Raw genomic sequence first — 144,179 nt, 5'->3', positions numbered from 1 at the left:
GATTTCCTTACCCGTATTCATTCAACTTAAAAGCACTGCCTGTTTTTTAAAGCCTTGCATTAATGAAAAATTCAGCTCCTGTGCAAGCAAGTGCAATGCTACAGATAACTATAACCTTTGTTGTTCATTTAAACTCAGTTTCTGCCATAAACCAGGCTCTAGTGCTCTGTTGACACAGCCTGTGGTACCATGCTCTCATTTTCCAAGCCATCAAGACCTAGCCTGTCTTTAGGAAAAAATTTGAATATGAATCAGCCTAATTCCCCTCTTCTCCTAGTAACAGAGTTTCCCTGGCTGGAAAATTAGTTGGGCTTAATTACCAAAGGAACCAAAACACAAGATAAAAAATAGATTGCATGGATACTGGAAGTGCTTTGGCTTGTGTGTGATGTTGAGTCCTAAGTTTGAGCTTGGACAGATATACTACCCTGGACACACATGCGTACACAATGAAAAGGTGGGTTTTGTCGTGGAGATATAATGCTGTTTTATACTGTTGGATCTGGCTGCAAGTGTTTACTTCCAGCATGTGGGGTCTTTATTTACTACAATTAATTAGATTTTTTTTTAAATGTTAGCTGTATATAATTTGACTTCTAGTTAACAGTTTTAATTTTCTTAGTTTGGAAGCTGTACATGCTTATAATTTGTGACATTTTCTATAAACATTTATTTTGTTGATAGAAAATCTCTCGTTTTGCAGGACACTACAAAGTATGCAGTGAAAATAAAGAGATGGCCCATTTCAAACAAACAGAGAAAAGCCAAGGCAGCAGATATTTAGTGCCTCGGTCCATCTGCCATTTGAAGACAGAGAATGTCTGTTTCTTGTCAGCTCGCAATAGGAAGCAAAGCAGGATGTAAGAGCTGCTGCAGTACGGAGGAAAAGGGCACACCAAACATCATTCATGTCAAGTCCATTGTTTGATCCGTGCTTCTTTATACTTTACATCGTTGCAGATCCATGTCATTTAGGTTTTGTCTACATGAACATGACATCCAGCTCTTGAGCTCACAGTCAGTTTTCAAGAACTTCTAATTTACATCCTGATCATGTAGCTAATTATCCTCTAAGCCTATTCATGCAACTACTAACAGTTATAATGCTGTTAATAACTTCAGTTCATGTGCTTAAGTAGTCAATATTGTCTCCATAAAGCAGTAGGAAAAAATCTTCCATAAATAAAGTATTCCACATCTTTCATAAGTGTTTTTTCTGAAGACCTTCTGCCTAAATTTTCATTAAACAACTCTGCTGCTCCTAGTTCTTGCATCATGCATTACACTGTTTTTTAACTGTAGTCTCAGAAGTCATTTGAGATCTCAGAGTCTCAGGTGCCTCAGCAGGAAAATTTCCATGCTTGCTTCAGTGCATTTCTGGGCTAGCGTAATAAGATGTTGCTTGACATAAGAGATATTATGGATAGGTGGAGAGAAGGTTTTGGAAGTAAATATAAACTTTGCATTCTTTAGGTTCTTCTTTGGCTAGTAAGTTGAGGGGAAAATAATTGTTAAGAGATGTACTGCTAGAGAAAAACAGACTTAAATATGTCAGCATTTTCTCTGAGAGTAAAGTTGGGAATTTGGGTCCTTTTAATAGTTCATGAGGAAGACAAGGCAAAAAATGCTTGTGGTATAAGTTTGTTTATATAAAATGGATTACCAGTAGTGCTTTTCTTGTTACTAGTATGTGAGACTTTCTTGCTGAGAACTTGAATTCCGGTTGATTTTTATACCCCTCCCATGTAACAAGTAGTACAAAGACTGAATTTGAGCACTCATGCAGTATTCCTGTGAAGCTGGAGCTAAAGGTGGGGCTCAGATTTTCCATACACGGAGATATTTGCTTTTCAATGCAAGGTGATAGTTGCTTGTGAATGCAAGGTGTGTAACATACTGTTCAGAGTATAGGAGTGACACAAGGCTGAAAACACAGACACACAGTACATAGCCTGTACTATGCACTATAGGTACCTGTTTCACTGAAGCAGGACTATGCCTATTGAAGAAATGATCAACTGTAGTAAAACAAACAAACAAAGATCCCATAAGCCAAGTTCCATTTTGTCCTCCACTACACAGAAAGGAAAACTACACTTCTTTTTTGTTGTTCTTCTATGTAATCTATCTCAAAGTACTCATCCACACATTAGGACTTGCAACACAAGATGCAAATGTTACCTTCACTCTCACAGGACAGTTCACCTATTCACCTACCACCGGATTATATATGTATGAACGAAGAGAGAGCCCAAGAGCTTACTTGTCTTCACTTTCCAGCAATGAGTCCACTTAGCATTACCTTTGCATACCTTGCTTCCTTAAGACCTTTAGACCATTGCACACTCAACAAAACTGTCACTGCAGAGTATATTGTGGTGAACATAATCTCATCCCAAACAGCATGGACAGCTTACACTGGAGGCAGGGAGTAACAGGAAAAAGAATCTCCTCAGATCCAGGCGTCTAAATCTTGACTTCTGACATACAGTCAGGAGACAGCCCCGTACAGTCCAGCTTGTTTAGGTAACCATTTAGTATTACAGCAAACACTTGTACAGCTGAATCAATGTTACCTTTATTTTCTCAAGAAGCTACTCAGGTTTAGTTTATGGGCTTATCCAATTGTTGTTAATAGGAAATATTCTTGGCTTAAAAATCCTCTCCATGATCAGAAGGGTGCATTGTCTGCACAGCATTAATTACCACACAATTTGAGACTATGAAGACATGTATCATGTACCATGGGTGGTGTCTAGCTAAGTATTTCAGTGTTGAAATAATGGCATAAGAAAGGCATCTTTTGACTGCCTATTGTAACAGTGCATACCCTCATGTGGAAAGCATTTTTACACCCTATTCATCAAACAGAAAAGCCTCCATTGATGCAGTACAATTGTAAACAGAAAGATTTTAAGAACCTCACAGAAGAAATCTGACTGTAAAAGTTTATGGTACTGCTGAAACTCCTGTTGATGTCATGTTGGCAACTAGTTGACTTCCTCAGCATCTGGTGCTACTACACTTGGTCAGGTCAGTGGTGACTATATACCAATACACTAAGAATGGGAAGGCTACTTCTAGCTTGCTCTGGGCATGCAAGTCAAGAAGATTTAGGGCAACGGGTCTTAGAACAAACACCTCAGAATTAAAAAAAAAGAACCACTGACTGCAGGCAAAGTCTGGCAGCTAACTCTGCTGCAAAGAACTGAAGCAAATAGGAACATTTCATACAGAAAGCTTGTAACTTCAAAGGTAAGACATGAGAAATTTCATGACATGGCATCTGAAGAATGCTAACAAGACAAGTTGGTTATATGTTGTCAGAGGCATACACAAAATTCATATTCTGTAACTAGACCAACTAAAAGATGTTGTAGAATTCAAAGAAGAAATACACAGGACTGCTTCAAAGACAAACTGAACTGTGATCCAATGTAATTTTCATTACAACTATTATTTTTATTTAATTCATATGTTGGACCCAACTGATATCCAGTGCAAGGTTGCTGTCAATTTTCCTTCAAAAATGTTTTCTCAGGATTTTATCACAGCCGTTCAAATTACGGTTTCTTCTCAGAAGCCAAATATTAAAAGGAAATTAATCTAGAAATGCTGAAACTCTACCATATGCTATGGTTATTTTGACAAAACTTCATCTGCCACTGCAAAGGTCCATTTTTCAAGGATTCATGAACACATCATTAATATCTACAGTTCAGAAAATAGCCAACTATTATTCTGGGAAATTACATGGTTTGTTGACTGCCCCAATAACATCCAGTTGAACTGCTGGTTAAAATGGTTTCCAGAAGTACAATTCATATTTAAAATCCTTCTGCAGGGAAAAGAGTCCTACAGAAATAAAATCATTTTTCATCATTTAACTTAAAACAGGTATTTTGTCTTGTGTTGATACAACTAGTTTTTATGACACTTGTCCAACTGTTTCTAAGACAGTTTTTTCTATCCAGGCTGGCATAAATCTGTGCTCTTGTCTACTCAGTAGTAAGAATTATATAAAACAGCCATATCTGAGGTAATAAAGCCTGGAAAAAAAATCTTACATATATCACTGAAATATCACAGTACTTCCATTAATTAACATTACATTAAATCTGATGTAATGAGATTGGTGTAGAGTGGATGACCAAATTCATGGTTTGATAATTTGGCACAAAAATACTAGCCTCTGGACAATATTAGGCAGAGTACTAGGATGGCTGGCTGAGGAGAAGATTCATCACTCAGACCTGATTGAGCTTTGGGCATAGCCATATCTGTATTTCATAGAGTTTATGGCATAACATGAGTCCTGGCTCTATAAAAGCTTACTCCATGTTTCTGAATCATAGCTGAGGTCTAGTTAAGGGAAGAATATTAGCATTGTGATGGGTCACCAACTGGTCATGGCAGGGAGGTTGGTGCAGCTTGATTCCCTACACATTAAACCATCCTACATGAGACATCATTCTGACCTCTCCTTCTCCCTTATATATGCCTGAGCCAAATGCATTCAGAAAGCAATCTTTATAAAGTAGAAAAATTGCACATCCATATGAAGGCTAACATTTGAAACAGAAGAGAATGTGACTGTAGTTTACATTAAATCCAGTATGGAACAAAGTAGTTAATGCATTTCTGCTTATGTCTCTGTTTCTCACATCTTCCAAAAGAAATTGGAAACCTTCGTTGCATCAGAAGTGCTGCAAACATATATGAAATTACCTTTGCCATGTCTAGACAGCTGACCATTTTTACAGATACTGCATCAGCTCCTTAGCATGTGAAAAAGACACTCAGATTTTAAACACTTGAATGTAACTTGGGTTAAATTAAGCAGCAGATCAGATGTCCCACAAGGCCAATCTAGAATTTCAAATTATTTTCCAATTACATATATCATTTCCTTCTGGAATGTGAAATGGAATCAAGTGGAGTAGGTCAATAGTCAAACTATTACTTCTTGAGAAAGACCAATTCCTTGTCATCCAACCCAAGCATTAGAGTAGTTGAATGCACTTTTAAAATTATTTCAATACCCTTCTGTTTAGATTTATTTTGGGTTTTATTGCTTCACTTGTGAAACCGAGGCTCCTAGGATCTTGGCTTCCTCTCCTATATTCCTTTAAAGCTCTGTATGTTTCCAGAGTAATGCATATGTCTGGTATAAACAGATGAAGGTATAACTGTCTGCAAACAAGACTGTAGAGTGCATCTTACAGAAAGTCAGCTTTTGCTTGGAGAAGTGTCTGATCACTATAAATTGATTCTTCAGTGAAGCACAAAATACTTTAGAGACACTACCTAAATTATTACTTTAAACCTGTGAATTCATTTTTAAATTTATACACAAGGTCTTTGGTCATGTCATTTCTGTATCTTGTACTAGCAAAAAAAAAAAATCCAGCATCAAGGAATTTAGACTCTCATTAAACTTTCTGTATTGCTGAAGACATAATGTTATTATGTTGCTGCAAAAAGTCATGTGGATAATTTTTTCTTTTAGTTTAATCCAAACTGATTTGGAACAAACAAAAAAAAACCTTCGATAGATTTATACAGATTTGAGAGTAGAGAGAAAATGCTGAGACAAGTAGGACAAGTTTTCTTAGAAAGTAATTTCTAAGAAACTTCGATTTATTTCACAGAATCACAGAATCAGGGAATGTTATGGATTGGAAGGGACGTCAAAAGATCATCTAGTCCAATCCCCCTGCCAGAGCAGGATTACCTAGATCCTGTCACACAGGAACAGAATCACAGAATCACAGAATCACAGAATCACAGAATCACAGAATCACAGAATCACAGAATGTTAGGGATTGGAAGGGACCTCGAAAGATCATCTAGTCCAATCCCCCTGCCGGCGCAGGATTGCCTAGACCATATCACACAGGAACGCGTCTAGGCGGGTTTTGAATGTCTCCAGAGAAGGAGACTCCACAACCTCTCTGGGCAGCCTGTTCCAGTGTTCAGTCACCCTTACAGTAAAGAAGTTTTTCCTCAAATTTAAGTGGAACCTCCTGTGTTCCAGCTTGCACCCATTGCCCCTTGTTCTGTCAAGGGATGTCACTGAGAAGAGCCTGGCTCCATCCTCTTGACACTTGCCCTTTACATATTTATAAACATTAATGAGGTCACCCCTCAGTCTCCTCTTCTCCAAGCTAAAGAGACCCAGCTCCCTCAGCCTCTCCTCATAAGGGAGATGTTCCACTCCCTTAATCATCTTCGTGGCTCTGTGCTGGACTCTCTCTAGCAGTTCCCTGTCCTTCTTGAACTGAGGGGCCCAGAACTGGACACAATACTCCAGATGCGGCCTCACCAGGCCAGAGTAGAGGGGGAGGAGAACCTCTCTCGATCTGCTAACCACACCCCTTCTAATACACCCCAGGATGCCATTGGCCTTCTTGGCCACAAGGGCACACTGCTGGCTCATGGTCATCCTGTTGTCCACTAGGACCCCCAGGTCCCTTTCTCCTACGCTGGTCTCCAACAGCTCTGTCCCCAACTTGTACTGGTACATGGGGTTGTTCTTGCCCAGATGCAGGACTCTACACTTGCCCTTGTTATATTTCATTAAATTTCTCCCCGCCCAACTCTCCAGCCTGTCCAGGTCTCTCTGAATGGCTGCGCAGCCTTCCGGCATCTCAGCCACTCCTCCCAGTTTTGTGTCATCAGCGAACTTGCTGACAGCGCACTCTAATCCCTCATCCAAGTCATTAATGAATATATTGAATAGAACTGGTCCCAGAACCGACCCTTGCGGAACTCCGCTAGACACAGACCTCCAACTGGACTCTGTCCCGCTGACCACTACTCTCTGGCTTCTTTCCTTCAGCCAGCTCACAATCCACCTCACTACCCGATCATCCAGACCACACTTCCCCAGTTTAGCTGCGAGGATGCTGTGGGAGACCGTGTCAAACGCTTTACTGAAATCGAGATAGACCACATCCACAGCTTTACCATCATCTATTCACCGGGTAACATCCTCATAAAAGGCTATCAAGTTGGTTGAGCAAGACTTCCCCTTGGTGAAGCCATGCTGAGTGCCCCTAATGATCCCCCTATCCTTGATGTGCCTAGAGACAGCACCAAGGACAAGTTGCTCCATCACCTTTCCAGGGATGGAGGTGAGGCTGACCGGTCTATAGTTACCCGGGTCCTCCTTCTTGCCCTTTTTGAAGACTGGAGTGACATTCGCTTTCCTCCAGTCCTCAGGCACCTCTCCCGTTGCCCACGACTTAGCAAAGATGCTGGAGAGTGGCCTAGCAATGACTTCCGCCAGCTCCCTCAGCACCCGCGGGTGCATCCCATCAGGGCCCATGGATTTATGGACATCCAGGTTGCTTAATTGGTCCCTGACCCAGCCCTCATCTACCAAGACAGATTCCTCCTCTATCCTGACTTCTTCTGAGGCCACAGGGGTCCAGGGCTCCTCAGGACAGCCTCCAACAGTATAGACAGAGGCAAAGAAGGCATTCAGTAACTCCGCCTTCTTTTTATCCTCTGTCTCCAGGACCCCCACCTCATTCATCAGTGGGCCTACATTGCCTCTAGTGCGGGTTTTAGCTGCAATGTATTTGAAGAAGCCCTTTCTGTTGTCCTTGACCTCTCTTGCCAGGTTTAATTCCAAGGAGGCCTTAGCTTTCCTAGTTGCCTCCCTACATCCTCTGACAACAGACTTATATTCCTCCCAAGTGGCCAGACCCTCCTTCCACGATCTGTACACCTTCTTCTTCCACTTGAGTTTGCCCAGCAGTTCCCTGTTCAACCATGCAGGTCTCTTGGTCCCCTTCCTTGACTTCCTACCTGCTGGGATGCTCTGATCTTGAGCTCGGAAGAAGCAGTCCTTGAACGCTAACCAACTATCTTGGGCCCCCTTACCTTCTAGTACCCTGTCCCATGGGATTTCCCCTAGCAATTGCTTGAAAAGGCCAAAGTTGGCCCTCCTGAAGTTCAGGGTTGTGATTCTGCTAGCTATTCTGTTCCTGCCACATGAGATCCTGAACTCTACCATCTCATGGTCGCTACAACCAAGGCTGCCCTCAACCTTCACCTCTTCAACCAGACCCTCCTTGTTAGTGAGGATAAGATCCAGCAGCGCTCCTCTCCTAGTTGGCTCATCCACCATTTGCATCAGAAAGTTATCATCAATGCACTGGAGGAACCTCCTGGACTGAGGATGGCTGGCTGAGTAGGCCTCCCAGCAAATATCAGGGTAGTTGAAATCCCCCACAACAACCAGGCCCTGTAATTGCGAGACTGCTCTCAGCTGCCTGTAGAAGGCCTCATCACCCTCCTCATCCTGATCCGGTGGCCTGTAATAGACACCCACAACAGTATCACCCCTGACAGCCTGCCCCTTAATTCGCACCCACAAACTCTCAACTCGCTCCTGATCCGCCTCTGGACAGAACTCAATACATTCTAGCTGCTCACTCACATAAAGAGCAACTCCACCACCTCTCCTTAGCGGCCTGTCTTTCCTGAACAGGACATAGCCATCCATGACCACATTCCAGTCATGCGAGGCGTCCCACCAAGTCTCTGTAATTGCCACTAGATCATAGCCCCCCGACCGAACACGGATTTCTAACTCCTCCTGCTTATTCCCCATGCTGCGCGCATTGGTGTACAGGCATTTCAGGGAGCGAGCTGGGCACACCGATTTCATCCCAGATACACCCCCTGACTTCACCCCAGGGGGATGGGGGGCCTCCTGGTCTACCTCAACACTAGAGCATTGCCCCAGTGGTGCAAGCCCAGCTACCACCCCATCCCCCTTCGAATCTAGTTTAAAGCTTTCCGAATGAGCCCTGCTAATTCCTGTCCCAGAACCCTTTTGCCCCTACGACATAAACCTTTCCCATGTATCACTGTCACTCCTGTTGCCTTATAAAACCAGCCATTATCAAAGAACCCAAAGCCCTGCCTGTAGCACCAGTCTCGTAGCCAGGCGTTAATAGAGAGAATCCTACTGTTCCATCCCACATCATCACCTGAAAATGGAAGGAGGGAGGAGAAAACAACTTGCGCCCCAGACTCTTTCACCAACCGTCCTAGGGCCTTGTAGTCTTTCTTCATCCCCCTCAGACTACGGGATGCAGCTTCTTCCCCACCTGTCTGGAAGATCAGCAGGGGGTAGTAGTCTGTGGCCTTCACCAGGTTGGGGAGTTGCCTGGTGATATCCCTGATTCGGGCTCCAGGCAGGCTGCAGACCTCCCTGTGATGGGGGTCAGCTCTGCATATTGGGCCCTCAGATCCCTTTAGAAAGGAGTCTCCAACCACTAAAACTCTTCTCTTCTTCCTTGTGGAGGAGGTAGCTATACGCCTGTCAGGTTTTTCTGACTGTGGTGGGACCTCTGATATAGGTTGCCTCTCCACCACATCCCCAATGGACAGGCTGTATTCCACTAGGGCTTCATATCTATTGCTCAGAGGCACCTGTGGAGGCAAGGTAGGCAAGGAGGGCACTCGCCTTTTGCCACAGCCATAGACTTGCCTCCACTCACTCCTCTCCTCTAGGTTATCATTTTCCACCTGAGAGGGGCAGAGTACAGGGGTCCCTCGAACCTGGGAGCTCTCTGGCAGGTGCTCCCATTTTTGTTGCAGGGAGGTCAGAGCCTGGCTCCACCAGTCTTTCTCCATTTCAGCCTCCCGAATGCTCCTAAACCTTTCTACTTCGGCTTGAAGCCTTTCAACCTGGCTTTGCAGCTGTGCCGCTCGGCCAAGCAGATCATCTACCTGCTCACAGCGCACACAGCCCCCTGACACCACAGAGACGCTGTAGCATTCCCTGCAGCCTGCGACCTGCACCATCGCCTCCTTCCGTGGGAGCTCTGTCTGGGTTCCCACATCCATTTTGGTCTTCTTCCACCGGGTAGATACCATTGTTCTTCCACTGAGCTGGGAAATACCTGTTGGTGCCACCCCTGGTTCACAGCTCCTTGGCACCTTCCTCGCCTTGTGCACTGGGAGGGAGTCAGCACCCTCCCCAACGAGCTGCAAACGACTGCAGCCTCTCCTGCCCTGGAGGAGCCTCTCCTGCCCTGGGACACACCCAGTCACTGCTGACTTACACAGGCACTGTGTAATTAATTATTTAATAGTATTAAACTATTTTTAATACAAAGTCAAATGCAACTCTCATTCATATAGCTTTGGCAAAAGTAATCAACAAATATTTAGCTAACAGATCCTATATCACTTTTAATGTATATTTTATGTGTGCGTGTGTGTACACGTACACATGCACACATTTTTATACAGATTTAAGGGACATTATTAGTTCCTGGGTCTAATCCAATCCTGGTACATGTCCAGAGAAATGTTTTAGATGAGACATGGACTTAGCCCTCTAAATGTACTAGATTTAAGGTGTTAGAAAGAGTCTATTCTAAGTTTAGGACATATTTCTTTGCTTGCCGTGGCTACTGCATAAACCTGAGTAAGGACAGCATCTCCAAAATAGGAACAGAAGCAAAAAACTGTTTGCAGCCTTGCTAACCTAGGCTTATAGGCGAGTTTGTTTGGGAAGATGAACACTGGTAACTGAGTGATAATTGTTGGATAGTAATAAAAACAGTTGTCAACTTGATGTGAGTTAGCCTGGGCAAAACACAAGTGCCCGAAGAATCTTAGGTTATAAAATTTTGACTGCTTGCCTCTTTTTCCCACATAGTTTCACAAGCTGGCACAACAAGGAATCCAGACATGGCATTCCTGTGCAACTCTAGATACAGATTAGTTAATAATTCAGAAGCCACACAAAACTTGAGGATGGTTTGTATTAGTAATATATGCACTAAACATCGTAAAGCTCTTGTCTAAACAAGGACTTTTTAGAAACATAGGGTAAATCGATTGAAGTTATTAATTTAATAAGCAAGTGAATTAAGCTATTGTTCCGTTTAGACTGTCTCATTCAGGGGCACAGTGCTTTTATGTCAGGTTAAGCTAATCCTATCCAGAAGGAAATAAAGCTCCTTTACTTCTTTAAGAGTTCACAGCTAACAGGTAAATCTATTTCTGTTTTGTGCATTAGCTCTGGTTGATTCCTCCTAACTTTTCTTTTTCCTGTATAGACTAGCTTGAGCATAATTTTTAGCCCCCTAATCAGACACATGATTCAGGTACCTGATCACTATGTCGATTTCCAGGCATCCCTGTAACATATGTAGGTTAGAAGAGTCACAGAAAAAAAAAAAAGAGAAGTTTCTAGGAAAGCTCACTATAGAGCTGTCCTCCACAAGATCTCTTTTCCATTTCTGCAGCACTGGCATAAAATGTAACTATGTGAACTGTAAGAGGATACTGCTCAAAATAACAGCAAAATAGGTATCTGTCAGCAATATGTTTTGCATTACTTTGGACAGAACATAAAACCAGAAAAACAACATATATCACTGTCCAATATAAGAACCATTGTAACAGTGCTATAATTTATGTCTGTTTTTCACCGCACTTGATTTCATTCCTGCTAGCCTTCATTTTCTCTTTGCTATGGTCCACATTCTGCTTTGGAAACACCTTGCTAATTTTGATATCAGTTTAGCAATTAACCCCAGAGAGAGAAATGGCAGCTAGATGCATAAGAGAGGAGCTGAGGGGGGGCAACAGCAAGATGAGCCAGGGGAGAAAAGAACAAATGCCTATGGATACAGATAGGAAAGGTCAATCTCTTTTCTTTCTCTCCAAGCAAAGGAGAGAAAACAAGGAGAGTGATGAGATAGATAAAAAAAAACAGGAATAGAGTCATGGAGAGGGCAGAACATACTAATTGTATTAAGTCTGCATGTCAGAACTGCACCCATAGTTAAGGATGTTAAGCTGGGGCTATCAAGAGAGTGAATCACAAACAGCAATCCTACCAAAAACCAGTCTTGTTTAAAAGCAGGAATATTTTTTTTTCCAATGACCATTTTTCATGAAGTTTCTATCCCCCTTGCCTTTGGGTTTTCTGTTTCATCCACCTTGTATTAGTGCTTGGAGACAGGAATGCAATAGAATCTCAAAATGGGAGATGTTCTCTGATAAATAATATGGCTTTTTGTTTTGGAGTTATGCATGGAGTAGGAAAAAATAGAAATGAATGAATTAAACAGCTAAGTATCTAAAGCAGACATTTCATTTGCAGTTTGGTCTCACAAAAGTCGCTTCCAATCATGGACACTAAAGATATGATTCTTTTCTAACACTCTCCAAGATACACCTCATATCTATATATAAATTACTGCTGGTGATTCTTTTAGTAACTGGAAATTAGCATTTCCCTACACATTGTTATTTTCCTTCTGGCACGTAACTTTTCACCCTTTTTGTAAGTTTAACATGCAGCTAAACTTAAACTGTCCTGTTTTTATCTAAGGATGCAGCTTGATGTTACAACTAAACTGATCTAACCATAAACTGCCATCAGAAGACACAATCTTGCTTCCTCTTTTCTCCCACCAGCTATTTTTTCCCACCCCTCTACCCCTGCTTTGCACTAGAGAGAAAAAGGTTCTTTCTCTTTCTTCCTTTTTCTTTTTCCTTTTTTTGCTTTCTCTTTTTCTTCCTCTTTCTTCCTCTTTCTTTCTTCCTCTTTCTCTTTCTCTTTCTCTTTCTCTTTCTCTTTCTCTTTCTCTTTCTCTTTCTCTTTCTCTTTCTCTTTCTCTTTCTTTTTCTTTCTCTTTCTCTTTCTTTCTTCCTCTTTCTCTCTTTCTCTTTCTTTCTTTCTCTTTCTCTTTCTTTGTCTTTCTCTCTTTCTCTCTCTTTCTCTCTCTTTCTCTCTCTCTCTTTTGTTTCTCTCTTTCTCTCTTTTTCTCTTTCTCTTTCTTCCTCTCTTTTCCTTCCTTCCTTCCTTCCTTCCTTCCTTCCTTCCTTCCTTCCTTCCTTCCTTCCTTCCTTCCTTCCTTCCTTTTCTCCTCCTCTGTCCCTCCCTTGCTCTCCTCCTCTTCCTTTTCCTTTTTCTGCTTTCCTTCCTTTGCTCCGTCTCCTCTCTCCCCTCTTTCTCTTTTCCGCCCGAGGGACACGGTGCCGGTGCGGGAGGCGAGGCGGGCGCGGGGCGGGGGCAGGACGGGGGCGCGGCCGCCGGCAGAGGGAGCGCGCAGCGCGGCTTCCCGGAGCCTGGGCACCCGAACTCCTCCGCCGGCTGCGGCGGTGGAGCAACGCGTGTAGCAAGGCGGGGTTGAGTGTGAAAGTCCTTTCCCATCTATTACAACATCAAAACTGAGGTTTAAAGCAAGCGATGGCTTAAACTGAGTCACAGCTTTCCCGTTGTCCTCGCTGCAGGTTTCATACTAGTCAGAATAATCGCTGTTTATTTAACCACTTGGTCAGAGTTCAGATCTGGGATGCGCCATAAACACACATGAAATCACTTCTAAAGAACAAGGAGGTAACAGAGTAACAGCTTTGGGAGAGCCAAAAGTGGCCTTGCAGCTCTTACAATTTCCATAAAGCAAGTAAATTTATGTAAGAAAACACTAGCTAGCTCACACGGATAAAGCACCATGCACTCAAAAGTCAGGAAAGCCAATTGCTAAGCTTTAACTTCCTCAGTTTTAACTCTTTACATTGTATATCCTGTAGTTTTTATGGTAGACCATAAATAACAAAATGATACTTTAAGGTTTCCATTTAATAAGGAAACCAGGAATAGAAAATAACACGTGTACAACTTGGCCAAGTAAACACTGTGGAAACAGCCTTAAATTTTAGTGTTTCCTGAGTCTGGAATGAGAATGTTTTAGACCCACATCTGGATCAAATGATGTGACTTGAGTCCTTCTCAGATATGAAACTATGGCGTAAGATATTTTCTTATACTAGCTTAACTCAGCTCCAATGGTTTGTTGTTTTTTCAAATGTTAGTATATTTAGGTTGAAAAGCAGCAATTTTAAATTTTACCACTGCAGTAATTCATTTGGAAAAGTTGCAATGTACTGGATAAGGAGTGAGAACATTAAGAAAAAACATCCTGTACTGAGAGAAATTGTGCTTCTTGAGATACCCACATTTAAACAAGAGAGAGTGCAGTTAATTGCAGCTGATAATGATCTGTCTTGCATGAAATTACACCAAAACTACTACATCATTTGCAAGTGAATTGTTCCTGATTTACACAAGCACAAGTGCAATTAAACAAGACCTTTGGTTCCATTTAAAACACAAGATCATACTTTCCCAGAACCTACCTTTTTGACATAATCATTTGCTCTGCCTTTGTGGTACTCACAGCAGAAAACTCCCATGGTGAATTCCAGTTCTTTCTTTATTTGCATAAAATAACACTATCTTTTTTAGAGCTCAGCTGGAGTCCCTGGAATGTGCACCTCTTGCTTGGTTTAGAGCTCTAACTTTGAAAGTGTCTATAGTCAAGTTTAAAGAAAAGGCAATATAGGTGCACAAGAGCATAAGTACAGATGAGTAATGAGCGTATTTTTGAGATTCATGGTAACACAAGAAAAATCAAGAGGTATCTGGTGTACTGTAAGTACACTCTAAAGTATCCTATGCAGGTAACACTCTTCAACACGTGCAGAATCCCTGAAAAAAGGTCAGACTCAGTTTTGAACTGTGAGACACTCAGAGTAGGCACGGTTGTGGTGATGGCCTCAGACGTGTTATCACACCCACCTTGGCACATCATACTCTCCCCAAAGAGTAAGACTGAAGAGGATTAGAAGGAAACATATCTTTCAGCTTCCCAGTCCTTTCCCACCTGGACTCCAGCTGGCCTCCAGGGGCCTCATGGGTGTTTAAAGTTACACCAGCTCCACTTATACCACAGTGTCTAGTACATCATGTAGGGAATGAAGTATACAGCTTCAGCCATTCGGGATGCCAGAGTTATTGTCTATTTTAGCTCTAAGACATTGAGTGAATGACAGATACCTTCCACAGCACCTGCAGGTCTCCTCCATTAGAACATGCGGTTTGATCCATGACAGCCTGAGGACTCTCCAGTTCCAGAGTATGTGTCTTTAATTTGAGGCATTTGCTTTAACATTCAGTCACTCAGATCTTTGCTCAGACATTTTGTCCGAAGGCCCAAGGGCATTTCCATATATACACGGCCCACATTTAAAAGCAAAGGCTTTACTCCTAGTGATCCAGAACTGAAGAATACTAGGCAGTTCCAGTTGTCCGGTGAACTGGGAGTTTGGAGATGTTAATGCTTCTGCCTCTGAAATTCTTGAATTTATTTCTGACCACTTACGCTTCTAAAAGGAATTTGTTTGAGCTAGCTATGAACATCAGAGATTGTACAAAGCTATGAAATATTCCCCACTAAAGTTCACTTGGAGATTTAACAGGTTATGGAAAAAAAACAGTTGCAAGTGTTCCAGTAAAATTAGTTATCTCTTTGACATGTTTTACCACCTCTCACTCTGTCATAGCTCAGAGCACCTAGGAATATGTCCAGGACAACTATGGGACGTGCCCAGAGGTGCTTTTCTCAAAGGAGCACCAAGTGCTCACAGCTTCTCCAGGCCAAAAGCCTGCAAACCCAGGATATCTTATTATACCTCTACATGCGCTCCAAAGACATGGTCTGCTGAAAACAGAACTCATGCACATCGGAGTGCTCAGTATTGATGCATATTTGTCCAGCCTCCACAAGCAAAAGTCCCTGCAAAATTCTGCCTGCAGAAGACCACAGCAATGCAGCTGTGTACACAGGCACACAAAACACACAAATCCTGCCCCACTGCAGGAAAAGGACGCCAAAGACCTCTGGGGAACTGCTACATTTTAAGTAAAAATCAAGAACATCTTGTATTCTTTTTCTCTCCTTACTCATTTCTGTTCTAACAGTATTCTCAGTAATTACTTCCTTCTCTGATCACCACAAAAACCAAAAGGCGCTTGGAAAACCTGTCAGCTTGTTGTGCTTTTGCATTTTTCAGACCAATACATCATTCTGATACAAATCAAAACTTCATTATCATTTCACATAAATTCTCTCTGCAGATATTTTCAGGTGGTTCTGTTTCTAAATTATTGAGCCATATAAAATACATCTGTGGTCACGCATGCCAGAGTCCTTGTAACTCAGTGGATAAGCACTGGTTACAAACACTAAAGTTTCCTGAGCTTGGCTTTGGCCAATCAGAAGTGCTGAGATTTTAAACAAGATTTCATGGTGTTTTGGTGACGAAACTATTGGTCTGGTGGATTTACTACACTATATGCTTCTTGTATATATTTTTATTTTCCTATATGATCTGGCAAGGTTCCCAAAATATTAAATAAACTCATAAGAAAAACTAAAATACTTCTAAATGTGCAAATACTTCTTTTTTATTCCTTTTTTAAAGTACAACACTCAAAATGAAAGCATAGGGTAACTTCCATTTAGAGTTTCCTGGTGTTAATAGCTGGTACTGCATGACTTCAATCCAAAGAAGGGAGATAATCGTCAGGGAAGAGATGCAGACCGTGCAGACCTTTAAAACCTTGAAGAGGTTTTTTGCAAGAGCTCATTGAATCCAGTGATGCGTGGTGCATGTTAGGTGGTGCTGGTCTGAAGGGGGTTTTCCCACCCTGCCTGCATATATGCTCCACCTCTTCTTACCTGTATGAAAATTATTTGTTCTCAAGCCTGCAAGAGCTTAGCCCTTGGGCACGTGCTGTGCAGGGTAGTGCCCAGAATATGGGGCCAGGAAGAGGTGACTGAGGAGTGCTGGGTAAGACTGCACCAGGAAGCCCAGAGGTTTCTCCACAGTTGCACATGGGGCAGTAGCCTGAAGTCTCTCAAGTTCACTGCAGCTTCCCCCCTCCATGAAAAAAATTAACTGCCAACTTCACTATGATCCATTTCAAACCAATCATTTAGCTAATTGAGCAATATTCAAGTAACCTCTGAGCTGCACTACAGGTTTCACTTGCTAGCAGTAAATAATAGTTTTAGCTGCAATTAAAAAGCAATGAGTATGCTAGTGTGCAGCAACATAAGATTTACATAAGATGTGATGGAGAAGGAAAACACAGTTTCTGGTAAACAAAATGAGCAACAAAGTAAAACTGTGTCAAGGAATTTCAGATTATATGTTAGTAAATTCTTTCTCAGAGTATGGGCACTAACAGAACGTATTTACTGGACCCTCCAGTACCAGCTTGCAAGAGCAGATGGGACAGACACCTCTAGGAAGGACACACATCCTGCCTGGGGTGGTGAGCCGATGACTCTCCACTCCTGCCAGCACTCCTTTCTCTGGCAGGAGAGGAATCTCTACAAAGAGCACCCAGCAGACCTATTGCTACCCAATCTTGTTTGCCAGGTTACAAATTCTATTTTTATGGGGTTGTTTCCTATTATTTTTAATATATATTTACAATGTTCTCTGCAGTATTACCACAGCAGAGGGAGTAATCAGCATAAAATAGACATGCCCAGATCCATTCTTTCAACTAGTTAGCTGTGGTATGAGTCATTGTCTAGCTACTCAGCATGGCCTGATTTACCTTGCTCCTCCAGTGGGTTAAGTCTATTCAGAACTGACATATAGGAAGAATCTGTATTTTATTCCCCTTTGAAAACTGATTGGAAATGCTTAACACCTACTTATCACGGCTTTCTGTACAATACTAATGAGGTTGCATTCTTTGTAATGTTTTCTGAAAACTCTTGCAAAGACAAAACTGGCTTGTTCAGCAAAACAGCAAGTGGAAGGCAGAAGGAAAGGGAGTATTTAAAATAAACAATTGCTTCAGGGCTCCCTAGTGCCAGTGTTTTGGAAACACATTCTGCATTAGTCTCTCTCTCTCATAAAAATCGGTGAGAGTCTAAAACTCCATCTTGTTTTTGAAAAGTATGCCCTTGTTAGACCATTTTATGTAATAAAAAGTTTAAACATTTATTAATAAAGAAGTGTCTCTTTCCCCCACACACACACACACTCAGGAGATCTTAAGGCCCCAGTTTCACACTCAGTTTTCCATCAGTGGATTTTTGCATCTATCCCAGGAATAAAAATAACAGTAGAAACAGAAAAGCATTACAGGAATGGGGTCTTGCAGAGAAGCTGTCAATTCTAATGATCAGTTTTTGGTGGGGTCCAGATAGGACACAAATAACATATATAGCATAACTAGAATACCAAACATGAAATACAGGACAAAGTTAAGTCGGGAAATTAAAATTATGCTTCCTGCCCTAAATTATTCTGTGCTGCAAATAGGGACTTATTGATGGTTTTGGAGTTGGTTCATATATGTAAGGTTTAGCACAAATAGTGGAAGAAGAAACATGCAGCTGGGGACAGACAGAGAAGGAGGAAAGGGTTAAATTGTTTTAACCACAACATTAGAGTAAGACTCTCAATTTCCGGAGTCAGGGAATTGGGCAGAGTCTAGAACATTACAAAGTCCTTTCTCTAGGGTCAGTCCAGCAAACCCCCGCTGACACTGTCATAGATACACATAGATACACTGGTTATCCTGGACATACTGTGAATATTCATAATATAACTGTCTCTGCCAGAATTCCTTCTCAAATTGTTGCTTTGGCAAAGTAAAAATAATGTTTTGCCTTTAAAGCTCCTCCTATATCAAGTTCTCTTAGAGTCGTATCATAACCCATTTTTACAACAGAAATCCCTAGAGAAAGCAATAGGAAATTTCAAAATCTCTGTATTTCAACAGAGTTGGCTCATCATAAGCAATTGTCTCACATACAATTACTTGACTTATCTGAAGACTAGAACCTTAGTAAACAGAAAAAACTGATATAACAAAGCTTATACTGAAGTATCTTGTTTGCAGAATTATGGTCTATTGCTAAACATGGCATATCTTGTAACCACTGTATGATTACCCAAGAGAACTCAGTCATTAACCTGAATTTTTCTGTGCTCACTTTTTCATTTGTTTGTGCCAAAGCCCTGAATCTGAATCTAACTAAACATGTAGGAATGCCTGTCGAGGAACAGATTAATCCTTTTTAACTCCTGCTTAATACACTGTCCTAACCTCCTACAACTGTGAAGGCAAATAAAACTGCCCAAACCAATATCAAATTCACCACAGGGTTCATCGTTCCTGGCCAGTGACCCAGAGCGGCTGTCAACAAAATAATTACTCGTTTGTCTAACCCCTTAACAAAGTTGGAGTTTTCATTCCATATTCTCACATTATGTTTGGCTTAAAAGACAAAGACACATATTGCTGTGTTGGCTGGCCTTGGTAGATAAGCAATGTGAAGTTAGATCAGGAGTCCCTAAAGAGGAGAAGCAAGGACCAACAGCAAATAGAAAGGGTATCATTTAGCTTTTTCAGAGTAGATTTTAACAAATTGTTTTTAAATGTGGTTGCAGGAACACACATTCCTTTCTGGAAAGGCTCTTTCCTGTAATTTAAGATCTACAGCTCCTCCGGGGCTGAATGCAGCCCATGGTGGATGAGCTGTACTTGCAGCATAAGCTAGCTGTTCCTCAGGGAAGGCTTCAGCACACCCTGTCCACCTCAGGAAGTGGCAGAAAGGAGATCAATGCCATCTCCTCAGCTTGCTTTCGGAGCTACATATCATTGCCAGTCACCAAATTCAGTGGTCACCCTGCTGAAGAGGAGTCACTCTACCTATTTCTTCCATCAGGTGAGCAATTGCAGCCCTTCTTGCCAAACCTATGATCCACGTGTTTGGTGTGATCAGCACAGCTGAAGCTATCCACCCAGTCTCAAAGACAAATTCAAGTAGATGCAAGTGGCAGTATGGTGTTTTTCATAAGGCCGCTTTTATTTGCTGACCTCTAGGAGTCGCAAGCTCTACCAATATTAGGTTATCCATGAGAAGGTTTTGAGGAATTGAAAATGAATATACAGTGGTGTAGGCAAATATTTTGCATCTCGTCTGTTGTCTGATATATTTTGTGTCTTCACTGTATGTGTCTACAAGAACTGCATATTAACAGAATTATGGGAAATTAATATATTTTAATGTCACAGTTCCAGAACATTATTTTTAGATATATAATTTTTAAAAAATACAGTAATGTTGAAAAATATCTACAGGTATGTATTTCCAGGGTGTCCTTCCAACACCACTAGGAATTTCTACTTATAATATGATCCTTCCTGGAAAAGTTTGTACTAGGTAGAACCTCATTTTTTATTCTTTGTTACATTTATTCAGTGTCACTGAAAAAAACATATCTGTCAAAATATGTTATTTAATATATTAAAATAACATATGTTAAAAATACAGATACATTAAAATATGAATTCTTTATATTCATTGTAATTAAGAATGGAAGTCGTTTTCCACTTTTACTAACCAAAAATCTGTATAACTTTTTTGAAAATATTCTGTGAATTGTTTTTCACCACACTATTGTTTGGCAACTAAGGAGTCAATGGTAACTTAGTATATAGGTAAATATAATGGTAACATTTTAAACAATTGTAATTGTATTTATCACAATGAATATTTTAATTATTGATATTTTAATTATGAAACTGCAGCTATTAAACCATTTATGTGGCCTTTAAATCTTTCAGACAGATATTGCCAGCAGTGAGGGTTTCACCATCATTTTGTTAATTATATCTAATAATTTCTTGCACAGCTAGATAGTGCTGATCCAGGTCATAGCACTATCGCTTTTGAGCACTGTACCACAGTTTGGAGACAGACTTTCATATATGTTATTCCAGCAACAAAATTATAATTAACTTTCCTGTGCTGAGACCCCTGCTGAACATCCAAATCCATTCATTTTCTAGATCTAGAATCTAGAATCTAGATCTAGATCTAGAAGTCTATTTCACTATCACTCCTTAGAAATTGTTAGAATAAATAAAGTCTAATTGTAGACTTGTAGAAGTTGTGGATGCCCCCTCCCTGGCAGTGTTCAAGGCCAGGTTGGATGGGGCTTTGAGAAACCTGGTCTAGTGGAAAGGTTTCCCTGCCCATGGCAGGGGGGCTGAAACTAGATGATTTTAAGGTCCCTTCCAACCCAAACCATTCTATGATTCTATGACTCGATGATACTGTGATATTTAGGGTAGCCCAGCTGAGCAACCCGAATTTTCACCAGCTGCAGGCAGTTGCCTCTAGAAGTTAATGGCTTAGAGAGAGATGTTCCAGGAAGCGGAAACACTTTCAGCCCTTATCAGAATTAAAACCTTCAACAAATGCAAGTTAATAGTCCTTGTTTTCCAAGCTGTGGCCCAAAGTGATGGGTCTGAACTGCTTCCAAACATAACGTAAGTTTAAGACTTCCAACAGAAGAGGGATGTTTCTGAAGAACATTTTTATTAGGGCTGTTTTTGAATTTTCTTTCAGAATTATTTTTTTTCCAAGGAGAAACTTATATTTTCATTTTTAAAAATTGCAGTTCTTAAGATGAAAACACTCAGTTCTGACTGTGCAAATTGTTTTGTGGAGGATGTGGAAAGTGTCAGGAAATAAAGACTTCCAGCACTGTGAGTCTGGAGAGCTTTAGAGGCTGCCAGCCTCAGAGCAAGGCATGGTGCTCAAGGTCCTACACTGAACCCCTTTAGAGCAAATCTTCCTGGCCTTGCCTGCTGCTGCTGAGCTGATATTTCCAGGCTTTCTGATTCTACTGTAAGGCAGTAAGACAGAAAATACAGACTAGTACTTATATTTAATTTTGTCAAGAAAAAAAAAAGAATTTTGGTTTCAGAGATAAGAATAATTTTGGAGGTTTTTGTGACTTGGGACTAAAACTTGACTGTTTCTCAATCCAGCTTTAATTTTAATTATCACTAAAAGGAATAATCCTGTCTTATTTCAATAAAAATGTTGAGTAACACTTGAATTTTATTCCTACTGCAGTCATTGTCACAGGCCTGGCTATACTCCAAGAATGTTATTGGATTTTATGCTATGCTTCCTGAGCAAAATGTATAAGCTTATGCTCTGCTGGTATTTGGAGAAAGGGACAAAGACCTATTTTTGTTAAAATGAAACTAGAAGCCAGGTCTGTGTACAACAAATGTGTGTGGGATACTTGCTCTCAGGAAATTTTAGGCATGATTCATAAAACACAACTGAAACCTTTATCGTGTGAACACAAGAAACCTGGGAGAAAAATGGATGAAGAGCTGCTAGTCCGGGATATGAAACCAGAGAGGGCAGAAGTAAGAAACAGCTATTGTAACCGAAGCATAGGTGTAGGATTTAGAGGAACTGACAAACACAAGGATGAAGGTGCCAAACTGAACACTAGTGATGACAGACACTGTGAATAAGAACTAATACAAATAAAAGTAAATCTAATGGAGTCAAAAAATCAGTCTCTGATGAAGAATCATGGTGCAAGTTTATTGAGATTAATGTTGGAAATCTCTGTGAATCCTTTAGATTAGATTTGGATATAAACAAAGATCTTGGTAATTTTATTTGGGACAAATACCACTGCAAATTTATGTCATTATTGGAGACAGTAACATTGGATATCCAGTCTATGAAAAACATCATAGGACTAGTTAGCCCTGGATGGAGTAGCTCTCACCTGATAATCAGCTGAACCCATGAGAGGTGAAAGTCTTCTAGACTTTGGGCAAATAGTAAAAGCCATCATAAAACAGCTGGCCATGAAAAAAGAAGTGATCATGAGTTGCTTTACTTCAAATGCAAGGACAAACAAAAGCAGATTTGCAGTGCAGGCTCTCAATTTGAGATAGGTGAACTAAGAAACTCTGGGAGCTAGTTAATGAAGTCAAATGGACTAAAAAGATAAGTAACTATATAGGAGACCTGAAATGTTTTTAAAACAAAATGCAAACAATATTCATGGTTTGCATTACAAATAGTTACAAAAATAAACTTAAAGAAAGTGGTGTTCAGATATAACCCAGTGAATAAAGAGCTGAAAAGGATATCAGCTTATGGGGAAGAGTGGGGGGAAAAAGACTGGCTAAAATAAGCTCAAAATTCAGAAGTTATAGGGGTAATGCAAGAAATATCAGAAGTCTACAGACAGCAGAAGTCTACTTTATAGCAAACTAATACAAATCATGGGAAGTTCTCTAGCCACATAAACGAAAAGGAAATAAAAACAGAAGAGTAGAACTGCTTCAACACAAGATACAAAATAAAATTAAATTAAATGAAATTAAAATTAAAATAAATAAAATAAAAGTCTACATAAGATCTCCAAAACTAAACAGATATTTTCCCTCAGTTTCCAGTAAATGTTTTGATGTTAAATACCAGAAAAAATGCATAGCCAAAATGAGGGAATAAGAATGAAAAGGATCACAATCCAGGCAGAAACAAACATTTCATTGAGTTTAATATCTCTTTTAATGGGAACAGAGTAATCCACCTCACAGAATTCTAAAACAGATAAAACAAATGTTTTGATTCAGAAAGCTGATGAGGCACAATGTATAACCAGGCCTCCAGTCATTAAAGCTCTTCCCAAAATATGCAATACTGTGACTTATGTCCCTGCTTTGTATGAGCAAACTTGATGTTGATTATATGAGTTCATTAGAAGGGATTCCCTGATCACTGAATTATGAGGTATTTTGGCTTGGCAGTAAAGGATAGTTCCAGTTCCTCATTTCCTCCCTCAGAGTCAGTAAGTGGTTTTGGAAAGAATTTATTTCCCATTTTGGGACACTTAGTGGAATTTGCTGAGTGGCAAATATTTTGAATAAGTGGTGGTAAGTGTTAAAAATCCTAGTCCTGAATGCTTTCCACTGTCACTTGACAATGTCTATGTAGTTGTGAACATGTTTTGACGTTTATGTCACACTCATAATGTTGGGATTAATATTGGAAATCTCTGTGAATCCTTTAGGTTAGATGAGATGTACTTAGAAAACTCACTTGTAAATCTACAAAAACGCAATCTTTACATGGCAATGGGCATTAGAAAGCAGAGTTCTGATTGCTGTTGTATGATACAATTAAATTCAATTTGAAGGCTCCTAGTTCTAGATCAAAGATCCTGCATCAATGAGTCACAAAGTGTAGTTGCACTATAAAATCACCCAGTACCTCAAGTGCATTCCAAAAATATTGCTTAATTAACTTGTTACCTATGGGGTTTATGCCAAATACTCTGTCTTTCCACAACTGGTATAAAAAGACAAGGCCAACATACTTTCTGGCTCTGTGCTTTGATGATTTGACAGCAAGATTCTGTGCCCATTTCTGACATAGAACCTATCTATATTTCTAGGAATTGAACTGTAAAGGCCTAGTATGCCAAAAAGACATATGCACAGTAATCAGAACTAGATATGACATAAGCCAATACAAAAAAAATAATTTAAAAAAAATCAAAACAAAACTCTGGGAAAAAGTCTTGATATATATGATTGTCAATTCTAAGACAGTACATCCAAGCCTCACTTTTTCATTTTATCTAATTCAGAAACCTTTGGTGTCTATTCAGGATACAGAGGTACCCTGGTAGGTGTTTTGATTCTCATTTGCTCTTTGCAGCACTTCACTCTCAAGGAACACTTGAAGGGATCAGAAGCACAGATTGTTGAATATCCAGACAAATTCATGACATTGGATAACAAAGTTGCCATAGTTATTAGTTTCCAGTATTGCATTTACAGTTGAATTGGAAAAGCAGTTCAGTGTTATCCATCCCTAGAACAGCGACTGGCAATTAAACCAGAAAATTTTATAGGTCTGTAATTTTTGGAAAATGAGTGAAATCAGAATTGACATAATGAAATCCTTGTTGGAATTTTAATTTAAACTCGAAGTTTATTTTTGTCAGATTTAAAGGAACATCTGGCTCCTCAAGTAGCTCAAGGAACACTCATCGTAAAAAATAAAATGCTTTACTACCTCAACTTGAAAAAAGTGGATATGCTTAGTTTTTTTACTTTCTAATATTTCAGTTTGTGTTACGTCTGGAACCCAGGGAGATGAATCAATAGTATCAAATCTTCTCGCTGTGGAAACCCAGAAAGAACACACTGTACCAGATGTTATTATGAACCAGCTGCAGAAGCAGAGCAAATGCCTAGTTTGTCAAAATTCACTGGAGCAGAAGCTTTCAGCAGCTTATTTAATCTAGCAGGACTTATCAAGACATGCTCCAGCAAGAGCTACTTACGAGTAGCACAAGTGGTTCATTCTAGTATTCTTCAGCCAAGTTAGTATTAACATCCATCTGATGGTTTAATGTGGAGAAGCACTGCTACTGCCAGATAAGATGGCTTCACAAATATCTAAGTGGCAATCATACACATATATATGCTTTTAGCTTCTAACCTCATTGTCAGTCTGTCAATTAGAGTTAAATGGTTTTAAGCCTCCAGTTTTTTCTTCCAGTTGGACTCCAGTCTCCCTGACCTAGGTAAGAGCTTCTGCTTTACATCAAAGAATAATCCAGGTTCTGAACTCTCTTCTCATACCTGAAATCAAGTAGTTAAGCTACGATAAAGCAGGTGTCAAGGACAGTAGAGAAAAATAGATGCTGCAATGAGTCTGTAAAAACATGTCACTTCCACCAAATATCTCTTCAGCGAGTGCCTCTTGGACTCTTAAATGGGTTAAAAACTGGCTGGATGGCCGAGCCCAGAGAGTAGTAGTGAATGGGGCAAAGTCCAACTGGCGGCCGGTCACTAGCGGTGTTCCCCAGGGCTCAGTTCTGGGGCCGGTGCTGTTCAATATCTTTATAGATGATCTAGACATAGGGATTGCGTGCACCCTCCGTAAATTTGCAGATGACACCAAGCCGGGTGGGAGTGTCGATCTGCTGGAGGGTAGGAAGGCCCTACAGAGGGATTTGGACAGGTTAGATAGATGGGCCGAGACCAACGGCATGAGGTTCAACAAGAACAAGTGCCGGGTCTTACACTTTGGCCACAACAACCCCATGCAGCTCTACAGGCTGCGGGAAGAGTGGTTAGAAAGTGGACCGGTGGAAAGAGACCTGGGGGTGCTGATCGACAGCCGGCTCAACATGAGCCAGCAGTGTGCCCAGGTGGCCAAGAAGGCCGATGGCATCCTGGCCTCTGTTAGGAACAGTGTAGCCAGCCAGTCTAGGGAAGTGATCGTCCCTCTGTACTCGGCACTGGTGAGGCCTCACCTTGAGTACTGTGTTTAGTTCTGGGCCCCGCACTTCAAGAAAGATGTTGAGGTGTTGGAGTGAGTCCAGAGGCGGGCGACCAAGCTGGTGAAGGGTCTGGAGGGTCTGACCTACGAGGAACGGCTGAGGGAGCTGGGGTTGTTTAGCCTGGAGAAGAGGAGGCTCCGAGGTGACCTTATTGCAGTCTACAACTACCTGAAGGGAGGTTGTAGTGAAGTGGGAGCTGGCCTCTTCTCCAGGGCAACTAGCGATAGGACAAGAGGACACAGCCTCAAGCTTCACCAGGGGAGGTTCAGGTTGGACATTAGGAAGAATTTCTTCTCAGAAAGGGTCATTAGACATTGGAATGGGCTGCCCAGAGAGGTGGTGGAGTCACCATCTCTGGATGTGTTTAAGAAAAGACTGGACATGGCACTTAGTGCCATGGTCTAGTTGACACGGTGGTGTAAGGGCAACAGTTGGACTCGATGATCCCAGAGGTCTCTTCCAACCTGATTGATTCTGTGATTCTGTGATTCTGTGCCAACAAATCCCTATCTCTTGTCTCCCACTCAAATGCTGTAGTGTCTGTTATAAGAAACTCTGTTAGGAAGACAATTCAGAAGTGAGATTAGATTTGTTGCTGCTTCTTAAGGTATTTAAAATGGTAACTGGAAAACCTGAGCTGTAAAAATTTCAACTAGCTACTGCTTAGAGACTGTTTGTTCTGTTCTGCTTATTATCCATGATGGCAGCAAACAAATTCCTCTCTACATTAGTTCTGATGATGAGTTCTCCTATGATTATGAAATCCAAGGACTTTTTTCACCACACAATTGTCAGACTCAATTTAGTGTAGCTCTTTCTTAAAAAAAAAAAAAATACTCTCTTTTCTTCAGCTAGCTGGATGCTAGTTGTTTCAAATGTACTTACACCCCTGCAAATCATCTTCTGCCATTTTTTGTTGTTGTTAGGAGGATCACGAGATCATAAATCAGTGGACTTTTCACATTTTTAGGATTATCTCTAGAAAAATCTTTATAACCCTTAAGCTGATTCCCATAAGACTGTTAATAACACTTCATTTCATCATAAATTGTTTTATAGGATAGTCTGCCTCCACACATTTAGATCACATAGCCAACCACTTCAAATGCACATTTGAGAACTCCCTGATGTATTTGTTCACAGTAGGACTTCAGTGTCTGTTACCTCCTGCTACCAGAGAATGTCCATGGTCTTTGAGGCAATTTAGAGAAGTGTGTTTCTTAATGTGGCTGTGTGACAACACACTGGATATGTTATAACATTGTCTTGCAGGATTTAAGTTTTGTTCTCAGTCTGATGCCTCTTCTCTCCACAGTCTCATCCACAGTTTTTTAAAACTATTAAAGCCTTTAATAATCTGTGGTTTATTTCATCATGTGGGTGTGCATCCTATAAATGGTGCTTCTTAGTAAATTACTTCATCCATTGCAGACAGCAAATGCCTAATGGTGATGTTAGCTAGCATTAACAGGAGCTGATCAGTAAGTGTTTTTTATCTTTTTTAAATGAAGAGTAGAAACAAAGTTATCACAAGTCCTATGGACCTTACAGCTACCAAAAACACCTTTTTTTTTCAACAGTGTTAGGATCACCTGGATTATTGTTGTGTGGAACCAATGGATCAGAAAAGGAGATCACTGAGCTCATAAGAGAGCATTGTTAGTAAAACAAGAAAGGTCTTCAGAGAGACAGAGGATTTCATTAAAGATCCTGGGCTGAAAAATCTTGCTGGAAATGGAGACTAGGTGAAGACAAAGTGCAATTATTTCCCTATTTGGGGGAAGAGAGTGGATACATGAAAGACAATTCATAACATAGGAAGTAAGGTAAGATAAAGGAAAATAGTTAAATCAAAATGAAAAATTGCCCTTCTTAGATATTTACGACTTAGATTGATGAGATTCTTATTCCTGATGGACAACTTGCAGACTAATGAGCTTTTAATTGCCCTTGATGCAAGGGTGATGGTCTTTTGATAAATCCTGAGTTTCAGCCATAGTTTATGTAAGTTGTTCACATTACTCAACCTATATTGATGTTCTTGGCTTCGTTGTTTTTGGCCTGGTTCTCATTTGTCTGGCATTACATTGTAAGATTGCAATGACTCAGATTTCCTTTAGTCTTACAACAAAAAAGCACTAGCAAGTATTGTATGAGGCATCTCAAATTTATTCACTTATTTGTGGTCTTCCTGTGCAGGCTTCTCAAGCAGGTGTATTCAGACACATACCTCTGCATTCAGAGGATAAATAGGAACTCCCTGCTGTAGTGTCACTATAGTGACTCCTTCACTATATGAAGAGTGACTTATATTTGAAGTTTTTAATGTAATTAGAAAATTTTCAGTCCAGGATGTTCCTGAGAAATTATTTAAGCATAATCCTTTATTTTTAGTAGAGATTTATATCTATGTCTGTCTTAGCACTTTTTTTTTTTAAAGGCATGGAGGAGAAAGCTATACTCAAACTATACTATGTAGGAAAAAACAAAAATTGCATGTCATCTACTTGGCAGTGCTTCCAGCAAACCTTGCTTAACTTTTATTCAGACAAAGCACTGCTAAAGTTTATAAGTTTTTACCTGGAGCAGGAAGGCAGGAGTTGGCCACTGTGGTATTACAGTACATTTTCCTTTATAAAAAAAATAAATAACTGCTATACATTTTAATTGGCTTTAAGCCAATTAGTATTTTTGCTGTAAGCAATAAAAAGCACTATCCAAGTGTTCATGCTGATAAAGAGAAATGGATTCAAGGATTTTAATAGACTTTGGGATATGCCTTTTAAGTATATTCAGACATCAGAAACAATGGTATAAACTTCAGCATATGCTAACCAAAGCATGTAGTCAGATTCTCTTGACAGTGTATACTTCAACTGTTTCTGCATGCCCATGGCTTCGTTGTCACTGGGTCCAACTAGGATTATTACAATTAAAATTATTAAATTTAAACCAGAGAGTCAAGTGTATGCTATTTTCTTACCTTCACTTTGTCACCCACATACACAACCAGAATGCAATATGTCCAGGAAGAAAAAGCCTAAAGAAAGAAAGGATGAACTGTAAGCAGGTACAGAGATTTTTGAAAAATAGAATGATCAGCTTTTCTGCTGGGCCTAGAAATAAGATAGAATTCAAATAGACATTGAATTTAATTCCTAGGCTCTAGATTCCTATCAGTATTTCTTTGGGCCTATCACTCCAAATTGGTATGTGGCGAGGAAGAGGGTAGAAGAGGACATTCAAAAGACCTATCAGAGACAGATGATTTTTGAGAGAAGAATACATGATCTTCTGCTTTGAATGGAGAATATTCTTCCCAGGATTTCAATAATCAGTAGGACCTAGCTAGTAGGCTGAGTTCAGAGGCATTGTATGATGATTACAGAGGACTCTGTGTTTGATTGACACTGGGAGAAGCAACCCAGTGAAGCCTGAGAAGTCACATTTTGGCGACAAACAGTTTTTCTTTGTGTTTGCAAAGACTCAGTCACGTAACAGTTTTAGTTCTATACATAATTAAACGAGTATTTAATCATTCTCTATTATGTTCAGCTATAGTCTCTAAAACAGAAAAAAAAAAGTAAGGAAAACAACAGCAACAACAAAAAAGAAAGAGATGACCTTAAGATCCTGAACTACAGACTGCAGCAGCTGGATGCGGAGAGCCAAAATTTTATGGTCAGGGACTGCAACAGCTCATCCTCTGTGGATAAATAAAGGGACAAACCTACACAAAATACTCACCAGGAGGTTTTGAATAAAGTCTATGTTGAAATAGCTCTATCTTAGTTATACATGGACAGATTTATCATTGACAACAGGAATTTAAAAAAACATGTAAGATGATCTAATCATCATTTTGTCAACATAAAAAGACAGTCTTGGACATCTTCATGTTCTCTGATTATTGCAATGGTTTTAATAGAAGTTGTGTATTTCTTCAAATATCAAAACATGTTCTATCTTCCTGCAGTGGCCAAAAAATTAACTAGGAAATCATAAATCCTCCTGACCATGGAGAAAGCTTGTATGCATCCCTGCAAGCTGTTGTTGGTTTATTCTCTTCCTTTTTATTTTCTTTTTCCATGGTACCCTCAGCACTGACCCCTGAAAAACAGGCACTAAAACGCAATGTATTTTTCTTTTCTGTGAAGAAATGTCCAATAACAAAGATAAATATAGAAGACTGGATGGCCATTGCCCTCATTCATTTTGGCAGTTCACAATAATCTTATGTAAAATTTGATTGGTTCCTGGGGTTTGACTGTATGTCATTATTGATGCATTTCCTGAGGTCCTAGCTCAAATTCACTCAATCAGCCCCCTAAGGAACTCCAAGAATTCCAGATCTCTTTCTCCCGGGCACACTGTTCCAAAACCAGTATTTGTTTTCTCAGAAATTACTTCAGTGGCATACCAAAAGAAACTTTACATCTCCACACGTGAATTTATAACATAAATGATCCTGAGATTTCAATAAGCAATGCAAAGTGATGCTGATGAAAGCATTCAGCTTTCTAACTGTTCAAGTATAGAACACAATGGATCTGTAGCCAGTGGAAATGCTTCCCTTTCTCTTTCCAAGGTCACTGCAGTTGGCTTTGGATTAGGCATCATGATTATTATTTTCCCATGAGGACAATGAGGAAGGTCTGCATTCTTCCTTCCATTATGCAATTCACCTTGACATGCTTTTTACATTTGAAACTGTCCCAAAAATGTAATATATGATTGTCTTGTTACATAGATATTTTATCCTTGAAACAGCATTAACAGGAACATTAGAGTTTCAGGAAGAGCAATAAAAGTAAAAACACACATTACATAATGTAGTGTAAAGAACCTGCAAAGAATTAGTTGGAACTGTAAATACGCTCAGATGGACTGTGATAATTTTGAATCAGAAGGAGATCACTAAGACTCAAATTTCATATGGGCAAAACTCTACTTTCCTAACTGAAATGAGTAGCCCCACAGGAGTCAGTGAACCAAGAGAGGAGTAATTTTGTTTATGCAGGGCTTACAGAGAAGAGAAACATCTCCTATCTGTATATTCCATGCTCTTTCTTCTTAGGACAGCATGAAAGCTGTCCTTCCAACAGCAATTATTTAAAATCTCATCTTAACCTGCCTCCTTCTTTAGCTGACTATTTTGCAGTAGCAGGGGCCAAGAATGGTGAAAATTGAATAGAAAGGATCATCAGCCATTCCAAGCATAAGTGTGGGATTAGGAAACTAAGGCACGTTCATCTTAGTAGATGGAGCACCTCCAAAGGAGAAATGTTTGTGCAAAGACCAGTCCCAAAGGCAATGGTCACCACATTGTCATAAAATCCTAGTTTCTGCAGCTCTGCACTCTACTACATGCAAAAGTAAAACACATTGCTAGCTTACAGGTACTGTTACACCCAGGAGAGGATCAGGGCTCCAATGGATTCAGCTGTGTCTAATCTTCACATAATGTGAGGTCTCCACCCATGGCTAGTGTGGCCCACTGGAGAGAAAGCCATTGTAAGATTCAGATGTGAACCCCAACTTTGATCTTAAACTATCGAATTTGAAAAAAACAAATTTAGTAATTAAGGACACTTTATGTTCCATTCCCATAACTTTAAGGGGATTTCATATTATACAGAATTCTAACTAGTAGCAGCTTGTGGACATTTTTTTCAAACTGTATCATTTTGCAAGTTTTCCCTTCCTCTATAACACCAGATAAAAACATGCAATTTTAAATAGATCTTATAACTCTATGGCTTTTCCAGGTAGTACCACAAAGAACCATTTGTAACATTAAAAATTAGTTTAAATTCTGAGTCTGGCAAGATCATTTAAAATAAATTATCCTCTTTACCTTATCCTTTTTCAAATAGTCGAAGTAATTATTGACTTACTTAAATTCTTAATAAAATTTATCATATTAAATACACAAGACACAAGTGCCAATAAACATCAAAAATATAGAATGCCTCCAAAACAAAATAACACTCTCCATGTTGAAACTCCTTTACAGAATAATAAAGACTAGAAGAAGAGTTATCAAAATAACCTATTGTCCTCTGTTCATGTTATATTCACTGATATAACCTGACCTTCTCGTCAGAGAGAAGGAAGCGGTGGGGCACACCTTGGTGGGGGCACAGGGTGCAAGTGGTTATCCTCAGGAACAGACATCAGAGTCCATCACTCAGTCCTACAGATTTTGAAGTGTTAGTGGAAGGGCCGAGGCCACCCTTACAGCACCTGCTCCTTGGCTGCGGTCTCTGACCACCCCTTGCAGCACATTCGTACTTGAAAGCTTCTCTTTAACAAGAGCGCCTATTGCAACACAGAGGAGATATGGGACTGTATTATCCCTTAGTCTAGTCCTGGATGCTGACAAAAATGGCGTACCCTCTTCTCCTTGGGTGAAGCTTCAGGCACACAGAAAAACCTTCATGATGGTCTAACCAGAAAAAAATAGAAAGAAGAAAAAGAACACTGATGTGAAAAAAACATTTCTCCCTGTGTTATGTCTCCTCCACACACAAAACCATCATAGTCCAATGACAAAGCAAAGATGAAAAAAGATGATCTTTGAAGATAACACACTCACAGCAGAAAGGGAATAAAGAAGTAGCAAACACATAGTTATCCCAAAGAAACACGCATCAAAAGTGAGTCTCTTCCTGACAATATAGAGTTTGCAGCAGAAATACCAATACCAAAAAATTCCGATACCTGCAAGTTTTCAGTAGGCATACTGGCCGCCTCTTTCCCCTATATTTTACTCAAGAGACAGAGATTCTTAGTGATAAGAAGCAGTGCATCACAAAAAATAAAAGTAACTGAAGAGGTCTGCCAAAAATAAAGCAGCAGCACAAAGCTGAGCAATCATAGGCATGAATGTTCACAAGGCAGTTCAACCTTTCCAAGGCTAAGATATGAAAGCCTTATTAAAAAAAAAACCACTAGCAACAAAAACTAATGTATCATTAAAAGCAGACTTATTAAATTTGTTCACAAAGCTCTTGGAATTATTCTAGCTGGAATCCAAATCTCTAAGCTTTTGGCCCAGAAGAGAGAACAGCATTTTGCTTGTACAGTCTGATCAGAGTTTAGTTTGTAGGATCCAAACACAGTTGAGCAACATTTGATTATGATTATTTTATTTGATTTTCTTAAGTATTTGCACAATATTATTGTTACTTTGAAGATACCTCTCTTCAAGCTGTTCAGCTTTTATTCAACAAAGCCAAACACAATTTCTTTTTATGAAACACTGTAAATATAGAAAGCTGTAAATTAAGTTGCTTTGGAACAGAGAAAGCAATTTTAAGAAATGTCAAGTGATATATCTAGCTTTGAAATCACTCTCCATGGGAAGGAACAGGACTTTCCCAATGTTCCTGCCACAGTGGGAAGCAAAAAGGCTAATTCAATTTCAGGCCAGAAAAAATGAAATAACCATGTGTTTACTTTATAACACATACCAGTAGGTAGAAGAGATACTTAGGGATAGAAGAACTGTGCTTATGACCACAAAACTTAGGTGTTAGCAGTACACTCCAAATTTTTAAAGTTATGAATCAATTACTGTAGTACTTATTAGAATATATGCTTAAACTACTCCTTTACTAAAATAATCACTTATAAGCTTGTACTGTTAGTCACACACCACAGTGTTTTTGGAACTCTCTTAATAAAACTAATTAAATAATTATTCAAGAAAGCACATATATTACAGTACTGTTATGAACGGGTCTGTTAATGATATGAGCCATTCCTGGTTTTAATATGCCTTTTATACACTGAAGCATCCAACCACTTCACTCTAGATAGACCTGAAAGGTATTCTTCTATATGGGCTGGTAAGTATTAAAACCTTGCCACAAGTAAAGCTTTTGGAGCAGAGGTTTCCAGGCTGGTTTGCTTAGCAGAGCTTGAAGAGTTCCCCAAACAATGGTGATGGGTTACCTGAGTTGAAGCACTTCTACACAAGCAGTTCCAGCCGATCTCTGCTATGTCACTGCTGTGTGCTGCAGAGGTCACCCTCTTGCAGCCTGGGTGATTTGCAGCTTTTACTGCAAGAATACAAAAAGCGCTGAAACCTGTTCTTCAGGCTCAGCACATGGGAGCAGGGCCATGCTTGGAGGAGGGAGCTGAGATGCTCTATATAGGCTTAAGGGCACAAAAGCCTTGGCAAGGCAGCTGAGTCTGAATGGGAATGCACAATGAGAAGGGCAGGACCTTTGTGGTGGGGTCCTGGCTTTAGGGGTTTGCAGGAGAAAGACGGCAAGAAGAGGAGAGAGATGTCAGACTTCCATTTTACACACATAACCTGCATAAACCAGGAATGACCAGATTTTTAAAAAGCCATCTGGTAGAAGAAAAAAATAGAAGTCCAGTTTGGGGATATATGTAAAATGTTATTTGTTCAAAATAAGTCATAAACCAGTCCTATAACATGCTGGTCAAGTGGGTAAACTGCTGAAACTGCCCTGGAAAACCTGTAATCTTATTTCCCCAAAATTTGCAAAGACATTTTTATTCTACGTTTGTCATTACAGCCTGTGTAAGTGCAGGTGCTTGTGTAGTGAATTAAGTATCTAAAAAAAATCAGTAAGAAATTTTGCCCAGAAGGTGAAAGAGATTTCTGAAAATGCAGCTCTATGGGCCCTAATGTGTATGATTCCACTGTCTGCTTATTGGAAATGTTCCTGTGGGTTTATACTCCCTTCCAGTTATCACTGGTATTGTTCATTGTGCTTTCAATTCTTCTTAGATGCATTTTTTGGGGCAATATAAAACAGCCAGTCATGCTTTGTAGATTAATAGCATATCTGAAAAATATATACATAGGCCTCCATTAACCCAGTGCTCAAAACAGTATTGGTGTTCAATTTAAACACCTGTTGAGTGCAAATCAGTGATGATAGAGCTGGAGCATTATACTGTTCTAGCAGTATATATGTATAACCTCAGAAGTTATCTCCTAGTATGTTTATGGGTCCTGAGGATCAATACATCTACGTAATCACACCTGAAATGTCTAACTGCCTTTACTATTACAGCCCCATAATATAGTGCTTGCTTATTGAAATTAAATTATTCATTAGGACATTAAAAGTAAGCATCCCACTAGCACAAGCAGATTTTAATCTCCTTCGACCCAATCTGAACAGAAAAAAGAGATGCTATGAAAGATGACAGTGTAAAAGCTGGTAGATTTTGATACCCAGGCTTCTGTTTACAGCCCATTTTCTACCTTCCTTCCCTTTCATTTAAATAGAATTATCTACAGAAGTTTTGTTTTCTTTCCAAGCTCCTGAACTACAAATAGCATGTCTCCTGACTAGGTTTTTTTAGTTTTCTGCTAAATTTCTGCCAGAGAAATTGCTTGTTCTTTGATTGAAATTATCAGCAATCAGCAACTTTTAGCCAGATCTATCAGCTACAACGAGATCTCTCAGGTCCTGAGCAATTTCTCCTCTACAAGTCATGTCATATTAGGCATAAAACTTGCTGGGATAGTCTCAAGTTCACTCTTCATCCCCCTGAGATGTTTCTTAAATCTCTGCACCAGGTCCTCAACAAAGGAATGAGCTCTTGGTTTTGGAATCAACAAGGGTAAACTGTTTAGTTTCTTAATTACTGGGCTAGGCTCACCCCAAAAGGGACTAAGTGTGGAATTCTTTTCCTGGCTACTTTTTCTAATCAAGAGCCAAGCATTTTCTGCTCCCTGGATGGGCACATAATTCTTTTCATTTCTTTTGGGCTTCTACTGTCTTTACTTGGAGCTCAGAACTGCCTTATATTCAGGAATACTGTGCTGAAGGCAGACATATAACAACACTGTGATGACAGCTACCTAGAGAGGACTCTGATAATTATCAGTGAATTTTTGTTAAGGCACAGGAAAGCAAAAGTGCAAAAAAACCTCCGGGAAAGTAATGGATAATAGAACACTAGCAAAGACAACAAATGGTATTTTTATATTCTAGCATTTATAGTCTTCACCAAGACTTTAAGCATTTAATTTGCAGCCTCCAAATTCTGCACCAATCAAGCTCAATTTATTCAAGTGCAAATCCCACAGCAACTTTTAGCATTGCATAAAAGTAATTTCCCATACAGAAGCTGCAAGTGACTAGGATCAGTTTGGAAATTTAAACACAATCTAGTTCATAAAAATCCTTTCTTCACCAATTCAAATCCTTTTTGCTGGTCCTCTGTCAAAAGTCACTCAATTATTTGGTACTACAATGGCACTGCCCACTCATCCAAACTGTATACAAGTCTTCTGCACTTTCAAACCAATGAATTTCCTCCAGTCTTGAAGAAATTTCCTAGCCCTTTCTAATGGTCAGTTCTGTGATGAGGTGCAAGAGCACAGATGACGTTACTTCAAACTTGCTTTCTCTTCCTATATGTTAAGGTATGAACTCTAAATTGGGAACATGCATTTGGATAGCTTTAAGACCTCAACTAAGTACTTGAGAATATCTTCCATTCCCAAAAACTTGGGTTAGATCACTTACTGTTCACCAGCGAATCCAAAGAGCATTCCACAGTGAGTTTTTCCTCACTTTAATTATAGCCAGAAACAAAATATATTACATATTTTGCTCCCAATGTTTTACATTGTTTGCTGCAGGAGAATGCTGTTGACTATCTTGAACTACCTGTGCATTAGGGATCAGGGTCAGCCCATCCTCCTGTTTCTGCCATACTTTTAAAATTATTACCGTAAAGGATGTCTAATCAGCTTGTTATTTAGTCTCTTTTATCTTTAGGTGATACACCATAAAATCATACAGACTGACTTTCTGCTCTGGTTTAAGCTTGTCCTAGTAACGCACCAGGTCAAATCTCCCAAGGTTTTTGATATTTTGGAAAATATAACAGCACACTTTGAGAACTGTAGTTACAATTGCAGCTTCCCACTTTTTCAGTTCTCTCTTCCAAGGCATCCTCTAGATCTCTGACTTGCGGCAGCTTCAGCAGGTAAATCGTATCCTGGGCTGCATCAAAAGCAGCGTGACCAGAAGGTCGAGGGAGGTGATTCTGCCCCTTTACTCCGCTCTCGTGAGACCCCACCTGGAGTACTACATTCAGCTCTGGGGCCCCCAACATAAGAGGACATGGGCCTGTTGGAGTGAGTCCAGAGGAGGGCCCTGAAGATGATCAGAGGGCTGGAGCACCTCTCCTATGAAGACAGGCTGAGAGAGTTGGGGTTGTTCAGTCTGGAGAAGAGAAGGCTCCAGGGAGACCTTTTAGCAGCCTCCCAGTACCTTAAGGGGGCCTACAGGAAAGCTGGAGAGGGACTTTTTACAAGGGCAAGTAGTGACAGGATGAGGGGTAATGGTTTTAAACTGAAATATGGTAGATTTAGATTAGATATTAGGAAGAATTTCTTTACTGTGAGGATAGTGAGACACTAGCACAGGTTGCCCAGAGAAGCTGTGGATGCCCCCTCCCTGGCAGTGTTTAAGGCCAGACTGGATGAGGCTTTGAGCAACCTGGTCTAGTGGAAGGTGTCCCTGCCCATGGCATGGAGGTTGTAACTAGATGATCTTTAAGGTCCTTTCCAACCCAAACCATTCTATGATTCTATGGTTCACAGCTCTTGTTCTTCTGCGTTTAACTTTGCAGAACAAGCGGCAATGAACCCAATACCCTTGGTCTGATTTCTGACTAAATGATTCTTGGTCAGCCTCAGTATTTTCAACCATACATCCCTCAAGAGTACAGCTCTCCTCTACAGAGCAAAAAATTTCATTTCAAATGCCATTGCATTCACTGCCACACTCCAATGCTAGTTTTATGCGCTTGCATTTCTACTTCATTTACTTTGGATTGGAAAACCTTCTCATGTAGAGTTGGCCTTTTCCATATGTTGTCCCACTGACCTTAGAGGATCATTTTGTATGATATAAGCAGTATTCTGTATGTGTAATTGCTACAGAACTCAACCCTGACATGTTCAACACATCCTTCCTCCCCCGTCCCGTGTTTTCTTTTATTCCTCACACACCCTGTAAGCTACTGAGCTGCCAGCCAGGGGAGAAAAAAGAGTCGGCACAAGTATTTCACATATACTTAGAGCTTCAAAAAGGCTACAACATCATGAAAGAGTATCCCAAATGACAATATTTATGGATACCATTGATTAATTTAGAACTAGACAAGACAGACAAATTGCAACTACGTGAAAGCAACTACTAGATAAATCTAAAGCTAAGTGTCTTAACTAGCTAATTTCACATGATTGCTTTTATTTGGTTTAATTAAATCTGAAATAATAACAGTCAAGAGTGGGAGGACAATAAGAAATTTAAATTCCTTTCTTAAAACTACAATTTTTGCTAACTTCTCTTCTAGAAAGCTTTAAGGCTTAGAGAAATCAGTCTTAGAAATGGAAAGAAAAATCTTGTTCGAAGACTCCATCAGTGTACTGTTTGCAAAAAGATCTTGGAGGAGCACGTGTCAAGCACTTGGTTTAGGTAGGCTAGAGCCAGCGAGAGTGTTCTCTGTCAAAGGAAGACATTTTGACTATCAGAAATGAAAGCATTTCCGAAGTCCTAATGGATTTGCAGGAAGTCAATGGTTTTTTCCTAGAAAATGAAATGTTTTTGGAAAAATATCCTGTATTTGAAAACTTAATTTTCTATGAAAAACAAATGACCAAAACTACTTGATCACTTTTGGCTGGACACATAGTGACATGTAATGAATCTATTTCTGAAGGCTTCTGACTTACTGTGTTGCTCCTTTGATCATCAAAACTTCTCAGATATCCGTTAACTAATAAATCTATGCAAAAATTTTAAAATACATTCCTTTAAAAAAATTTAAAAATATGTAGAAATATAAACAGGACAATATTGAATTGTCAAGCATGAAGAAAACAAGACTTTCTTCTGGGCATTGCCCTGCAAGAAGAAAAACCTCAAATATTCTCTGAAGCATTTAGAAGGATCATACTTACAAAAACTATACACTCACTCTGTTTAATGTATGAAGTCATCACTTATTCAGAAACAGAAGCAAAGTAATCCCATGTCAGAAAGTTTAATCTCTTCACTATTTACTATTGTTGTGTTCTTTTCATTGAGGCACTAGCAAGGTATTTTAACTTGCTTAATAGCTGTATTATAGATGCACCCAGCACCACAACTGCAATTTAAGTTCTAGTGTACTTGGTGCTGCACAAACTTTAACAAAAATACAGTTCCCTTCACAGTCCTACGGTTTCATAATTTGGATAAGATCCTAAGAATACAATTCCCATTTAATTCAATGGTAAGCACATAACTAAAACCCTGTGCAAGGCATTGAACGTTTAGCACAGTATTCACTAAGTAGATCCAGATGATGGGCCAAATCCAGCTCTGATGTAGGTGGGCAAAATGCCATTGAAATCATTTGAGTTGCAACACTAGAGTTGAATTTGACCTTATATTTTTTGAACATGATGCCAAATGACTGCAAAAACAATGTAGTTTTTACTCAAGTGCAAATGAATGCGGTGGTTTCATCCTAGCCCCTGGAGGACATGTATTCAGAGCACAAAAGAATCACACAGTTTGGCACAGCTTGTAACTGCTTTTCCACAAAGATCCAGGACTAGAGTGTTCAGGGCATTGCAGGTCATCAGTGAAGGAGGCGAAGCAGTATAGCTGCATGGACATGGCTGCACACTGTTTGCCTCTTACCAACCTCTTGCCAGCACTCGTTTCCTCATTTTCATCATTCACTTTAATGTTTCAAGAACAACAACAGCAATCTGAATTATTTTGAAGCCTCAGTGGATGTGCATTGTTCCTCCCCAGGGCCTACTGAAAGGCAACTCTCTAACTTTGTATTTATGCTGATAGAACTACAAGTTGAATTTGTCTTAGTGTGACTATTAACACTTGGCCTGTGTAATGTTTTACCTTCAAAGATGTCAAGGGTCTTTCTGAAGGCAAATTTATAGAAGGCAGTGATAAATGGGACAAGCATTTATAATACATATACTTGTTAGCCGTTCATATTTTCATATATAGACTTTGGCTTCCAGAATTTCCAGCATAAGGAAATTTCATTAGCTTCCTTGAGAACTATATTCACCCTATGCCTCCAGTGACCTCCTTTGGGATATAAATCCAAGTCTTTACGTTCTCCTTCAAGTCAGTGGCAGCGTTTTTAATTAGAACAAATAAGCACAAGACAGGTAATAATTGAAAAAAAAAACAACTCACAAATCTAGATAGCCTGCAAAAAGGCTGCCTGGATGATGGGATTCAGCAACTTGACAATAGGAAAGTAGTCAAGAAGAACTCAAAATTCTGACTTCAACTTGTGCCTTCTCATCGCTTTATGAGGATGTTGAGTAAATTTAGCAACAACGTCCCCTTAATTCTGCTTTTCCTATTTACCTTTTCTGTCTTGAGGGTAATAAGAAAAAGCAGAAAGCTTTCCACAGAAAAAGAAAAAAAAAGGCATAAAAATATCATGTCTGGGGAAAATTTCCTCATTATGAATATGGGGGGGGGGAGACTGGTGTCTAACAAGTTCAATATTCAAAAGAGGAAGACGACAAAAGCCTTCTGTTTTTGCTAGTATTTCATAAGAACAACTTTTGTTCTGCTCTTTGTTCATCTCATTTGTACTCTTCCAAACTGTACTGTCACCAAAGAAGCTTCCCTGAAAGAAGTCACAAGGATAACACCCCAGGGCCACAGAATAGCTGAAGAAATAATCTGCAGTAGTACTTGTTCTCTTCTCACATAGAAAATGTGAAAGACAATTTGTTCCTCACAACCTTCTTCACTTTTTTAGCAGTTTTTATCACCAGTTTAATTCTTCCTTTCAGCATTCTCTGATCTGTCCAAATGAGATATTATAGCTGTGTTCGTTTTGCAGCTGTGTGGATCCCATACTACCATAACCTGCAGACCAAATCTACAAAGCAATCTAAAAAACTGAAGTAAACCCAAAGAAGGTGTCTCTGTTTAACCCACATGCAGGGCTAAATAACGAGTTGTTCTATCATCCCATGACCCTTCTCCAGCTGAGAAAGGGAACTGGGTAAAGGAGGGAGACTTGTGAGTTGAGATGGAAACAGATTTAATAAAATAAGAAAACCAATATTACTACTAATGCTAATATAAGAGCTATACGCAGCCCATATAGTGGTAACGAGCTGCGCGCTCTCAGCAGCAAATGCCCGATGTCGAACACTGCGAGCACCACAGCTCCAGTGAGCGCGATGGTCACAGCGAACAGGAGAGTGGCCTTGGGAGCAGAGTGATGGGTGAGACCCTCCTGGCATGGCGACCATTGAGAAGAGAGAGGCCTTCCCCACCCAACTTCCCAATTTATAGTGAGAGTGGTGTTTATGGTATGGAATACTGCTGTTGGCCAGCTTGGGTCAGCTGCCCTGGATTTCGCTTTTCCTGGCTTCAGCACCTGGCTAACTTGAAACTGCTAAGGGCCTTGATCACTGTGGGAACCCACATACCATGGCTGGCCACCAACTAAAACAGTGTTTTATCAGATTTGTTCCCATTGTATCGAGTGCTGCAGTCTTCTCAAGAGAGCAGCTTTTCTGAAATGAAAATTGATTCTATGATTCTAACCCAGCGAAACCAGGACAGCAGGCAATACAAATGTGAAGTGAGCAGCAGCAACTCCTTGGTCATCTAGCTGGACTATTAAGGAGCAATTATGAAAAACAGAAATAGAAGCTGAGGATTTATTGGGAACTTTCCCAAAAGCAAGTGAAATTAAAAGTCTAGATTCATTTACCCAGTTTTGACCATCTTGACTTACTGCTCTTCAAGCTTCTGATCTGGGATTTTTAATTTTAATTAAGAGTACATGTCATTCAATGTTTTCCAAGATATTCTAGAAGACAAAGGTTCAGATCTCACAATTCATTTACACATCTTTCAAAGAAGCTACTCAATCTATAATACGTAAAGTTATATCTACATAAACTTACTTCATCTGGTTGCAATGACATCAGAATTAGATTCTTCAAAAGAACTTTTAAAATGCTGCTGAATACACATTTTAGATTTACCTTCTGATAGGTAGCAGATATACTTTTTCTTGCCCTTTTCACTCCAACAGGTATCAGGAAATCGATACAAAAACCATAATGGAAAACAAGCAATGTATTTCTCTATGAGTCAAAACCTAGACTTTTAAAATAAAAAGATATGCAACATAGTTCTTTTAAAAACATACTTTACAACCTTTTTTTTTTCCCTCTAACTCATTTTTTCTTACAGCTGGGATGTCTGGAAAACTGTAGCAAACTGGCTTCCAATTCCAGTAAGCCCCCCTAGGAAAGCAGCTTTCTGTTCCAGGAGAAAATTTTTACTTAGTGGCTAAAAAACTTCCAAGTTCATGATCCAGGACAGGCCAAAAGCACTTAAAAGTCAACAACATCATAAATTAGCTAAGTAAAACTAAAGAACTGAAGTATCTGAGGTTGATTTCAGGGATATCAAATCAGAATTTAACTCAGACTTCCAAACCCTATTCAATTTTCTTACAGAAATTCTGTTTCAAAAACCAGTCTGTACCAAAATACTACATCCCACAAAACCAACCACTGAAACCTTGAACAGGATTTTGCATTACAAAGGCCAAACTTTTTTTTCCCCTTGACTATTTTTTTTTGCTAAATCAGACTTCAAGTAGAGAGCTTTTCTGGAAGGAATTAAAAAACACTCAAAAACTACCCCCATTTTAGACTGACTTTGACATTTCATAAGGATGTTAGAGCTAAGTCTAGCCAACTCTTGGGTGGAAGACTCCCAACCCAGGATTCTGCAGCAGGTAGGGCTGGTGGATAAGTCACATTCTTTCCTCCAGCCATACAACTGATGTCCTAACGCGGTGCTAGGTGGCACTGTTCTGTGAACAGATTCTTTTTCAAACAAAATGTAACTCTTCATCACTAAATACCACTGTACTGTTTGTTAAAAGTGTGGCATTAACCCATTCTTTGGCAAATCCAGGGCATAAACTACCTTAGTCCCACAGCCATTTCAATCGGCCTGTTCTGGTTCAGTTCATACATCAAACTTCATGTACTGCAGCTGTTAGAGAGGATATAGGTCTTCAAGTATATTTTAAAGATGCTTTTGCTTTCTAAGTAGGGACCCATTAAAGTTAAGGAAACCTTTGAAAACATTCAGTAGAGTATTCATTTGTAAAACCTCTGTGAGATCCTTTAGAAGAAAAGCTCCAGATCTATATGAAGAATTATTTAATGAGACAAAATTTAAAACCTTTGCCCTGTGCTGTAGGTAATTCAGACTCATGCTGCCCTACTCCCTAATCTGCTGATTACTGTAAGAATATATGGATGATGCTTCTTCGCAGTGTACCCTTCACACCTTTCTTCTTCCTCTTTCTTTGTGGGTATCACTGCTGCACAAGGATCCATGAACAAGAATTCACTGAGACAGGACCTGTATTTCTCTAGGGGACTGAAAGCCAGAAACTTGGATTTCAGTACCAAATGTACCATTAACATCCTGTGACAGTTTTAATCTGTGTCTCAGTTTCACCTAGAAGAAAATATATGGGAATATTTTTCCATGCTTATGACATGTCTTGACATAACTAAACCATGGCATCCAAGTGTCTCTTATCCCTTCCATATTTCACTGATAAACAGTGTGTATATAGGCAAGCAGATATGCTTTCCAAAAATGTACAGCAGCAATGAGGGGAAAAAACATCCCACCTCCTTATCATGTGATCTCCCAAAATTTCTTTTGTGTCTTGGTGTTGCAGTCACTTGATGTAGTATCACTTTCAGATGTCACTTCCATCTGTAGTCACTTGTAAATCCTATGTCTCCCCAGAATACCCTTGAGGTTACCAATCTCTTGTATTTAGCTCATCTTCTTACTATAGTCCAAGATTTTTAAAAATAGCAGCGCTGGGGACCTCTAATAAAAGAGAAGCTATTTTACATTTATTTCTTGCCATCCATTCTTACTGGCAATTTGATGACATTCTGAAAACATTTGGCATTAGGCAAGCAATGTGATTGGGCTAATTAACAATGATATTCTTAAATACCGCACACTGTTGAAAAAATCCTCTAATAACAGACAACTATTTTTCAAAACAGGAAAGCCATAGAACTCTGTAGACATTAAAGCTATATTTTCCCAAGCATTTCAGGTTCCGCTCATTATAATAGGATAGCTGTTGAAGCTGCCTTCCCAGGTTTAGACTGTCTTTATAAATAGTGTAATACGCTACAATAGAAAGGTATCAGATTTATCATGAACGCATTTCATGGAAAGGAGCTCCCTCTTTATTAACCGCCAAATGAAACAAAGATATAGTTCAAAATCGGGGGCAGGGGTGAGGGGCAGAGTTTTGTTTTGTCCTTTTCCCACCCCACCTCTTTCTTTCTAGCTTGGCTGTTTTCTTAGATATTCTATCCTGTGAAAAGGCATTCTGCAGTCCTCTTCCCTGGTCTCCAATCTGTCCATCTCACATGAAAGATAACAAGAATGGGCCAGGTAGCAAAGGCAAAGCTTGCTATGGTTAAGACAGCAGAAGAATTAGCGGGCAGCACAGGAGCAGAGCCATGCCTCCCCTTCATAGCGCTGCAGCCTGCACGGCTTCACCTTCCTCTTAGAGGGGCAGGTTATGGCCGAGAGGAGGGGCACTCCCCAAGAGATACACTTTCGCACTCCAGTCAATTTGCAGACATCAAACAGCTCCATGGGGCTGTTGTACTAACACTGTCCCATTTGTTGTCGTCTTAGGCTCTGGAGAAAACTTTTGAGTAATGCTGAGTTTACTTAGCTGCAGAAAGTTTGGTGAACTTCAGTTCATTCTGAGGCCTGTTAACAGCAGGAAAAGTCCAGCCTACAGCTACAGAGGATTCACTGCTTGATGACATTAATAAGATCCAGATCCAAGAGGTAGAGACAGCTGTGATCTTCCATATCCTCTCCTCTGCAGGGTGAGTATGCTAAAGCTTTTCATTCCCTTTATAGTGTTCTCTCTCCCCACTCAAGTGCTCGGGGTGAGGGGAAAACAGGAGAAATTAGTGCCCTAATTTTGCATTAGTAAGAATTTGTAAACCTCCGCTAAGCAGATAAAGCTTAGAGAGACTGCTGTAAAGGTACTCCAACTTTTTAAACAGATAGGCTCATTAAGACCAGAGAAACAGAAGCTTTTTACAAAACCAGGAGAAGATAAACATACACATAAGGAGGCTGACACAGGGGTTTCTCTGATAAAGTTAAGATTCTGGAAATATAAACCACAGCAAAAAAGCTGAGGATGCATTAAGCTCCGAACATACTTCATAAAAGTGATTTCTATGTCTACATTGTGTATTACATTAAAAATGTGTTTCTCATGAACAGACAGATATTACCCCAATGTTTAATGAAATGCCCTTGTATTTTTATATAATATCAGCATCACAGCTGAAAAATATCACTAAAGTATCTGAGGGAGAAAAAGCAATGTGCCTCTTTAGCTTTTTTAGCTTTGTCTTTTCAAAAAATTATTCCATTTCCAATGTGAGCAATTACATTAAGGGCAACAATTTGCTTAGTGTCAAGTATCATTTACATATGAGTTATATATGAAGCAACTGCATGCCACAAGCAGTTCAGACTAAACAATTTACATTCTTCATTCAGAAAACAGTGAGGGCCCTATTCTGAAAATTGTGGCTTGTGGGTAGCCGCTGATCACTGGTGGTATTTCTTTGAGCAGAGGTTAGCAGGATTAAGTCCTAATCTGTGCACCTGACATCAAACCATCAAGGAAAATACACACAGACAACAGATGTTTATCCTAAAATTTAACAGCGACACACACAAACCACATCAGAGAAAACACAAGAGCCCTTTTGAACTGTATTTATTATTGTCAGGAAATATATACCTTTTATCTCATGTAACAAAATATTTTGGTTTATTAAATCTAACTTGAACAGGTGAAACAGTAAGAAATGGTTCAGTTACTAGCTTATCTTTTAAATTCAGATGACATTGTTATAGTTAAAGGGAATATCAACAGAAGATGCAAAAGATAAAATTAACAAAGTCGTAACAGACTGAAAGATAACATTTGTTACTGCTTTAGAGCAGTAGCTTCCAGCAAAATGTTTATTTGGTTATTGACAGATGAAAAACTATTATCACTAGAACCTTTCTAGTCACAGGTTGTTTTACTATCCTTATAAACATGACTAATTATCTGTTTTCAAAATAACTTTCATGGAATACACAGATTTTACTGTAAAAAAACTTAAGTTCAGTAGGAACCATTATCTCTAAATCAGTATATTGTCTGTGTGATTTTTGTCTCCCTTCTACAGTATTTGCATTTCCAAAATGTGCATGACCTACAAGGAATTTCAGCAGTTGTCTAATTCAAAGTTTCTATCCATGCTTGGCTTTGACGTTTGTTATCTGAGCTGTGTGCCTGAATCATGCCATAGAGTTGGGATCTCATTTAGGTGCCACATTGTTAACATTGGTTGAAAAGCATTGCTTTGAGAATGAAAGCAAAAGAATAAATAAGAATTGAACATGCAGAAAGTTCAAATGTTGCAGATGGTTCCTATCAAAAGACTGATATCTGGATATAGCTTTATTGGAAAGCTAAATATTTATAAAATAATTTGGGCTTGTATTTAAAGGTCATCTAATTAAACAAATAAGTACCATTAAATTAGTCACAAATGTTCTTAATATATTGGTTTGTGCCATTTAGAATTAGCCAGTAGAAAGTTGACTCATACTTCTCACATCTGACAAAGTGTTACTTTTGATTTTTAAAGTAATAAAAGGTTTAAAGCTGTATCGGGCTACTAATGTTTAAATGGGAATTGAGAATTGGCTTTGAGTCGTATTTGGCATGATCTCCTACTTTTCCTCCCAACAGTACAAATTATTGCTGAATTTCCCATTAACTTTCACAGCAATGTTCTTTGGACACAACTGGACAAATTCTACACAGATTTACACTCTGGAATCCCAAGCAGAGACAGTAGGGATGCAAACTACGGCCCAGCAGCTCTCTGCCAAAAGGTAACATGCTGTGATGTGTCTGTTTGCCATCAGGATACTGCTGTGGTAAAAACTAATATTATGGTTATCCCAAACACCTTCTCAAAGCCACTGCTCTTACTTTGAACATTTAGGCAGTGTTTCCTTCAGAGAAACACTAATCTGAATGTATGGAGAGTTAATTTGATCCCTGCAATTTAGCACCTTTGTAGCACAGCATTTGTAAAGGTTGGTTTCAGAGTGGTTTCAGAGGAAGGATTTTAATGAGACAGGGAGATGTCTTTTTTTTTTAAAAAAAGAAAGGATGGCACCAGTTGTATCTAATCAATGTAGTACTCACTATTCTTCTGTTGGTGTTGACATAGGCTATTTCAGCTTTATTTAATACCTTCTCGATTTTTGCTGCAGAAAGAGTGATTAGATACAGTCCTGCACTGAAATGTTTGCCCGTTTGCTAAATGATGTGAAATTAATTAACAAATATATACCAACAGAAGTGTTCCCCTAACTATAACAAGCCAACAAGCTATAAGAAGTTCTTAGCCCGATACAACAACATTTTACAAAGCCTTAACAGCATGGCCCCGGCAGGATTATACACACCAGTTTCAATTGCTGTAGAATTATTTTCATTTCAAACCAGTTTATGCCCAGAGTACATTCAGGTTTCTTTTTGCAATGCTCAAATCAACGATCTACAACAGGTTTTGTTTTGATCTAAACTGGCTTCAGTTTGTAGTTTATTTTGTTAGCGTAAAACAGAATCAATGAATTCTCAGTTGTACTTAATTCCTCTTTTCCATTCTGGGCATAGCTCTGCTCCTGAAAAAAATTAAAATGACAAGGAAATACAACATATGCCCAAACCTTCTTCTGTAGCATATGCCAAATAGTAATATACGTGTTTCACTTCCTGCTTCAGTGATAGTCTGCAGCAAAATTCCCATGGGTACAAAACCACATTGCATTGTATCCTCTTGACAAAATATATTATGATATCCAGCAAGCTTAATACTCTACATAATATATTTCAACATCAGAGTCACAATTATTTTTAGACATCTAGTTCTCTAAGCCTTTCTGTGTTATTGTAAGGAAATCTGGCCATCACATTTGCCCCTTGCCTCGCCCTCACAAAGTAAGCTGGAATAATATCTGTCAAGAGCTCAGAACTCGCTACAGCGCAGACTGGGAGATTGCCATCAACCCCAACAGTCACGCAAAAAGAGGCTGAGATTTTCAGTCCGATACAAACATAATAGCCTTAAAATATTTGTAAAGGTGAATTTGAATGCCATTGTAATTCACCTATTTAATATGAATTTAAATCCATGTGAGATAGCAAAATACGCCTGCCTATTAAGGTCATGTCCTTTCAAGGATTTCAGTCCTTCCCTAATTAAAGGAAACTGCAAAACTCCAGCCCATTTCACTGGGAGAAGAATCAGATCCTTTCAGATCTTTACCAGGGACTACACCCTGCTATGCGTGTTTTTACATGAGAATCATCCATATCCAAAAGTATTTTTGTAATGGGAATTAACACAAAAAATGAGGCCCATAACACAGAATCCAGAGTACACAGTCAGTGCTGTTTTCTCAGCCTCTCACATTTGGCCATCTTATTTAATCCCAACAGGCATGTTATAATCCATTTCATAGGCTTCAGGATGTAGGAAAGATCCAACAGTCAACAACATTTAGCTGAAAAAATAACAAAAGTGCAAGTGGAGCAGGGTGTCCCGCTTGCTTCATTAACAAGCTCTAAGCATACATGTGCTCAGCTGAGTGTCACACTCAATCACACTATAAGACATCGTAGTAACCAAAGCAGCTCTCACTGCAGTTGCTTCATGTCCTCTTATCAGACTGTGCTGTCCCCTCTTCCCAGTAAAAATAGTCAAAATCTCCACTTGGGGACACCTCACAAAACACTGTAGTCTTAGTATACAACCATTTCTAACACTTCCATAATTAGCTTGAGCTCTGGCTTGGAGGGGGTTGAGGAAGGAGCAGGAGGAGAGAAAAAGATGTGTGTTAAATATTGTAAGACTTCCGCCTTTTTATATGTAACATCAGAAAGAGAGAACTTCTGCATAAGGTCGTTCTCATGGTTTTCATTATCACATGTAGTTAATCAAAAACACTTCAACCCCAGGCAACCAACACACTGCAAAGAGAATATTAAGAGGGTATAAAAGCATCCTACTCGCTTGGAGACTAATTAACTTGGTTAAAAATGAAACAGTTTTTTAAAAAGTACTGTAGTGTCAGGAAGGGCTTGTTGATACCTCAGATTTACTATGTGTGCACACAAATGAAATCCAATTTTGCTTCTGTTGAAGGTAATGGCAAAAGTATATCTCCAGTGCAGGCAGATCCAGCCTTTAGCATTAGACTTAAATATTGAAATAAATAGGATAGCTATACAGTGGTTCAGGTTTTTAAAAAAATAGGCTTTAGGTGCCTGATGCTAGTTTAAAAGCAATTTAGGCACTTAATTCTGAAATAATAGCCCCAAAAAACCTTCTTCAACAACTTGCTAAACTTTGCAGTGCTTCTATTATTGTAAACATCCATTTCTAGTTTGGCACAGACTAAACATCTTTTTTCTCAAGTGTTATACTGCTCCCTACTTAACTTACCACTTACCCATGGCCATATGTAGACCCAACGCTCTGTGGCCAAGACCCTTCCATCGAACTGCGGGGGTCTACAATGTTGGAGCCCCATTCTGACATTGTCAGCAAGAATCTTTCTATGGTCAAGGGAGATCAAGTCACTGTTGTTAATGAAGTTTGGGACACAACTCACCTTCTCCCAGGATTGCCTCAGAAGAATTATGATATAGATTCCACTCACTCTGTTGTCAACAGGACAAGTATCTCAGACATTGATATTTAGAGGCAGGTAAGAAGAGCTCTGCATTTGGGGTCACTCTTCCTATTTCTCTTATCAAGCACTCATTCTTTGATGACATCTACTGAACACCAGCTGAAGCAAGATCTGCATAAAATGCAGTAGCAATTCCTTTCATTTAGAAGATGCCTGGAAGAACGGCCTTGCCTTTTACACCAAGGGATCAGGGCACACATGCAGGTGATGAAAGAATAGTTTTCTATCTGAGAACATTCAAATTCATGTTCCCAGATGTGCCAAAGCCCTCCGGGTATTGGCTAGTCTGATGACTATGTCAGATAAGGGAATTGATGGTTTCAGACCTTCTTGATGAAGCTGTTCCACTAAACAAACAAACAAAAAAATAAAAATTTATCAAGGTGGAAGAAGACAGCAAGAAGGAGCAAGGCTTTTCACAGCATGGCATGCAAAACCCCAGTCTCCTGAACAGACTCCAGAAGCAAGCAAATGCACCCTTTCTCTTCTCCAGGAAACCTACCTCTCAGCACGAGCCCACATTCCTACCTCTCGCGAGATGGCCATGCTCAAGTGTCCCACCCACTTGGCTCCCTATGAGGTTTCCAAATTGGGATCCTTCTCTGAAATCCTGAATAAAATATGGAAAACATCCAAGAGCAGAACAAAACCCACCTTTGTTCACTGCATTTCACTCAGACTAGGTTGGGTGACTCTAATCAGCTGTTTTGGATTCCATCTTGAGGTTTTTCTCTGTATGGAATTGATATTAATTCTGGGTTATTTTCCAGGCATGGTTTGATAAGAATAATGCGGCTTCCTTAAGATGTGCTCAGCCCCTGACAATTTCAGTCCTAACCTTGCACTGAAAGCTTCCTGGCTAGACCCTGTATCTATATGTGAAGCCAATGGAATTCTCAGCAAGTGCCTTAATATGTTAAGGGAGATTATGAAGAATGGAGGTCCTAATTTTAAATTCTCCCTTACTGACATGGATTAAAATTAGAATAGGCAAAATGAATAAATATTTCTATTAAAAAAATCACATCAAATCCTACATTAGAGTACTTTTAGACATCACAATGATTTAAACAAGGATCTCAAAAACTTAGTACAGAAGAGGTCATGAGTTTTTAAAATTGTTACTGATGCCTATTGCATACTTGGATATTTTAAGAGTTATCTGTTGCACTGATTAATAATAGATAAAGCACATCAGAGTGGTTTTATTTACTCAGCTTTCTCTCACATGAAACTAATCCACACATACATTATTGATAAATAATGCACACCTCTCCAGTTCACAGCATCTAAATTATTCAGAATTAGGAGCAGCTGACAAACTAATTCACATAACTGTTAATCCTAGTAGATATCACTGTATTTGTTGCCAGCATACTTGGTAAACAGCAGTTTTGAGTAAAACCTGCAGGTTTATATATAGATGGAGTTTTTTGGCATTCAGATCAGTATCACTCTCACTAGTCTTTTGCTCAGATAAAATACATTAGAATTAACTTAAATATATACAGAAGCACCATTTGAAAGCAATAATGCATCCTTATAAAAATAAAAAGTTTGCAGTATTTTAGAGTATATTAACTTGCAAATGTTTCAGTAGTGCACTGCACTATAGTTGTTCCATCAACAATAAATAACCTTCTACCAATGCCCACTCCTGCATTGTTTTTACAAAGCAGTGCTTAATTTCGTCTAGGAAATAAACACAACATTGTCGAGCAACATCTCTCAACAGTCATGAAGTATTTAGCATGATATTCGCCTGAGAGCATCACCTAGCACAGATTTTCAAAGCAATAATCTTAGGTTACATTTGCATTGGGTTTCCAAGAGGAAGTATGAGTTTTCCTATGCAGATACACAAGGCCAAATTCACCTCATCAGTTCACTTAATTCACGTCTGGAATGAATTTGGGCTATTCTCTATTCAACTGTGTTGAATTAGACTTTGCGTCTTCACCTTTATTGAGATGGAAGTAATTACCAGAGAAAAGCCCCACAGAATATTCATTGTTTAATATTACAGTATTATGGAGAAATATGCAAAATTTTGCATAAAGTTCATTATACACTGTATGTTCTGCCAGTTACGACAGGGCAGCTTAGGTGAACAACTCATAGGGCCAACGATGTACATTGTGGGGTTTGGGGGTTTTTTGATTACTGGGGCAATACAAGTACGAGACGAAAGCTTAAAACCCTAAAAGCAAGCCATTCTTCAAATACTGAAATCTAAATCCCATTTTATTATGCTGTCATTGAACTGCTGAGATTCTCCTTTGCTTGTTAACATGATAGCAGACAGATGAGAAGAAATAAAAAGTACTGGCCTGTGAAAGGCAAATCAAAAGGGAAGATTGAAGGGATTTCTCGAGTTACTCAGGTGAGTCTTTACGCCCCAGCCAGTGACCCAGTCAGTGGTCAGAACGGTGCAGGTTCCGTTTGGTTGCTCCAAACGCTTAGACATGGTATCCAACTGTCTGCCCAAAAGGCTGAGAATTTGCAGTTTCTTTGTAAGCTTACTGCACAATAAACAAAAGAAGGGAATTTGATACTAACTAAACAGAGAATGAATAGTCAATAACATTGTATAAACTTTTTCAAGTCACAAATCTTTATGCAGCAGGAGCAACTTTGCTTGTTACTGGAATCTTTTACTGCAAAGATTGCTTTTTTTGTTCCCTCCCCTCATTTTTAGGTGTAAAATGTATTTTTCTAAAATGAAACCCTCACCTGTTGGCAGATAATGGCATCGAATCCCTAACTCCTGTAAAAGAAAGGTAAACCGTAGATTAAATAGAAGTTAAAGTGACTGAAGAAAACGGAGAGCGCTATGGTTGCAGAGGTACTTAAATATTCTGCAGGACTGAAAAATGATTATATTATGACTTTCAACATGGGTGGCATAATGTTTATGAAATAAATTATTCCAGTAAAAAAATGTATATTTTTCCATTGTTGGATCTCTAATCCTTAAATTTAAAAAAGCATTTAAAGTACACAACCAACATTTTGAATAAAAAATTAAAATGTGTAGCAAGTTCCATGTTATCATAACCCAACAACTATGAAATGAGGTGGCATGTGAAGAAGAAACACAGAGGACAAAATGCAAACACAAGGATATTTGTACAAGAATTTTAAGTGCAGTTAACTAGAGGTTATAGACCTAAACCTGAATACTCTTACAGTGGAAACACTATTGTATGCATCATGGTGTATATTTCTCAGAATGCGTTAGCTGTCAAGTTTAAGTAATACCTTACATGCCCTTTTCGTAACTTGCAGAATTAGCTTTATGAAACCCAGCTGTTCAAAATAAAGCTTGAACTAGCAGTGCCATCTAGCATTTTTAAAAAAAAACCCAACAACAACAAAATCCCTGTGCACTTACAGAATTGGTAGGCTAGCATTTATTGAGACTATCAATCTTTGTAATAGATCTATGCATCAAGTCATAACCCTCAAATGAGCAACAGGACATGTTTTGATAATCAGTGTATTACCAAATATAACATCTGTACACGTCACAAACCATCTGGACAATAAAAGTGTCAGACAAAACTCTTTAGCCTTTGAAAGAGCTGAACTGAATCTGGGGAGAAGAGGGCTGGATTTATTTGTGCAATGTTGGGTTATAATATATGGATAGGGTGAAGCTGTGATAAAGACGGGAAGAAGGAACAGCAAGAGGTTTTCTTCCTTAAGCGACATAAAATACATAGAATGCTTTAGATGACCGAAGAAAATATTTGCTTATGCCAGTGAAGAGAAACATCTGCTTTGCATGGCTTAATAAATGAATCCTGCATTCTGAAATCTAATAGACTTCTCCTTTGCACAGGTATATGTTGGCATGTAACAATGCGTATGAAATATATTAATTTGCTCCTCTCTATATGGAGTTAAAAGGCTTAAGATTTGCAAAAGTATAACAGTGAGCGAAATTTCATCCATTTTTATTGTTTGTTGAACAGAATGAATTGCTTGGCATTGCATAAGACAAAACATGAAAACAAATACTGCCTCTCAGAGCCTGCAGTATAGAAGACAGGCTCTGAAATGACAGGATGTACTGGAAAGCCTTGAAACACAGTCATTAATTACCATCATTGTTAGGAGCAAGCCTTTAGAAAGAACTTGACTGCAAACAAGAATGGGAAGACACTGTAGCATAAGGAGCACAGGAAAGACAAGTGAGATGAGTTATTATGATACAGATACAGGCACACACCTTGCCCCATAGCTAAGAACCATTTCTATATTGCATAAAACAGAGGTATTAAGTCTATCACAGGCATGATAATTAGATTATGAATCTTTCAGTTGAAAGCCCCTGAAGAACTATTACATTGTGAAAAATTATTAATGCCGTGGTGGCTTTCAAACAGATTTCATCTGCCACTTTTTTCCCCTGTTCCTCTGCATTTTTGGGTGGACATTTGCTGAGAAAAGTTTCACTGATCTAGAACTGTAAATTTAAGATACAGCTTACAACACCCTAGATTATGCTGTTCATGAATCAAAATTCTTCCCCCCACCTCAGCTAAGTTTTCTTGGGATAGAAACAAAAATAGAGTGCAAAGATGTAAACAAATCCCTCTGCAGCAAAACTAAAGCCACCGAATCTAGATGCCCAGTCACCCAGCTCAGATAACCAATGTGTCCAGTCTGTGACACACCACCAGCAAACTTTGTTTCCACAGAAACGTGTACAAAACAAACCAATCAAGAGACAGTTTAGTATAACATTCTGCATCTGGCTTACATGTTAAAAATAAACTAAGTTATGTCAATATAACTGTTTGGCAGCCACTGTAAAGTCACCTGTAACTATCTCAAAATCATTGTTCTGTTAGCAGCCCCAGTAGAAAAGTGCTATATCTACATATTTATTTAGGTGATTTTCTTTCAGGGAACAAGTGCCTTTTATCAGTCAAAAGCCTCACTTTATTATTACAACTGGTATTACATAAGGTTTTGTGAACTTCGACTATGGCACAGCATTCACCTGAGTTAGATACAAACACTAAATACATATCCACAATATTCTCATTTTCCATGTCAGGACTTGGACTGTTTGATTGTTTATTTTTCCAAAACACTTTTTTTCCTAGAGATAAATGCTACTCTTTTAAGAATAGTTATTTTTGAAGTATAACATGTCTGCAGTACTTTCAAAAAGACCAGCAGGTTTCACATAGAGAAGTGGAAAATCAAACTGTCAACACTGTAGTCTGATTAAATGCTTTTACTTTTGTAAAAAAATATACAAATGGTGGCAGCATGTCGTGTGTTTTCCAATGCAATCACCCTAACTTTAGACCTACCAACAGAAAGGAACAACATGCACTTTGAAAGACAGTGTGAAGGAAATGTGGGAATGGAGACATGGCAGATGTTTTACAGAGCTCCCTTCTGCCCCCGGTTGCTTATTTCAAGCTTGCTAGAAAGGAAGTGCTACGAGGTGGTAACCCAGAGCATGTTTTCTTTTCACACTCTTCTCAACTTTCTGTTTAAATGCAAGTTAGTATCTTATCTTTTTGCTGTGTTCTAATTAAGAAACTTTTATTTTCCCTTCTTATTTTATTTCTGTTATGGTGGGCTGGTGTGATTGGGAATTCATCCCCACTGGGTGAGTCTCTGCATATAGACCTAGAGAGGCAAGGTACCTTATCTCACTAGTATAGCTATTTATGCAGATCATACCAGTTTATTTAGAAGACTCATCATATCCCTGTAGAGCTCAAGGCTTGATAAGAGAGTGCTCCCGTTTGTTAAGCATCATCCCTTTAATGCTTGAACAGTAAGAATGTTTCCAAAGGAAACCAGCAGCAGAGAATAAAATATGGGCGGGGGGGGAAGAAACATTCAAACCAGACAGCCCTACACACAGCTAACTTACTGGCACAAAACTGATTAGCTGCCTAAGGCCACTGAGAGCATAGGCACAGGATGTTTTCCTAAAGGAAGGAGGGGCTAGCTTGACCTTTTAATTTCTAAAGGGAAACCACACACCCAGGTGTCGCAGCTCTGCTCACTAGGAGCAATTAGGACATAATCTGGATTGTTTATTTTGTTGGGTTCAGAGGTCCATGCTGAAAGATCAAAAAAGACTTACAGTCACTCAGTAAGCTCCATGCATGTGATGTTTTTCAACTGGCTTTTGTGTTGGTACTGTCTAGTTATTTGTTTGTTTGGAAAGAAAAAACAGTCTCTTTAAGTAGGAAATCCCACTTGGGCTACAACAAGGCAAATTGCCCCTTCATGTTAAAGTTGGATTTTGAAGGAAAAGAAACTTGAAAGGAAATCTGTGCCTGTACAGTGAGCAGCAGCCATTTAGTTAAAGGTGTATTCTTAAAATTGGCACAGCCAATCGTTTCTAGATGAATCCACTTTTATTGAATACTTAGTGACTTAAGGTATATTGTTATAAACAAACTTACTAAAGAGATTGATTTAGTACATTTTAAACCAGTAACAGGCTTCAGAGGCTAGAACAATTCTGCTTGTTATCTATAGAGATGTATAAAAGAAAACATAGCCATCAATTACAGCAGGTGCTTTAAGTGACTCTTCTGGGCAACAGTGACACCAATGCCACAGCCAAAGTTGCACAATCACCTCTCCAACCTTCCTAGAATGAAAAAGTCAATCTTGCATGGCTCTTCTGACTCATACTGTGCCAGGATGGCAAAGAAAGTTGGGCAGTATTTCAAACAAGCACCAAAAAAACATTTCTCAGACTGTCAGCACACAACCAATAGTGAGCGAAACAGAGTATGCTGTGGTGTTCCCAAACTCTGGTATCTTGAATCTCTCCAAAGATTTATAGGTGCTATCTTAAAAGTGCTGCCCATTAGTATGGTCTCAGGTTTCTTTAAAACAGTCCTGCATTGAAGATGTGCACAGTAAACCCTTTGGCCATGATATTGCTTCAAGGATAAACCTGACTGTAACAGGGTAAGTAATTTTTTTTAAAAAAAAACTGATGTGGAATATAGTACTTAAAGGACAATTGCTTGTGTCATCCACACAAGAAATGTAGGTCCCTCTGTGGGACAAGACCTATCATTTATTATATGGATATGCAACTTCTAGCATATTGTAAATTCTTGGACAATCTCAAGCAAGAAAGAGATTCTTCCCCTCTACTAAAGTGCTTCGTAGCTGATCTGTCATCAACTACCCACAAGAGAGGAGAGTAAAAATAGCAATTCTTCACAACAAATTCCTTTCCAAATCTTTCAGATTCCCTGTCAATGCCTTTTCTGCAGCTACTGTTCTTGCAGCTACAGGGGACCTTGGCCAACAGGATGGCAGGCCAGCCATACAGTGGAAGCTCTCTGAAATCTTGAGATTGGCACAGAAAGATGTCAAAACTTGCCAACAGAGTTACATTACTGCAACGACTAACAACAGACTGGGATACTGCAATCTGGTCACTGCTCTTGCAAAGACTTGTACACAACCTCAAATTAACATACTGTTAGCCGAATCCAGAAAACACTGATGTTAACAGAGACCTTTTTCCAGCTGATGTGATAGACCTTCAGCTCAGGAATTGTAAACAGCCTTGTTTGTGTGAGTAGGGTTTCTTTCAGTGCGTGAACTTAAATCATGGAGGTTATGACAGCAGCACCTACCTGGGATATGTTGGGATATGGCAGCCAAAAGCATTAGAAAGTAGTTAATATAGGGTGCTTTTTTCCTTGACATATTCTGTTTATTTCTAGTGTTTGCTGACATTTAGTCTTACATCAACAAGAAACTTTAAATAAAGACAAACTGGTATTTGGTCTTGTCTTCACTATTTAGAAATTTCCTCTCTAAGGTTTTCATGGAAAGAAAATAAAAACCAAGTCTAACATTTCAAACTTACAGAACAATCCATAAGCCTAGACATGTCCATTTCTCTTCTTTATTTGTTTTTCCACAAAAATGAAGCAAGTATGGTTTTCTAAAGGAAATGGCATATGAAAAATTTGGCACCGTAAGATCTGATTCACTGCAATGTCTTCTTCTTCCATTCCATTCCATTCCATTCCATTCCATTCCATTCCATTCCATTCCATTCTGACTAACACAAAGACCAGTGATGCAGAAATGTCAGCCCTTATTTTATATGACATTAATATTTTCCACAGCTTTGATCCAAAAATTACAAGAGAATCAGTTCTGCTATCTTTAGCTTCAATGAAGAAAAACTACATCATTCTATAAGATTCACAAAACTAGTTTTTCTTTCATCAGAGCTAAAAGATAATTTGCCATGGCACAAATAGGAAAGAGAGAGAAAATCTATTTCTGAATACATCTGTTGGTTATGAACAAAAATTAAGCTGAGTTTTTGTTCTTTTTCACTGATGGAAAAGTTTAAAATCTCAAAAATACAGTGAAAGCAGAAAATAAAATATAGACATTTCAACATTTCATCCAGAAATAAATGTCCTTAACTTAGACACCAATTGCTTCACTGTTATATAACTGGAACATGTTTTCATTGTTTCAATTTTGATCTTTTGGGAGTAAGGCTATCGTACAGATTTGTGAATTTCTAGTCCATAAGCCAGTGGATGTCATACTCAGAGCTTGTTTCCTCCTCACAGTGTTGACTAGAATCCACTGTTGGAGGCTTCTGGAAAGCTACTTTTAACTACAAGTGATTGTACTAGCCACAGGAATCGTGTGGATGATAGATACAGGAAAGAGGAGCTTTCTGTAGTATAGATTAGAACGCAAGTTAGATTTGATAACCATAACAGTTATTCCTGGCTCTAGTGTTTATGAAAAAAGTAGAATCTTCATCAATAACGGATGTAAATTTTATTCCATATTTTAAAGAAAGCCTACCATGTACAAAGCTACAGAACTGCAAAGCTGGTAGTAATTTAAAAAGAAAGGCAATATGTAATTGAGAAATAGAGAAGCACATTCAATGGTTTATTTCTTAAAATTTTGAACTACATCAGATGAGCTAAATAGCAAATAAACAAATAAACAGATGAGCAAAATCTTATTTTGTCAGCTATTTTACAATACAAAGTGCACACTACATGGGAAGAAAGAATTTGCTGCGTAGATAGAGTAGCAGACTCGGATTCTGAAGATTTGGCTCTTAACTCTGCTACTGGCCTTCTGGATTGCCTTTAGCAAGACACTTCCATAGCCTGTACCTCAGTTTCGTAGTACCTAACATGGATTTCCTCTGAAAAGCATTTTGAGACCTGTTGGTAATGCTCTTATAGTTAAATTGTATTGTTTCCATTTTTAACCATGATCTTATCCTTTTTGAAGGCAAAATATAGATTGTGCATGTGGGATATAATTTATCCCACAGCACTACCCTTGGGCAAATAATGTTAACCCAGGGCTATTTGCAGTATCCAAAATGGGATTTAAGGCAGACTTATGCATCTAATCAGCTGAATTTTTGAAAACCTTTTATCTGTTCAAAGTTCACAGGGGCCTCAGGCTTCAACAAAGGTGCATTGGCACCTACAGATCAACTACTAGTGTGTAAAACAGCAGCTAAGCACCTAAAATTGGGCAGAACCAAGTATCTCTGCACACTAGTGCATGCCTTATATCATGGTGTAAGCACATGTCCTGCTGGAATACTGAAACTACATCTACTTATTTCCATGAAGGATTCAATCCAGTTGCTGTTAACAATCATACCTGTGAGAAGAGAGGCTTGAATTTCAGTGCCTGCTTCAACTGCTGCTTATTTATTTCGCAGTAGGCAATCATAAAATGCATAAACATACCATGGAGCAATGACTGGAACCTAGATCTATAATTTAAGAGGAAAGCTTTAACCCTAGGCCACAGCTGGTGTTTTTCTGGACATGAGTGCATGCAAAGTGGGAAAAGGACTTTAGAACTGAGTAAGAAGGAGAAGAGAGATTATTTCACCTAACACAGCTGGAGCACTTTGTTGGACTGGAGACACGGACTTAAATTCCCTTCAGGCAGAGAGATTTGAACTAAAAAGTCCCGCCCCATTAGTAAGAACCTGTGGATGAAAAGCAATCGCCACTTGTGCTTTCACCTCTGTTTCAAAGTTCCTACTTCATTTGAACAAAGAAGATTTACCTGAAGTGTCTATAAATTCAAAGGAGAAGGAGGTATCTTCCTCTAGCATGGAAACAGCACCTAGGTCTCCAACAGAGTGGTTATCAGGTCAAAATGTTTTCTCTTAGGTATACAGACAACAATGTAGATGGAACAGGCAGTAGCTTCTTCTAGAGGAGCCAAGCATCTGATACTTAAGGACTGTGATGATGAACATCACAGTGCCAAAATCCTTTATTATGAACAGATTCTCATGATAGTTATATTGCACAAAACAGGAGCTCACTTGTAGACATGATGATGTCTCCAGACACCCAGCAATTTTTGCCGGTTCTTACAGTGTTTCAGTTCAGATTCCAATTTTGTAACTAATACATTTTTCTCATAAAAATATGTAGGAAGAATGTTTTAAATATCTTGCACTTACCAGTAAGAAATGACATTCTGACAGTCATGTAAAGGCATAATCAGTAACTAATCTGACATGAATCAAACACTGTCCATGTCAAGTTCAGGTCCTTAGTAACTTAACCTGCTGTCATATTTATTACAGCTAATTTCAAGAACGTCGTGAAACAGCCTGAGGACTGGAGGAAAGCGAATGTCACTCCAGTCTTCAAAAAGGGCAAGAAGGAGGAGCCGGGTAACTATAGACCGGTCAGCCTCACCTCCATCCCCGGAAAGGTGATGGAACAACTTGTTCTTGGTGCTGTCTCTAGGCACATCAAGGATAGGGGGATCATTAGGGGCACTCAGCATGGCTTCACCAAGAGGAAGTCATGCTCAACCAACTTGATAGCCTTTTATGAGGACGTAACCCGGTGGATAGATGATGGTAAAGCTGTGGATGTGGTCTATCTCGATTTCAGTAAAGCGTTTGACACAGTCTCCAACAGCATCCTCGCAGCTAAACTGGGGAAGTGTGGTCTGGATGATCGGGTAGTGAGGTGGATTGTGAGCTGGCTGAAGGAAAGAAGCCAGAGAGTGGTGGTCAATGGGACAGAGTCCAGTTGGAGGTCTGTGTCTAGCGGAGTCCCTCAAGGGTCGGTACTGGGACCAGTTCTATTCAATATATTCATTAATGACTTGGATGAGGGATTAGAGTGCGCTGTCAGCAAGTTCGCTGATGACACAAAACTGGGAGGAGTGGCTGACACACCGGAAGGCTGCGCAGCCATTCAGAGGGATCTGGACAGGCTGGAGAGTTGGGCGGGGAGAAATTTAATGAAATATAACAAGGGCAAGTGTAGAGTCCTGCATCTGGGCAAGAACAACCCCAGGTATGAGTACAAGTTGGGGGCAGACCTGTTGGAGACCAGCGTAGGGGAAAGGGACCTGGGGGTCCTAGTGGACAGCAGGATGACCATGAGCCAGCAGTGTGCCCTTGTGGCCAAGAAGGACAATGGCATCCTGGGGTGTATTAGAAGGGGTGTGGTTAGCAGGTCGAGAGAGGTTCTCCTCCCCCTCTACTCTGGCCTGGTGAGGCCGCATCTGGAGTATTGTGTCCAGTTCTGGGCCCCTCAGTTCAAGAAGGACAGGGAACTGCTAGAGAGAGTCCAGCGCAGAGCCACGAAGATGATTAAGGGAGTGGAACATCTCCCTTATGAGGAGAGGCTGAGGGAGCTGGGTCTCTTTAGCTTAGAGAAGAGGAGACTGAGGGGTGACCTCATTAATGTTTATAAATATGTAAAGGGCAAGTGTCATGAGGATGGAGCCAGGCTCTTCTCAGTGACATCCCTTGACAGGACAAGGGGCAATGGGTGCAAGCTGGAACACAGGAGGTTCCACATAAATCTGAGGAAAAACTTCTTTACGGTGAGGGTGACCGAACACTGGAACAGGCTGCCCAGAGAGGTTGTGGAGTCTCCTTCTCTGGAGACACTCAAAACCCGCCTGGACGCGTTCCTGTGTGATATGGTCTAGGCAATCCTGCCCCAGCAGGGGGATTGGACTAGATGATCTTTCGAGGTCCCTTCCAATCCCTAACATTCTGTGATTCTGTGATTCTGTGAAGCTGTCGGTGGAAGGGGTGGGGAGTGAGGGTATGTATATGCACACACAATTCTGAAGAGGTTGATTCAGTCAGGATTTGTGGCAGTATAAATTACAACTTCCTGACCTTTTATTATTCAATTATTTGTTTGAATGCCAACTATCTGAGGATATGATTGTTGGTATAGTTCCCTGTTTTTCATATCTTTTATCTATACAGAAAATACCACAAAATCTGGCTCTATAAAAGACAAAGACAAGACTACTTCAAACTCACGGACTATTGACCCAGTTAAACTTTTGACACAATTAACACCGTTAAATTTTTGATACAATTTAAAACTGGCAGGAGCTCTACAAGTAAACAGGCTGCAGAATTGGTCTAGGATCATTTACAGGACCTGGATTGTAAATGTAGCCTTGAGTAAAAGTGACAAATAACAGCATCATGATAGAAGAAGCCCTTCTGAGTCAGACAGATAGATAGCCTCTCATGACTTTTTTCCCCCTTTCCATGAAGGCTGATAGTATCACCAGCAAGATTCCTTCCTCTTAACTCAGCACCAGAGGGGTAAAAGGAACTCAGTCTACCTATTCTCTGCTACCACCATTCCCAGCTACATACCTTGGTGCACCAAGCACATGCACACATAGTTCCTACCTCGTGCTGCCATAGCAGACCAATGTCCAAGACAGAACAAGGGTATCTGAAGAGGTCCTCTTTTTCTCAGCTGTAACGATGCATTCTTCAGAGTAATTGGTTACAAATGTTCACTTAACAAGCAAAGTTATTCATATGTTACAGTAATGCAATAGTGAGTCTTGAAGATTTTAAACGTTGTTCACTTGTCTTTCTAAATCAAAATCATCCAGCAATTATTATGGAAAAAAACCCCAGTATTTAAAGCAAATGTCATTTTTAATCTAGGGGAAAATTGTATCCCAGAATTTAATGGATTGTTAGCATTCTTTTATTTTTTCTTTTTTTTTTTTCCCAGATAGCAAACTCAATATGAATGCATACCATAGCTAAAAAACCCCAAGGATTAGAAAGAAAAGCAGAAATCTTTTGCTGCTATGCTATTGTTTTTTTCACTCAGACGTGAGCAAATAGTCATACTGTCTGACAGGTTTTCAGTGCATTGTGTAAAACAAAGGGCAAAGTCAAACTCTTAGTGGATGTGCACACATGACAAAAACATACTACACTGGAAATATACAGGAAGAATGAAAAAAATCAGCACACACTGAATGAGCATTAATTACTGTCTTCCTTAGTCTACACTGGGAATTTCCAGGGAATTTCTAGAATTGCCACACCCTGATGTATTTTCTGCAATTTGGTCAGCGCAGGAAAACCACATAGGATCCGTTAAGCCAGCTGCCCAGAATCATCTGAAATTTGAGTCCTGTTTATTGTCTGATTTTTGCAGAATTAGAGTTTTAGAGAGAGAAGATCCTCATAAAAAGAAATGGAAAACAAATTATTGTGAAAGGATGAGAGAACTTGCTCTGTTCTTGCTTATGCTGTAGTTTCGCAGGAGATGTCACTTAGTAATGCAATCATTTTGTTAAGCATTTAATTAACACCTATTTGGTTTCTTCAGAATAATGAAATCTATAGGAAAAGAATCCAGCAATCATCTAAATTGGTCCCTGCATCAGATCAGGTCCACCTAGAACAAGCCACCAGATTTCTTTCTAACTTACTCTTGAAACTTCCTGTGGAAAAGATCATACAACCTACTGGTTCCTTGTAATGCTCATGAAAAACACCAAACATTGTTTTTACAATAATGACCTTCTACTGAGAGGATACATAACAGCTACTTTGGTACCATTCTTTACAGTTATGAAACCGTTAGTGTCTTTCAGACTTGAAAAAGTGCCATGCAAAAATAGTTTTCCTTCTCACATTTTGGGTAGTTTTTAATCCCTTAAAAATCCTGATAATCTCACTTCTGATACCCAGATTTCTTCAAGAAGAATTCCACACCTGAGGAACTTTATATAAGCCAGCTGAAAGACTGAGTAGGAAAAGCTGAATAAACCTGCCCTAAGAGTACTTAAACACACACGTATCTTTGAACATATGTGCTGTCATATTGAAATTTATTGGAATATGCAGGTGCTTAAGCATATATGTAAGAAATTGTCTAGATGGCTGGCAAAGGGCTCAAAGTTCTGTAGGAGCAAGCCCAGATTTACTTGAAGATTTATAATAGATTAGAGGGTCTTATTTATGGACAGTGCTTTCTATGTCATGATTTGGTGAGTTGACTTGCATTTATTTCCCTTACATTAACCTCAGTCATTATCTCTTCATAGCTATGACTTGCACATTTGCTCCTGTTGTAGAGGACAATACTTTTTACACATTAGCTGATGTTGATTGATTGATTTGCTTTTGTCAGAAAATCAGGCTGGAAGTAGTCATTCTTGGTGCCAGGCCACTCCCTACCCCCAGTTCTATTCGGTGTTCAGAAAGGAGATCTACCTGTGTCAGCCATCAAGCAAAAAACTGGGGAGACGACACCTCGGCCATTGCTTCTCTGCAGATGCTCCATGTAGGGATTAAGACAGGCTGTTTCCAGGGTCCACAATACTGTGCATTTCTGAACAGATGTTCAAGGACAAGTCTTCATTTTGGAGGATGTATGACTTCTTCCTAGCTACTGTTTGAGGATACTAAGCAATTGCAAGAGAATGGAAGGATATTTCTTCTGAAGGCCACCAGAGAGCAACTTGTCCAGTGGAGCTGTGCATAAGCTCCCAGTCTTAGACTTCTGGAGGAGCACCTCTTACTGCAAACTGTAGAGAAAAAAGAGCTTATTTCCTTCACCCCACTCTCCTCAGAGAGCTGACTTGTGGTGGCTTATCTGATGATGTGATTTGTTGACAAATTTGAATGCATGTCCATAGAGAAGCAGGACCAGAAAGACTGGTAATTAAATTGTATGGTCTGAGTTAATACATCATTTGTAAAGGCTTTTTAAATTTTTTTTGACTAATCGCCATTCAGTAACAATGAATGCAACTAGCTGTCCCTCATGCCTAGATTTTTTTGTAGGGAGCATTTACCTGCCACTTTACTAACTAACTAACTAGCTATGTAAACTAAATAAATAATAGAATTGTTAATTAATTGAAGAGTTTTCTGCCTTTTGGTGTGTGCCTGACACAAGCACCAACAAATGAAGCTGAACTGCGGCAGGCTGAAGCAAGGGTCACCACTATTTTGTTAAATTCTTTGTACAACAGGCTCACAGAAGTTCAGAAGACATTAAAAGCACTAGTGTTGAATGCCTCAGAAATTAAGCAAATATTTTTACCCCTGTATCATCTCTGGATACTGAGGTTGGCCTATCTATTCAGCCCTACCATATGCTCTCCTCTGCTTAGACAGCATTTTGTATTAAGTAGTGCTTTTCCACAGACAACAGTCAACATTTGCCTCAGCTAAGTAACTTGCTCTTTGTTGTTTGTATTTCTATCATTCATATACACACAAAAAAAAAGGGCTCCAAGATTATATTCTTTTCCCAGTAATCACGTGCATAGGATAACTTGGTAATTCAGGGCTGGAAGGAATACCAGAGGCAAGGCAGCATCACAAGCAGATAGAAGAGAAAGAAATTGAGGTGTCCCTCCTTCTTTGGCTTCCTCCCTCCGTTCTTTGTGTGCAAGAAGCTCTTGTATGCTTTTGAAAACTGCTCAGAACGAGCTTATAGCACATACACAGGTTTCTACCGCTTGTTATGATCAGTAATGTCTCTTGGTATGGCAAATTCCAGCCTGGTTTAGGGGTTACATATGCCTGAGCTGCATTGAAAAAAAACTGCAGCAGTCTTTTTTAGTATTCAGAAATATCCAAGGAAGGTATTTTACCAGTTCTTGGCATGCAAAAAAAACCCCAATGTGTGTCATTTTTAAAGTTCCTTGCTTTTAACTGCATGTAGGATACCTGAAATGTGATGTCAAGTTTACTGAATCTGGCATTTAGGAGCTAATCATTATCATCAGTAACTGGCAACATGGTTAAAATATGCAACAATTTGGATCTGTGTGGCCAGTTGTTACCCATATGCTGTAAAGTAAAATAATCTCTTTAAGACTCACAGAATGGATGACTGCTCTTCAGAGAGCTGCTTAAATCTTTAACATGTTGTAAACATTTCAAATAATGTTAGAAAGAAGATACCATATTGTCATTCTTTGTGTTTTGATCTTAATAAAAAGCTAAACAATCTGGTAATAAATATAGAACTAATTAAGCTGCATTTCCAAAACCATAATCAGCAGCTGGAGAGTACCCTGTAACAGAAGAAAATCTTCTTTAAAAAGGTCACAACTCAGCAATAAACTGACTTTGAGGGAATCGTTCTTTGATACAGAGCCTAGCACAGCAGTAGAGCCTGGATGTTCTTTCTGAAATCCAGGACTAAATAGTAAGAAGGGTGTATCTAGCTGGGCCACTATACCTGAGTCATGGCGTTCTTACCGATAACATTAAGGGTACTAGTATGCCTTAAGCTATGAAGTGCTTAGGAAAAAATCCTGTATATTTGAGCTGACTCCGTGTTTGTGTTTTATGCGCACAGTATCTTCGATGAGACACGTTTGTCACATACATGTGAAAAGGTGTGGTCTTCGAAAAAGTGGTGTGCAACCCTGCACAGCACTTCTGTGGAAGCACGGATGGAATGGCCCCTATGAGAGACGCTGTGCCGCATATCTCCCAGATGATGCCACAGGCAGGAGGGCTGACAGGTGCCTAGCCTGGCTGGCAGCATCTCCAGCGCTGCCGGCTCAGCAGGAGGCTCGGGGAGCTGTCCCTTGCTTCCCAGACCTGCCCCAGGCTTCTCTGCTAGCCAAGGGCTCGCTTCCACCACCCTTCCTCACGCTGAGAGGTACTTACTCAAAGAAGTAATTCCAGTGACTGCTACAAATTAACTGACAAAGAAGAGGCAATGTGTGAGCTCCCCCTGCAATGTGTGAGCTATTAACCAGCTCAGAGGGAGCCCAGCTGGCTACCCTGGTTGCCTGCGGTGAGGCAAGCATGTTCAGCTGTTGGGCTGATGTTCCTAGCTGTCAGCTCTGTTTCAAATAGCTCCACAAGCAATGCCTAGAAGTTACTTCTTTGCTCCCTTCCAGTAGCACTCAAGAAGGATGGAGCCTAGCAGAGCTGTGGCGTTTTGGTTTGGCTTTGTTGCCTTTCTGAAAGGGATCTTGGTTGGATCCAGGAAGAGTACTGGATAGTTAGCACCTTTCAGGGTACACACCCCTGTTCATAAAAAAGCTTGTGTAACTTTTTTGGTTTTGTCTCAGTTATATGCCACACAAAGACCTTTTCCAGTAAATCAATAGATACAATTCAAAGATACAAAGGTGACATTAAAGTACCAAATAATCTCTATTCCTGGAAAGTTTCCTTCAGGGAACAGGAGCTTCAAGGTCACAAATAAGCCAACACCTTGCTTCAGCTCAGGGTTTGGATCCTGGGAATGATTAGTGAAAATGTTTATAGTGTGTCTTCAGAAGATGTTGTATAAACAGTTAGAATAACCAGTACAGGAAAAAAAATATTCATTACCATCAGCATTATCCATTACAAGGAAAACTCACAGGTGTATAAGTTCATGTGAAGGGAGGGTATATAAGAATGCACAAAGTATTTCCCCAGAGTCCTCATAGGTCTCCTCACAGAAAATGTAGGCTTAGATGAGATTGAGTGCAGAAAAAAAAAAGAAAGAATCTGCAAAGACCTGACTGACATTTGCCTCTTCCTGGCAGTTTCTGACAGTTTTATTCTCAATCACTTATATTTATAGGAGTATTTAAGTGGCCTGCATTCATGGTAGTTCTGTATGAAATGAGAAAGAAAAACAAATCCCCTAAGATTAAAGTAACTCCTTGAAAATATTGCCTTTTTAATTATGTTTGTGTTGCAGAGTATGCAAAACTGGCTGCCAGCAGACCATTACTAAACACGGTCAGTGTCCAACCCACGCACATAGCTATTTATGGCACTGCAGCTTAGTATCTGGGGGTCTGTGGTCTCCTCTAGCTGACCTCCATGGAATGCATTTTTTTACTTATTTCTTCTTGTTTAATACCTGTATTTATTAAACAAATATCATACAGATATTTTCAAATGTCATACATCTCTCTGTAATTTATCAGACATAGCATAGCTATAAACGTATTCTAAGAGAATAGCCATAATTAGCATTTTAAGAAGAATAAACAAATTTCTCAATTGTCTGCTTGAAGCAAAGCATTCAGACATTTTTGCCAATACATCACGAAAGAGAAACGCATACTACTAATTTAAGTAACAGGGTAAATCCTACCTGGTCCCACAATTTGTATGTCTGTTGACAAGATGACCTGTGCGGTCCTAAGAGCTGCCATATTTTTATTCTGTTTCTTAAAAGAAAAACATAAAACAGGGTATATTCCAGCTAATCATTGCTTATCACCAGTGGCAGAACTCCTCATTCTTCCACCAGATTTCACAGTGAGTACCACTGTTACTCCTCCTGAGGACTAGCTCAGCCTGGGCAGGGCACTTGGCCCTTCTCACTAGTGACTCTGTAGGCTGGGTGGAACCAGCTCTGGCTGAGCTACATTTCGGTTATCTCAACTCATTTTGCACGTGTCTGTTGTTTTGTCTGACCTAGACATGCAAGCCGTTTTGAAACAAAAATAAGAAATGCTGAAACAAGCATTTCATTAACCTCTGCTAAACTCCGCTTGAGTTCTTCTCCAGTTTTGGATACTTAGTCGGAAAGGAGTGTGCACAGAGGAGCCAAGAAGTGTGCTCCACACACTACCAAATCCCACTACAGGCAGCTAAAGCAGTATTCTGATTTTATATGTCTTATTCCAGCTTCATACACACAGATTAGTTAACACCGCCTTCAGTCGTGATCTTTGACAAGTTAAGGGCTTATTTTATACCTCATTCCAGACATAAAATTACAATAATATTAGTATTTTGACACTTTTTAAATGACGTGGTGGTACATGAAATGGTGAAAAATAGACATAAATACAATGAAGGCGATTTTGCAGATTCCTCAGAAAAAAACCTGTAATGATGATTTTTTCTCCAACTTTAAGACATACTTTATTCAGAGAAAATGCAATGGCCTTCAGTCCCTGTTGCTGGGGGGTATGAACTCAAGAGTGTAAAGATTTCAGCAAGGGGCACTGCATCTCAAATCAAACAGCTGGTTGGTGATTGGGGACACTAAGTGCCACTGCCTTTTCTTTATAACCAATATTAGTGTTCTACAGCACTGCCAAGTTCTACAGCTTGAAACTGGCATGTAGATGCAGGCATCTGAGCCATCACTGGCATTTGGCATTCCTCGCCTCGTTTCTGGCAGAGCTGTCTCTCTGGCAGTGACATTCTTGGCCCAGACCTCTCTCAATGAAATCACTGGCAAATTTCCCAACACCTTGAATAAGAACAGAATTGGGTCCCATGACCGGAAGATGCATGTGCATCTCTCATCATACTGTAAGCAGCAAATGTTCATGGTTTGTTATCCAGCAATTCAAACTGAGGGGCTGGTGACATCTGAGAGTGAGTTGATCATATTAACGTTCAAAGGCATAGACAGAACTTATTCACAACACCTTGTAAATACACAAGATAATGCCTTGCCTAAGGGAAATCATACAAGGCAAAATCTATTCCAACTACCTTAAGCTATTCCTTCTCTAATTCAAGTCATCTACTTAACAAGGGAAAAAAAAAGCCACAAACCAAAAAAACCTCAAAACATCCCTCCTTGCTGATCAAACGACAAAAACATGACATAAGATATTGCTACAAGTATAAAAAAAATTTTTGTTTAGACTATTTTTCACTAAAATTCACCTGTGCAATTCATTTCCCTGAATATTCTTTGGAAAGGAAACAGCCCAAAAAGAAAATTCTTAAAATATATTTTATACTTTTTGCACATTGTTTAGAAAGAGTTTTCTTTATTTCTTCTGGATGGGTCAATGTACTTCAGTACTTATAAAACTGCAGCACAGGGAAATTTTCACAGAATCTTAGAATGGTAAAAGGCAAAACAGAAACACTGTTTCAGAAGCAGCAGGTACCATTTCTAGTCTAAGACCTGTACTGAAGGTAGCTGCTTTTCAAGCTTAGCAATGGAACAATTAATAAAGGAACCCATTAAGGTCTGATTGTTGCTGCTAAAAAGGAAGGTTGAATTTCAGTCCTTTGAAGTAACTGAGAATGATTCAGGCCTCATTACAGAGATATAATCTACATTCATACATTTATGTTAGTGATTCAGATCTATTGGGACAGATTGAATTCCGTTAAATAGTGCATCTTTCCTGGGGAACTTTTCTCAGGCTTTCTCAGGCTAACCTAAGAGGTGACCTGACAATACAAAGTAGCGGGGTATTTAGGGATTCAGCTGTGCTATAAAAGAAAGGCTATACAGAAAGTAGAAAAAAGAATGAGATATAATCTAAAAAGCTATGTCAGCTTTTCATTTGGACTCTGTTGTGTAAATGCCATCCCTGTCATCACACAGGACAGAAAAGGACTCTATGCGTTGTAGTAGTTTTAAGTACGGCACTGAATATTGCACCTGCCAGAAGGAGATTTAATATGAAATTCCGGATATGTTTTGTTCTTAACCACAAGATCTTACAACCAACATGCAGCCAATCACAAGCTAGAAACAGGTCTAAGCAGAACTCTTCTTGAGTAAATTCAAGACAGTACCTATTTTTTTTAATGAGTACGGATTAAATATATCTGTTTGACCCCAAAACTACTATTTTCTCCTGCCACCAGAGATCCTAAAAGGCCGATTCATTGTATTTTCCAGCATTTGACAAGAAAAAGACAAAAATTGAAAGGTTTGTTCAAGTGTATAATTTTAAGACATTATAGTAATTATTTATGATGTAAGCTGCTGAAATCAAAAGAACTTCAATTTTAGAAATGTGTTGTAGCCCTCATGACCTAGACAGCAAGCAAACATTAACATTAGCTTTGTAGACATACATACAAGCTGTCACGTATTCACCAAAAAGTCGGCTTTTGCTTTGCATTTTCGTTTTATTTCTTTTATTTTTATTAGTTGCCACAGAAGGAAAGCCTAAATCAGATTCACAAAAAAAGTTCTGAAATGCTATGCACTCAGTGCAAATACAAGCAGAATAAATACTCTGAAGGACCATAAGCAACATCATAAAACATACTGATTCTAACATTAAATGGTTTCATTTTTAAGGCCGTTTAAATGTCACCCCCAGAAGCTGAACACATAAATTTAGGAGCCAACTCTCTCCAGAATAAACACCATAATTGGAGAAAATAATTTCTAATTTCTGTTGTGAAGTTAACAATATATTTAACATTCTAATCTAATGAATCAGTCTAATTTTAGAACTATTTGTCCTTTTCTGCATTTTCTGTTGTTTAAATTAAGATTTACTCCAAATGCCAAATGTAATTGCATAGGCGGTTTTCCATTGCATTCCACTGATCTGCGTTATTAAACTTCCTCTATTTCAAAAAAGTTCTGGGTTTACGTATCGAGCTACTCACAGTGTTTCTGTACTGCTTCACTTCTCCACTACTCCGTTCTCTTAGCAAATGTTTCACCTACTTGCATTCCAAAACAGTTATTTTACAATACTAAATACTGAAACAAAATTGAATTTGTTGTGTGCTGCCCATATTCTGTCAGTCTCCGATCCCTTATTCTGGTGTTAAAAGATAGTACATCATATGGAAGATGTCTGTTAATTACTGGGAAAGTTGACAGTTCAGTGACGGGCTAGAAACATGAATCTGTCGTAACAGTCAGTATGTTAAATGACAAATCCACTAGGAGAAATGGAATCAATGGAAAAACCAACAACATGTGCCCCTCCAGGAAAATCATGGCTTGAAAAATCGCTTTAAAATAGCCTTGAAAATGGAAAATTTGTTTCTCTCTGGCAAAGGAAACTGCATTAGTTTAAAAAAAAAAAAGAAAGAAAAGACAGCAATATATTCAGACAGATTTTATGGGGAAACCTTTGCAATCCCAATAAAGGCCCTTTTGCTTTGAAGTCAGATGCGTGATTCAGTAAATGACTCATGTTAGCAATTAGAAAATGGTCATTTCGGGCCCTGATTTCTTTTGAGACAAGGAGGGTGAGGGTGGGGAAAGAGACACAATAAATCTTGAGAGGCTTAAAAGGAAGAGCAGGCTAAAGTGTGAACTTTTTATTTCAGCAACGGAAGCAAGAAATCACTGATTCATTAAAGGAGGGAGAAAGACCTCCATGGAAGCTGGCAAAGAAGGAGGAAAAGGAGCTAATTATGTCTCTTCCCTCTTCACTCTCTCTGACCAGCATATAATCTGTTTTTCCAGGGTCTGCCCTGGAAAGAAGTTGGAAAGAAGTATATACTTCTTTCCAACCTCTCCACCCCACCCCTCCTCCAGCGCGGGGGAGGGGGAGATCCAGCAGGCAACAAGCTCCAGGTGGCTTTCTCAAGTACTTCATTGCCAAAAAAATAAAATAAAATCCTCAGCTAGAAAACAAGTTTCTTTTTTTTTTGGGAGGGGGGGGCGGTGGTGGTGGTGAAGCAGGAGGGAAGCCTCCCTAGAGGGGATTGGTTCAGTTTGGAAGACGGGGAAATTAGTAAAGCATGAGTCTCCGAGCCGTGCTGGTGGCCGGCGCTCCGAGGAGAAGAACGCTTTAGGAGTAATTAGCAGCGAGCCGAAGGCGGCGGCGGCGGCTGCTGCCGCTCGGGAGGAAGCGAGAGCAGCTCCCGAGGCTCCCTTCGCAGTAGGCACCGCTCGCTCCAGCTGCAAACGGGTTTCAGATGTCCCACCGCTGCTTGACCCCCTGCAAATAAGGGTTGACCACCAGAGGCACATCCCACCTCTGACTTGTAATCGCTGACATTTAGGCTGCAGCTTCCAACCTGTTTACAACCAAAGGGGGAGGGAAAGGAAAGGAAGGGGGGGAGAAAAGTTGGTTTTTTTCCCCTCTCTCTCTTTCTCTCTCTGGATTTTTTTTTTTTAATACTGTTCTGGAGAATTCAAAGCAAAACAAAGAAACTGCCTCCTCTGGGGTTGTCAGTGAGAAAGGACGAGTTGTGCAACTGGTTTGGGATTTGCAAAAAGGCAAGGGGGTGGGGATCAGAAGAAGGTGCAAAGCCACAAAGTGTGAGTGCGTGTGTGTGTGTGTAAAGGGGTATGTGTGAAAAATCCCTTCCAGCACCCCTTTCTTCTGGTTATTATTTATTTTTGTTGTTGTTCACTTTGCTGTCATCTATTTTTCAGACCTTTCTGCATCTAAGATGGTGAAGAAAGGAGTGAGGAAGAGAACAAAATAACTCCTGGGAAGTCTCAAACCAGGTTGGGGAGTGTGTGTGTATGTGGGGGGGTGGGGTGGGGAAGAGAAAGAGGAAAGAGGATTAACCACAGCAACACCCCCCCCCCCCCCCAAAAAAAAAAAAAAACCAACAGCTCTTTTTTTCTGAGGGAGGACTCGAAGGATTAAAAGGCAGCATCTTCTGAGGCGATTTGTCCCCTGAGTTATGGATGTTGGTGCACTTACTTCAGGCCAGATCAGAGCTCAGAGGGATCTAACCAGAAGCAGCAACCACCGGCTCTCCACTTGCCTTTTACCGGGTTTTACCTTTCCAGTATGTTTCATTTGATAAGACATTTTCCAGCGCCCAGAGTTTCAGTACAATGTGCAAATGGATACTGACAAATGGTGCCTCAGCCTTTTCCCACCTGCCTTGTTGCTGCTTGCTGCTGCTCTTCTTGGTGTCTTCTGTGCCTGTCACCTGCCATGACCTCGGCCAGGACATGCTGTCCCCGGAGGCCACCAACTCTTCTTCATCATCCTCCTCCTTTCCCTCGTCCTTCTCCTCTCCTTCCAGTGCGGGGAGACACGTGCGGAGCTACAATCACCTCCAAGGAGACGTGCGCAAGAGGAAGCTCTACTCTTACAACAAGTACTTTCTCAAGATCGAGAAGAACGGCAAGGTCAGCGGCACCAAGAAGGAGAACTGCCCCTTCAGTAAGTACCGCTTTGCCGCCGCGCTGCCGGGCAGCGGCTGCCGGCCCCCCAGCCGCCCCGGCCCCGCCGCGCCCGAGCCCTCTCGCCGGGGAGGGAAGGGGAAGGTGACGCCTGGGTGGGGAGGGGGCGCGGGGCAGAGGTGGGGTGGGCTCCTCCGGGACGCCGCTCCCCGCCAGCCCCTATCTGCAAATCTCTCCGGTTACATTTGTTTTGCAAATAGCTTCGCCGAGCACAGTTTGTTTCCTTGCCTGGCACAAGAGCAAATTAGAAAGATTTGTAAGGATGTGGCGCGGAGTGTGTGTGGGGGCATTGTCTCCCGAATCTGAAAATCATTATCGCCTGTCATTAAAGTGCCTTGACGAGAGCTCTATATTGAAACAATGCATCGATTTCGCCCGCGCACACACACACAGTCTTCTCCCTGCGCCGCACAAGAGCTGTCTGCTCCTCGCTCCCTCCTCCCCAAGCCCGGACCAGGGTCGTGTTTGGTTTTGTTTTTTTTTTTTTTTGTCTTCCTTCGGGCTGTGATTTCGCCCGGGTTTGGTGCCGGGCGGGCGCTGGGAGCCGGTGCGCGGCCGCGCAGCCGCCGGCGGTGAGGCGGTGCCGGTGCCTGCCGCGCCCGGGTTGCCGCACCGCTGTACCGCTACGCGCTCCATTGTGAACATCTGGGGCTGGGTTCGCACGGACCTCACACGCGTTTCATTGTCATTTTTTGCTTTAAAAAAAAAAAAAAGATTATTTCAAAGTAAAAGTCATATGGCTGTTTCCATGGTTGTAGTTTCAAACTTTTCTGTAGTACTAATTAGGCTTTTAGTAACTATGCTTCTGGTAGTGTATTTTTGGCTGTCAGTGGTAGAAATGTAACCTTTATTCGGTTTTCCTGCCTGTGCAATCTCAAATTGAAGTAACTAGTAAATCACAATATATTGCATTGTAACTCTTAAGTGACTGCATCCCGCTAGAGTAGCGTGCTAAGAAAGTAAGTTCTGTTATGCAAGTGTTGGAGGAAACTCTGGCTTGCTCCACCGATGGAGAACCACGTTTTGGTTCTTGGGTTGTTTTACATAAATTCAGATAAAGCTGGAGATAAATCTTCTGCTAAATTAAAAAAACTTGAAGTGACTTAAGTAGATCCCTTCTTAGGTAATCTGTAAAGTAAGGAGTACTTCAGCAGGTTGCCATGCTGTGTGATAGACATTACTGTTAATTCAGCTGTATTTCTATTAAATACCCATAACGTTGTCTTACAAACAAGGAGGAGAGGGCTGCTGTATCATATGTCACTACTTCACTTGCTCCACCTTGCAGCTTCATACTTTATCATGCACTTAATGGTCGTAAAAGCTTTAGATGTCAAAGCAGCTGAATCTTACCACCTCCCTTTCTATATTTGATAGAAAGCCAAATTCTTGAAAAACAGCTACGGTGAAGGCTTCACTTTGACAAATTTCTGTGGAATCAGGTCCTAGCACTGAATTTCTTAGATTACTTTTGTTTGTGGAGGAGGACAGCATCATTCCCCTCAAATGGGATCCTGAAAGCTTTGTGTGCATCTCTGGGAACACCAGCCATTCTGTGTAGAACATTGCTGCCAAAAGGCTATAAGGGGACCAGTCTGACAACAATGTACTCAGAGAAGTAACCACTCATCTGAGCAGCCCTACTGAGCCAGCAGAACTGTTCAGTGAGTAAAGCTGCACACATGCATGAGCTTCTGCAAGATCTTGCCAAGAGGCAGAATACACTGTAATGCACATATACATCACTCTACTCTTTCAGTCTACATGCAAGAACAACCCCCTGAAACTATAGGGTGTGATTCTTTTTAGCTAGTTTTCCAGTCAGTGCATCAGAAAGAGAACTGGCATTCTTGGTGATGTCATGGTTATTGTCACATCTGCAGAGTATCTACTGAAAGAGAGGAGAATGTAGTTTGTTTCATATAAAAGCAAAACAATGCCTTTATTATACATAGTTGTATCCTGTCCCTCAAGTTTATGCGCAGTGAAGAAGGGACTCCTATAATCTTAAACCCTGCAACTTGCTAACCACACTTACATCACAAAGTCAGACCTAGTGTACATCTTTAAATACAAAACAATTCGGATCTTGTTAGCAGAAGATAAGTCAAACGGTTTTATGTTCTTCTTTAGCAGTCATTATAATTTGCAGTGTGAAATTGTGTCCTCTGTAAAAGTACATGATCTGAGACCATTTAAGAATATATTTACTGTGCCTTTATTTCAAGGGTGTCTGTGTAGCAAAATGTTGCAAGTGATTTACAAAATCTATGTTTTTCATAACCTCACATGTAGCTGTGCCATCATAATGCTTCCATAATCTCCAGCTGGACTGATTCCATGCAAACATATGGTATCTTTAAGATAGTCTAAAATATGTAATCACATGTGAATAGATTTCTGCTATGCATAAAGGGTTAGCCAGCCAGCCCACTAAATTGTAGCCTGTTTAGCATTAAAGACTATTTAATCTCTAAGTTCCTCTTTCGAAACCATGCTTTCTTAAACAAATAATAGTGACTACTGACACACAAGACTTTGAAATATTCTAATTTGGAGGCTGATTTTCTTTTTCTCACATGCTAATGTTTAAAATCCATTTATGCTGCCGTAAAGCCTTATCTGTAGGGCTGTAAGATCATGATATGTTGTGTAATTAGACAACAGCTTTTGTGGCTGGCTGCCAATTAAGCACTGTCAAGTAAGAAGAACAGTTGGAGAAAGTCAGAATAAACATTCAGAAAACAGTATTTAGTCTCCAGCCTTTAAATGGCTCAAGCAGCATTCATAGATTTGCTCTATAAATATTGTGTAGAGTGTGCTAAATTAAAGTTTACTCTGGCAGATGTTTTCCAACTTGATTGCTTGGGACTATTCCATCAGCCTTTCTCTACCTATAGGGTAATGGGAACAGAAGTGGATTCTGACTGCTCTGTCAGGAGGCTGGGGAAACTTGCAGCATTTGGCATAGCTGGAAGGTGTCTAGATGGAAGTAGGATACTTTTTAGGTTTTGTGTTATTGTTCCTCACATCTGGAAGTTTGTCCTCCAAGTGTGACTACTAGCTTGTCGTGAAGCACCGCAGCTGTGAAGTCCCTTGCCACTGTTCTTGACAGAGCCATTTGCATGGATGAATGAGGAGAGCTGTACTGCTTTCTGGTGACTTAGGGACTTGGGGGAAAAGCAAAACGAAAAAGCTTCCAAAGAGCAATTACAAAAGCTTTCAATATAACTTGAGATCTGGAATGACCAAGAGAAGCTTAAACCATATAGTAAAATGGAGAGAGAACTGCATGTGTGTGGATTCTGACTTTACTTGTACCCAGAAATCTTTCTTGAAGATAGTGAAACTCTTTGGGTTTAATGGATGGCATGCATTGGGCTACATAATATATGATAAGCTGGTTCAGGAAAACTTGAACGTATTTTTCAAGTGTTAATACTATTTTCAATTGACTTTTAAGGCAACTGTTAATAGTGCTATGAAGCACACAAACTTTGAAGTTACAGGATAGATCTTAGTAGCTGAAGACTGGTAACACAATATGTGATACTTAATTAGCAGCAGCTGACCTGCAGTCTGTAGGGGGAGTTCTGCCTGAGCAAGGATTGCAGGATGAGGCCGTTATTTAGGTATGTGTTTAGGGAGTGGAGTCTGTGTCATGGAGCCTGGATGTTAGCGGGAAGAATTGCTGGAGCGATTCCTGCGGGCTTTGGACCAAGCAGTGCTATGCAAAACCTACGGTAGATGGCGACACAGCCACTGTCTGGTGTCACCTCTGCTCCAAGTAGGTGGACAAGAAGGGGATGGATCCTCAGCTGTATGAGATAGTTTAGCTCAAGCAAAGCTCAAAGGGTTTACACCAGCTGAGAGGCTATTAATTAGCCTTCTGAGCATCCAAAGTGGATTAATCCAAACAGTGCAAAGGCACTGCAATTGCAGAGTAAGAGTGTTCATGGGGGGAGCTAGCATGAAATAATTAGCTGCTTCTCACAAGCTAACCCATTCCAGGCTTTTTCCCTGAGCAGGCAATTGTCTTTTATACATAGCTTTAGGATCTGCTGAAGTCCATGATAATCTTTGGTTTTGCTTTAGTTAGTGTGGGGTCAGATTAGCAACATAGCAACTAATAGCAAGAAAGTTTTGAGCCTCATTCTGTAGCCCAAAGGGTCGTAAACAACCACTCTAATTACTAGAAATGCTGGCCATTACTACTGACGGTTTTAAGTGTGTGCATATATACATGACATATAACTACAGATCTGTACTATGTATTGGGTTATATACGTAAAAATAGCATTAAATGTGTTTTGATTAAATATACTTTGATACTCAGTTTTTTGATTGTACCTCAGCTGTAATAAAAGCATAAAGCTTGATAGGTACCTTAACCTCAGCTGTGAAGCTCAAACCAGATTGGAATATGTGGTAAAATATGTTCTTTTGCTACTGAACATTTTTTAAGCTAGCTGTTTGAGGTTATTGACTCCTTGTGAGCTGGTATTTGTAAATTAATGTGAGAGCTTCTCTCTGTTTTTCTGAAGACTGATTAGTAGGCATATGTGTTTGTTGTTTTACTCTCCATAGAGATCTGGTTTATTTTTTTACCAATCAAAAAGACTTAAAATAGGAAAGAATACTGTTTTAGTGAAGTAATTTGAAACTCGGGTTCTTTAATATGAAATGTATAAGTTCTTATGGAGATTATTTCTCACTTTAAGTCTTTTTTTTTTTCCCCTCTGCAGAACTCAGTTAAGTAATTTATAACCAGCAGTATACAACCTTAGACACTTAGGATTTATGAATGTGGAAAGAATTGTACTATTTAACGTCTACATGACACTCTCCTGTTACCCTTACTGCATTCCTGGCTTGTGGACCCTCCATGCTGATACTGTAGCTCTGTCATAAATCTGTTCAAAATATACAGTTGTAAGAAGTCTTTTTGTCTTCATAAATCTAACTTATAGCCACTTGCAAAAAAAAAAAAAAAAAAGAAAAGAAAAAGAAAGAGTTGGGGCGATTGGAAGTTTGTTCTTAAAACCTCAGAAGAAAGAAATCAAGGGGCATGCAGGCTTATAGATGCCGTGCTGCTGTATTAATGGGAGGGTTCTCAGGTAGTGGCTTGCACAAAAGTTCCCTTGACGATGGCATTAGCTGAGTGAGCGCTATAGAATGTGCTTACACTTCTGAAACATCTTGGATGCATTCACTCATAGGGTAAGATTCTCTGTTTTGAAATAAGGCATTTTAAGATGACTTTCAGATGTCTTTGAGCTGTGTGTGTGAATAGGGGCCTTTTCACTTCAAATGGGAGTCAGATCAGATCCTGCAATAGGGGAGTTTTCATTTATTCCACAGAGCCTTCCCTTTTGGAAAAGGAAAAACCCTTCTATGAGCAAATCTTGTTAACCAATTTGTGTGTCTTAAGTTAAAAATACCAGGTACCTGTATGAGATGTAGGGCAACATCTCCTGTCACAGTCGATTCCTGACTTTTCCTCTGAGCAAGTAATATAATTGCACGAGGCAGGTTTTAAATAGGAAAAAAAAAAACTTTGTAAAAAATATTGTATTTCTATTCTTAAGCTTAGTATTTGGGATGATAGAAACAGTGTCAGCAAAGCAGAGAAATCATTGGGTCAACCTGGAATTTGTTATAATGCTCCCTTCATGACCTGGCTTTGTTTGCTCAGTTTTTTGAAGAGCTTTCTGAGTCAGATCTTGCAGTCCCTTCTCGCTCAAAATAGCACCAAGTTGAAATTTCAGTTTGCACATTTTGAACACTTGCTACCATTGCTTGCACTTGCCATAAGACAGTGAACTGCCTTATCCTAATATTCTGGGGTTTACTGTCTTAATGACCTCTTTGACACTTTGAACAGCACAAATAGTTTGAATGTTTATCGGCATTATCAACCAACATCAGCTTGATGAGACTGTATGGAAAAGTAACCTTTGCTTGCTTTGGGCTATGAAAACCAAATTATCGGATCAGAAATTGAGGATGCATTTAGTTAACGTTAGCACACGTATGTTTCTTGGTCAGTAGGTATAATAGTACTGCTAGTCTAATGTATGTACTTATCGAACAAATTCTCCTCCTTTTGCTTTGACAACTTATTTTGATGCAATATTTTAATATCTTGCAGCCTTTCATTGGTCAGATGCTTTAAACACACAAAAGTAGTCAACAGTACTTGCAACCAGAAAGATCGGTTCCTAGCTGTGTTAATTGCTTCTGTTTCTGGTGCCAATTTATTGTATAACATCTCTGTGAGTTACAACATGGTAAAAAGGAGACAGGAAACACTGTTACATGAAGTTTTGAAAAGCCAGCCTGGGAAAACTCTCTGTGCTTATGAAGAAAATTAAAATCTTCAAGGGTAGGAGTGAGGAGGAAGTGGCTTAATCTTTAATCACTGAATGGATATTAAAACTGAATTCATTAGCTGAGTGGATTATTAAAACTGAGTATGCTACTTCATGGTTACAGTTCAACAAATGGAAGTTGCAGGGGAAAGAAATGGTAACAAGTGAGCCATGTCACACGCTAAATAATAGCTTTAAAGGCAGTCTTTGCTTTTAAATTAGGTCACTTGTGTTCTTTCTTTGAACATTCAGTTCTAATTGCAACAGTAAATCAAAGAATACACTCAAAGTAGATTCCCATGTAAGGTGGACAACTGGACAGTGCCTTTTTACTGCTACTAACACGTGCATCCAATTACTGGGTTGATATACTCAGTGTCAGCTGTAAAGCATTCCCCTATTTTATAGTTAGCCTAAAGAATTATTAGCCTGTCCCCTTTCACATTTACCTCTAAATAATCTGTCAGTAGTGTATATCTTCTACAGTTAAAGAGGAATTTTCACACACATCAAAGCTGACTTTCAAGAAAAAGGAGATGTTGAAACTACAGCAAAAAGTTTCATTCATTTTCTCCCTCCCCCCTTCCATAATTTCTGTATTGTGCAAGAGAGGAAAAGGCTACAGATACTAGAAACATGAATGCTCATTAATTTTATACAAACACAGATATCAGATCTTTCATAAACCTTGATTTAGTAAAGCAATATGATGCCTACTCCTTTCATGGTGGAAAACACATGTGAAGGACAATAAAGTTAGCTGGCTTTGCAGTTCCTGACTCCTCTTCCTACATGAGGAGCAGAAGTGAAAGTGGGGGGCCTGAGGACTCAGGTTGCTCTTCCTTCTTCTGCCACTGATAAGAGGTTCAAACACTGCGTAGAAATAAAGGAAATACAAGTTTTCTTTCAGGTTCCTGATGTACATCTGTGCAGCTGTAGTCAGTGTGTGTGGGAGTTGGGGAGGGAACACTGAAGCATTTTGGAAGCATTCAGAATGTTGTTTAACTGGAATTAAGGCATGATGCTAAGTGGAGGCTGAGTATAAATCAATGATATTTTGCCCGCATTAGAGGAAGGGGATGGGAAGTGTGACGAGTGCCAGAGCAACACTAGAAAGGACGACAAGAAAGAAACAGGGGCAGCATGTGTCATGAGGGGGAGTGTGGCTTACCCTTTTTGGCAGCTGTGGACCATCAGTGATGTTGAATTGTTCTGTCTCATCTCACTGCACCACCAGTTTGCTCACAGCCTGAACCTATGAAGCCATTAAGGTGTCCGTTGAATTTGGCTAAAAGTATGTAATTGGTGTGAGGATATAAACTCTTCCCGATCCCAGTTTCATTGTGTCTTCTTTGACCCTATTCTATAGATACTAGATATTATTCGGTACATATTCTGGGATTCTCTTCTTCACATTACCCTCCTCAAGAGGATTAATAACCTACTTCATTCCTAATGTCAAAGTCAGTACGGACTACTTGCGAGCAGCAAGGTGAGCAAACTTGCCCTTGGAAGTAATAAGCTATTTAAAGCAGCCACAAGCAAACCTGTGTTAAAGAAGGAAAAAGTTGGGGTTTTGTTTGGTTGTTTTTTCTTCAATTTTTCACTATTCTAGTACTACCCACTATGTTTGTTATGAGAAACATACACTTGAAGGACATCAAGATATCCTAAAGTTCTAAGTATTTTAATCTTTTGAGGGTGGAATAGGGTATTTTTATGACTGATATGTTTAGTGTTATCAAATATGTCATATTTTGTAAGCTTATCTTTAAGATTGGAAGTAGTTACATAGTTACAAGTTCATATATTCAGTAACTGCTTGTTACTACAGTGAGCAAGGGAATATATGCTCTAGAATAGGATACAGGATGACTATTTGATATGAAGTGGACTTGTAGTTTTAGTGCTTTCTTTTCATACATTTTTATGACATTTTAGGATGCTAAAGCTCCTGATGTTCACTGAAACAGTCTTTTGACTTCAACAGAACAAAGTTTGATCTCTGTGTATTTCCCAGATACTCATTTTTTCCCTATGGTTTTCCCAGAGTTAAACATTAAAAGCATAAACCATGTCAATCTTAAAGTGTCTCTCTCATCCATATGAAGTATCTTAGTACCTGTGGCACCTGTCGCTTGGAGGCAAGGAAGCTAAAGAAAACTTTCCCCTGAACTGTAACCTTAGCTGACTTCATTGTGTCTGCTAGACTCTCTCCAGTAGTTCCTTGTCTTTCTTGAACTGGGGAGCCCAGAACTGCACACAATATTCCAGGTGTGGCCTCACTAGAGCAGTATAGAGGGGTTATCCTCCCTCAACCCACTGGCCACACTCTTCCTGGCACCCCAGGATGCCATTGGCCTTCTTGGCCACAAGGGCACATTGCTGGCTCATGGGGAACTTGTTGTCCACCAGGACTCACAGGTCCTTCTCACAGAGCTGCTTTCCAGCAGATCAACCCCCAACCTGTACTGGTGCATGGGGTTATTCATCCCTAGGTGCAGGACCCTACACTTGCCTTTGCCGAACTTCATTAGGTTCCTCTCCGCCCAACTCTCTAGCCTGTCCAGGTCTTGCTGAATGGCAGCACAGCCTTCTGGTGTATCGGCCACTCCTCCCCATTTTGTCATCAGCAAACTTGCTGAGGGTACACTCTGTCCCTTCATCCAGGTCATTGATGAGTAAGTTGAAGACGACTGGACCCAGTACTGACCCCTGGGGAACACCGCTAGCTACAGGCCTCCACCTAGACTCAGCACCACTGATAACAACCCTCTGAGCTCTGACCTTCAGCCAGTTCTCAATCCACCTCACTGTCCATGCATCTAACCCACGCTTCCTGAGCTTTCCTATGAGGATGTTATGGGAGACAGTGTCAAAAGCCTTGCTGAAGTCAGGTAGACAACATCCACTGCTCTCTCCTCATCTACCCAGCCAGTCATGCCATCATAGAAGGCCATCAGATTGGTCAAGCATGATTTCCCCTTGGTGAATCCATGTTGACTACCCCTAATAACCTTCTTTTCTTCCACATGCTTAGAGAGGACATCCAGAATGAGCAGTTCCATCACCTTTCCAGGGATGGAGGTGAGACTGACAGGGGTGTAGTTTCCTGGGTTCTCCTTCTTGCCCATTTTGAAGACTGGAGTGACACTGGCCTTCCTCCAGTCCTCAGGCACCTCTCCTGTTCTCCATGACCTTTCAAAGATGATGGAGAATGGCTTGGCAATAACATCTGCCAGCTCCCTCAGCACTCATGGGTGCATCCTATCAGGGCCCATGGATTTGTGGATGTCCAGTTTGTCTAAATGGTCTCTAACCTGATCCTCCTCAACCAAGGCAAAGTTTTCCTTTCTCCAGACTTTCTCTCTTACCTCCAGGGCCCAGGATTCCTAAGAGCTGGCCTTAGCAGTAAAGACTGAAGCAAAGAAGGCATTCAGTAACTCCACCTTCTTTGTATCCTCTGTCACCATGAAGCAATGACTCACTTAGGGCAACGCATAGTTTAAATCACTTAAGCAACTAAAACAAAATTTACTAAGGTTAGCACTGGGAGGTCCAAATTATGCCCTTTCTGGGGCCCAGAAATTGACTCAATTCAAGCAGTTTTGCTGCTTCCCTTGGGTTTTTCTTTGTGGGCAGCCCTGGTCCTAGGCTAAGGAGGACGGAGGGAGATGCTGAGATCATGGTTTTTTTTGTGGGCAGCCCTGGTCCTAGGCTAAGGAGGACGGAGGGAGATGCTGAGATCATGCAGACTGGCAATTCTATTCATCCTGGCGATGATGATGTTTCCTATTGCCAACGTATGGTGGGAGCTACTGCAGGACAGTGGGAAGGGGACAATACAAAAAAAAACCATAGACTCACAGAATCATAGAACGGTTTGGGTTGGAAGGGACCTTAAAGATCATCTAGTTCCAACCCCCCTGCCTTGGGCAGGACACCTTCCACTAGACCAGGCTGCTCAAAGCCCCATCCAGCCTGGCCTTGAACACTTCCAGGGAGGGGGCATCCACAGCTTCTCTGGGCAACCTGTTCCAGTGTCTCACCATCCTCGCAGTAAAGAATTTCTTCCTAACCTCTAATCTAAATCTACCCTCTTTCAGTTTAAAACCATTATCCCTCATCCTATCATTACACAGCCTTGTAAGAAGTCCCTCTCCAGCCTTCCTGTGGGCCCCCTCTAAGTTCCAGAAGGCTGCTATCTCTGCTTGAAGTACTATCTAGAGAAATGCACCATTTCTCTCCCAGCTTCACGTGCCTGAATAACTGAGGAGTGGTAACTGGCACCCAGCCTGTACATCCCATGGCATTTAGACTATGTAACAGCTATATATTACTTAGTTATTCCTTGGTACTTCCTTTTCTCATACAGCATAAACCAGTCAAGAACAGTGACTGCCAATTGCTTCAAAGCTAATGATAATTGTTTATTAAGGAGTTACAAGACTGAACCCACTGAGATTGCTAAAAACATTTTAAGATCACGGTATGGAAGACATAGACAGATTACTATTAGTAAATGCTGTGTGTCAAATACCTTGCTATAGGGCTTTGGATGAGGAAATGCATATCAGCTGGATGGTATACCTCACAGAAAGCTGCTCCGTCAAGATTGCAGCTAAATTGGTTAGGAAAGAAAAGGTTCAACAACAGCTTTCTTTGTAGAAGAGTTTGTGGGTTTTTTTGAACTTTATAAGATTCTTAATGACCACAGTGGATTTTTTTTATCAAAACAAGACTGAAACACATAAGGGCTGGAATAATGAGGTAGGATTGTGGGAAACTAAAGCCTCATGTCATATGCTGTGAAGATACTCTGGGCATAAAGGGAGCTGGGAGACTCTTCTGTGCTCCTCCTGCTGATGGTCAAGCAACACAGAGCAGGAATCTGCTTAAAGGGAGAGGGAAGAAGACTGAACAATTTGGCACAAGGGTGGTCTGTGGGAACTAAACTTTGAGTATAGGGAGTGCCATAAAGTGTTAGATATTATGAAATATCAGGTCCTATATGTGTTTGTTATCCATTGTACCCCTAAATTTATAAATGTATTTGACTATAATCTCTCTTTGGCTCTTTGCTGCTTATAAAATGAGGATAGTAATACTTCCTACATGAGCAAGGTTGTTATGAAAACAAATTATTTGTGAAATACACCAGTAACACTGTGATGAGTGCCAGGAAAAAAAAGCCCACTCAGAGGGTAATCATTCTCTTTTTACAGAAAGGTTTGGATATAAGGAATAGCAAGGATACTTTTGTCCTCTTATAGAATAGGAAAGAGTAGGCTACTTCTTAACTCTAGCAGACTTAGGTGTTTGTCTTTTGAGTAGAAAAAACTTAAGATTTCCCAGAAAAAAAAAATATTCTATAGCCTCTCTTGCAAGCACTCTGTCGAGATTACTCAACAAATTTGTTGCATAGCATAATACAAAAGTTAATGGCAAAATAGCTCCTAACCAAACAGCATGGGCGTAGGCACAAATTGGATCTGTCCTACTGTCAAGTTGAGCTCTAAATCTGGTTGTGCTGCATGAACGTTGTAACCACGAGCGATGTCAAAATTTATTTTGCTTTAAAGATGTAAAAATTAGGATGTTTCAGCTCAAGGATCTATATGATTTCTATGGTTAAACAGTTAAAATTGCAATTTCACTCCCTTCTCTTTACTGTCAGGCCTATCAGTCAAAGAAATTTGAGCATTGTCTCCACCTAATATTTATTGTCTTTTACCCTATTATGTGTTTTTGGGACTGCCTTAATTTCCCTGAAATGCTGTCTATGTGTTGGACTTAAGCTACTGGAATTATTTGTTTGGTTTTTATTTCTTTTCTTACCATTTTTTTATTATTGATATTTCCCCTCTAGTGTCACAGACGTTATTCTTTCAGTTTAATTTATTACAGTTACTTTTACATGTCACAACTTCTGTTTGAAATGACAGCTACCCAAGTTAAAGTCTTTTCAACTTTAGCGAAAACACATATAATGAGGCTGACACTTGGCTCATGTGGTATTAATCTGGTCTCTTGGTCATTTCTGTGTCTCCTGCTGCAGTCTGCTCTCAAAAAGACATATCTGCAGCTGGGGAGTACATAAGATTAACTTCCGCCTCTCTGTGGCTTCTTGCCTCAGACCACACACCAAATAATTCCTCAAAGCATTATCCAGATTTGCTCAAAATTCACCATGCTTGCTTTATTCCTTCAGTTCTGCCACACATGCATTTGTGGACTCTGCTTGCAGCTGATTCTGCTTATGAAACAGGAAACATTTTGCAAAGATGAGAATTTGGAGACAAACACTATTGTAAAGTATCTGTAATAATTTTTCTGTGGAACTCTTCCCTTTTTGGTTTTGCTGATTTTATAAATATACACAGTAGACCGTAAAGGTCAGCAAGATGTAACCTTTTTGTTTTCAACTCTACTCAGGGCATAACAAAGACTGATGTAGCTTTTCAGTACAGACTGAATTATAATAACTGTGTCCAAAATGAAATAAAAAAAAAAAACAAAACCCACAGTGCTTATATTAGGGAAAATCTTTAGTGCTGTCTGAACTGTTAAATTCAATAATGCTACCAAAAAATTGCCACTGTGTGGATGGAGGAAGTGTTAGTCTGCTTTCTTATCCAGGGACCTCCAAACCTTAATCACAGTTTAAAATCCTTCAAAAGGGAGCTACAGATGTGAGGAGTATGAGTATCTGTGTTCATACATCAGTGCAGACTCAAGAAGTATCTGTAATGATGAGCAGGAAAACCAGTACATAAAAACATCTAAGTACGTCCTGTTACCTTGTGCTTAATACAAGAAGATATAGCTGAGGTTACCAGACACTTCTCCTTTGGGATGGGAACATAGTTTTGGTGTTTGAGTAAACTTCAGTCTGGCATTTTCTAATATTCATATTGTTGGTTTTTCAAGTAAATATTTTTTCATGATAGTTTCAGAATCTTCCTGCTTTTCACAGTAGCTAGTCATAAATATATATATATATATATTTAAGTATTTCATTTATAGATGTTTTGTGTGCCAAGCTATGGAAGTTCTATGTGCAAAACTCCTGTTACACACTCACAGACATACTGATAATGCAAGAGTAGATTGCATGATGATGCAACTGAAGTACCACATAAGATGAAGTTTCCGAAGAATGAAGAGCACCCTTACATTTTCAGGTGTAACCGTTGTGCAGCTATTGCTGTGAGCACCTCTGAGAGCTCACTCTTATCGAGTTTATGATGTAAAAGCTCTCATGCTGTGAAACGTCTTGAGAATAAGAAGAAATCTCTGTCATTATTACAGTATTTGAACACATTAGATTAACGTCTTCAGGAGGACCATGGCATATCGCAGAATCACAGAATCAACCAGGTTGGAAGAGACCTCTGGGATCATCTAGTCCAACCGTTGCCCTGACACCACCCTGTCAACTAGACCATGGCACTAAGTGCCATGTCCAGGCTTTTCTTAAACACATCCAGAGATGGTGTCTTCACCATCTCCCTGGGCAGCCCGTTCCAATGTCTAATGACCCTTTCTGAGAAGAAATTCTTCCTAATGTCCAACCTGAACCTCCCCTGGTGAAGCTTGAGGCTGTGTCCTCTTGTCCTATCGCTAGTTGCCCTGGAGAAGAGGCCAACTCCCACTTCATTACAACCTCCCTTCAGGTAGTTGTAGACTGCAATAAGGTCACCTCTGAGCCTCCTCTTCTCCAGGCTAAACAACCCCAGCTCCCTCAGCCATTCCTCGTAGGTCAGACCCTCCAGACCCTTCACCAGCTTGGTCGCCCTGCTCTGGACTCGCTCCAACACCTCAACATCTTTCTTGAAGTGCAGGGCCCAGAACTGGACACAGTATTCAAGGTGCGGCCTCACCAGTGCCGAGTACAGAGGGACGATCACTTCCGTAGACCGGCTGGCTACACTATTCTTAATAGAGGCCAGGATGCCATTGGCGTTCTTGGCCACGTGGGCACACTGCTGGCTCATGTTTAGCCGGCTGTCCATCAGCACCCCCAGGTCTCTTTCCGCCGGGCCGCTTTCTAACCACTCTTCCCCCAGCCTGTAGCGCTGCATGGGGTTGTTGTGGCTGAAGTGTAAGACCCGGCACTTGTTCTTGTTGAACCTCATGCCGTTGGTCTCGGCCCATTTATCTAACCTGTCCAGATCCCTCTGTAGGGCCTTCCTACCCTCCAGCAGATCAACACTCCCACCCAGCTTGGTGTCATCTGCAAATTTGCTGAGGGTGCACTCAATCCCTACATCTAGATCATCTATAAAGATATTGAACAGCACCGGCCCCAGAACTGAGCCCTGGGGAACACCGCTAGTGACCGGCCGCCAGTTGGACTTTTCCCCATTCACCACCACTCTCTGGGCTCGGCCCTCCAGCCAGTTTTTAACCCATTGAAGAGTTCACCCATCCAAGCCCTGGGCAGCCAGTTTGTCTAAGAGGATGCTGTGGGAGACAGTGTCGAATGCCTTACCTGCCAAAGGATGACAAATGTTAGAGACTTCTAGATATCTAATAATAATTTCAGAGTTTAATCAGTTAAAGAACTTATCTCATTCTCCTGTTCTAATAAATACCTTGCTAATGAATCCTAGTTAACATGACCTTGTAGCAGTTTTTTGCTGTTGCTTTTTCTTTTTTTTGCATTCCTTATCCGAATGGTAGATTTGTTTTCTGATTTTGAAGGAGAGTTGATACTCACAAGTCATATGTCACAAGCCACTAAAAGTGTCAAAACCTTATAGCAGGCCCTTGGTGGCTTGTTAATCTCTCCTTTTTTTTTTTTCCCCCTTCCTTTTTTAAAGGAAACAGACTAATTGACTTAAATATAATGAGAGCCATGCTTGCCATAGCCTACTTTTTGAACAGTGTCAGCCCAAGTAAGATCTGTCTTATTTCTTCAACTCCTTTTCTTAGCTCCGACAATTAAACCCAAAGCTGAAAAATACAGGTTATTATGGCAGAGCTATTTCATATGTAAAATGAGAAATGGAGGCTGCTGTTTTCATAATAGAAAAAAAAACAAGTGTTAGGGCAAGGAAGTTTTTATTTTCATTTGTGCCCCCCCCCCTTCTAAATTGTCATCAGCAACATGCAAAAGATAAACATCTATGTTAAATAGGAGACCAGATGTATGTTTAACCTCTTGCCCTCATTTTTCTCATTGGCTTCCATTAGGAACAAAAAGTTAAAATATCTCTAAACAAAAATAACTGATATGGTACAGTAAACTTTTCAACTGGATAAGAGCTCTTTACAAAAAGACAATATTACAGAGTCCTGTGTTAGGCCAACAGACTTTTACTGTAGTGATACATCTATATTCGGAATAATAAGTCTATGTTTATTTTTGATAAGTAGTGGCAGAAAGTTTGTTGAGTTGCAACAAAAATGAAAGTAACAAGTAGTTAAAATTTTCATGTTAAAGAAAACCTAGAAATATCATGCTACAGATCTTAGGTTTGCTATTCAGTGTTAGACTTTTTCATCTCTACGGACATTAGCTAACCAAATCTTGAAATATGGCTGTGTTAGTTTCCCCTTCTTCAGAGACAGGGACTGAGGAACAGAGTTCAAAGACCAGGATTTTCTCTCTTCTATCTTTGTTCAAGCTTATTCCACCATAAATCCATGGACTGATGATTCTACTCAGTACTTTATTTTGTGTTCACAATACAAAGGATGATATTCATGTTCTTAATAGAAAAGGTAGTTGAAGGGTAAAGTGTAATACTGTTTATTTTGTATAGCAGAGTATGTCTCCAACAAGGATGTACATGTATGACAGATTAAATAACTGTACCACTAGTTAAAGATACATAGAGTAGAAGAAGTGTCTACAGAAGTGATTGAAGAGAGACAATAGGCAATTCTGTCTAAAGACAGAGGTATTGGAAAGTGTCTTCTCTTGGTAAAAATGCCCATCAAGTGGGAGTCAAGAAAACTGATGATGTTTGAAAATGAGTTGTTCTTAATGAGCAAAGCTGGGAGCTGCTGGTAACCCATAAGGTATCCTTTGGAAGAGTTTGGGAACTGAGTTTGTTTTATCATGAAAGATAAATGTTTTAAGGGCTGTTAATGTGTTCACTACAGATACCAGCTGGAAAGAGTCTGTCCTTTTGGAAGTGCATGGTCTGAAAACCAGCAGATTTTGCACATGGATTCTAAATTCATAATTTTGCTTCCTTCTCGTATTGTTAAGCTTTTATGGATGACTTAGTGTTTAGGAGAGATTTAACTGAAGAAAAGGTATTCACCTGGGAAAAAAAGAAAATTGCCTACAGAACGGCAGGAGGAACAGGTCTGACATAGAAAAAATTAAGAGGCTATTGCAATCAGGGAATTACTACCAGAAGTGAGTGAGTAGAGGAGCCCTCCAGCAACTTGTTCTAACTCCTCTGTTGGAGGTTACTAAATCTCTCCAGTTCGTGTTAGCATTCCATAATTTCCCCCATGCAAAATCACATGGCTTTACTGGCTTAAAAACAAGATTTCAGCCATCCTGGCTGATATTATCTAAAACAAGTGTACACTGGAGTGTTTGAAGAGCAGCTAAGCTCCATCTGGGAAATTACATAAAGACTGGCTGGTATAGATTTTTTTTTCCCTTAGTCATGATTCATAACAGGGATGAAAGATGTTTTAGAAGGAAAAAAAGTAAAGGGAGTGTTAAAAGGAGTGGCATTTGATATAAAATCACCAAAATCATTTAGACTTTGAACAGAGAGGATGCAATTTTGACCCTGTACCTAAGTGTAGCAGCACTCCAGGATCTCAGTTATGCATTCTGCATATTTCTCTGAAATTGGCAATGTAAACAAGCCAATTTATTCACACTGTGATTTCAATTTCTATCAAGAGTATAATTTCAGCACCTTATAAAAGTAATAATACCACCTTAGAACCTAGTCCAGGAGAAAATACCAGTTGAACCACAATATGGGTTGTGCCAATCCTGGAAAAAGTTGCAGATGTCAGTTTTACAGAAGGCTGAAATAGCCAAAGGAAAAAGATCACTTGTGGAATAAAGAGGAAAAGGAAATTAAAAAAGAATTCTTTGTGCTTCAAGCTGTAGTGGGCAGGCAGAAACACTCTGAATTCACACAATAAGCTCCTCATCTTTTGTGCCCTGCAACTACCTTAGAAACTCTGTCTTCTCCTTATCTGCATAAATTTCAAAGGTAAAATGCTAATATTGGAACCATTCCTTCTGGATAGCTTCAGCAAATAGTTTCTGTGGAACAGCAGTCTGTGGACGGTATCAGTGACATCTTTACTAGACTTCCAGAACTCTCCCTCATCCACAAGAAGGGCACTTCCAGATGGCCTCTCCCACCTACAAACATCCTGTCTGTGGCAGTTTGAGAGCTGTAGGTAGGTGGGGAGTGGTTTGTGGCTCTTGGCCTAGAGCAGGGTAGTTCTGCAAAGCCATGTAATGTGTAACCAATCAACTTATGATACCAAAAACTCTACTCATCTTTCTCTGGCTTCTTCTTTCAACAGCAGCTTTTGGTGGATCACTTCAAAGTGGTCAGGCAGGCCTTGTGTCCCATGATCAGGAAGGAGCCAGCATTGCTGTGTGGTTTAGGACGACTGGGGAGCTCTGCTGTGTGCACAGCCTTGCCATGGGCATTTGTTACACTTTGTCAGTGTGTCTCTGTTAATTAAAAATGTGTCAAGTTACAGGAAAGCAGGACTGAGGAAAACCTCCTGGGAACCCTAATATAGCCCCTGTTATCACCAGTGCTTGTCATATAAATTTGTTCAGAAGTTTATCAAGTTCAATTAACAACAGGTAGGTTTGCTCACCATGCTCCTTAGCTGAAGTTTTTCTTGTGGGTCTTCTGGGTTGGTTCTGTGTAGGCAAGCCTGTTTCTTGTAAGATAATGCTTTCATTCTTCTGCCTTTCTAGAGCTGCTTGTAGGTGCCTGGTCTTAAACCAGAACTGTGCACCATATCCCAGACCTGAAAGAAGAATTCCAAGATTTCCAAAACTAACAAACCCCCCCAAACAGACCTCACATCTGCCTCTTGGCAAAGGCTGCCCTCTGCCCAATTAGTAAAAGAAATGTGGACTATAGAAATGGGTGTGGTTTACAGTGTGTTTTACAGGGCAGAGTGTTGGAAAGGTTGAAGTACTCTGTTAATGTAGATCACATAATGTTTTACTCTCGTTGATTTGCATATGAGACTTCTCTTGAAATTCGAAAAGAGAATATTGGTTTATGGGTGTTTTGGGAAAGGAACTTATTTTCCTCACTTTCTTAAAGATGACCATGAGCCAGCAGTGTGCCCTTGTGGCCAAGAAGGACAATGGCATCCTGGGGTGTATTAGAAGGGGTGTGGTTAGCAGGTCGAGAGAGGTTCTCCTCCCCCTCTACTCTGGCCTGGTGAGGCCGCATCTGGAATATTGTGTCCAGTTCTGGGCCCCTCAGTTCAAGAAGGACAGGGAACTGCTAGAGAGAGTCCAGCGCAGAGCCACGAAGATGATTAAGGGAGTGGAACATCTCCCTTATGAGGAGAGGCTGAGGGAGCTGGGTCTCTTTAGCTTAGAGAAGAGGAGACTGAGGGGTGACCTCATTAATGTTTATAAATATGTAAAGGGCAAGTGTCATGAGGATGGAGCCAGGCTCTTCTCAGTGCCATCCGTTGACAGGACAAGGGGCAATGGGTGCAAGCTGGAACACAGGAGGTTCCACATAAATATGAGGAAAAACTTCTTTACGGTGAGGGTGACCGAACATTGGAACAGGCTGCCCAGAGAGGTTGTGGAGTCTCCTTCTCTGGAGACATTCAAAACCCGCCTGGACGCGTTCCTGTGTGATATGGTCTAGGCAATCCTGCTCTGGCAGGGGGATTGGACTAGATGATCTTTCAAGGTCCCTTCCAATCCCTAACATTCTGTGATTCTGTGATATGTTGAAATGCCAAAGCATTTTCTAATTAGAGTGAATATGAAATATTTAAACAGACTTTCCGACAAAATCAAAGTCCAAAATAATGTCAGTTTAGATAAAGCATGACATTTTGCGGGAATTAGTTAAAAATATATTATGAAAACTGTCCAAATTGAAATATTTTTTTTACTATAGTAAGCTTAACAAGATGTTTCTCTTTTTCTTTTAAAAGTATAAAAAATTAATTTTATCGTAATTTTTAGAAAGTTAAATTGAAAATTTGGTTAAAGTCCATTATTTCTATGGGAAAATGAAATTAATTTAGTGATATTTTCAAATGAAATAATGTTTGGTCATAAAATTTCCGTATATAGTTACTAATTTCAAAATACGAAAAGAATTGGAGAGTGAGCAAATAAATGCTCAGAAGAGAGTTGTAGTATTCTTTGCCAAAATAATCAGGCTCTTCACTGACATGATGCTAAACACAGAGAATGACTATGTTGTGTTTTGCACAGGCCTGTGTCCAAGTTCTTGGTCCAGGCAAGAAGTTCAACTGTCTGTAAAATGTCTAAGTTAATACTTGAAGCTTAAGGCGCTGATGTCTGTACAACTAAAGGAATAGCCAGTTCCAGCTAGTCCTTAGGTAGCTTCGGTCCCTAAGAGTTATTGAATTAGGAATACTAGAGAATTAGGGCGCATACCCATAATGGTTTAACACTGTACACATAACTGTTGTTTTCCATGCAGAGACCTGCCCATGGGTCATTATCTCTCTGTCCTATGTGTAGAATGGAACAGGCAGAGCTCTACCTTTACTTCTGTTGCTTCCCCTGACTTTTTTCAGGAGTAGCAAGACAACTGCCATTTGTTCTGGATACAGAGCAAGCTGAGCAACCAGGACTATTTTCATGAAGGTGTATCTTTTTCATGCTGAACACACATTTGTATTTAGAAAAGTGCTTTAGGAAACAGTGGGTTCTATGTGGCTGTGTATTTGCATTTGATATAATCCGTACAGGTCTCTTGTTTCTGTGTTGAGGAGGGGTAAAAAGAATGTGTTGACAATTTTTTTTTCATATTGTGACAGATCTGTTCAATGTAGTATTTCCTGAAGCCTCCAGGTATAATTTCACTCGTTCCTGATGTTCTAAGATAGATATATCAACCAAAGCTATTCTTAGTGCTTCCCTGATGCATCAAGATGTCATAGAAGTGTGGACTGTTGCCGCTGATTTATGGAGATAATGGGCATCACATGACAATTTTTTTTCCTGTTTTCATTTTCTTTTTCTCTATGTACGTCTGGCTTTAATCAGTTACTTCTCTGTGAAATGTTGCAATTGGGCCTGAACAAACTCTGCACTTCTCTGATATGGACCTGTGGATTAAAGGTGAAACTGCATTAAGAGGCTACAGAGGTTAATTATGCCTGAAAGTTTCCAGTACTATCCACATCAGTTAACACTCTCAGCACACTGCATAAACAATCTGGGAGAAGCTGTCATTAGCAAAGCAGGAGAGCTGCACTTGCCCAGGCCCTGCACTATCTGCTTGTGTTTTGAAGTCTTCATACATGGTTGTACAATTTGCATGAGTAATTTAGGCATTCAGATAATTTTGTTGGTCAGCTGCACATCCTGTGTATTTCTTTCATATGTACAAGGAACAAGATTCCTACCTATCCTCCAAAAATTTAACACCTAAATAGTCCTTTCTAAAAGCTTTCTTTCTATTTAACTTACCTGATCTTCCTTTTTTTAATAAAAGCTTGAAGTAATTTTGGTAGAAACCTGCATATATTGTACTTGTCAAGAACTTTTGAGGTTCTGTGATCATTTTGTGATCATTTTGTGATCATGTACATTTTGCTACTTTAAAAAATATTTTTCTTTGTTGTCCCATGATAATTCCATGTTGAGCCAGAAGCTAACTTTCATTGAGAAAACAGTAAAACTGATTAAACAGAAATGTTGTCAAGAGAGCAGTATAAGCATACTGAGAAATCATTGCTGTCTTTTTAATAGAATCCCTGTAGGTGTTAGGTTAAAAACAGAAAGATTTTCAAACAAAAGCAGTCCTCAGGATAATCATGTCTAATTTAAGATTATTTAATTTCAAACGGAATCCAGTGAAATCAGTTATCTCCTATGCAAAACAAAGAAATGAAGGTGCAAGTACCTGCTTCCCTCTATCTCTTGTTATGATGTTTTCTTACATTCCAACACCATTTTCTTTACTGTTTTTGAAGAGAAGAGGCAGCTTTACGCTTTGGAGTGCAGGAACAAGTTGAGGAAGGGTTGGAAGGTCAGCCACTGAGCTCAAAGCATGGCAATTCACTTCTGTCTCACCTCATTCCTGCTTCTTCAGAGCAGCAGCACAATAATCTTTTAAATCTGTTTGATATGGCGCATATGCTTGAAGCAACTTGGACACTGCTTGCATAGGAGCTGTCTTGAATTTGCCTATATGAGATAACAGAAAAAAAAAATCACAGGACACTCAAGGAATTCTCTAGGTTGCTAGATTTAATTACCAGAATTTCTAAGGAATTCTTTTGTACAAAAAATAATTGAATCATCATTTTTTTAAGTGGGTTAGATACAAAAATATAATGTAAAACAGTCATTATATTGAGATATGATGTGGGACATTTTTAGCTGTCAAAATGTGCTTAGAAATGTATAACAAATGCCAGCTTGATTCTGTGAATTGTGAAAATGAAAAGACACAAGTTCTGCTGTTTGCTGTTGCCAGTAAATGTCTACTTTTGTTTAGACATTATTACTACAAAAGCCAAAATAAGATTGTGATTTGCCAAATGTTGTATTGTGCTGTCCAGCTTGGGTTTTGAATTAAAATACACATATGCCAAAAATTATGTTTATATAATTTAGTATGTTGTGTAATAAAAGAGTGTTAGGTAGTCCAGTTAATGAAATTATTAAATTTTGGCAGAGTGTTGTTAAATAGGGTTTATATTTAATATTGTTTTGGGGGAGAGTAGGTGGAAGGAGAGTTGAATTCTACTTCATATTAATTTAAACAGACTAAGCTGTTGATATAATAATGTCTGTAAATAGCAATTAACTGCTATGTGATGGTAGGTTTTTCTAAGAAGACAAACTGAAAAGAGTTTGCTTTAGAACAGAACAGTCTAAAGCGGAGCTTTTATTCCATGTAAACAAGAGTCTGTGTAGCCAACTTCCCTTTTGGACAGGTGAGATGTTGCTGGCCCCAGGAGAACCATGTACTGGGGAAAAGGTCTTTTAACTCATAGTGCAAGTAAAAAAATGAAAGTTAAATATTCAGTTGTAGAAGCTGGCCTGTGGGAATAAGCACACTTTATTATCTTCTGGCAAATGAGATCTTGGTTCTCAAAATGAGTGTGGCCTTTTCCAATTTTTGTAAATTAAAGTACATGTACAATTTAAAGGAACTCATTATTTATATCAAACTCTATTTATAGTCACTTGGATAATTTTCTTGAGGTTAAATATCACTTGGATTAAGAAGTTTGCAGGATCAGTTTTGGTTTCCTTGCAAGCTGTCCGGACTCTTTCAGTTGGACAAAATCTGCACACCCCAGCTTTTATGAGTTATGTTTGTTATTTATTTTTCCATTATCAAGATGACCAGTTATATGTTTCATAAGTAGTTTTTTGCTTAAGAGTGTGACAAACAAGCTCTATTCGTGCCTTGTTTGGTTTGACACCCTTCCTCGATGCTAACACTTAATTAGTCATTGTCCGGTCTGAGGAATTTGAGCAGCTTGTTGTTTTTGTTTGTTTATTCCATCCCATCAGTAATTAGAGTAGTATAAGACATATACTGAAACAGAACATGATGAGAAATGTCCATGTTGAAAAATTGCTCATTATGGATAACAGAAGTTAAACCACTGCACCATTCTTAAATTCATGTTGATTTTGCAATGAGGGATGACACTCTTCTAAATTACAGATTAGAAAGAGAGGGTTGAATTGAAATTGTAGCTAGGAATATCTCTGAAGTTTGATGGTGAAATTAAATGCTTTTCCAGGAAAAAAGAAAGTAAGTCAAAATTTGAAAATACAATTCCTTTAAGCCAATTTGAAATAAAGCTGTCTGAAAATCAACAACGGCAGTTGTAAAGCGCTTGTGCTGTGAGTCTAAACGTATACTACTCCCTCTTCTGAACATTAGCTTTATAGTTTGGGTTTCACTGGATAAAAATGTTCAAAGAAATTCAAGTTCTAGTAAGATTTTCACATAGACAAAAATACCAGCCCAGTTCCTCTTTGAATGATTTGTATAAGCACTTGCAACAGCTCAGTCCCAAAATGGTCACCAAAGTCAATGTCTGCTAAGCTTCACAATTTCTGGCTTTACTGTGCATATTTCCAGTTGTTGCAAACTAAGTAATTGGTTTTTTTTTTTTTCCTTCTACTTAGTATATTTTGCCATAGCAATAACCAAATAGGCAGGTAAAGATTTTTTTAAAGTATTATTTTGTTTGGATCAATTCAAGCTAAACCTTGACAGCCTGTATTTGTGTCTTTCCCTTCATATTTATTTTAAATTAAAAGAACTTTATAATCTTTGATGCTGGAAGCTAAGCCTTTGGGTCTCCACTGATAGTGTCCAAATGTGCATACTTTTTTTGTACATTCGAGCATTTATAGCTGCTGTCCAGAAACATATGCCAAATAATTTCACTCTGCTCACATACATTGCGACAAAACAGTTAGGAGTAGATAAGAAAGGTGAGACAAGTCCCAGAACAATAAGATAAAAGATGAGAGATCTGGTTATTTAAATTTATAAACAAAAAAGTCATCACTGACATACATCTCATGAGCATTTTCTTAGCAAAAATATTTATACAAGATGACCAGGTCTGACTGCCCAGCTGTAGGGGAGTATTAAGTGTCCTGTACTTTTACGGGTGTAGAGAAACCATAAGAATTGAAAAGAGTAGGTGTGTGTATGTGTGAGTGTGTGTGTATGTACAAAGAACAGATTAAAAAACAGATGTTATCTTACTCAAGGTGGTTTACTGCAAAATACTTTTTTTTAGTTAATTAATCATTTGGTTTGTTATCTACCTGCCGGATTTTGTTCTCATGGCTGCAGTTGTTTTGCCTAGATACACACATGCACTAACGTATATTGCAGGGGATGTGGAGGAAAGTTTTTCTGTAATTGACAGAAGTTAGCCACATGAAGTAAAAGTAAGGGCATTTCTGTTAGAAAGCTGCCTTCAGCTAGTGCCTACCTAACCACTGTTGAGTCTAATGAATAGCAATGGAGCCTGGTATTATGAAGTGCAGGGAATCATCAAAGGTAATAAAATTGAGGTCAGACCAAAGCAGCATCTGTGAGTGAAGTTTTAAGTAGCAGACAGGAATGTGTACTAATTATTGCATTGTTAATATGTTGCATGTGTTGGTTGAGTAGAGATGGTGTGACTAAGGGCAGGCAGTAGCACAGCCAGTAGCCCTGGATTTTATCCCTCACAGATTCTGTATTAAATCTCCAGCTGCTTTATAACTTTCCAAATACGACATATTCCCATGCAAAACCTGTCTGTCCAGCTGAGCACATCACTTCTTTCAGATGTCACCAAATTTATGTTACAGCCTAGGACCATTTGGCTCCCTGCTAAACTGGACTGAAAGCTTAGAAGAGACAGCTGGACAATGTTTCACCGCTACTAAAATATTTGCATTGTATACATCAGACACTCAAGTTCATCAATGTGCTTTGATGGCATCTTTGCTATATATATGGGAGGAACATTTAGCTGAGATGATGTTGCAGCATTGCCTTCAAACACAGCATTCTAAGGTGTCTTTTATCCTTAGAGAAAACTGTTCTTCAGTCTGATCTTCTTTTTACAGATCAGGAGGCTTTGGAGAAAGTATTGTTTTCTTTTCTGTACAAGGTGTGCCAAAGCAATACAGAGAAGGCACACTTCACCAGCTAAAAAAACTTCTCATCCTGAATTTTATGTGCTTATTATTTGAAGTATCAAAGCTGTGAAATTAGATGTAATACTAATCAACCTGTTGAACAGAATAATGTTTAGTATTTGTACTTCAAATTCTCAAAGCTATAGCGACATAACCTAATTAATGTTCTGGAAGCACAGGAAGCAATAAAAGTCCTGTAGTGCTTTGAATGTGATGTAGCAGGATAACATAATCAGCTTACATGTCTGAATGAGAAATAGTCTTGAATATTAGCTGGAGTAATAGTGTGGTAAGTGAAGCCATCATTTTTCTCTATGAAGTCTTCCAAATTTCAGGCTTTTTCCATCAATATCTGTTTAAAATGCAGAAAATTCACGTGTTATCATCACTGCTGTTTGCATCATTCTCAGTTTATGTCCTGTTCTGCTCCTAGAATTCCTTGGACTTTCATTTATCAATGAAAAATCATAGGATTATGACGAATGTCAAGGGAATTTTCCTCTCGCATCTAGTAGCCTTGTGAAGCTCTTCTGGAAAATTTTTATTTTCCATGTCAATCTTAATGTTGTCTTCATGTTAGAGAAATACTTTAATTGTTTATAAGTAATACAAAATGGAATTTGTCTATCATCAAGGGCATTTGTAGGATGTGATATCGAATACTTCATAGACATTCTGCTAATGCAGTTGTCAATCCATGATGAAAACCTTTGGTTAGAGTCAGTGAAAAGTAGAGTGGGACTGAAGGACCATACATCACCATTCCTTTGACCTGGAAATGGGAGTTCCTGACATTTGTCCATTCTCCTGTACGTTTTTTTTGCCAGGCTACCAGGACTCCAATTAGGTTTTTCCTGTTCTAATTTTGCTCTCAGACTCTAGTGGTGAGAAAGTCTGATACATTTTTTTTTCCAACTCTGTAGATTTTGAAACCTATCTTGTCACTATTTGTTTTGCTTTGTAACACATTTTGCTTTGGACACAAATACCCACCTATCTAATTGCAATGGTAGCAGTGGCTTGATCAGCCTCCTTGGTGCAGAATGGGAACACTTCTGAAATCTTGAAATGTTTCCTGGGCTAGAGAGATGGTTTCCCACCCAGCTCTCGCTAGCCGTCACATATTTATCCATGGAATCCCCATATGGCTTTGTGGGTGGTAATGTGTAGAGGGCAGCTTTCCCACCACAGCAGTTTTCCTCAGTACAGATTTATTTCTCGTTTGCTCTGCAGAATTTTCAGTATTAATCACTGCTAAACTTGGGCCTGGTTTTTGTAGGCCAATATTAACTGTATGAGGAAATAGCCCATATTGAACCTTACAGCTCCTTGGATACCCATTTGTTACTTTTTGTCTTTAAAACTGGATAATTATTTTGAAAGTTTCCTCATCCTGACTAGAGGCAGAATAGAATGTACAAAATCCTGGCACCAAGACTTTCATTACAAACTCCAGCCTGGAGGCAAACTGGTGACTCTCTGAGGGTTGAAAACCTCAGCCCTGCAGAAAGCAAAGAAACAACAAAAGCAGAGTCCTCTGGCTGACTTCTGTAGATGAGAGTGCTGCAGTGTTCTGTGTACATAGCAGGGGGCAGACAGCAGTCAACTTCTGGCATCTTTGTCAGCTCTGAAGTCAGCACTCCACAGAAATACATGGCACAAAAGTATGAGAGCAACAGGGTCACCCTGAAATTGATAAATACCAGTTTGAAAATGTCTTGCATTATATAAAGATTGGCCGGAATCAAACTGAGCGTCAACTATCTTGCCCTGTTAACTTGTGAGCTGAATCCAGGAATTTGAGATGTGTACCTGTCTTTTGTTATTAATATACTCCAAGGGATTGAGAAGTCTTTTGGTTCCAGTCCAGTAGATACAGATCTTAGCTCAGTTAGAAGATGCCTTTCTGGCAAATATCGTGTAATCTCTTACTTTGAGGAAATATTGTTATTATATTGTGAGGGAAAAGGGAAAGAATAAGGCATGGTTCATATATCCTGTCCTCACTTGTGACCTAGGATGCAAGAGGCATTTAACGCACAATGAGGACTTCCATTGCAGCCTGGTCCAAAGGCAAACGTTGTGGCTGGAGACAGCAGGCCACCACCTCTCCTTCTCTTGTAAAGTGCATGGAGTACCACTATCCACCTCCCATCATACTCATGGGGCCTAAGTAGACTATAGGCATCACTGTGTTAAGAGTTTTTCTTCATTTCATAGCGCTCATTGGAGTTTTCATACCCACAGGCCAAAATTCTTTTTAAAACGGCAGTTTTTAACAATATTATATGATGATCTCATATAAAATGTAAAAGCTGTTACAGGTGTGCGTGTCCATGCAGAAACTTCACAATGGCACACCAGTGTGTATCATCTGGCTCAAGTCTGAATTTTTTGTTTTTAATTTTAAGATTGCTTTCAAAGTACTCTTCTCCTTTAACTGCTTAAAATTACACAATCATCATCATCATCTCACCATATTTTGTTATTTCATAAGTGCTACTGCCTAGCATAATGAAAGTACAAATATAACAGGAGGAAAGATTGGTCAAGTCAACTCTGTATGGAAGTGCTAAACTGCCATTCAGATGTTGCCTTTCAGCTGTCTCTAATGGATACTGTATAAGAAAAAAAAAAGGAAGTAAATAGGACTAGTTAATAAAGTACACCGAAGCAAATCACTCAGTTGTCATTCATAATTCCTTTCATTTTGGTACACGTCAGTAAGTTGTCCCTGTATTTCCAACCATTAGAAAAGCGAAGCTGTGAATTAAAACTAAGTGCAAGTGTATGTTTAAGTAAGCACCTAGTGAATGCAACTTCCTTTTTCCTAATAAAACATCCAGTAAAAGAATTTGATTTTCTGCTGCTGCAATTGAAAGAAAGATTGCCCTAAATTGTGTAGGTTGTTTGCAAGCTAAAGACATGAGAGAGGTTCTCCTCTATAGTAACATTATCCAGATTTAGTCTTCTCATAAAATGAAGTACTGAATATTTTTGAAAGTACACGTAAATGATGTCGGGCTGTTCTTTCATTGTTTCTAGTTTTTTGGTGGTTTGGGGGGAATTGTCTTTGTATGAAGAAGTTGGATTCTGGGACTACAAGGACTGCTTTGTGAGGTTCTGTACGAACACTTAAGAAAACATAGTCTCAGCACAAGTGAAGCCTTTCACTTGTGTCTTTGGAAGCGGCAAGGAAAAGAGGAGCAGGAAGAGGACGTGTCAGGAGCTGTCATCAGACTCGGGATCTCAGGATTTCTTGGAATAATTGTAGGACCTTAACCTTACAAAATGAGGCATTTGCTCCTGTTTTAGGAACAACAAAATGTTTCCTTCTCTATTTATAAGCTCAGTGTAAGAGAAGATTGAGTAGAACAACTGCAAGATGCTCTGGAATAAACTGTGCTCTGGAATAATGCATTTGCTGAGTTGGGTGAGAGGGATAAGAAGAGACTGGTTCTTGGTGCAAACTCAGAGAATGAGACTGAACTAAGGGAACTGAGCACTGAAAGGCACTAGAAAGGGCCCTGCCCCTCCGTTTGCTTGAGTAGCTTAGTGGCACAATATTAGAAATCGCAACTTTGACTACAAGGGAAATAAAGTTCAGCAGTTAATACACGTTAGTACCTCTTCTTTAGAAGGAACAGTCTCAAAATAAACCTTAAAATAGAACTTTTTTTTTTTCTTCAAACAATTTTCATAGTTCTAATTTACCCTCTCCTTTCTTTGGTGGAAAGCACTAAAGAACTCTTGCTTAAATCCAAGGGAAACATTTTCTTTGTAATATAAATCAAAGTTATCTCTCCATGACACTGTGGTGCAATCTCTTATCAGTGATAGATATAGAGTAACAAAATATACTGCTTTCATTTTCTTTCCTAAGTTGGCAAAAGTTAGTTTTCTGACAAAGTCAGTATCACGTCCTCAGTGGATTTTATGCATCTGTTTGTTGTATTACACCCTAGTAAGAAAGTAGCAGCTGGAATTGCAGGACCTGGTGGTGGTCTCCTTCAAACCAGCAGCAGTTTTGCCATTGACTTCATTGGGAATAGGGCCAGTTTACATTTCACTAGAGTGTAAACTACTGATTTCTGAAGAAGAATGGCACTTCTAAAGCTACCCTTGAACTACCTTTCACAATCTTCAACTCTTAAGAGTGTCATGCAGATTTTATCTCATACAAAATAATCCGTTGAAAACATACTGCCCTAGATAGAAGTCACTGACAGGCATTCCCAAGCATCTTCTTGGTGCAAAGCAGATCTTAGTAGAGAAACTATTTCATTAGCAGCAAGAAAAGCCTTCACTTTTTGGTCTTACAGTGGCGTTTTATTTCATGCAGTTATAGCAATAGCATAACAGTGTGCAAACTGACAATTTGAGACAGATACTTGGGTGCCCTAGCTCCAGGCTTATTTATCTCTGTTGAAATTGCTGAGGTCTTTTTTGTGTTTTTAAGTTGCCTCTTAATTTGGTGTCACAGATAGAAATAAAGAAGAAAAACATTTTCTGGGCATTAGTTCTTTGTGGACTACTAGCAATGTTCAGCGGGTGACAAAAGCTCTGGGCATTCCCATTTGAAAGTCACTAAATCACTGAAATTCCAGAAACCAAAAACCTATTTAGGCTGTTATGTACCACCAGTACCTTTACATATCATCCCACTCCAAAGTCCAAACTACTTCATCTACAAGAAACTAATTAAAAAGTTTTTTATGCTACCCAAATAATATTAAGAAACAGAGTAAGACCTCACTGAGGTGTAAAAGAGGATACTCTATTGATTCCAGGGGAGCAGCTTTGATACCAAGTGGATGAAGGTTGGATCCTTTTATTTTACTGAGTTACACAAGTTTTTGTTTGTCATTGTGAGTGGGAAAGGCTTGGTAGTATTTTTGCTATTTTGTTTTTGGTATTCAAATATTTCCCTTTAAGAGGTCAAATAGGAAATGCCTCCTTGAGTGTATTTGCTGGGAGTTGTTGATAAAGTGATTACAATTACTGTTTTTTTGAAGAAAAATATGTCCTTCATTGTAGATAGACAAGAAACAACTGTTGACTGTATCTGGCACAGATGTAGCTGATCATCAACATATATTAATATGTAATTTTGGTATGTTTTATTTTACGGACATCTTCTGTGTTGTGTGTATATTTTCAGATTGTGATAAAGTAGTATTTATTCTGATTGAGAGTTGAGTCTGAGTTGCGAGGAAATGGACTTCACTGAGATATGTGCCATTAAAAGGTCCAGACTGAAGTTCATGGAAGTGTTTCCACTGACTCCAGTGAACTGTAAATCTGGTTCCTAATGAATATCAAATTAAAAAATGGCTTATTTTCTTAGATTACTCAAACATACTGCCCTGCACTTTTGGTTCACAACTGGAGGACAACAACAATTAGTTTCAACACAAGAATTTCAGTTCTCCACTGTAAATCATTATTTTATAAGACAGAGGTTGGTCCCTACATTGTTAAAGTGTAGTGTTAAAAAGCAGGTACTTCTTTGTGAGGTGAGGAGAAGAAAAATCTTTCAAACATCCAGTTGAGTTTTATTTTGTTTTATTTTTAAACCTCTTGTCTTCAAGAGCTACTCTTTACCTTAACTTTTAAATGAGATTTTTTAAATCAGATTTAAATGCAGTTCCAGGTAAATCAACGTCTAACACAGCTGTCTTGGCAGAATATTTGTTTTAAGTAGAGCTAAGAATTAAAAAGTATTTTAGCTTAGATTAAATGGTTTCTCAGAATACCCCAGAAGATTCCCATTCTATGTTTCCAAGCTTTAAGGTCAATAAAAATCATTGTATGCTTGGGATGGATGACAAAGTATCAAATTTCTTGCTTTGCCTTACAGACAAGCATGCATCCTCCTGAAAAATGATCCTGGGTAGCAGTTTCAGCATGACTTTGAACTAATCCTTGACAGCATCTTATTCTGAACACAGTTTTGTCTCAAAGGGCCCTACTGGACATATGGGTGCCCTCAAAGATTCAGGTCTCTGATCTGGAGATGATCTCACTGTGATTGTTCTCTCTCATCTCCCACCAACCTTGCCTCAAACAATTTTCAATTCGCTTTTCTCACACAGGCATTATTATGCCCAGAATTCATCTCTGGAGTATTTTTATCTGCACAAAGAAATGGTAACAGTACAAAGCTATGACTCATTGAAGAAAGTCTGTCAGTATGACTTCTGAAAACTATTACCTTCAGAAAGCTTTGCTTGACTTCTGATAGCCATGTTAATCTTTATTGACTGTTACTCCAGCTTTTGCAAATGCCGTTGCTGTTCCTTGTCTGTTACTTCTCACCCTTCTCACACTTTCAGAAAGTCTATAAAAGTCATTATACCATCCTTTCCAGCCTCTGCTTCCGATTCATATATCAGAACACACCCAGAAAACTGTTGCTAATTGACCTGGCCATGCTGTTACAATGTTCACTTGTGCTTACTTGTCCTATTTGCTGCATCTTGTCAATATTTTTTTAGGGTGGAAACTCTTGGCACCAGGGTCATTTCAAGAAAGAGCGTGAATACAGAACTCTGGAAAATAGGGCAGTAGATCCTGCATGAGATCTGCAAGCACTGTTGCAGCTAAACAGAAATACTTTTTATGCATGCACATACAGACATAGCCCAAACTTTCCATATTAGGAAAAATCTTCTTGTCATTGTACAGAAGCAAGGCGCGTGCTTTAGATGGTTTGTGCAGGACTGTGTAGAGATATGGTTATAGACAAAGATCTCGTCTAATTCACTTATTCACAAAGCCTTATGTATATTAAGTTCAGCTTAAGCATATTTACAAGATAAGAGGAATAATTTTGTCTTGTTTTTCTGTTAGTATATTCAACCCCTACTTGCATATGCCTTCACCTTTTCAATTGCATGAAGACAGCAAGGTTGTAATTTCACTTCTGTCTGTTGATAAACAAGGACAGACTGATTCTTTACAGGGCACTCCTCCTTCCATAGGACATAAACTTTTTTTCCCACAAGATGGATTCGAGCATTTTTTTCAGAAAAACACCACTCGGTGAGCTGTTTTTCAAAGGACATAGGGTCTTAAAGGAAGGTTTTAGCAAAAAAGGGGTATCTTGAGACTTGTGTCCTGTGGTAGCTGGCCACACCAGTCTGTTACATATTCTTTACTGAGTGGCATCAAAAAAAGAAATTACAAGCTTTGCCACTGGCTATTATCAGGTAAAAAAATTAAGCAGTGTTGGGATCTACTGCTGATTCAGGAGAAGGAAGACTGCTCTTAGTGATTTTTACTGCTCTTACATTCTTCTGCTCATTCCATTCAAATTTTTGCTTTTTCACTCGTCCACACAACTAAAAATCAGATAATCTAAAAATCACAGGATGTAATTATTCTTTTCTTCAAAATTCAAGTTAAATGCATGGAAATAAATAGAAAATGAGACAAAATTTAACATAGATTTTCCAAAAGGGCATAATGTCAGGGTAATCTGATATCTGTCTTTGATGGTTGTTTTTTCTGGACAAGGGAAATAAATGAGATCTGTCTGTCTGGACTTCAGGAGAATTAATACATTTTCAGTGCTTTCAGTAGTAACATGGACAACAAAGCAAATTAAATTTGGTGGTGTGACATTGAGAAATATCAAAAATATAACTCAGTAGCAGTATATAGGAAGTATTTGATGAGATTGGTGAGTGGAGAGGTGGGAGGAAATTTGACAGTTTAAAGAGCAAGACATACCGTTACGGGATAGTAACAAGAATATATGTTATAGGTAACTATTGATTCAGCTGAAAGTAGGATTTCAGCATAGAGCTTCATTACAGAATGAATAAGAATTTCTAATGTGATGCAGCCATGAAAAATATAAACACAAGCCTCCAGTGTTCTGCATTAGAGATTTACTGTAGAGGTGGAGTAATTGCGGTTCTATTCTGGCACTGTTAAGAGCTCATCTGAAGTAAAATACATGATTCTTGTCAAGAAAAAAATTGAAATGGGAGCTGAGGCAGACACAAATCTATGGATAGCTCTGCAATGGAAAGGCACAGTTTTATCAGGGAGTCTGAACAAAACTTAGTTGTTTAACCAAGCAAAAAAAAGGCTGAAAGAGGATATAAGACTTCTCTGTTAATACATCTAAGCAGGAAGACAAAAAAGGAGTAAATTTACAGATATGGAAAGAGACAAGACAATGGCTTACACTAAAGGAGGCTAATAATACAGAAGAAAATGAGTAAAAACTGACACTTTAAAAATTGTGCTGGAATTTATATTTTTTAACTGTACAATACAGGAGATTTTTGAAACACACTTTCAACAAAAACCTAAGCAGGAATTAAGGTTTACCAGTTTATGAGATGACTATATGATGCAGTTGCTTACTGCATAACAAGTGACTTAACTGAGCTTTACTACCATACTTTATACTTCCCTGATTTAAAGCATCCAACAGGACTATTTCATTTTAAAATAATTATTTTGCATTTGTTGGTTTTTAGTAATTTTGTTGGTTCTCACTGGTTGGTACTGTTTAACACTCCCCTTTGCTAACCACAAAGTATCTGCAGATTTATATGTGCATAGTTATGTGAATTAATGAACAGTTATTCAGATTCATAATTTTTCCTTTTTGGCTTTGCTAGAAATTCAAAATCAACAATTTAACATTGTTTTGTTAGTTAAATTACATTAAATGACATTATGTTGGAAATACAAAGAGTAATTTGTCAAAACGTGCTTTGCATTTAATATGAACTAATTTATTAAGCAAAAGAAGTGGATGCAGTTAGTGTACAAAACTGGCTGTTTCTGGTTACTTTTTTCTTTGGGTTTTAAAAAGTAGTAGAACTCATCTTCTGATGCCTTATTTTTAATTATTGTTTTCTTTCCTGTTACAAATTTCACTATCTATCTTTCAAAATCCCAATCACTTCTTAACTTTGAATGGATGACTTACTGACACGAATAACTTGAATAAATCATAATGAAGAAATTATTTTCTCTGCTAAAACTGTAATGCAAAGTGTTTCATCCATGTCCTTTACTCCTCAAGTGTTTGACACCTAACTTCATTAGCAAGTGTACTACTTCATTTAATATCATTATTTTAGTGTTAGTCGTAATATGTTGTCATATAGCGAACTTTCTCATTAGATAATATTTATTAAATGAAAAATAAAACGTATAAGTAAATATGTTAAAAGTAAATAACATGTTAACATTGATTCTTTTTTAATTAAAACAAATCTAATGCTATGGATTTGTATTTTTCAAATTATACAAAAGAGAGACATGATGAACATTTTAATAATGGGGAGTGCAGTAACATTGCCTATAATAATTGCTTAAGCAACTTCCACGATTCAAAACTGTCATAGTTTAACCCCAGTAGGCAGCTAAGCTCCACACAGCTGCTTGCTCACTCCAGTGGGATGGGGGAGAGAATTGGAAGAGTAAAAGTGACAAAACTCATGGGCTGAGATGAAGACTGTTTAATAATTTTTTAAAAATAAAGAAAAAGAAAACAATAAAGAGGAAAAGAAACAAAACTGAGAAAAACAAGTGATGAAAAAATCCCCAAAACCACAATTGCTCACCACCAATGACCTGGCGCCCAGCCAGTCCCCAAGCAATGGCAGCCCAAGCCAAACACCCTCCCCAACCCAGCTTTATATGCTGAGCATGACAGCATATGGTGTGGGATATCCCTTTGGTCATTTGGGGTCAGCTGTCCCAGCTGTGTCCCCTCCCAACTGCTGGTGCACCCCTAGCCTACTCGCTGGTGGGGTGGTGTGAGAAACAGAAAAAGCTTTGATGCTGTGTAAGCACTGTGCTGCTGTAACTAAAACATCCTGTGTTATCAACACTGTTTTCATCACATATCCAAAACACAGCCCCATACAAGCTACTATGAAGAAAATTAATTCTCTGCCAGACAAAACCAGTATCAAAAATCAGTATTATATTCAGATTTCTGTACACCTCACTACAACCAAAGTAATATCTGTTTATGATAGAGCCAAATGCTCTATCAGTAGATCCTGAGGAGGCATGATATTATAAAGGGGTAGGGAGATGCAGGGTTGAAAGAAATTCAGCATTGATTTTAGTGGAAGCCGATTTGGCACGCGAATGAACTGTTCAGATTTAGGCCAATCTTACATGTCACTGTGCATTTATCTTATTTGCCCACTCTACTGCCACAAATAAAATATTACTGCAATATACAAGGCAAAACAGTGTTGCCAGGGAAGTTGTATGATGAACTGTAAATGCTCTCATGTACTGTAATATCTACTAATTCTGCAGTATTGACTAAACTCTGATTTTTATTATTCATGGTGTTTTCAGGGACCTGAGCCTTTTTCCGAGCAGTATTGTTTCCAGTGTTGGCCAGACTTCCAGGCTGTAAAGTGAAAGTATTTTATGTGGAGAAGTCAGAGAGCAAACTTGAGATTTAACTATAGCTGACACATCTCTACTAAAACTTCTGTCACCACTGTATTTGCCAGCCCTGCTCACGGCTCACAGGAAGAAAAACTATAAACTCCAGCCATTTTGTGCATCCATTTTCAGACACTGCATTTCATAATTACATTTCATAATTCCTTTTCGGCAAAGCCAGCCAAATGCTTCATTGCGATCTCTTCTTTGTTAATGACATATTCCTGTATGGAGAAATTTTTTGATGATGCATTTGTGATGTGTTTGCAGTTAGTCTGTGAGCACACTGTGAATACGCTTCAGCCCTGTGCTGAAGTGCACACTGCAATGTAGTCCATCAATTTCAGTTTTCATTATTTATTCTATTTTATGTCACTTGATGATGTTTCTTACTTACAATATACTTATACTGAAAAATCAAGCATTGGGACATCTCACAGACAATTTCTGTGGTGTGGAGAGAGATGCAAACACCTGCATTAATGAGCTTAATATTCATCAACTAGATTATTATTGTAGATATTATTATCTTTAGGGATATATCAATGTAAACATGCATGTTATCTGATGTCACCAAAAACAAATCATATTTTTCATAGATGTTTGCTGAAAGTTGGCTAAACACAGTTGAGCTGAAAGATACCCATAATTAGTGAAAAGCTTGGAATACTTTCTGAAAGATACTCTTGTTTGGTTCTAGCTGTTATTTCTTTTGTTTGCCCTGCCTCCAGATGGGAAATAGCTTAGATGAGATCTATCCATTAGACAACATTGACATCTGTCTTGTGGGTAGAAATATGAGAAAGGAAGATGAATGGTGTCTCATGCCTGTGCTGAAGTAGATCAAATTTTAAGAGAAGCAAATTCACCCTGTGCCCTTGGATTACATGAAGTATTTACAGGAGGTCACTATCATTTTGTCTGCATGTAGAATCCTGTAACTTTTCTTTTTCTACATCATTTTCTGTATCAGAAATATTAATTACTAACTAGTGCACTTTATACACGTTCAATATAATTTGAGGGTATGAATAATTTGATAGCTATGCAGCAATTTGGCTTCTGATGGGAAATATACCAGGGATTTCACATCCAGCTAGATGTACTTCAGAGTTTAGGAGTACATTTCTAAATTATATGTGAAATGCTCAATATATATAAGAAGTCTTCATAAACAGTATTTCAGTAGCTAACATTCGTATGGTTGGATCTGTATTTTTACATCAGAGATATAGTGAGGTACATATATATATAATGACATATATGTTTAGTACATATGCAAAAATATATATGTGAAAAAAACCTTTTCCTACATGCAGTTTAATGTTGCAAACAAGATGAACGTAGCTACTTGCAGGTGCATAGGTAGATAAAGATATGACCTCTATCAGTTTAGTTTTGTTGCTGAACTTAGAAGTCATTTGGTTTTTTGTCGTCTTTTAAGTAAAGGGACATGTAAAACTTTGCAGCAACTTAGCCTTTACAACCAGAATCCAGTTTACAAATATTGTCTGAAGACACAGTAAGATAGGAACAAAAGTGGAAACACCACTGGTCAACTGGACCAATGGCCCACAAAAAGATAGCATCTAATGCCTGAGAACGGCTAAGCACAGAGAATCAGAATGAGTGAAAACAGAAAGGGTGAGGTTTATTCTGCAGAAGAGACAATGTATTTCTTCACCATGTTATTACAGAGCTGTTCAAACTGGCATTAAATTAGCTAGCTTGAGTATTAGCAGCAGTCAAGCCACTGGGCTGAATCACTCTGCAGAGCTAACACATGGCGTGTTGAGCACCTAGAAATCTGTGGTGCTAATCCTATTGAGCTAAACACAGTACAAGTACAAAATAGGAGACAGTTCCTCTGAAAAAATGTGGTGGCATTAAACATTATTTGCTTGGGTTTTATTTTTTATCAGATACAGTGTAATGCCTCTAAAGGCATTACTTTCAAATAAAATTATTTAAATAAATCAGTGCAGGCTCGTAGCCTGCCTTGGAGTTTGCCACACAAGGCAGGACTGCTCTCTCAGATGCAGAGATGTCTTAACAAGCAGACAAATCACGTTTCCTTTTAAAAAATTCTCTTGTACTGCCTCCACTGTTGCAAAATCTGTCTAGTTTTGGTTTAATTGTTCTGGTAAGTGATGTTAGCCAAGTTTCTCTAGTCACAAACACTAATGAATTCCAAGGATCTCAGAAGAGCTGTTTTCAGTTTACACTGTAGTATTTTCACTTCTCTCTAGCAGACAAACTCCTATCTCCAGCACTTACACATGTGATTCTGCACTTCATACATAAGTATTACTTAGAATTTTATTGTCACAGGTGTTCAAAGAACTGTATTTGAAACCAATGTTTGTTTGAAGGAAATTAATGCAAAAGTTACTTTAGTTTAAGTGTAAGTCAGTATTCACTATTTTAGCCTTGCGTACATAGAAGTAGTTGTAGATGTGCTGCTTTGTTTACAATAGTGATTTATCCTGTGGTTTCTGGTAAAGCAACAGAGGGAGAATGGAGGAGAATCTTAAGGACTACTAAGATGGCAGAATTAGGTATACTTTCTATTTATCTCAAAGGAGCAAACATATTAAATTATGATATTAAAATTAAAACATATACTGACTAGATAAATCTAATAAGTTATTGATTAACTAAAAATATGTACACTTGGGGAAGGAGACTGTGAAAATTCCTTGCCTCTTGGATTTTGCAAATTATGTCCCCCTCCACCTCCTTTTGTGGGGTGATATTCAACAGTGGCATCAAATTTTTGCATCTGTTTCTACCTTTTCTAGAATGTTACCTACACTTAGTAATCCCTTCATACATGAGCTATGTGTATCGCTTTTGTGAGGAGCAACGATATTTAAATCCAGTTGTAGGTAAAATAATTATTTTTATCTTGAACCGAATTTTTGCATGCTTAGGGTTTTCTGCTTTCTTCTGGCTAAACTTGTTTGTTACATTTGATTTATAGAACTGAATTTTTCGCAAAAAATCCTGTAGCCGGTATACAGCCTGTATACTCCTGATGTCCCCAAGCATCTACAGTTTATTTCTACCACCTCATTTATTTTTCCTGTGGTAGATAAATGGTCACCATCTAACAAAAAATGTTAGCTCAGATATTATAGCATTTCTTATAAATGTTAAATCTGTATGTGGCAGTTCAAAGCTGCTAGGAAGCTTTTGTTACAATTCAGCCTTTTTATAATATGTTTTCTTTGAACTTGCACTGCAATGAGGAAGATGAGGAAAAGGCTTTACTGATATTTGAAACACATCAAAGGCTTAAGAAACTAAACATGTGAGACAGATGCTTTTCTTCATATGTGCTGTATCTCATTTCACCATCTTTAGCAGCATATACAGGTTCATGATTTGACAGAATTACTATTTTGCAGCTTATTGATGTGAAAATTTGATACAGTAAGAAACAATTGTTTCTGGAGGGAAATCTCATTTTTTACAACAATTCTAACCTAAAAGTACAACTTTGAAGAAAAATAATAAATAGATATAAATTGCTAATATACAGCAATTCTTAGAGTTCTTAATTGTATAGAAAGATCTATAGCATCTAGTCTGACTGCTCATATATCACAGCCTATTGCATTTCTTACCGTCAACACTCCAAAGAGAATAGTAACTTCCACTTTGAGCATAACTAATATTTGGCTAATCATATATCCCAGACAGGCATTAGTCTTGGTTTAGACACATCAATATAGAGAGAATCTTCATTTTTTTTCTTTGATGTCTGGTACCAAAGTCTCATCAAAATTCTTCATTAAAATGTTGTGCTTTCATTCTGAATGAATCTTCCTGGCTTCAGCTTCTACAATTTGATCTCTGATGAGTCTCTGAGTATTTTGTATTAGGCAGTCATTGGTTTTTTTTTTTTTTTTCAAATGAGCAGAAACCTCAACACAGAAATAATCCTAGAAATGAGCAAGATTTGCCAGTATGATTGTAACAGCAAATCCTTCCTAACTAATCAGCCCAACTTTAGATTTGAGGTCCGAAGTTTGAGTTGGAAACAGTAGGGGAAAGGGAGTTTGGATCTCCCCATTCCCACATGTGGATAGCCTCGGCTGCTCTTCCTCTTGAGCTCCTATATTACCAGCTTCTGATTTCTGATGTGTTTTCTTGAAGTAAAACAATGATGGTGATCATAATCTAATAAATTGGCTACGGAATATGAAATAAATTGTCTAATGAATGCTGCCCTCTACTGCATCGACTCTAAGGTATGCATAGGTCTAGCCTGTTTACGATTAAAGACAATTCTTCCAAAGTTCAAGCGGTAGAGTGGCCTGTTACAGCAGGAAGAGCTGGGTCCTATCCCCACTTCTGCCTTGTAACCACAAATTTGTTACAGTACTTTACACGTACTGCTTTCCATTTGTAGACCTCATTGAAAATACTCATCTCTAAATATTCCCAGCTTTTCCCCTCATTCAGAATATGATATACCGCTGGGATTTCCTTATCTTGTTTAAACTGAAAATGGGCATGGACTAAGACTGTCAGTTTTGGTTTATTCCATTACAGTTAAAGTAGCAGCCTTTAATCATTACCAGCAATATTAGTGCCACAACAGTGTTTACATCTTGAATATGCTTCTAATTTTTCCAGTCAAAGGCAAATTGTTGGTGATGTCTTAATGTTTTTTTAGGTAGCTAATGCCAAAATGCAAGGTTATGATCTTGATCTGAATATTTCCCAGATGTGTGGCAAGGTGAAAGGTGGAACAGCTAACAGAACTTGACTTCCTATCTGTGTTAGTCTGAGTTAAGTGAATTCTAAGTCAGGCATAATTAGACAACGAGACCTCCAGAAGCCTTCACCTTCACAACTGTTTGAGATGAAAGCTTAGCGCTTGGGTGGATGTAACATAATCCACATGTTGGAAGAGAAATCAGAATCAGCTGTCACTGTCTTCTTGCATATGTTTTACAGTGCCCCATTAGCCACCTTCTTGTCAAAAGTCAGTGATCTTCTCCAAGCTTAATGCTTCTAATTCATTTACAGTGGAATCAGGACCATATTCTGAATCTGATGCCAGTTCTACCACAGTGACTTCCACTGAGGTTTCAGTTTGCTTATGGCAGATCCAGTTTTGGAAGAGATGGTCGATAGAGATGGATTCTAAGGATCCTCAGTCATGGAAGTCACTTAACTCTTTTCCAGGACAGCCATGTCAGAGATAACATAGACACCAAAAAGAAGACATAGAACAACTTAACAAAACTTTTAATTTCGCCCCTGGGGTTTGGACCAGATGACTTCCAAAGGCCTTTCCCAACCTAAATTATTGTATGAATCGAACAGGAATCTAGAAATCTTCTCTATATCCCACAATGCCAGAATTGTTAAGTTGGGAATCAGAGACTGATATTCAAATAATATAATTAGGAAAGCTTTCTCTTATTACATATTGTAGCCTCACTGGATAAAACAGTGAAATAGAACTCAGATAGCAGAGTCCTATTTCAAGCTTTGCTATTATTCTGCTAGGTCACTGCTGCAAAGCTATCAGTCTCCTGAATCAATGGTGTTTACTGGTTTCTCAAACTGATCTTACTGGCTCTGATACCTAATGATCCCGGAATAAAGGTCGCAGTCTTTCTGGGTATTGTAGTATGTATACTAATATGTATACATAAAGGGGAAATGGCATTCAGGGGCATGTCTGTTAACAGTAAACAGGTAATAGCCTGTTTTTAATGTACATGATAAGAATATTTTATGAGAACACAGTGGGAAGACATTATAGAGTGGTCTTATAACAAATCCATCAGTGATTTGCTTTAGCCCACTTGTTACTAAGAGGTAAGCCAGGTTTTTTGAAGAAGCCAGCTTTAAGTATTCATGCTAGTTGCCTTCTCCTAGTAACTTTTGCATCTGCTGTAAATTTTCATTCAAGTTTGTTAATGAATAGCTTGGAGTTTTCATACAAACAGAGATGTAGCTCTTATGGGATAATAGGCAAGCAATCGGAGAAGTGAGAAATTATTAGTTCTACGCTAAGAAAAATGGTAGATTTAATCAACCACAGGCCAGAGGTCTGCAAGAATGTTTTTTGTTAGTTTTCAGAAATATGTATATTTTGTCAGAAGCAGCACAGAAATAAGGAATTGCTGAAGTATCAGCTGATGATTACAGTATATTTTGGGACAGTACTGGTAACTGGCTCTACGAATTATACATTAAACAAGAAGAAGAAGAGGTAAGGCTTCATAAATTAGAGCATACTACTCATTGAAATCTTTCTATTTCTGAGCACTGGACTTAAGATGTTTTTGAGAAAATAATGGTGAACCAGCTAAGAACTGTGCCAGTCTGGTCACTTACCAATTTGCCTGACCTCTGTTGAAATGGGATTTAAGGAGGAAGGATAGATCTGGCATAAACTAGGTCAGCCTTTGGAAACTTCCAGTCTTCCTGACTGTGGGTAGCCTGCCTCGATTTGGGAATGCGGCTGCATATCTCCCTTTTATGTGCCCCACAGCACTGGAATTGTTACATTGGAAATCAGATTGATATTCAAAGAGTTAGGATCAATTAGAAAGGTCTGCATGGTTGCTGAGGTCAGTGGGCACTGGATCCTGTCAGCTGACATTTGGAGCAGTGGCACTGACAGCTTTGAGATCCTTCAGGCAACAATTTAGAACTCCTCGCACCAGAACTGTTCCACTTTTGCCAACTCAGATTTCGTCACCTCTGTCTTATTACAGATTTCTCAGAGCACTAGCTGTTGCTCAGTATGTGAAACATATGGGACATGGAAATCAAAAATCACCTGCAAATAGTGTCAGTAATGTATCGATGTTACTCTGTTGTCATAACTAAGGAAATATTTACAATATAATTTCTATCCTGATATAAAAATTTCTTCCATCTTTCCTACCAGAGACTGGTTTATTATCTTCTGCTTTCTCTGAGGACTTTCATTTTTTCATAGGCAGCTGACAATGCAACTGATGGGATTGAGTGGGGTCAGGCAGTCCAATTGCTTTGTAGTTTCATGGAAGTGAATTATGATTGTGCAGATGCACGACAATAGATTTAGCAGTGTCTTGTAACTGTTGATTATTGTGTTAGTTTACACACAGCAAGGAGCTCCCAGAGCGTGGTCTTGGCACACACAGATTTCAAAACAGCAAAATAAATAAAGTAAATAAGTAGACTGACAGTTTAAAGGCAGACACTGTGATTCTTAGTCGTATGTTTCAACTTACTCTTTTTCTACCAAGTTGTTTGTTAGTGTCTACCACAAGGATAGAGGAGGAGATTACAGTGTGGGCTGGAGGGGAAAATGAGGCACCAGGAAAATGATGAATAGAAAGAAAATAATTCACTAGAGGTGGGCAGAGGAAAATGGACATTAAGAATCAAATTTTCAGAAGTTCTGTTATCTTCATGCTTTGCTTTGTAGAACACTTGCTGTCTATAAGCCTGATTTGTGAAAGGAGTCACACAAATTTGTGAGTCTTGTAGGAACCACAGTTGCGAGTCCAGCTGTCAGATACTGAATCCCAAGTTCTGTAGGATTCACCAGTATGCAAGCTCATTGGTTTGGGTTTTTTTTTAAGTAGAGGTCCCTTCAAATTTCACTAGAACAGGCCTAGTACTGTTGTCATAATTACGCTTTTCCTTACAGAAATAAATGTCTCATTTCTAAACACCACTGACTACAGTGTTGAAATGGTTTCTAATAAAACAAAAAGGAATTATGGTTAGTGTTGTATTTGATCAGATATCAATTAGGATCAATAAGCACAAACCTGCAAATGAAGAACATGAGAATGAGGTTGTAAAGTTCATAATTTAGAGGCAAGATCTCCAAAGTTCATACATAATCTGTGAAGATGGTGCACTGTGAAACAATTTATGGTCTGGAAGTTTTTGTGAGCAAAATCTAAATGATCACACTCCCACTGTCACCTAGAGCTATGACATATCTGAACTAACCTCTTCTGCTGCCTGGGCCTTTTAATGATTCTTTGCATTCCTTCTAGGATTCCAAAGCATGGATCAGAAGTGTCATACAGTAGTTCTGACTGGTTTGTCCTGAATATTTCAGGACATCAGCAGCACACCATGCACGCTGACAGTCTGTACATTTCCAGAAGTGTATTGGCTTCCTGTGCAAATACTGTACAGACTACTGCGTTGTAGCATAGTAAGTCTAGGATTTTCAGAAACATTTGATTGACATCTTGTGTGTGGAAACACAGCTTTACAGGCTTGGAAGAAAACTCAAGAGGTCATGTGGTGCAGCCCCTTGTGCCACAATGTACACATGGGTGATACCTATTATGAACTCTGCTGGACGCTTTTATCACCTGCTCTTAAAGAGTGCACACACTCCAAAGCATCTTTAATGAATACAGAAAGTTTTTACCACCCTTATTAAAATCTTATTTTTCTTAATATCCTCTCTTACTCTTCTGTGCTGTTAAGCCCATTATTTCTGTTGCCTTTTGCTTGGAATATTGCCCTCCTCTTTTGAGATATTTTTAAGTATTTGAAAGTTACTGATATACTTTCTCTTCCCAAATAGCCTCTTCTTAAGATAAACAGGATGAATTTATTTAATTTTCCATTGCAAATCATATTTTCCTGATGTACGGCCATGCTGGCTGCCCTCCTTAGACATATCTTGAAATGAGCGTAGAGCCCAGATGAAACTTTCCAAGTGCTGGCTGATGTGGAAAGATTTTCTTTTGCATTTCACACATTATATTCATGTTTAGACATGTTAGGAAGATGTTTGCTCTTCATGTTGTTCACTCAAGCCCATGTTGTGGACTGCTAGCCACCCAGACACTTTTCTGCAAAATGGATATCTCATTCTTCTTCATCCTCAATACTTCATTCCATTTTAGCAGTGAAGCTTTGAGAATAATTCTCCAAATACGGTTTTCTAGTCTGTTTTTCATCCTACTTAAAATACAATTTCATATGAAACTAGGGTATTTATGATCATGTAATGTGATAGTGTCAAAACCTGACTACGTAGCTCTTTTCGTGATATCATGGAAACATAGTACCATAGCATGGTTTGGGTTGAAAGGGACCTTAAAATCATCTAGATACAACCACACTGCCACAGGCAGGGACACCTTCCACTAGACCAGATTGCTCAAAGCCTCATCCAGTCTGGCCTTGAACACTGCCAGGGAGGAGGCATCCACAGCTTCTCTGGGCAACCTGTTCCAGTGTATCACCACCCTCACAGGAAAGAATTTCATCCTAATATCTAATCTAAATCTACCCTCTTTCTGTATAACAGCATTGCCCCTTGTCCTGTCACTACATGCCCTTGTAAAAAGTCCCTCTCCAGCTTTCCTGTAGGCCCCCTTCAGTTACTGGAAGGATGCTAGAAGGCCTCCCCGGAGCCTTCTCTTCTCCAGACTGAACAGCCCAAACTCTCTCAGCCTCTCTTCATAGGAGAGGTTCTCCAGCCCTCTGATCATCTTCGTGGCCCTCCTCTGGACTCGCTCCAACAGTTCCGTGTCCTTCTTGTGTTGCGGGCCCCAGAGCTGGATGCAGTACTCCATGTGGGGTCTCACAAGAGTGGAGTAAAGGGGCAGAATCACCTCCCTTGACCTGCTGGCCACCCTTCTTTTGATGCAGCCCAGGATATGGTTGGCTTTGTGGGCTGCAAGCTCACGTTGCCAGCTCATGTTGAGTTTCTCGTCAACCATCACCCCCAAGTTCTTCTCCTCAGGGCTGCTCTCAATCCATTCTCCGTCCAGTCTGTATTTGTACTTGGGATTGCCCTGACCCACATGCAGGACCTTGCACTTGGCCTTGTTGAACTTCATGCGGTTTGCACAGGCCCAGCTCTCAAGCCTGTCAAGGTCCCTCTGGATGGCATCCCTTCCCTCCAGCGTGTCGACCACACCACACAGCTTGGTGTCTTCAGCAAACTTGCTGACGGTGCACTCAATCCCACTGTCCATGTCGCCGACAAAGATGTTAAACAGGATCGGTCCCCCTACTGACCCCTGAGGAACGCCACTCATCACTGGTCTCCACTTGGACGTTAAGCCATTGACCAAAACACTTTGAGTATGACCATCCAGCCAATTCCTTATCCACCAAGTGGTCCATCCATCAGGTCCATGTCTCTCCAATTTAGAGACAAGGATGTCATGCGGGACAGTATCAAATGTTTTGCACAAGTCCAGGTAGATGACATCAGTTGCTCTTCCCTTATCCACCAAACCTGTAACCCCATCATAGAAGGCCACCATATTTATCAGGCACGATTTGTCCTTAGTGAAGCCATGCTGGCTGTCACCAATCACCTCCTTATTTTCCATGTGCCTTAGCATAGTTTCCAGGAGGATCTGCTCCATGATCTTGCTGGGCACAGAGGTGAGACTGACTGACCTGTAGTTCCATGGGTCTTTGTTTTTTCCCTTCTTGAAAATGGGGGTTATGTTTCCCCTTTTCCAGTCAGTGGGAACTTTACCAGACTGCCACAGCTTCTCAAAAATGATGGATAGCAGCTTTGCAACTTCATCTGCCAGTTCCCTCAGGACCCGCGGATGCAGCTTATCAGGTCCCATGGACTTGTGCACCTTCAGGTTCCGTAGATGGTCTTGGACATGATCTTCTCCTACAGTGGGTGGTTCTTCATTCTCCCAGTCCCTGCCTTTGCCTTCTGCAAATTGGGCGGTGTGGCCTGAGCACTTGCCAGTGAAGATTGAGGCAAAAAAGTCATTGACTGCCTCAGCCTTCTCCATATCCCAGGTAACCAGGTCTCCCGTTTCCTTCCAGAGAGGGCCCACATTTTCCTTAGTCTTCCTTTTATCACCAACGTTACCTATAGAAGCTTTTCTTGTTGCCCTTGACATCCCTGGCCAGATTTAATTCTATCAGGGCTTTAGCTTTCCAAACATGCTCCTTGGCGTCTTGGACAATTTCTCTGTATCCCTCCCAGGCTACCTGCCCTTGCTTTCACCCTCTGTAGGCTTCCTTTTTGTGTCTGAGTTATGACCTGTTACTTTGTCATAAAATGAAATTAGATTTGACAGAATTTGCTCTTGACAAATCTTTGCTGGCAATTTCTCTGCTTTCTTCCATTTCTCTAAATGTGGGGATGTATATGTAAGAATTAAAGGGCAACTTCACTGCTTCAGACTAAAGGTCAATCTGGCTTCCTGTCTCTGACAGTAGCAGTAGCAGAAGCCTGAAAAGAAGAACAAGCATACAGTGATAACTGCCTATATACTTTCCCAGTGTCCACCAGTATGCAATTCAGAGACTAATGATATTTACTTGTCCTAGGACCACATTTTTGGAATTAATTTTTCTGATTGCATTTCAGTTCATGTAAACTGACATCCCATCAATGACTGCTGTAATCTAAGAAGTGTGAAAAAATACATTCTTTTGTTTTAAACATCTGGCCAAAAATTTCATTTGAGATTCAGTGCATTGTTGTTCCTTCTTCAGTTTCTCAAGGTTGCCTACAATTTTATAGATTCCCCCTCCTCAAGCCATTTCTATTTCACCCTGTGAAGCCCTAGCTTTTAGTTATTCCTCAAACAATAGTTAATCCTTATTTCTGATCATGCATGTTGCCCTTTCCTGTAGCTTTTCCAGTTCTACTCCATCTTTTAAGAGGAGAGACTAGGGTAACATGTATGTTCAAAACGCAAGCACAGATGGATTTAAACTTTGTTGCTGTATTTTCCACTTACTAAACATTCTCTATTCCCATCCTGTACATTCCTGATTTTTGTTTTGCTATCTATTATAAGACTAAGAAGTGATAACTGGGCCATAAGCCATTCCATAACACATCCCATGTTTATACACCTAACATTACTTTCCCTGTGTGCACCACTTCTTGCAACATTCACCTACATTGAATTTTATCTGGTATTTTGTTGCCTTCTCAGCTTGAATGCTGAGATTCTTCTGTAGTGACTCCCAGTTCCTTCAGATTTACTACCCTGAATAATTTAGTATTATCAGCAGGGTTTGTCATGGCATTACTGTGGATCATTAATGAATAAGCTGAGCACAGACAACACCAGGACTTTGCTGATTACTTTCTTGAGAAAACTGATTACCTTTGTTTCCTATTTTTAACTGAGTACTTATTTATTTATTGTTATCTATACATCAGCTACACAACATGTGAATAGAAAAGTTGATTCTTCCTGGAATATAATTGTAGAGTTGGTTCATGCACAAGCAATAAGACATTGTACATAGAGAGTTTTACATTTGTTGTCTATACCTAGGCTGCACTAGCAGCACACTCACCATTGCTCTGACATTGCTCAGAAGTGTCTGTCTCCACATGCAAAATCCCATACAGAAAAATGGCAGCTTTGTTCTTCAGCTGCTCATGTCCGTAGCTGTCCAAGACTAAGTCTACACTGTAAAATAGCTTAACTCCCCAGGTGGCTTCTGGATCCAGCACTCCTGACCCTTTGCATTGCACATGTTAGTTCATGCTTAGCTTTTTTTGGCACGAACTATTTCCACCTGAGATGAACCTCCACAAAATTCCCAGGATAGTTCACCGCAGGGACCACTGCTGAGAGGGAATATGGACAAGACAAAGCCAGGCTTGGTTCCTTTGGTTTTATACACTCTCATGCCAGGCCCTGCAAGAGGATGTCTACATGACTTTGTCATCAGGCTATACAAACAGCGAACTGGTGGGCTGCCACAGTCTTCGCAGTGTGTCAGGCACTCAGAACAGAAAAACCACAGATGTGTCTGAGGGCTATGGGTAAAGTCTCTAGAGGTAATAATATGAGGATAACTGAACGAAGCACTCTCAGGGATGCACCAGACCACCCTAGAAGGTGCGAATATGATTGTCAGCCAGTTTTCACGACATGGCCTAGGGGCCAGGCGCTCTTTGCAATGTTAGACAGTAGTGTAAGCAAAGGTATCTCTGAGCCTGACATAAAAGTACATAGAGAAGATGGGAGGTTCTTTGCTTGCCCTCTACATGTCCCCTGACAAGGATTCGGCTGGCATCACAGCAGAAATCACACTCACTGTCAGCTGAGTGGCTGATTGGGGTTGGTTAGCTGATTGGAAATTTGTGCTCTTAGACTCCAGTGAGCAGAAACCCCAGTTTAAATACAGAAGGTTGAGTAGAAGAGTTGGAAATAATGTATCAAACCTTCTGAATCGTATTGTCTGTTAACTGTCCCAAGCATAGTTTTTTGAGTATTTGTGCAAGAGACTTACACAGTTCAAGGAAAGGGAAAACTGAAAAGATTTCAGCAACCCACGCTAGGGAATCAGAGTTTGTATAAAAGGACAAGACATGAGCCGTAAGCACGTGCAATTCGATCACATAATCCTGTGTGCAAAACATGCTTGTTAGCTGCTGAGCATGTCAGCAGGGAAGAAGGGAAACGATATAGAAGGAGACTTGAAGATAATGAAAGCAGAAGGGTGTGAAGTGATTGTGCTCTGCAGATCAGCCTTTTATGTTTCTGTGCAAGATTGATAATTTTGTCATCCTGCTTTTTGATGAGGTGTTGAATGAATGTTTAAGACGGCAGCACTTATCATTGATCATCAGAGTTTAAAAAAAACTGTTTGTACTAGAAGACTGAAGATACCAGGTCCAGCCAGGTTAGGAGACAGTCAAGTATTAAAGATGAAAACACTGTGAAAGACATATATCAGGTGCTTGCACTATAGTGGGCAGCAGTTTACATCTGTGTGCAAGAGTACAGACCTTGGTACTTGCTTTACTGTTTCAGCATACCTTTGATGATGAAAGAAGTGTACAGAATATGTAAGACAAAGTACAAATCTAGCATTAACAAATGCTAACAAAAATAATACAGTTATTGAATGGTGTCTTTTTCATTGGTTATAACTCAGGATAAATTAAGTACACAGAATTATTTATGTCAGAGAAAACACAAAATGAATGGACAAAGCAATAAGCTGGTGATTAGAGGTGACTGAGTTCTTTTCAGATACTAAACTGTTGGCCTTAACATCTTCTCATATAGTAACAACTTGCAGTTAATTTCTCTTTATTTAATTCAAGACTGTCCAGTAACAATTGTGTCTTTCAATAAATATTTTGTCTGAAAAAGTTTAGACAGTAGTATGTTTGCAAAGTACGCACTGGGGCTATGAGCTACTCACAATCTATGACTGGTCATCTTAAAATCATGTACAACATGGACCCAAACTATGTAAATATGAGTATTAGGTTCAGAGACCTGCCTTTTATTTGATCACATCCAGGTCAGTTAAGAAAAAAATTTATGGAGAAGAAAAGCTACAAGGGACAAATGACAGGAATTTTAAGATATACTGAAATCACAAAATCACAGAATCACAGAATCACAGAATCAATCAGGTTGGAAGAGACCTCAGGGATCATCGAGTCCAACCGTTGACCTGACACCACCCTGTCAACTAGACCATGGCACTAAGTGCCATGTCCAGGCTTTTCTTAAACACATCCAGGGATGGTGACTCCACCACCTCCCTGGGCAGCCCATTCCAATGTCTAATAACCCTTTCTGAAAATAAATTCTTCCTGATGTCCAACCTGAACCTCCCCTGGCGAAGCTTGAGGCTGTGTCCTCTTGTCCTATCGCTAGTTGCCCTGGAGAAGAGGCCAACTCCCACTTCATTACAACCTCCCTTCAGGTAGTTGTAGACTGCAATAAGGTCACCTCTGAGCCTCCTCTTCTCCAGGCTAAACAACCCCAGCTCCCTCAGCCCTTCCTCGTAGGTCAGATCCTCCAGACCCTTCACCAGCTTGGTCGCCCTCCTCTGGACTCTCTCCAACACCTCAACATCTTTCTTGAAGTGCAGGGCCCAGAACTGAACACAGTACTCAAGATGCGGCCTCACCAGTGCCGAGTACAGAGGGACGATCACTTCCCTAGAACGGATGGCTACACTATTCCTAATAGAGGCCAGGATGCCATTGGCCTTCTTGGCCACCTGGGCACACTGCTGGCTCATGTTTAGCCGGCTGTCGATCAGCACCCCCAGGTCTCTTTCCACTGGGCCGCTTTCTAACCACTCTTCCCCCAGCCTGTAGCGCTGCATGGGGTTGTTGTGGCTGAAGTGTAAGACCCGGCACTTGTTCTTGTTGAACCTCATGCCGTTGGTCTCGGCATCATCTATCTAACCTGTCCAGATCCCTCTGTAGGGCCTTCCTACCCTCCAGCAGATCAACACTCCCACCCAGCTTGGTGTCATCTGCAAATTTACTGAGGGTGCACTCAATCCCTACGTCTAGATCATCTATAAAGATATTGAACAGCACCGGCCCCAGAACTGAGCCCTGGGGAACACCGCTAGTGACCGGCCACCAGTTGGACTTTGCCCCATTCACCACCACTCTCTGGGCTCAGCCATCCAAGCCCTGGGCAGCCAGTTTGTCTAGGAGGATGCTGTGGGAGACAGTGTCGAATGCCTTACTGAAGTCTAGATAGACTACATCCACAGCCCTGCCCTCATCTACTAAGCGGGTCACTTTGTCATAGAAGGAGACCAGGTTGGTGGAGCAGGACCTGCCTTTCATGAATCCATGTTGGCTGGCCCCGATGCCCTGATTGTCCTGCATGTGCTGTGTAATGGCACTCAGGATGAGCTGTTCCATCACCATAATGGCACTCAGGATGATCTGTTCCATCACCAGTCAGAAATACTGTTTGCAGTCATTTTCTTAATACTGATCACCCATACTATACAGCTGCCTTAATCTACACTTCTCAGATGTTAATTTGCCTCCCACAGTCATGATAGTTTTCTCAAAAAAAGTTATTATTGTGACCAAGCAGTATTAGGAATATTTGTGGCATTGCAGAAGAAAACTGCTGGAATTGTTAATGAGTAACTGCCACCAAAGATAGTTACATGGAAAAGAGTGATCATTATAGCTGTTCAGTGGTAGTCTTGCATTATAAACATGTGGATCCCATATATTAAAATACCACAAATTCCTTTTTCCTGTGTGAGGCAAAGTCAGACATAAACCATTAGAACCAACTAATTAATGTGGTACATTAGTGTGTTCGGCAGCAGGATACTGCTAGGAACTGAACCTAGCCATGGTCCCATAAAGAGAAGCCTGTAGAACTTTGTGATTTTTCTATTTTATGCCATTACTAGGTCATTATGTCCATATAGATTTAGGAGAGGATCCTACTTGCCACAGGCAGTGTAATGCACATTGCCAAACTTTGTGGTACAGTTATGCAGCAAGTTTCCTTCTGTCTCCTACCTTCCACAAGTATTTGAGACTAGCAATGAGAGACCGTATTTTTCCAGTCCTGTTGTCTTGCACAATGGGGAGTTGAGATCCATCATAAGAACAAATGAGGCCCAAAATTAAACATAACTGTTGAAAGCAACAGTTGTCTCATTTTGATGTGCAACTGAGCAGCTTTAGCTAGAACAACAGCTATATTATGTGTCAGTCAGTCTTAGTAGGAGGCAACAAACCTGCCGTTTGGATAAAGATTGTTGACAGACAAGTAGCAGAGGCCTTCTGCAGCACAGGCTTTCATAAGTCTCACAACTTCCATACAAGGAATCACAAGGATACATTTTTTCACCTGTTTGTATGTACTCTGAGCACTTTAGCACCCAAGCTCACTTCCATTTGCTCATACCTGCCAGTGCCTAAGTAGCGATTGGCTCCATTTAATTATAATTTGTGCCCCATTTGTGAATACATGTACTGTATCTGCTAGAGGCTCCTGATTGAGCAGCAGCTGACTGCCTGAGCACTGAAGAACTGCCTTTCCTGAGATTGCAGGTGATAGACAGCTACTTCCCCTGGCAGTCACCATGCATTTAGACTGTTTCTTCTGCAGTGCCACTGTCTATGTATCATCCCTTCCTTGTGTGTTAGGACGGGCAATAAATGGAACGGCCTTTACTCCATTCGATTTCTTCCAATTTGCAATTATTCACATTGAAAGTTATACAAATGGTAAAATGCAGGAAGTGAAAGTGAATGTTCATGAATGGGAAAGGTAACTTGGGATTCCACCCAGGCTGAAATATGCAGCTCTGCACACTTCTGAGAAAATTTACTGAGCTGTACTAGTCTTTTATAAGCTTTCCATTCTCCTGTGTATTTCTGTGGAGATCTAGAAATTTAAGATTTGGCAGAAATCCTGAGTGCCTGGTCCTGTCTACTAAATGGAAACATATATGAACTGCCAAGTTTCGATTAGGATTTGGACTGGGATCCAAGTTTCCTTATAAACACATGAAGTAATTTTTCTGGTCAATTCAGTACCCATTGGGCCTTAGTTAGAACATCGGTCCAGTCTTGGGCACCTCACTTCAAAAAAATTAGCCAATTGGAAAGAGACCAGAAAGAGAGCAATAGGACGTCTAGAAAACATATACTACTAGGAATGACTGTAAAAACTTGGATTGTTTAGTCCTTAGAGTTTTAGGTTTATTTGTTTTCTATTGAGAGTTATTTCCAAGCCAGATCATTCCAATGATTTTGTTTATAGTGCAGCTCCACAATTATATTTGAAGGGTTGGTGAACTTCAGCACAGAGGCAGGGAAAAATATCTGAGGGAAGGGAGGGCTGAAACTCCTTAAGCCATCTTTGACAAAAGATCTAACAAAACAGGTAACTACAATCCTGCATCTAACCATATATACTAGGTGGGGATGGGGGTGTTTTGTTTTCCTTTTTTTTTTCTTGGCACATGAATTGCTATCATTTCTTGGTTAATATGAGTTGTCAGTTATAACTCCTCCATCCCAGAAACAGATCAGATAATGAATTCTGGTACTGACTGTGTCTACTCTGCAGGTTATTGAATCTTGCAGTGTTTGGGTCAAGCATGCTGATATGTTCAGACCCTTGTATTTTCCATCAACATTCATGTAGCTGGCTATACATCTTCCTGTCTTGGCTCAAAGCACAGAGCTCAAGAAATCTGAGCTCTGATTAACAGAGCTAGTTACAGTCCATCCCATCTCCACAGCATGAATTAAATCCATGTGAAGGAAGCAAATGTGTTTATCTTCCCTCCTGCAAGATAGTTCCAGCGCTTTGCCTAAATCTGATTACATGCTTGCATGTTAGTGAGGAAAGTGATGGACAAGGTGTCCTTGAGGGCAGATCTGAACTCATCGTAACTGACAGTATAGGTGTGTCCTCAAAGTCACTTCCTGCATTTCCTTTTCTTAAGTTTAACCCATCTAGCTTTGGACATTTAACAGAAGGAGTGGTGGCATCTCCATTCTTTGGAGATGCCTCCCTTCACTGACAAGAGGAAAAATGTAGGCTAACTGTGCTCCTGAATTGTTTCTGTTACATGTCAGGATGTATACTAGCTAAATTGACTCCTGCCATTCTTGTAGGTAAACTTAAACTCCCGCTTTGCTAACCAACAGCTCTCACTATTACATCACTAATGAGGTTCTGTCTTCCCGTGTACCCTACAGCTGACACCCTTCTATATACTTGGCCTACAGAGGACCATTGGTTGAGCAGTCCTTGCTCTGCTCTGAAATTACAGCCATAAAAGCAGTAGATAAGGAAAGGACAGGCAATTTATTTTCCTTTAATCACCTCGTGGGTGTGAGAAAGGGCTATAATAATTAGTCTTTTACATGGTCTTTATGCACCATGGAGATTTCACATCTTATGCTAATATTGTGCTAATACAGGAAGGCTCAGAGGTCCTGTTCCCGGCAGCCTTCCAGAAGTTTGGATACATATCTCAGGCTTATCCAAATGCATCAGATGTGGGAATTGGATTGGAAAGCTCATGGGATATTCACATTTTGGCTATAGTTGATCTAAATATGACACGTTGACAGCTTGCTTTGTCGTACTTCAGTACTTTCACTTCTGATTTAGAGCAGGAAGGCTGGAGGTCTCAGCAAATACTAAACAATAATAAAAAGCACCAAACTGATTTTAACTTGAAATAAAGTTTTAGTTTTAAGTCAAAGGTCAAGTTACAGTTCAGGTTGGTTATTATTTGAGATTTCTGCCCATAACTGTGGCATCGTGTGTTGTGAGATTTGTATCTTAATTTGCCTTCCAAAGACAACCGCAAAGTCTGTAAGATTATATTTTAGTGGAACTACTTTGCTTCATTGAAAAAGCCTCTAAAGGCAAGTCTTGCTTAGCCTATCTTTGCTTTCCTAGGTTTGTTTTATCTTCTGCTCCACCATCTTCCTCTTTCTGTTGTCAATAATTCTTATGCATAACAAATAAAAGATAGAAATAACAGTATAACTTCTCATTTGGGGGTGTTTTCAACCTGCTTTGCACAGGTGTAAATGGTGAAACAGAGTGGAAACAGTCAGTGGCCTCATATTCCTTAACATTTCACTCTTTCATGACCACATCCAACTAGTCTTCTCATTTCTTCAAACCATCCTTTTTCAAGCCACCTAGTAAGAGCAGATTTTTGAACTATCAAATCTTTAATGTTGTGCCTTATCACCAACTTTGTTTGACTCAGGCCAATGCCAGTCAAAGGTACCCCTTCAGAGAAGCTTCCTGGAGGGTGGACAAACCAAAGTTCTGAAAAGTCAGTTTAGAGGAATGTTACCAAGTTCTGCCCTCTCCAGTGATCCACCAAGAGCACCAGCTGCCTTCACAGGCCCAGCAACTTCTTGTCACCATTTGGGAAACTGGAAAGTTTCGGAAGTTCTCAGTCATCATCACATTCCATCCAACTGAACTCACTCTTCATCTGTGATATTTCTGAAGACAGAAGAAAAGGCAAGGGACGGAGGGTCTGCCTGTGGATTGCCGCATATATGGGATAATCTCTGAAATGGGGGAGGAAGACGCAAGGTGGTCCGGTTCCTCTGCATTAAGAGGACTGCAACTAGGGTTGCAGATGTTTAAAGTGCATTTTAAGAACTTATTAGACAAATGACACAGCTACAGAAAAATGGTCACTGTCTCACATTGCAAAGAAGTTGAATCTGGTCCCAGAATCAAGTGGTTGTCATTGCAGGGTATGTTTGGATCCATTGCAGTATTCCTTGATAATACATCTGATACTCTGTCAAGTTGTCTTTCCTAACAAATTGCTTGACATAATTTCACTGAAGTTCTAGGATATTTTGTAACTTTTTTCCTTCATATTACCAGCATTTTTATAAAAACATAGGACATTTGGAATTAGCGTACAGAATTATGTAAGTGCAATTTTTCATTGTATTTTTTACAGTCCCTCTGTGCAGAGCAAGACAGCCGGTCAGCTTTCTGTTGCCATGTCATTTATATAATGATCATTTTTATAAACTGTAAAAATACAGTTTATTTAAGTTAAATATATTTGGTTTCTATTGGGAATAAGCTTCTAGCCTTTGGGACCTGTAAAGCAAACACATGCATAGCTACAGGGCACATCTCAAGTTGATATTTAAAATGTTTCTAATTATAATGAATTGGAAACAGTTTGGGTATTGAAAACTACGCTATTACAGTGGATGTGGTAAAGGGGATTAGTTGTAATTGTTGAAATTTACAGAGTTATGGCTGTAAAATTATAGTGTGCTATCTGTTTTAAACCATAATGGAGGCCATGGCATTTTATTTTTTTTAATTATTTTATTTTCGTTGCCAAGTTCCTAAAAAGAGTGAAACCGATAATGAGTAACTACTAACAAGAATTTTCCCCCCAAGAATATTAATTTTTTGTAGTGCTTATTATCAAGCCTAATTATAAATCTCATTATATCATGGAAATTATTTGCTTTACATATTTTCTTGGAGTGAAAAGTTTTAAGGCATGGAAATGCCTGGGCCCAAGCAATGGTATAAAATCAGATACAAGAAACATACAAGGAAATACACTGAAATGCCTTTTTTGTTTCAGTCTTCACAGAAAAGAAACATGAGCTCCAAAGAGAAGCTAACATTGATTGGAATAGAAAAAGAACAAAATGAAAATGAGTTGGACAATTTGTCTGGTTTTTACTTGATAAAATTTACTTGTTCTACTGTATAGGTTGGCCAAGCCTCTGGAGATTCATTCTGAAAACTTGAGGAGAAAAAACGACTCCTCAAATAGCTGAGGAAGCAGTAAATACAATACTTGTCTTTAAAAAGGAAAAAAACAAAGACCTAGAGACAAGTCAGCATATCTTGAGAAAAAATACAGGAAAACTAATTTTTAAATACATGTTTGTAAACCCGTAAGAAATTATCAACCAAAAAGAATTAATCAAAGAATTAATGAAAAAGAAGTAATACCAAACCAACCTAATTTCGACCTCTGATGAGATAAAAATCTTCATGTACAGGAGAGAAGCAGTAAATACCATAAATTTGGGAAAGATTTTTGAAACTAATGTTTCTATTGATATTCTCTTAACCAAGATCAGCACACAAAATCTAAGTGGAAGTCTTATAGTATGGAAAGCCATACTCAGGAATTAATAGTTTTTCACTGCCAACCTGAACAGAGGCATCAAGTTCCACAAGAGTCTCTTCAAGGTATCTCCTAATCAAAAATTAATAACTTGAATGAAGGAATTGAAAATATGGTTATAAAAATTGCAGTCTATATGAAACTTGAAATAGTTGCAAGTATTTTGGAGGACTGAATAAGAACTCAAAACAACATTGACAAATCAGAGGAATTCTAAAATAAAAAAGAGGCCACTTAACTGGGGTTAATTAGGAGTAATCAAATTCACAACTATAGAATGAGGAATGATTTCTTACGTTTCTTCCACCTATCCAACAGTGGTGGATCACAAATCTAACATGAATCAGTATTATCATATTACTGTAAAAAAAAAAGGATCTGTGCGTAAATGTATGAGTATGCATATATCCTTCGCAGGAAATATGAAATGTTCCTTCATGTATTAACACTGGTTAGATTTCAATAAGAGTATTATGGCCATGCTGTGGGCACAAGCAACAGGAATGTTCAAAGGTCTAGAAAACCTGAAAGCTTTAAGGAAAGCATTGAAAAATTGGGCTTGTTTAGAGAGCAAAAGTTGGTAGTTAGATAGGTAGGTGCAATAAAAATTCCTGAATATGTAAAAGATTTCTGCAAAGAAAAAAAATGAAACAGAAACTCAAGGGTCAGTACTGGGACCAGTACTATTCAATATATTCATTAATGACTTGGATGAGGGAATAGAGTGCACTGTCAGCAAGTTTGCTGATGACACCAAACTGGGAGGAGTGGCTGACACACCGGAAGGCTGTGCTGCCATTCAGAGAGATCTAGACAGGCTGGAGAGTTGGGCGGGGAGAAATGTAATGAAATATAACAAGGGCAAGTGTAGAGTCCTGCATCTGGGCAAGAACAACCCCAGGTATGAGTACAAGTTGGGGACAGAGCTGTTGGAGACCAGCGTAGGGGAAAGGGACCTGGGGGTCCTAGTGGACAGCAGGATGACCATGAGCCAGCAATGTGCCCTTGTGGCCAAGAAGGCCAATGGCATCCTGGGGTGTATTAGAAGGGGTGTGGTCAGCAGGTCGAGAGAGGTTCTCCTCCCCCTCTACTCTGGCCTGGTGAGGCCGCATCTGGAATATTGTGTCCAGTTCTGGGCCCCTCAGTTCAAGAAGGACAGGGAACTGCTAGAGAGAGTCCAGCGCAGAGCCACGAAGATGATTAAGGGAGTGGAACATCTCCCTTATGAGGAGAGGCTGAGGGAGCTGGGTCTCTTTAGCTTAGAGAAGAGGAGACTGAGGGGTGACCTCATTAAAGGGCAAGTGTCATGAGGATGGAGCCAGGCTCTTCTCAGTGCCATCCATTGACAGGACAAGGGGCAATGGGTGCAAGCCGGAACACAGGAGGTTCCACTTAAATATGAGGAAAAACTTCTTTATGGTGAGGGTGACTGAACACTGGAACAGGCTGCCCAGAGAGGTTGTGGAGTCTCCTTCTCTGGAGACATTCAAAACCCGCCTGGACGTGTTCCTGTGTGACATGATCTAGGCAATCCTGCTCTGGCAGAGGGATTGGACTAGGTGATCTTTCGAGGTCCCTTCCAATCCCTAACATTCTGTGATTCTGTGATTCTGTGAAACTCTTTTTCAAGTTAGTTTACAGATTAAACAAGAAGTAACGGACTCAAATAACAACAAGGCCTTTTAAAATGGATACTAGAAAAACTGCTGCAAGTGTAATAATCAATTGAAGTGGTCTAATATGGGGTTATTGTTATAAGGATAATATTACAAAATATAACTCAGTTTAATCCATTTCAACATAAAAATTAATGGCACATGTTATGCAAGATTCTTTTTTTGTTGTTACTGCTTTTGTTAGAAATGAACCCAGCCTAGTTTTACTGTTGCCACAGTTCGAGTTACAGCAATTAACTTCCATAGAAAGAATTAACTAAATTCTTCTCATCACTTAGCATGGAAAATACAAAAAAACGTGTCACTCATTTAAAAAAAATGGGCATTGTAGCAGTGTTCCCACCACATTCTTACCCTATAATAGCTTGTTATCCATATGACTTAAGGCACACCACTGAAGTCTATTTGATTTCGAGCACAAATATTTTAGAAGATGTCCCATGGGAGAGAAATATTAAAGACTGCTGCTCCGTATTAATACTCTCACAGAAAAGCAAGAGGGTAACGTTGGCTTTTCTTTGCTGTGAAAATGAGCAACATTTTAAGAGTAATACAAGCGTAACAGGCCTTGGCTGGTATGGACTCACCAGTCTGCTTGTATCAATGGCATGACACTGGTACAAATGAGCTGACTATCAAAACCTGATTAAGGAGCCCTCACTACTTTTCTTGAGATTAGAGAGTATAATTCTCTTCGTCTCACATATGGAAATGGCTCTTCCCTCACATTTTCTGGGTTGTCCTAGATTACAGATTTCCCCTAAGTTGTAGCTCCTCTTATTTCCACCTAAGCACCTTGTGCTAATTCTCAAGCTAACTTTGCATGTAAGTAACTAATAGAAGTTGTGTTTAGAGTTTTCGTTTAAATAACTGGCCATATCTTTTCTGCTTGGCAGCAGTTAGGAGGCTCCAGTTATCAGAGGGGCCTTTGCTGCTACTGAGTTGGATATTACTGATGATGGAGTGAGGTGATTTTGAGAACTGTTGTTTTTACCCCCTCACAGGTAGCAGACTTGCAGTGCCATATGTAACTGTGCATTCACTCTGTTCAAGTCTGGGTTTCAAGCCTGAGAGGCGATTAGTGCAGAATTGTTCTCACACGGCTGTAAGAAGCTCAGTGGATATTCAGATCTTTCACAGCATAGGTGAAGTTTTCTTAGTTTATATGTGCAAATCCATACGTAGCACTGATGATTTTTCATGCTGCAATTAAGAATCTTACCATAAAAATCTTATAGCAGAAAAGTTTATAATTTTTTTTTGATAATACGTGATCATTTGTGTCTATCAACATTTAGATTTGCATTGTGATATCAATACTCAAACAAAATAATCCTCCACTTTCAGGAGGTTTGGACAAGAAACTTTTTTTTAATTATTGTTTCTGGTTTAATATGGTCCATTTTCTGAAGGGCTTTACTAGATCCTAGACCTACTGTTGTTTATGTTGCAGTTCTCACTGAAGTCTTTCTCATATGCAAGGACTATAGACCTTGTAGCTGTGGCCAACCTAATGCTTCTTGCTAAGTAAACACAAAACCTCTGGTAACCGCACTGGAATTTATATATCTTCATATCAAAATTTATGTAGTTTATGTAAGTATAGAATTGTATATATATTTTAAAATGCATTCAGGAGAGGCCACTTCTTTCTTGACAATAAAAGGAGGTCTTTCATGTTAAATTGCCTAGTTTGATGTTCTCTCTCTTCTTCACAAGCATAAACTATGTCATCAGTTTACTTGCCAATAAAAATCAGCTATTACTTTTTCATGCTTGATTCACAGCCACTGCCCAGCTAACATCAAAGCCTCTACTTCTAGTCACAGAACAAGTAACACCCTCACTCCTGAGTTGCATAGACCAATTCAATGACCACACAGAGTACTTTTGCATCGTACATAAAGCAGCCATTTTCAAAAAAATTTATGGTGAAAGAACTTCCTCCTCACCTCCTCTGCACACTGAAGTCCACATAGTTCCACAGTCTGAACAAACTGTACTCAGTTTTCAGGGACAGAAAATCAGCATTTCCAGAAAAAGCACTGAATAGCAAGTTACACTGTTGGCTTCGGTTGGTGTGTGGTTACCATAAGGAATTTTTAAGTAAATGAAAAAAAATATGAATTTTCCAGTACTACCTTGCTCAGACAAAAAGCATAGAACATATTTAGGGGAAAAGTATTGCAGATTCTTTTTTTTTTAAGCAGGTAGCAACTCAGCGATGTTTTTCTAGCTGATCTATTTGTCACATTATTTGTTGGCTCAGTCTAGAATGTTCTTTACAGTTTCTCAACATTTTTGCCACTCCTGTAATTTCCCCATTAGTGACCACTGGGTTAGATGGGCTAGTGTTCTGACTACTTTACTATCTACTTTAATATCAGGAGAAATGTTGGAGCCAGGCATACTACCTGGATAAACCATTTAGAAGTTATTTGTTTGGAGCCATATTTATCCTGTATTAAGACACAATGCCCAAACAACATAGCCATCCAGTTACTCTAGTAATAGCTGAAAAAGGATCTCTAAAGCCACTATGTAAGTTGTAGTAACTTCTACTACTCCCAAATCAGTATGCTCTTGGGCAGAAAATATAGAGATGAAAAGCTCTGTCTCCCATTATTTGGCCCCTTGAGCCATCCAGTATCGCAGAAAGAGTTTGTTTTAAAGAAAAAAAATTAATTATATTTATTACAAATAGAGCAAAATGTTTCTGGTATCTGAAAGATAAAGATAACGCGGCTATTAGGGTTAGTCTTACTATATCCCAAAATGTCAACACACTTGCCAAAAGTGAATTTATCAGCTCAGTGCAGCCAAGAGATTTAGTTTATCTAAATGTCCTACAAAGAATAAAGAGTTTACCACTGATTTTGAAGACTGAGGTAAATCTAACATTCTATTGACATATGCTATAGATTTAATTTAATGCTGTGGTTCAGATGTCTCTTCTGATAAATCTTAGTAAAATCTCTGCTAAGAAGAATTGAGCTGTTTCAGTATTTACGGGGTTTAAAATGCAGGGTTAGCAAAGGAAATGTTAATTGAAACAATGTTTGTGTATATAATTGCAATGGTTTAGAGAAGAATTTTGCTAAAGTTTGGTGGTCAGTTGGTTCCAAATATTAGAAGTTCAGTATTTTTCAGGTTTATTGTCTTTTCTGTAGTGAGAAAATCCTCTAATGAAGTGATTAAAAAGCTCAATTTTTGTTTTTTAGGCATATTGGAGATAACATCTGTAGAAATTGGAGTTGTGGCGGTTAAGTCCATTAAAAGCAACTATTATTTAGCCATGAACAAAAAAGGAAAAGTCTACGGCTCTGTAAGTATTTTTTTACCTTCCAAATGAATTGCAGTAGTCAGCACAGTTCCCTCTCTTACCTACTGAAAACGCCACTTGTCTGTTTGTTACTACTAATTAGAGCTGAAATGAGCTGTTCATCAAAATTTCATCCTCTGGTAAACCAGCAGCCCCCTTCTCTACAAGCTCCCTGGTGTTTGTTAAGCTCACATCATGCCAAAGCAGCTGCTGGGATTTATCATGCTTACTGCTTCAGTCAGGTTTCTTATTAAGTAGTGGCCAATGGAGAGGGTCCTACAAAATGTAATCTTTAAGGCTGTTTTTCCCTGTTTTTCTGCAGTACAGTCACATTTAGCAGTAATTCTGAGGGGATAAAGTGTACCTGAAATCTTGGAAACTTCAGCTGATGGAGCAGACACACCAAATTATCAAACTACGACTTCCAAGAAGATTTCTAGAGTAGCTAGCTTTAAATTGACTGTATTAATTAATACACAAGATCATGAGCAGTACAGAGAGATATAGACTTGTATATCAGAAGATAGATAAGCCTTGACTGAGCAGAATTTGGGTATCATTTGAAAATTGTCTATATATACTGTATTTGTATTTATGAAAGTTTGGGGTTACTGATATTTTCACAGGGAGAAAAAAAACAGCGACAACAAAAAAACCCACAACCCAACAAACCCCAGTAACCATCCAAATATCTTTAATAGGAAGCAATATGATCTATAAATCTGACTACTAAACTCAAGTGTACTCTCACAAATCCATGTGATTACACAAACACCAGTTTTTCCTGGTATTACATCTGGTTTGGTTTGTAATTTTGCAAGTTTTTGACAGTTCCAGTGAGTTTAAGCCCACACAAATGTAAAGTTTTTCAAGTCTTCTACAAAGGTTATGAGCCAATCTTCAGATTGCTCAATATTCAGAACATCCATAGGCTTTAAAAAGAGCAGGTCACAGATAGGTTCTGGAGCTGAGTTTATCCTCAGGCAATGTAGTTAAGCCTCCTACTGTTGCTGAAAATAATGAAGTAATGTCAGTCTCAGCTGAGACTCAAGGGGCTTGAAGTCATTTGGCCCTCTTATTTAAGGAAGTATTTCTATGGAGTGGGTTTAGTTCATACAAGCTGTATAAACTGTCCTCTCTCATCTGCACTGTGGCTAGTCACTCCTGGTTCAAAAGGTTACTTCTGACTTTTTAAACCCCTGGGCAGTGTCGAAGAATCACATTAAGGAAAGACCAGAACAGATAAATGTTTCTTAAACTCCTGTGAATGTAGATTTTAATTTCTAGAACTACGTTGGTCAGAAATACAGGATAAGCAGTGCTCAGTCAGAGGTATAAGGGTATACTAAGTTGCTGACAAAATTACCGTTTGTCAGTTAAGCTATGCTCGTTGATCATGGGTATGCTTCTGTACATATGCGAAGGTTTTAGCATAAACCACCATCTTCAATTCACACATCTCAGTTTACAGTGTTTAATTTAGTCATTTTTGATGGTCCGTCCCAAAGTCTGAGATAAGTTTTCCTACCCAAGTTTTTAGCCCGTGTCGGGTGTGATGAGAGTCCGTCCCAGCCTGTGTACACACAAAAGAAGTCAAAGCAGCTTTCATGTACCATGGGTGGAAACTGCTGCCATAAGATTCAGTAATTCATAGTGTATTAGAAATAGTGTTGACAGGAGGATACGAATGTAGAAAGCCTTTTTTTTAATTCCAGCTGAGGTAATTTTTCAATATTCACATCATAAAATCGCAACATAATGACTTATCAAAACCTATTCTATAATACTTCAGAGATTTCAAGAATGCTTCTGTTATTATTTTCCCCATCCTCCGAAGACTTGCAGTTAGACTCATGTTACTACAGTGTGGCAGCTTGCAGATGGATATGAAGAACAAGACCAATAAAAATTGTAAAAACACTCTTAAGCATGTGCACAATAGACGTTGGTGCATGGTTATGCTGAAATTTGTTTGAAATGAGCATAGCAGTCTTGGACTAACACTCAGACCTCTGCCAACAAGACTTCTTAACCATATCACAACATCATCTGTTCTCTTTGCATTATCTAAGAATAGAGATAAAAGTTTGGATTCTAGTACAATTCTGCATCTGGGAAAACAAGTCAAGTAAGACTGTTTCTATGTTTATCAAATAAATTTCCATTTGACTGACTTTGGTTAGAATGAGGAAGCAAAAGAAGACTCACTTTGGTTTCTGTAAGCAAATAATAAGCAGCAATAATAAACTGCTGGCAGACAGGAGAAGTTACTGTCATTTAGAACTGTGATTGATGGCCACTTGCCTTCTTAATAACTTGATGCCAGAGGTGGCATATTACAGCAAATAAATATTAAATTATCTATGTGTAGCTTTGTGAATACAGGGAGCATCAAGGGTCATTTTGTAGAGTCTCCTCTTGATCGTGTCTTCCTCTACAGTCATTGTTCAACTAACTACTAATCCCAAAGCCAAAGAGCATTTTGGGACCTCAATTGAGTTTGAATATGTGCAATAATAAACATATGTTCTGTGGTCTTAGCAGCAACTAAGTAAAACATCAGTTATAGAACCAAATATTCTTACTGTATCAAAGTACTGAGCATTAACTAGTTTAAAAATTCTAACTTAAATTAATAGGAATCGAAAATGTATTTTTTTAATATTCTTATGTCCTTTTTTGTTAATGTGGATACTTTCTATATCTTTACTGGCTGAATAACTAAGGATTTTGATTGTAATAAAAGATAAAACATCCCTGAAATTCTTACCTGTACCATGAAAATTGTTTTATTTTTCAGACTTATTTCTTGTCTTGTTTGTAGACACAGTAAAAATACCACATGTAGTTAGTATAACAGATTCTGACATTCTGACATGCTTCTGCTTGAGCTGTGAAATAACACCTTATTTTCTGAAATGCAGAAACAACAAAATGCTATTTTCTGGTTGTAATTTAAGTATGCTGTAAATATCCCACTTTCAAATGCCTTCTAAATAGAATATAGGTAACTTGATAAAACTAGGGGGTTTTATATGTAGGAATTACTTGTTTGTGAAAACAAACCATTTTCATCTTCATTAGAGAGAAGCAGATCTGCATAAAAGTGCATTTAACATTACAGAAAAAAATAGTCTTCCCCCTATACGCTTCCACATGCTTGGATTTTTTATTCTTTCTAAGAAACTGACAACTGGTTCTCCTTTTAAAATAGAAAACTTTAATCCCTTGTACCATACACAAAATTGCTTTCAAGTTTATTTAGTCAATCAGATACAGGATCATACACGGTTCTTTTTTAGGCTAAGCCCCTCTTCAGGTCAGCAAGGTAAACAGGCCTCACATCCATTGTAACAGCAGCATAACAGTGATTTGCACCCATCCAAAAAAGCCGTTTTTCATGGCTAGTGTGGTGTAAAGGATCTTAAGTTAAATAAGAAGTAGACCTGTGCATTACATATTTGTTTAATGTATGGTGTCAATAATCTGGTTCAAGATATTTCAGGGCTGTATTTGTTACAACTGAAATACAATGAATGATTCCAAGATTTCTTCCTCATACTTTGAATTTATGAATGAGAATTTAATTTAATATTGTTGCTATCTTCTAACATAGAGAAGTATAATTTCAGCTGTGAGTGAATTATATCATTTCACTGCTGTAATTATGCACTGATAATTGATTATGCCTTTTGCTGGTTTCACTTTGTGATGTTGCTTTAAATGCTATGGACACAGTGAAACTTTTCTTTAAATCCACTGTAGAATCCTAAAAGGGCATAGCATATAGAACACCGAAATCTTCCAAAACATTTTTAGAAACTAGTTACCTTCAGTATGCTGCAACTCTGAACGATTATATTTATTCTGAATTTGTGTATTTGTTTTCTTCTTTTAACAGAAGGAGTTTAACAGTGATTGCAAATTGAAAGAAAGAATAGAAGAAAATGGATATAACACATATGCATCCTTAAATTGGAAGCACAATGGAAGGCAAATGTTTGTGGCCCTGAATGGAAGGGGAGCCACAAAGAGAGGACAGAAAACAAGAAGGAAAAACACTTCAGCTCACTTTCTTCCAATGGTAGTAACGTCATAGATGAAGGAAATATCTTATTGATGCAGTGGAACCAAAGGCTCTTACGTCAAGAATATTTGGTAATCCTCTTGAAGGCTGAATGCAAAGAAATAGTGCTTGTTTGAAAAGACAGTAGGGGAAGCCTTTGAAGGTTTTGTACTCATTGCTGGCACAGGAAATACTTTTATTTAGTTCAGTGTCATGTCTTATAATCAAGACACAAGCTGGATCAAATGGGATGGAAGTTATTGCCAGTGTGAACAACTTTTTTATCTCTGAAACAGAACTTAGAGACACGAGACAATCTGTTGAATGATTTTCATGGGGGATATTAACTCATATCAAAGACCTTAATTGCTTGTTCAAGCCTAATGATCCAATGTTAGACACGCAAGCATTTACTGGAAGCACTTGGGTCATATGCACAAATAATGACATTTCTGGAGAAGCTTTGTGGAAGAATGGATAGGATTAAGGAGTATAAGCAAAGTAGTGTAAAACTGTTCTAACAAAACGAATAGTATGGTTTGCTTGTATGTTCTAACTTCATTACTTTTTGTTTCTCTCTAAGTTATTTATTTAATAGGATGTTAAATATCTTTTTGATTTGAAATATTTTCTTCATTTGCTTCTTTGTTATTTTCCCTTTTTCTCAGTACTTCACACAGAGATTGATAGGTTAAAATGTCAAAACCTCAGAAGTACTCTGAGAATAGGTATTAGACAAAGCTTTAAAGGCAGAATTTAATGTGTATAATCCATTTTTTTCCTAAACTGTCTTGCACTTAAGCAAAAAGACCAAACAAGCAGTGCTTGGATTTATGGTATTGGGTGTCTTTATGCTGGAGAAATTTTTTTACTTATCAGCACTCAAGAACAAACTTCAAGAAATACTTTGTTTCAAAGGGTCTTTCTGCAATTTTGAAATTGAGAGAAGGGGCCATATCTGTACTTGGGTGTCAATGCATCTGTGTGTGTATTCATCTGACTTTGATTTCAATTTGGAACTAAGATCTAATGCATTGCAATCAGTGTGATATTCTGCAGCAAGTATTGTGCTGGAACCTAGATGTGGACAGCCCTGTTAAAGTCACTGAGATTGCAAATGTTAAAATTAAACAGTGTGTAATTCCCAAGTGTAAAGTTCGGCCTCTGAAAGGTAAGTAAGAAGGCAACACAGTCCTGCACTCCTTAGTCACTTAATACGCCCATTCAGCACATTTGTCCTTGTTATCAGCTTGTAGAATCACAGGCATATAGTGGGAGCGATACCTAAGTAAGGACTGAGGGACAGGAGATCCAAAATCATGCTCATGCATTTATTACTGACATGTATATTATATATGAGAGCCAACCAAAAAGTTGTGCTGGTAACCAGCTTTAGCACGCCTTTCATATCCATCATAGTAACTGAAGGCTCAAAATACATTTTATCCAGCACATTTTTATGAAGTGTTACTAGTCCCATGGCTTAACTTGAGCAACTGCAATGTAACAAAGTTAAGCATAATATGAAGTCTGTTCAATTAAAGGTACGTAAGGTTTGTTTTATGTTTTGCTTTACTCTGTAATTTTAGAGAGCTCTGGATAGCTCACCAATGTAACCATATTGAGATTCATTTTGTTAGAGCAGATAAATAGAAAACAGTACATCAAACAATTTGTACCACTGCCTTCACATTATATTCCACTAAATAAATAAATAAGACTTTGCAGTGTCTTTAGTAAGAAACAAAAGTAGTATAATATTATTTTGTTCTAAATACTTAAAGTGATAACTATGAGATTATATTGATGCTGCAGTTTTATCTTCAATATTTCTTGTTGTGAAAAAGTTGGGTTTATTTTTATTGTTTGGAAACTGTATTTTGGTACAAAGGAGAGCCTTGCTTAATGTGTCTTTTTGAGAATGTTTAACCTCTATAATGGCTGGTGTTGTTGGAATCTCTATAACTTATTTAAGTCAATGTTTAACCAGCATTTCAATCTTAATCTGTTATTTAAATATTAGCTGTTTTTTTAAAAAAGGAAAGAAGAGTAGCTTTCCCATAAAATACAACTTGGTCAGATTATATTTCCTGTCCTTAAATAAAGTCAACTGTTTTAAAACCAGGAACTCATTGAAAGACAACATTTTAGCTGATAGCTAACATTGTATTTCATGGTACTTTATCTCTGGCTTTCTTCTTCACAAATGAGATAGTTCTAGAATGGGAAATAAGAATTTAGATTTTAAATGTAATTGCAGGTCACAGCAAAACTTAACTACCATTATAAAAGTGAGTTTCTCTTGTTTAAAATTTGTAAACAATAATTAAAACTGACAAGACATAATGGCCACCCGCACTGAACATTCAATGTGAGCTTCGGCAAATGCAGTATTAGATGACCACTTAAAGAACATAATTGTGTATAAATATTATCATAGTACTCAAAACACCATGCTGCTCAGAGGCTAAAATTGGGAAATATCACTTTTCCAAAGTGAGTCAGGAGCCATTTGTGACATGAATAGTGGTTTCTGAAAACCAACCAAAATAATAAAACCTTGAAGGATTCAGTGATTCTTGTGTGTTTGGTATACTGTAATACCCACTGTAGTGGGAGCAAACTGCAGACACTATCTAGAGTATCACAGATCCTCAACCATAAGCTCTGTTTTCTGTCACCCTCAGCATAACAGACTCCTGAGCAAAAGGAAAATGGGGAGGAATTTAAAACAGAAAAGGGAAACAAAAACCACTCAGCAACAATGTAAAGTATGTTATATTTAAATAAAAATAATAAAATATGGGGATTACAGAATAAGAGTATTGTCCTTGTTTGTTTTATTAACCTGAAATGATACTGCACAATAAAATAAAAAGGGAAAAGATCCTATACTACAGGATGTGGTTTGGTGCTGTATAGCCCCAAAACAAAACAAAAATCACTTGAACATTTGTAAGTTTCTTTAATTTTTTGCATGTGTGAGTCAGCTATCTCCAGCACTAATAACAACCAAATGCTTTAGATTCTTCCTGTAAGCATTCAAATCCACCTAGTTTATACAATGGAAAAAGCAATGAATTTAAAGCAAGCACATTTGATGAAAGAATGAAAGGGGTTAGGAAGAAGAACATGTCCTTACATTTTTAAAGTAAACTTTAGATATGGAAAAATAGTTACATTTTATATAAGACTTCATTCAAGACATTTCAGGTTATAAAGTTCGCTAAGGTTAGTAAGCTTTAGTAATACAAGAATACCAGTGTATGAGCACAACTTTGTAATTCATGCCCCTGCTGAAACTGATTGTCTCTATTCACACAACCCGTCGTAACTGCTTCAAGGAGTCATCTTGAAACTAATGCATGAAGACAGCCCCTCTTTTAAAGTATCAAGTATCATTATTTACTCTATTAAGTTAGATTGCGGGGCCAAATTCATCCTTCTAATTTCATATTAAATTGGAGAAAGAAAAGTACAACACATAACACAAACACATTTTCTGCTGCAGCTAGTCAGTGTGTGATTACTGATAGTATTTTCCAGAAAAAGCTCATTGACTGAAACAATTTCAGTGCAACTGCAAATAACAAACACATGCAAAAAAAAATTGTTTCCCATCACATTATAAGCAAGAAATAGAATGTGAAAAATTAATTGTTTTCGGACCTATTCTGTCTTGGTAGATGAGGGCTGGGTCAGGGAGCAATTAAGCAATCTGGACGTCCATAAATCCATGGGCCCTGATGGGATGCACCCATGGGTGCTGAGGGAGCTGGCAGAAGTCATTGCTAGGCCACTCTCCATCATCTTTGCTAAGTCGTGGGCAATGGGAGAGGTGCCTGAGGACTGGAGGAAAGC

At 39.2% G+C, this 144,179-nt stretch overlaps 1 protein-coding gene across 1 annotated transcript; it reads left to right on the top strand.

Moving 5' to 3' along the window:
* Window positions 1-73,795: 73,795 nt before the first annotated feature.
* Window positions 73,796-140,351, top strand: FGF10 (fibroblast growth factor 10). The gene is made up of 3 exons (XM_068423641.1): window positions 73,796-74,129; window positions 136,152-136,255; window positions 140,154-140,351. The coding sequence occupies exons 1-3, from the start codon at window positions 73,796-73,798 to the stop codon at window positions 140,349-140,351; spliced, it is 636 nt and encodes a 211-aa protein (XP_068279742.1).
* The last annotated feature ends 3,828 nt before the right edge of the window (window positions 140,352-144,179 follow it).

The sequence above is a fragment of the Nyctibius grandis genome, chromosome Z (assembly GCF_013368605.1).
Source record: "Nyctibius grandis isolate bNycGra1 chromosome Z, bNycGra1.pri, whole genome shotgun sequence".
NCBI classification, from domain to species: Eukaryota; Metazoa; Chordata; class Aves; order Nyctibiiformes; family Nyctibiidae; genus Nyctibius; species Nyctibius grandis.
This window is presented reverse-complemented; position numbering and strand designations above follow the sequence as displayed.

Bases quoted from the DNA above. Each gene is read 5' to 3' on its own strand.
- FGF10 (XM_068423641.1), top strand. From the start codon at position 73,796: ATGTGCAAATGGATACTGACAAATGGTGCCTCAGCCTTTTCCCACCTG. The intron at 74,130-136,151 runs GTAAGTACCGCT...TTTGTTTTTTAG, and splicing joins GAAGGAGAACTGCCCCTTCA to GCATATTGGAGATAACATCT. The intron at 136,256-140,153 runs GTAAGTATTTTT...TTCTTTTAACAG, and splicing joins AAGGAAAAGTCTACGGCTCT to AAGGAGTTTAACAGTGATTG.